This window comes from Schistocerca americana, chromosome 5 (assembly GCF_021461395.2).
Source record: "Schistocerca americana isolate TAMUIC-IGC-003095 chromosome 5, iqSchAmer2.1, whole genome shotgun sequence".
In the NCBI taxonomy this organism is placed as follows: Eukaryota; Metazoa; Arthropoda; class Insecta; order Orthoptera; family Acrididae; genus Schistocerca; species Schistocerca americana.
In genome coordinates, this window is record NC_060123.1 from 428,628,251 (window position 1) to 428,766,153 (window position 137,903).

The window sequence follows — 137,903 nt, forward strand, 5'->3', positions numbered from 1 at the left end:
TGTCAGTGTAGTATGTGAAAATCCATTTTTCCATCATTGCACAACTAAAAATGTTAAGTTTTTCATTGTTTTACACCCTTTCAGTGTTATGAATAACTTCTTCCCTGCGTTGACCTTGTTGGCTCACAACTGTTATTTTAGGGATCACATAAAAAAAGACTCTGGACTTGGCAGCCAGAGACACAGTGGTCATGTGTGTGTGTGTGTGTGTGTGTGTGTGTGTGTGTGTGTGTGTGTGTGTGTGTGAGCTGCATTTGCATGAATGTGTGTGTATGTTGTCTATTTTAGAAGAAGGGATTCTGGCCGAAAGCTTAGGTGTTCAGTAGTCTTTTTATTGTGCCTGTCTGCGAGTCAACGTCTCCACTGTATGGTGAGTAGCAATCTGTCCTTTTCTAATATTGTCATTATTCCGTCCTGGATTTTCCATTGTTTGAAAAAAGACTGTTCATATGACTACAGAACTAAATGTTATAGCGCAAGGACGAGTAACTGTTTTATGAATTTTGATTGTGTCTTAACACTATTATGAGTTTAGGAAAAGGGAAAGTAGGAAACATAGTAGGTGAATATGGATTGGGGAAAAGAAATGAAAGAGGAAGCCGTCTGGTAGAATTTTGCACAGAGCATAACTTAATCATAGCTAACACTTGGTTCAAGAATCATAAAAGAAGGTTGTACACATGGAAGAATCCTGGAAATACTAGAAGGTGTCAGATAGATTATATAATGGTAAGACAGAGATTTAGGAACCAGGTATTAAATTGTAAGACATTTCCAGGGGCAGATGTGGACTCTGACCACAATCTATTGGTTATGAACTGTAGATTTAAACTGAAGAAACTGCAGAAAGGTGGGAATTTAAGGAGATGGGACCTGGACAAACTGATTAAACCAGAGGTTGTACAGAGTTTCAGGGAGAGCATAAGGGAACAATTGACAGGAATGGGGGAAAGAAATACAGTAGAAAAAGAATGGATAGCTTTGAGGGATGAAATAGTGAAGGCAGCAGAGGACCAAATAGGTAAAAAGACAAGGGCTAGTAGAAACCCTTGGGTAACAGAAGAAATATTGAAATTAATTGATGAAAGGAGAAAATATAAAAATACAGTAAATGAAGCAGGCAAAAAGGAATACAAAAGTCTCAAAAATGAGATCGACAGGAAGAGCAAAATGGCTAAGCAGGGATGGCTAGAGGACGAATGTAAGGATGTAGAGGCTTATCTCACTAGGGGTAAGATAGATACTGCCTACAGGAAAATTAAAGAGACCTTTGGAGAAAAGAGAACCACTTGTATGAATATCAAGAGCTCAGATGGAAATCCAGTTCTAAGCAAAGGAGGGAAAGCAGAAAGGTGGAAGGAGTATATAGAGGGTCTATACACGGGCGATGTTCTTGAGGGTCCATATTATGGAAATGGAAGAGGCTGTAGATGAAGATGAAGTGGGAGATATGATGCTGCGTGAAGAGTTTGACAGAGCATTGAAAAACATAAGTCGAAACAAGGCCCCGGGAGTAGACAATATTCCATTAGAACTACTGACGGCCTTGGGAGAGCCAGTCCTGACAAAACTCTACCATCTGGTGAGCAAGATGTATGAGACAGGCGAAATACCCTCAGACTTCAAGAAGAATATAATAATTCCAATCCCAAAGAAAGCAGGTGTCGACAGATGTGAAAACTACCGAACAATCAGTTTAATAAGCCACAGCTGCAAAATACTAATGCGAATTCTTTACAGACGAATGGAAAAACTAGTAGAAGCCAACCTTGGGGAAGATCGGTTTGGATTCCGTAGAAATATTGGAACACGTGAGGCAATACTGACCTTACGACTTATCTTAGAAGAAAGATTAAGGAAAGGCAAACCTACATTTCTAGCATTTGTAGACTTAGAGAAAGCTTTTGACAATGTTGACTGGAATACTCTCTTTCAAAGTCTGAAGGTGGCAGGGGTAAAATACAGGGAGCGAAAGGCTATTTACAATTTGTACAGAAACCATATGGCAGTTATGAGAGTCGAGGGACATGAAAGGGAAGCAGTGGTTGGGAAGGGAGTGAGACAGGGTTGTAGCCTATCCCCGATGTTATTCAATCTGTATATTGAGCAAGCAGTAAAGGAAACAAAAGAAAAATTCGGAGTTGGTATTAAAATCCATGGAGAAGAAATAAAAACTTTGAGGTTCGCCGATGACACTGTAATTCTGTCAGAGACAGCAAAGGACTTGGAAGAGCAGTTGAACGGAATGGACAGTGTCTTGAAAGGACGATATAAGATGAACATCAACAAAAGCAAAACGAGGATAATGGAATGTAGTCGAATTAAGTCGGGTGATGCTGAGGGAATTAGATTAGGAAATCAGACACTTAAAGTAGTAAAGGAGTTTTGCTATTTGGGGAGCAAAATAACTGATGATGGTCAAAGTAGAGAGGATATAAAATGCAGACTGGCAATGGCAAAGGAAAGCATTTCTGAAGAAGAGAAATTTGTTAACATTGAGTATAGATTTAAGTGTCAGGAAGTTGTTTCTGAAAGTGTTTGTATGGAGTGTAGCCTTGTATGGAAGTGAAACATGGACGATAAATAGTTTGGACAAAAAGAGAATAGAAGCTTTTGAAATGTGGTGCTACAGAAGAATGCTGAAGATTAGATGGGTAGATCGCATAACTAATGAGGAGGTATTGAATAGAATTGGGGAGAAGAGGAGTTTGTGGCACAACTTGACTAGAAGAAGGGATCGGTTGGTAGGACATGTTCTGAGGCATCAAGGGATCACAAATTTAGCATTGGAGGGCAGCGTGGAGGGTAAAAATCATAGAGGGAGACCAAGAGATGAATACACTAAGCAGATTCAGAAGGATGTATGTTGCAGTTAGTACTGGGAGCTGAAGAAGCTTACACAGGATAGAGTAGCATGGAGAGCTGCATCAAACCAGTCTCAGGACTGAAGACCACAACAACAACCTAGGTTTAGCTGGCTACTTCAATTAACTCATGCTGCCGCCTGTGTATTACTCTGGTAACCATCTGTCTTTTTCGTATTCTTGACTCATGTAACAAAACCATGTCATTTGATGGTAGCACTGTTGCTGAAAATTTAAAAGTTATCATGTGAGTTCATGTAACTTTTACCATTCTGATGAAGATAGTCTTGGAGCTATCAAAACCTGGTTAATGTGTTTTTTAAAAAAAAGTTGCGTGCACCCAGTTGGCTGACTTTTACATTTTACATATTTCAAAGGCTTATATTCACTTCTTGTCTGGACTGTGTGTTGCCCGTGATTCACTTCCATTCAAGGCTACACTCAAGACAAGTACTTTCAGAAAAGACTTCCTAACACTTAAATCTATATTTGACATTAACAAATTTATCTTTTTCAGACATGCTTTTCTTGTCATTGTCATTCTCCATTTTATATCCTTTCTACTTCAGCCATCATCAGCTATTTTACTACCCAAATAGCAGAACTCATCTACTAGTGTTAGTGTCTCACTTCTTAATCTAATTCCCTCAGCATCACCAGATTTAATTCGACAACTCTTGTTCTGATTTTGTTAATGTTCATCTTACATCCTCTTTTCAGGAGATTGTCCATTTGATACAACAGCTCTTCCAAGTCCTTTGCTGTCTCTGACAGAATTACAATGTCATCAACATATTTCAAAGTTTTTATCTCTTCTTGCTGGACGTTAATTCCTCTTCCAGGTTTTTCTTTGGTTTCCATTACAGCTTGCTCATTGTACAGATTGAATAACATTGGGGATACACTAAAACCCTGTCTCACTCCCTTTGCAGTCACTGCTTCCCTTTCATGCCCATTGACTATTATAACTGCCATATGAAGTCTTCACGAATTGTCAGCCGAGTAGCGCCATTGTCTCATAGCAATGTTTCGGTGGAATGTGTCTCCATCATCTTCAAGTGAAGTGTCAGAATATCGTTGGTCGTGGGCTGATATCTCTGCTGGACCGCCCTCCTCCTCCCGCGTCTGAGTAATCACCCTATGCACCTGGAGCGGCCGGTGGTGGGGAGCATGCATGTGCGGGGTTCGTGTCCCATCATCCGTCTCTGTCTGCTCCGTCCGTTCTTCTCTGATTTTCCTGATTGCAGGCTCCCAGGCTGTGCTGAGATCGTAGCCACTGTCGCAGTTGTTCAGGATGTCGTGTAACTGTATTTCTATGTACTCTTTGATTACTGAGTCCCAAAATCCATTTGTACTGCATTTTCTTTGTGTCCTCGAAATCGAAGGTGTGCTTCTCATCAGTACTATGTTCTGCCAGAGCAGATTTGTTGGTCTGACCCAATCGTACATGCCTGATGTGTTCATTGTGGCGCTGTGAGATGCAACACTGTGTCTGTCCTATATATTGCATCCCACATTCACATGCGATCTTGTACACACCAGGTGCCATCAGACCTAGTGGATCCTTGGTTGAACTGAGAAAGTCTTTGATTTTTACCACTGCGCAGAAAATGGAAAATATTTAGTATATGTTTTATATCATCAGGCATATAGCTTGTACCTTTCTGATACAAACTTGTACTGGCTGGAAGTAAGCATAAGTTACCTTTTAATCTAGTGTTTTAATTACGTAAGTCACAGTTATGAAACATTCTGTTATCATTTCAAATTACACATGTTTACAAGAGTAAACATGTGGTAGCACTTTCAGTGCTACGTATATTTTTGAAATTTAAAACTTTTTTATTTTATATGTCTAGTTCCATAGGATCAAATTGAGGGGCAAATCTCCAAGGTTATGGAATGTGTCAGTATATGAAATTACAACATAAAAGTAATAACAGATGAAATAAAATGTTTATGAACTCAAAAAAAGACAAGCCGTAAGTTTACATAAATGCAATCAGCAATATAACAAAGGAATAAGCTTAATTTTTCAAGGAACTCTCAACAAAGCACATGAATTACTGCTAAGATTTTTGAATTCTTGTGGTAGCATATTGAGAACGGATGCAGCAGTATACAGCACACCTTTCTGCACAAGAGTCAAGGAAATGCGATCCAAATGCAGACTGGATTTCTGCCTAGTATTAAATGAGTGAAAGCTGCTAATTCTTCGGAATTGTTAACAATAAATGACAGTAAAGGATATATATATATATATATATATATATATATATATATATATATATATATATATATACACTCCTGGAAATGGAAAAAAGAACACATTGACACCGGTGTGTCAGACCCACCATACTTGCTCCGGACACTGCGAGAGGGCAATGATCACACGCACGGCACAGCGGACACACCAGGAACCGCGGTGTTGGCCGTCGAATGGCGCTAGCTGCGCAGCATTTGTGCACCGCCGCCGTCAGTGTCAGCCAGTTTGCCGTGGCATACGGAGCTCCATCGCAGTCTTTAACACTGGTAGCATGCCGCGACAGCGTGGACGTGAACTGTATGTGCAGTTGACGGACTTTGAGCGAGGGCGTATAGTGGGCATGCGGGAGGCCGGGTGGACGTACCGCCGAATTGCTCAACACGTGGGGCGTGAGGTCTCCACAGTACATCGATGTTGTCGCCAGTGGTCGGCGGAAGGTGCACGTGCCCGTCGACCTGGGACCGGACCGCAGCGACGCATGGATGCACGCCAAGACCGCAGGATCCTACGCAGTGCCGTAGGGGACCGCACCGCCACTTCCCAGCAAATTAGGGACACTGTTGGTCCTGGGGTATCGGCGAGGACCATTCACAACCGTCTCCATGAAGCTGGGCTACGGTCCCGCACACCGTTAGGCCGTCTTCCGCTCACGCCCCAACATCGTGCAGCCCGCCTCCAGTGGTGTCGCGACAGGCGTGAATGGAGGGACGAATGGAGACGTGTCGTCTTCAGCTATGAGAGTCGCTTCTGCCTTGGTGCCAATGATGGTCGTATGCGTGTTTGGCGCCGTGCAGGTGAGCGCCACAATCAGGACTGCATACGACCGAGGCACGCAGGGCCAACACCCGGCATCATGGTGTGGGGAGCGATCTCCTACACTGGCCGTACACCACTGGTGATCGTTGAGGGGACACTGAATAGTGCACGGTACATCCAAACCGTCATCGAACCCATCGTTCTACCATTCCTAGACCGGCAAGGGAACTTGCTGTTCCAACAGGACAAAGCACGTCCGCATGTATCCCGTGCCACCCAACATGCTCTAGAAGGTGTAAGTCAACTACCCTGGCCAGCAAGATCTCCGGATCTGTCCCCCATTGAGCATGTTTGGGACTGGATGAAGCGTCGTCTCACGCGGTCTGCACGTCCAGCATGAACGCTGGTCCAACTGAGGCGCCAGGTGGAAATGGCATGGCAAGCCGTTCCACAGGACTACATCCAGCATCTCTACGATCGTCTCCAATAAAGTTTCCCCTTCCTGGGACAATGAATTCACGGTGTTCTTATTTCTATTTCCAGGATATATATATATATATATATACTGAGACGCCAAAATCAGAATACCCAGACTAATGAACAGAGGTCGACAAGAGATTCATGAACTTACACCACTAATTGTCCGAACCACCCATTTCTGAGCCAAAAATATCCTTTGAGAATGGGAAGACTTACCCCAAAATATAATACCATACATCATAAGCGAATGACAATAAGCAAAGTAGACTACTTTTCATGTCAAACTATTACTTACTTCAGATACCATTCGAATAGTAAGAATGGCAGCATTAAGTCTTTGAACAAGATCCTGAACATAGGCTTTCCCACAACAGTTTACTATCTATCTGATACCTAGAAATATGAACTGTTGAGTTTCACCAATCATATGCCCTTTCTGTCAAATTAAAACGTCAGCTTTTGTTGAATTGTGCCTTAGAAACTGTAAAAACTGAGTCTTACTGTGATTTAGTGTTACTTTATATTCTACAGGCCATGAACTGCACAATTTGAAACTGTGCCACCATTACATACAACATCATTTACCACCAAGCTAGTGTCATCAGCAAACAGAAGTATTTTAGAATCATCGGTAATATTAGAGGGCGTATCATTTGTATAAATAAGGAACAGGAGTGGCCCCAGCACTGATCACTGGGGCACCCCCCATTTGACCATGCCCCACTCAGACCCCAGAACATAGCCATTCCGAATGCTGTGGATAATGACATTTTGCTGTTTGTTGTTAAAGTAAGAGCTGAACCAATTGTGTGCTACTCCCTATATTCCATAATGGTCCAACTTCTGGAGCAATATTTTGTGATCAACACAATAAGATGCCTTTGTTAAATCAAGAAAGATGCCTAGCATTCGAAACCTTTTGTTTAATCCATCTAGTACCACACAGAGAAAAGAGAATATAGCATTTTCAGTTGGTAAACCAGTTCTAAAATCAAATTGTTCATTTGATAGCAAATTAAGTGAAATAAAATGATGAATTATCCTTACATACACAGCCTTTTCAATAACTTTAGCAAACATTGATGGCATAGAAATAGGTTTAAAATTATCTACATTATCTCTTACTCCCTTTTTATAAAGCGGTTTTACTACTGAGTACTTTAATCATTCAGGAAACTGACCATTCTTAAAGTAAAAATTACAAGTATGACCAAGTACAGGGCAAACATGTGCAGTATTTTACATTAATATTCTGCCTGGCACTCCGTCAGATCCACGAGAGTCCTTAGTCTTCAGTGATTTAATTACTGACTCAATCTCCCCCTTGTCAGTATCACAGAGGAGTATTTCAGACATCAATCTCGGATAGTTACTTTCCAAGAGATACTAAGTTTCTATTTAATTCACCAGCAATGCTCAGAAAGTGATTGTTAAATACTGTACATATATCTGACTTATCAGTGACAGAAATATTTTTATTATGAACTGATTTTATATCGTCGACCTTGTGTTGCTTACCAGATACTTCCTTCATGACTGACTATATGATTTTAATTTTATCCTGTGAATTAGCTATTCTGTTTGTGTACCACATACTATTTGCCTTCATAATAACATTTTAAGCACCTTATAATACTGTTTGTAATGGGCCACTGTAGCCCGATTGTGACTACTTCTAACATTTTGATATAATTCCCACTTCGTTCTACATGATATCCTTATCTCACTAGTAAGCCACCCAGGCTGCCTTTTACTGCTAGTATCCTGTTTAGAATGTTCCAATGGAAAGCAACTTTCTAAGAGGATGACAGATGCGTTAAGAAAAGCTTTATAATTGTTTTCTATGTTATCTGCACTATAAACATCTTGCCGCTCTTGTTCCTTAAAGGGGGTGAGAAAGCTCTCTTTTGCTATTAGATTAGCATTTCCACATAGTTTGTAATTATATGTGACATTTGTTTGAGTACAACAACTTTTTAGTGTTAAAATTTGTGCATCAAAACTAACAGAATGTCAACCTAATAATAAAGAATGAATAAAAATATTGTCTATGGCTGTGCTACTGTTCCTGTGCATGCTGGTTGGAAAAAACAAAGTTTGCTTCAGCTCACATGAATTTAGGAGATTTTCTGACGTCCTTTTCCTTACACAATCACATACAAAATTAATATTGATATATAACTAATTTGTTGATACTTCCTATAAAGTGAACCAAGGACACTCTCTAGCTTGAGCAGAAATGCTCTGAAGTCAGACTTAGGAGACCTATAAACAACAACAATTAGAAGTTTAGTTTCACTAAATTCCACTGCCTATGTGCAATGCCATGATACATCTAGGGACTCAAACGGAATACTGCTTTTTACATACATGGCCAGTCTCCCACTCCACAAAGAAATCCTTGAAAAACAGTCAGCTAATCTGTATCCTGATAAAGGAAGCCTCCGATTGTCAAATTGTTTAAGTGGTGCTGTGACATACCAATAACATCACAGTCAACATCTATAAGCAGTTCACTAACTTTATATCTAATACCTCTTATATTTTGATGAAATATGCTAATTCCTTCACTACTTGGATATCTGACCTCCTCTGAAGTTGATTCCCTTGTTAGAGGGACTTCCTTTAAGCACGGATACCTATCAGCTGACTTCAGTCTAAAAAAGGTGCAGCTCGAATACAAACAACTACAGGAGTTTTCCTATGAGTGACCGCACCACCCACTACACTGTCACCTATGAGCTTTGCCAGCCTTCCCTTCCCATACCTATTGAGGTACGGGCCACCCCTAGTGAAATTTGATCTATTGATAGACTCAACATGCACCACTAAAATGCGAGCCATGCCCTCCACCAACAAAGTGCTCATTAGTGCCACCAGTTTCAGTACCTATCTTTACCAGGTCACCACCTACATCATACTCACCATTCCTATCAAGACTATTCCCAACTACACCCACCATCACTACCTGATTCTCTTTTGTAAAATTCCTACATAACTCCCCTATGTTAACAGTAACCGGAGCCAAACCTGCACTTGGCTTCACAGTACTGGTGACCTGGTACTCACTCCCCAGCACTTCCTGCAACTGCTGGCCTACACCTCTGTTAAGTGAACTACCTAGCAGCAGAACCCTCTTCTTTCTGTTAGAATTTGCAACTGACTTAGGGTTCCTAACTGCTGAGGACTTCTGCATATTTCCTACACCTACAGCTACAATAGGCTCCTCTCCACTAAACTCCGACAGTTGGTCAAATCTATTGGTTATACACGAAGTACAACTGTCTGAATATCTCCTCCTTCTAGCTGCCTTCTTACCAACTGTCAGTTCCCATTCCCCAGCACCCTTCACTGACCTCAACCTATCTAGTTCCTCCTTTGCATTTTGTAATTGCACCTGAAGATATTACTATGCTCCTGCTCTTCTATCAACTTACTTCTGCTACAAATTCTGTATTTGCAGGAGAGCATCTCGCTAAAATGACTACTGAACTACAACTAACACCAATACCACAAAAACTTCACACAATTTCTTATCTAAAACCAAAAATTCAAGCAATTGTAGGGACATTCAACGAAAATAATACAGTTTTACTGAAATATTTCACTACAAACAATAAGAAACATCAGCTGAAGACTACCGTACTAAATGTAATAAATGACTTCAATAACTCTATAGAACACAGTGGGTGAAAGTTTCCAAAAGTGTATTAAACCATCATTTTGCCAGAAACATCATGAGACACCATTGAAAACTACTTAATTTGGTTCACATGACTGTCTAGCTCTGCTTCCTGTAATAATCCTAATGGCTCTCTTTTTTGGTTTGGAGGTCCCAAGAGCTGCTGGTGAATTTCTCCAGAATATGAGTCCACATTCTAAATGTGCATTAAAGTGTGCGTAATAGACAGACATTTAGTGCCTGTGCATTTATGCATACTTTTGGAGACCTTAAAAAATAGTTGTCTATACTCAGCTTTGTACTTTTGTGTTCAACATGTTTGTCCTAGTTTAGGTCATTTTCAGTTTGAATGTCAAGAAATTTGGCTATCTCTTTGTTCATAATGGGTTGTTCATTGATGGTGACAGCTGAATTATGTAACAAAATGTTTTGACAGTTATAGAAAGTTAGCTTCTGTTTTCCTATTGGTTACTATAACCTGATTCATTGCTGACCATTTATATAGTTGATTTATGATGGAGTTGGATATCTTCATTTTTTGCTGTCTTTACTAACATTGTTGTATCATTAACAAACACAATTATTTTGTGTGATTCAATATGCACATCCAAATCATTGATATGTATCAGAAAAAGGAGTGGACACATCGTTGATCCATGAGGTACCCTACAGGTGAGTGGGCAGTTTTGACAGGTATTGTGACAGTATTTGTGATTTTTCATCTAAATGTCTAATGCACTCATTTTGCTTATGGATAATGAGAAATGAATGAATCCATTCATTCATGAATCCCCTAATTTTAGTGTAACCATGCTTGTTTAGAAGGGCTGTTGATGTACCATTTCAAAAGTTTAGTTAAGTCTAAAAATGTATCTGTTGTTTGCTGTTTTTCATAAATGGATTCTAAAACAGTGGTTATGTGTTCATAGATTGCCATCTCAGTTGATTTCTTACTTTGGGGACCATATTTAGAGGCTAATACCCCATTTCGTTGATAAACTGCATTTACTTACTATACATTATTTTTTCAAGACTTTTGAAAAACAGGATGTTATTGTAATGGGGAGGTAGTTTACCATTCTATGACCAGCTTTGAATATAGGAATAACTGTGGATGTTTTTAGCTGATCAGGAAAAATGCCTGTCTCTAATGAGCAGTTACATATATGAGTGAGGGTTCCATTATATTTTGGAGGGATGGCTGTAAGATTCTCCTGGGTATACCATCAGTTCTTGCAGTTTTTTTGATCTGTAACTGCCTTTTCCATAGGCTGCTGATTTCCCACAAAATTAGTTTTTATTAAATTTTCAGCTATTCATTTTCAGCCATTCCACTGAAATACCTGTTGAACAAATTTGCTGTATCACTTGGCTGCTGTGTGGTTTCATTTGCCTGAGCCTGCAGTCATGTACGCGAGTTGCATTTGCGTGAGTGTGTGTGTGTGTGTGTGTGTGTGTGTGTGTAATGTTGACGAAGGCCTTAACGGGCATTAACGGCCAAAAGCTATAATCTTTTTGTTGTGCCTATCTGTGACTCAACATCTCTGCTATATGGTGAGTAGCAGCTTTCCTTCTCTAATATTGTTACATTCCATCCTTTTTCTAATATTTAGTTGATTATACTGGTATTTAAAAAAGTTTATTTTATGATAAATTCATATCACTATTTGAAAGTAGCTGTCCACATAAGCTAATTAGAAAGGATATTAAACAGCCATGTAAAAAACAATAGATCACTAGAGTGATAAAAGTATCTTGTGAAAGGAAAAGGGAAATGTATATGTTGGCAAGACAACTACAGATCGTGCAGTAGATGCAGGTTACAAATCTACTCAAAATTACTAAGAAAAGTTATTAAAAATCAAGGAACATGCACATTATGTCATAAATCAGTAGTTCTGACAACAGACTTAAGACTGCATGGAGTGTATTGAAATGAGAGACAGGACACCCAGCCACAGAGCAAGGTAACATCGCTGCTGTACTGAATGGAAGGGTTATAAATAATTAATCATAAGTAGCAAATATATTTAATAATCATTTCTTAATTACAGTACAAAATATAGGGACAAACAGATCAAGAGAAAAATCAAAGCAATATGTTGAAAAACCTCATAAATTCAGTCATATGACTGTAGTACCTACTCCTCCTTCTGAAGTAAAAAAATTATGTATTCTCTCAAGAATAAAAGCTCATCTGGATTTGACGTTATTTCTAATAGAGTACTAAAGTTTTGCTCCCATATAATAAGCTATATCTTATCTCAAATATGTAATGCATCACTAACTCTATGCATTTTTCGAGACAGGCTGAAGTATGCCATTGTTAAATAGCTCTTTAGGAAAGGTGATAGGAGAGATTTGAATAACTACTGGCCCATTTCACTGTGGACATCATTTTCCAAAATGTTTGAGAAGGTGATATATTCTAGAACAGTATCTCACCTGAGCAACTATAATATCCTCACCAAATCACAGCTTGGATTTAAAAGGAGTTGCTCTACTGGGAATGTCATTTACATGTACACTCACCAATTTTTATAAGCATTAAATAACAAAATACCACCAGTTAGTATTTTCTGCAGCCTGTGTAAGGCATTTGACTGTATGAATCACAATGTTCTCCTTGAGAAACTGAAGTTATAAAGGACTGATGGATAATGTCACATATGACCAAAAGAATTCAGAAAGGTGTACATAGTAATTCAACCATTGTAGCCTGGGAACATTATTCTGACTGGGGAGAAATCACATATAAGGTTCCCCAAGGCTCAGTCTTATGTCCACTATTGCCCCTCATACCTGTAATTGATTTTCTGTCTAATATACAACAATCACAATCAGTTATTTTTTCAGGTAACACCAGTATTGTAATAAATCCGAGCATACATACAGCTATGGAAGTAATGGTAAACAGGGTTCTTCAAAGTACCATTGACTGGTTTTCTGTGATTTGCCTCACTCTTAGTTTCAGAAAGACACGATATATTTAGTTCTGCACATCTAGGGGTACTATATCAGTGGTAAGTGTAACCCTTGATGAGCAAATAATAAATAGGGTGGAAACTTCAAAATTCTTAGGTGTCCGTATTGATGAGAATTTAAAGTGGGAAAAGGACATTTTGGAATTTCTAAAACAATGAGAATCATTGCAAATCTCAGAGAGAAACATATTAGTACCATATCAGTAAGGTGACATATTTTGCATATTTATATTCAATAATGTTGCATGAAAAGGTGTTCTGGGGTAAGTCATCCTTAAGAAAGCAAGTCTTCATTGCTTAAAAACATGTTCTAAGAATCATATGTGATACTTATCCATGATCATCTTGTAGACATCTGTCTGAGGATTAAGACATTCTGACTATTGCTTCACAGTATATTTATTCTCTCATGAAGTTTGTTGTTCATAATCCACTGTAATCCAAAAGGAACAATCAGGTACATAATTACAATACCAGAAGAAAAAATTAAATTCATTACTCCACATTAAGATTGTTTTTAGCACAAAAAGGAGTACACAGTGCAACCATCAAAGATCTTTATCACTTACTCAGTGATATAAAATGTCTAGCAAACAGTGAAGTTAAATCTGAAAAAAACTGGAAAAGTTTCTCAATGACAAATCCTTCTATTCAGTAGATGGAATTCTGTTATTGTAATGTGTAAAAGGAGGTGGGTAGTTATTACTAACTCATATCTGCATATTTAATAATAATAAAATAAAAACTTCTAAATGTTCATCACGTAACCACAAATTACAAATTAATTTGTGATGTGAATGCAAATGACTCATTCCACATCTTTACAATTTATCAGGCAAATGATCCATGGAAATTGAAACTAACTGGTTAACTAACTTTAAATACACTATGTGATCAAAAGTATCCAGACACCCCCACAAACATACGTTTTTCATATTAGGTGCATTGTGCTGCCACTTACTGCCAGGTACTCCATATCAGTGACCTCAGTAGTCATTAGACGTGGTGAGAGAGCAGAATGGGGCACTCTGTGGAACTCACGAACTTTGAACGCTGTCACTTGTGTCATACATCTGTGTGCGAGATTTCCACACTCCTAAACATCCCTAGGTCCACTGTTTGCAATGTGATAGTGAAGTGGAAATGTGAAGGGACACATACACCACAAAAGTATACAGGCCAACCTCGTCTGTTGACTGACAGACCGCCAATAGTTGAAGAGGGTCATAATGTGTACTAGGCAGACATTTATCCAGACCATAACACAGGAATTCCAAACTGCATCAGGATCCACTGCAAGTGCTATGACAGTTTGGTGGGAGGTGAGAAAACTTGGATTTCATGGTCGATCAGTTGCTCATAAGCCACAACATCATGCCGGTAAATGCCAAACGACCTCTCGCTTAGTGTAAGGAGTGTAAACATTGGATGATTGAACAGTGGAAACATGTTGTGTGGAGTGATGAATCACGGTACTCAATGTGGCGATCTGATGGCAAGGTGTGGGTATGGCGACTGCACGGTGAACATCATGTGCCAGCGTGTGTAGTGCCAACAGTAAAATTCATAGGCGGTGGTGTTACAGTGTGGTTGTGATTTGCATGGCAATATCATAGCACAGGCCTGCATTGATGGTGTAAGCCTCTTGCTTCCCACTGTTGAAGAGCAATTCTGGGATGGTGATTACATCTTTCAACATGCCAGGCCTCACCGACCGACATCAATACCTCTCCTCAGTACAGCACTCTGTGAAGAATGGCTGCCATTCTCCAAGAAACCTTCCAGCACCCGATTGAACGTATGCCTGTGAGAGTGGAAGCTGTCATAAAGGCTAAGGGTGGGCCAACACCATACTGAATTCCAGCAGTGCTGATGGAAGATGCTACAAACTTATGTCATTTTCAGCCAGGTGTCTGGACACTTTTGATCACATAGTGTACTTTGTTGTGTTTACAGAACATTACTACTTGTCATGCAGCTTTACAACAAATCCTGATGCTTGTCATTAACCTACAGAACTTTTCAATTCTTGAGTCCGGATATTCAAATAATTTGTAGGTAGAGCGGTTCATGTACTGTTTTCTTAATTTTATTTTGAACTGGTTGGAATTCCCCATTTCTTACTGTATTTTGATTGAAAGCATCTTGAATACCTTTGCATCAGAGTACATAACTCCACTGCAAACCATAGACATGGAGGTAAAGTCTACATGCAGATAATTTTTGTGTCTTGTATTGTAATTACGCAAATAACAGTTAAGATGAAACAAAAATCATTAAGGAATGAATGTATTGGCAAGTGCAAGTAAGAATTATATCATCCTTAAAAAGACTTCTGCAATGTGTATTGTCACCTACATTACACAATACTGTTTGCTTCTGCTGAACAAAATTTTTATTTAATTTAGTTGCAATATTTGTAATACTACATGTATGTATTTTGTGTGTGTGTGTGTGTGTGTGTGTGTGTGTGTGTGTGTGTGTGTGTGTGTGTGTGGGTGGAATGTCATGTAATGTTTGTGTTGTGTTATGATTATGATGATGATGAAAAGGGAGAGGATGAAATCCAGTGCTGGCGCACAGACTACCCCTTGCAAATAGCACCAAGGGAGCTGCCAAGCTTAATGTCTCCATCCAACAGACAGATCACCATTAACAGTGTCACAATCTCTCACTTCATAAGATGCTATGGAGAGATTTGGTATTTAAACCGGTGCATTGGTGCAAAGTCTGGTGATCAGGAACATTACATCACTGCTTCCATTTCCACTGGCAGCCAAATACTGGCAGTGAAAATCTTTTCTATCACTAGAATTCGAACCGTTTTACCCCCCAGATCAAGCACCACCTCACAAGCATGCATTAACGACTTCAGCCATAGAGGTGGGTCATTACTTTGGGTTATGGCCCATAAGATAATTCCATAAGACTAGTGAAAATAAGTATCTACTCTTGTCATTAGTTCAGTACAGTGAGAGATGCTTCTAAGGGTAAAACATTATGGACTGAATTTCATATTGATTCGTCTATATGCTGACTCCAGTTTCACTTGTAATCTAGCTAGACCCCCAAGGAATTTTACACATGATTTTTAGTTTTGCTAGTAACAAGTTATTTTTTATTGCTCAAAATCACATAATGTGTCTTTTTGAGATAGGGAACTCTTAGTTGTGAACCACTTGTAGCCCTGTTGAGATAGTATTTGAACTGTGTATGCTAAGTTACACTTGTGTCATCACCAAACACTATAGTTTTTGAGACATCATTTAAAGTCACTGGAAGATAATTTATGTAGATTAAGAACAAGAATTATCATTGTAGAACCCCACGTTGAGTTTCATTGTTCCAAGGTTAGTTTCAAGCCTTTGATGTATTCTGTGAATGATGGCCATTGGTTTTCTGTTATGAAGCTAAGACACCATCCATGCAAGAGAGTTACATTTATGGCATAACAGAGACTTTTGTGACCAACACACCCAAAGATTTTCACAAAGTGCCAAAATATACTGACAGGGTAATTCTTCTTGTTTACCTCTGCTAGGACTTTATTTGTGACATCTTGTATTGTTTTCTCTGTGGAGAGCTCTTTATGAAACCCAATCAGAGAGCCAGTTAACAAACTCCTCTCAGTTACATGAGTCAATATTCTGTCCTGGGGCACTTGCTCAGACCCTTCTGAAAAGACTTGAAGGAATCAAATAGGTCTGTAATTAAAGATAGTTTATTTATCTTCAGTTTGATAAATGGCTGTTATTATAACATTTTACATCTCTGAGGAAATATATCCTGAGGTCAACAACTCAGGATATATTTCCTGAGAGACATAAAATGTTGTAATAACAGCCATTTATCAAACTGAAGATAAATAAACTATCTTTAATTATGTCTCTCAGGAAATATATCCTGAGTTGTTGACCTCAGGATATATTTCCTGAGAGATGTAAAATGTTGTAATAACAGCCATTTATCAAACTGAAGATAAATAAACTATCTTTAATTACAGACCTATTTGATTACAAAGATAGTTTACTTTAATTTGATTTCTAATGATTCCAGAAATCCTGTTGTGCATTGTTATTGATTGAAGAGACAAGTCACAGTTACTGTTTGCACATTGAAGCACCAAAGAAAATGGTATAGGCATGCATATTCTGTTCCGGGATGAAGTCAAGCGCTGGCATGACGGGCAAGAATGTTAGAGCAGAGAGGGCAGTGAGACGATGTCAGCCAGTAGTGTGCTGACTGACACCTCTCTAAGACAATGAGACAGTAGTGCCATCTACACAAAGAGGACATAGCAATGCGCTGCGCTGCCTGGCTGGGGCCCAGTTGAATACGAGCCATTCTATGAATGCTACAGCAGCGACTTAGGAATTATTTTGTTTCACTTGTATTACAAATTGTATATACTGAAGAGACTGCTTTTTTGTCTGTCACCCATTGCTTGTGGCTCTTCTGTACTTCACAAAAGTCTAGTATTGTCAATTAACTTACTGTAAAAAAAAAATTCATTATACAGTTTGCTTGAATTGTTGTCTAGCAGTCCGAGGAAACATGTGTACACCCTGTATTAGACGAGTGGGCAGGACACAATATATTCAAATACAGAGATATGTAAACAGGAGAACACAGCACTGTCGTTGGCAACACCTACATAAGACAACAAGTGTCTTGTGCAGTTGTTTGATTGGTTACTGTTGCTACAATGATAGATGATCAAGATTTAAGTGAATTTGAACATAGTGTTATAGTTTCCAAGGTAGCAATGAAGTGGAGATTTTCCCACACAAGCATTTCATGAGTGTACCATGAATATCAGTAATCTGGTAAAACATCAACTCTCCGATATTGGTGTGGCTGGAAAAAGATAATGCAAGAACAGGACCAACAGGACTGAAGACAATTGTTCATCGTGACAGAAGTGCACCCCTTTCGCAAATAGTTGCAGATTTCAATGCAGGGCCATCAAAAACTGTCAGTGTATAAACCATACAACAAAACATCATTAATATGGGCTTTCGGAGCCAAAGGCCCGCTTGTGTACCCTTGATGATTGTACGATACAAAACCTAACGCTGCCCCTGGGCCTGTCAACACTGCGCTGTTGATGGCTGGAAACATTTTGCCTGGTAGGATGAGTCTCATTTCAATTTGTTTCGAGCGGATGGATGTGTATGGGTATGGAGTCAGCCTCATGAATCCATGGACCCTGCATGTCAGCAGGGGCTGTTCAAACTGGTGGAGGCTCTGTAATGGTGTGGGGTGTGTGCAGTTGGAGTGATATGGGACCCCTGACACATCTACATATGACTTTGATAGGTGACACATACGTAAGCATTCCGTATGATTACCTGCACCCATTCATGTACATTGTGCATTCTGACAACTTGGGCAATTCCAGCAGGACAATGCGACAGCCCATATGTCCAGAATTGCTACAGAGTGGCTCCAGAAACACTCTTCTGAGTGTTGGCTGGCCACCAAACTCCCAGACATGAACATTATTGATCGTGTCTTGGATGCCTTGCAACATGCTGTTGAGGAGAGATCTCCACCCCCTCGTACTCTTATGGATATATGTGCAGCCCTGCAGTAGTTGTGGTGTCAATTCCCTCCAGCACTACTTCAAACATTGGCCAAGTACATGCCATGTCATGCTGGTGGGTGTATGAATTTCTTTGGCGCTTCAGTGAATAATTAACTAATAATAAGAAGAGATTATGGATTCAGGACAAGTCACAATTAAAACTGCATTATATTACACTCATAACAAGGAAAAACAACAGTGACATGTGTCGAATGGAACAAATCAGCTAAAAACTAATGGTATTTAAGAAAACATTTAACTTGAGTATTTTAGACTTGTAATAAGAAGAATAACAGTAAGACCTGTAGAATGAACTAATTGGCTATAAATTTGTGGTATGTAAGAAAATAGTCTAATGGGTTATTTTAGACGGGCATACATTAATTCTTCTTGTGCACAGATGCAGTTCTGAAGTAATGTTTTTACTTTTTCTCCTTCTTTATTTGACTTAATACTTTTGAGTAGCTTGCTGTGTAGACCTCCCATGTGCCTTACACAGCTGTGTTATTTACGAAGCCATTGAGTAATTAATGATACATCATTCGGATGACAGGTCTGATGAGCGTGAGTGTCATTATTTTTTTAAAAGTGTGTAAATTTTCTTGAATAAAGTACTGCTTCGTGAATATAAATACAAGACACTGGCAGGATACTGAGCTCCAGAAATAGATGTTTAGTAGTAGAAGAGAGAGAGTTTCATTACATTAGTGGTAGGTATTCTCATGTGCATAAGAAAATCTCTGTGTGAGATGCCCAAAATGTAATGCAACATGTGGGTATTGAGTGTACAAGTGTAAAGTATACACGTTCAGTGTTTTGGTGTCACAGACTTTACTCAGGACATTAAATGGATAGCACAAACTGATAAGTGTATTTAATAACTATTTTTGTATAGTGTTCCACTGCAGAGACTCATCTATTCACAATCTGAGGAATTTAATGGTTACCTCTTAGTTTGTTGATACGTATTCAAATCTGAAATCATCTATCCTTGATGAAACAAAATGTGAAAGGTAAAAATTTATATACAGTGTTGGTCTTACTCAGTTACAGTTTGTTTGTGTTTAATCAATTAACCACCTTAGAACTTGTATCAGAAATCATATTATGGAGTTCATTAGTACAGTGACTTGAATACAGTATGTTGGTGTCATTGTAGACATTATTGGTAGATCTTTTTGAATGTTTTGGGACAAATTATTGACAATTATAATAAACAGAAGTGGTCCAAGTGAGGAACTTTGAAAAATGTCTTGTCTTATGACTTGCTCCTTTGACCGTATACTTCCAACATTTTCTGAGGTGATTACAGCTCCTTGTCTCCTGAGACATATGATATAAGCCAATCAATGAATTTTCCTCTCATTCCATATTTTAGCAGTTCGTCCATCAGTAATTCATGGTTGACAAGATCTTAAGGCCTTTTTGAGAACAAGGAATACTCCTATTGTTTGCTTTCTGTCATTGAAAGCGCTATAAACTTCATTTAGAAATGAATATAGGTCATCATTTACTGATCTCTGTGTTTGAAAGCCAAGCTGATGAAGGTTCAAGAAACACTTGCTTTCTAGGAAAGTAATAATATAGTCATGTAGCCTAATGATTTCCCAAAAACCTTGGATGTGCTTGACAGGATCGAGATAGGTCTTTAGTAATTAACATCACTTCTTCTGCCTATTTGAAAGAGGAACCACTTTCACTGCCTCGAAACTTTTAGGGAACTGCCCCAATAGCAAGGAGCAGTTTATTGCAAGGTGTAAGACAATATGATGGCAAAAACACATGAAAGTGTTTTCAGTTTCATAATACTCCAGATTTCAATTGTTTGGCTGGTTCAAAAACATTTTTTGGGAGAATAATTCTAGATCTGGACAGGAATCACCAATTTGAGAAGAAAATTTGTTGCCAGTGTTTATGAATTTGTTACTGAATACTTCACATATTTCTTTAGGTTCGGAGATAATACTATCATCATTCTTAATTTATGTTACTGAATGACACTTACTTTTCCTCCCATTTCTTCTTTGATAACTTGCCATATGGCTTTAGATTTATTTCTTGAGTTGACTATAAACAGTCAGTTGTACTGTTTCTCGACTTATGAATATCCTTGTTGAGAATGTATTTCATAGTATTGTTACATTCCATCCTGGATTTTCCATTGTTTTCTTGTTGAGAAATTTTCTATACAGTCTGAAACATTCATGAAATAATGTTGTTGTTGTTGTGTTGTGGTCTTCAGTCCTGAGACTGGTTTGATGCAGCTCTCCATGCTACTCTATCCTGTGCAAGCTTTTTCATCTCCCAGTACCTACTGCAACCTACATCCTTCTGAATCTGCTTAGTGTATTCATCTCTTGGTCTCCCTCTATGAGTTTTACCCTCCACGCTGCCCTCCAATACTAAATTGGTGATCCCTTGATGCCTCAGAACATGTCCTACCAACCGATCCCTTCTTCTGGTCAAGTTGTGCCACAAACTTCTCTTCTCCCCAATCCTATTCAATACTTCCTCATTAGTTATGTGATCTACCCATCTAATCTTCAGCATTCTTCTGTAGCACCACATTTCGAAAGCTTCTATTCTCTTCTTGTCCAAACTATTTATCGTCCATGTTTCACTTCCATACATGGCTACACTCCATACAAATACTTTCAGAAATGACTTCCTGACACTTAAATCAATACTGGATGTTAACAAATTTCTCTTCTTCAGAAACGCTTTCCTTGCCATTGCCAGCCTACATTTTATATCCTCTCTACTTCGACCATCATCAGTTATTTTGCTCCCCAAATAGCAAAACTCCTTTACTACTTTAAGTGCCTCATTTCCTAATCTAATTCCCTCAGCATCACCCGACTTAATTAGACTACATTCCATTATCCTTGTTTTGCTTTTGTTGATGTTCATCTTATACCCTCCTTTCAAGACACTGTCCATTCCATTCAACTGCTCTTCCAAGTCCTTTGCTGTCTCTGACAGAATTACAATGTCATCGGCGAACCTCAAAGTTTTTATTTCTTCTCCATGAATTTTAATACCTACCCCGAATTTTTCTTTTGTTTCCTTTACTGCTTGCTCAATATACAGATTGAACAACATCGGGGAGAGGCTACAACCCTGTCTTACTCCCTTCCCAACCACTGCTTCCCTTTCATGTCCCTCGACTTTTATAACTGCCATCTGGTTTCTGTACAAATTGTAAATAGCCTTTCGCTCCCTGTATTTTACCCCTGCCACCTTCAGAATTTGAAAGAGAGTATTCCAGTCAACATTGTCAAAAGCTTTCTCTAAGTCTACAAATGCTGGAAACGTAGGTTTGCCTTTCCTTAATCTTTCTTCTAAGGTAAGTCGTAAGGTCAGTATTGCCTCATGTGTTCCAGTGTTTCTACAGAATCCAAACTGATCTTCCCCGAGGTTGGCTTCTACTAGTTTTTCCATTCGTCTGTAAAGAATTCGTGTTAGTATTTTGCAGCTGTGACTTATTAAACTGATAGTTCGGTAATTTTCACATCTGTCGACACCTGCTTTCTTTGGGATTGGAATTATTATATTCTTCTTGAAGTCTGAGGGTATTTCGCCTGTTTCATACATCTTGCTCACCAGATGGTAGAGTTTTGTCAGGACTGGCTCTCCCACGGCCGTCAGTAGTTCCAATGGAATATTGTCTACTCCGGGGGCCTTGTTTCGACTCAGGTCTTTCAGTGCTCTGTCAAACTCTTCACGCAGTATCGTATCTCCCATTTCATCTTCATCTACATCCTCTTCCATTTCCATAATATTGTCCTCAAGTACATCGCCCTTGTATAGACCCTCTATATACTCCTTCCACCTTTCTGCTTTCCCTTCTTTGCTTAGAACTGGGTTTCCATCTGAGCTCTTGATATTCATACAAGTCGTTCTCTTATCTCCAAAGGTCTCTTTAATTTTCCTGTAGGCGGTATCTATCTTACCCCTAGTGAGATAGGCCTCTACATCCTTACATTTGTCCTCTAGCCATCCCTGCTTAGCCATTTTGCACTTCCTGTCGATCTCATTTTTGAGACATTTGTATTCCTTTTTGCCTATTTCACTTACTGCATTTTTATATTTTCTCCTTTCATCAATTAAATTCAGTATTTCTTCTGTTACCCAAGGATTTCTACTAGCCCTCGTCTTTTTACCTACTTGATCCTCTGCTGCCTTCACTACTTCATCCCTCAAAGCTACCCATTCTTCTTCTACTGTATTTATTTCCCCCATTCCTGTCAATTGCTCCCTTATGCTCTCCCTGAATCACTGTACAACCTCTGGTTCTTTTAGTTTAGCCAGGTCCCATCTCCTTAAATTCCCACCTTTTTGCAGTTTCTTCAGTTTTAATCTACAGGTCATAACCAATAGATTGTGGTCAGAGTGCACATCTGCCCCTGGAAATGTCTTACAATTTAAAACCTGGTTCCTAAATCTCTGTCTTACCATTATATAATCTATCTGATACCTTTTAGTATCTCCAGGATTCTTCCATGTATACAACCTTCTTTCATGATTCTTAAACCAAGTGTTAGTTGTGATTATGTTGTGCTGTGTGCAAAATTCTACCAGGCGGCTTCCTCTTTCATTTCTGTCGCCCAATCGATATTCACCTACTATGTTTCCTTCTCTCCCTTTTCCTACACTCGAATTCCAGTCACCCATGACTATTTAATTTTCGTCTCCCTTCACAATCTGAATAATTTCTTTTATTTCATCATACATTTCTTCAATTTCTTCGTCATCTGCAGAGCTAGTTGGCATATAAACTTGTACTACTGTAGTAGGTGTGGGCTTCGTATCTATCTTGGCCACAATAATGCGTTCACTATGCTGTTTGTAGTAGCTTACCCGCATTCCTATTTTCCTATTCATTATTAAACCTACTCCTGCATTACCCCTATTTGATTTTGTGTTTATAACCCTGTAGTCACCTGACCAAAAGTCTTGTTCCTCCTGCCACCGAACTTCACTAATTCCCACTATATCTAACTTCAACCTATCCATTTCCCTTTTTAAATTTTCTAACCTACCTGCCCGATTAAGGGATCTGACATTCCACGCTCCGATCTGTAGTACGCCAGTTTTCTTTCTCCTGATAACGACATCCTCTTGAGTAGTCCCCGCCCGGAGATCCGAATGGGGGACTATTTTACCTCTGGAATATTTTACCCAAGAGGACGCCATCATCATGTAATCATACAGTAAAGCTGCATGCCCTGACTGTCCATAATTCTGACGCATAAAAGCAGTTGTTTTCATTTTTCCAAGATATTTGTATTCCTAAAGTTAACCATTTGTAACTAGATTTTTTTGCATTTTTGCTGTGTAGATGTATACCATTGGAAATACTGCATCACAACAGTACTGCATAATCATCATTTCATAACAGATAATCCTGTCATGTTTATACATGATTTTAATATCCTGCTAGAAACAGCATTGTAACGAACAGATATAGTGCTTTGTAATGACTTAAAGAATTTTGTAATCTTCTTATGCTTTTTACTTGTGAAACGACTGTCTGTTGGTGGTACATGACATATTTGCACAAGTGAATAAAATGCATTGTATTTGGTTGCATTGTATTTGGTTGATTATTAGCTGGTGCAACATTTCCGTCAGAGTGAGAAAGTAAACATTAAATTTTGTGGCCAGTGATTTGAAAAGTGCCATCATTTCTGCCAGAGGTATTTTCTATGGGATAAATTTAGTTAGAGGTGCTATACTTCTTTGCTGTTTCTTGTTTCATAATGTTCCACATTTTTATTATATTCATGGCCCCATTTTTTTAGTATAGTGCATGCATTTCACTCTTTTAAAAGAAAGAGATAGTAAAAAGGCAGCAGTAATAAAGTCAAACAAAAACAAGGATTTGTGAGGAAAACAAGACCCAAGTGCTGTAAGAATTAGTTAAAGGATGAGTTAAATTTATGCTGTTTGATTTGTAAATTTCCTACAATTCTTCACCTAATCTCTCTCTAAGCACTGGGATTGACTCACTGTTTAGTCATTGTTTGTGATTCTATGATGCAATACTTTCCTCTATAATATGTACCAAAATGGTCCGTGAACCTTATTGTGAACATCTGATCATCATGGTCAGATAAACCATTGACTACTGATTTTTCAGGTAAATTATTCTCCAGCTAAGTCTGCATAACCTTATTAATGCTCATTCTAACTATTTTAAGAAGCTAAATATGCTTCCTTGTGTGGGCTGTAAACCATCAGCGCTACTAGTTTGCGTGTTTCCTGATCCATGTCTGTGACACATCATTCAAAGAGTTACTCGACACAATATTTATTAATCTGAAGCGCCTGGGAATTAACTCTAGTTTTTGCTTATGTCATCATTCCTCCTTTCTTCTTACTGTTTTTACAATAGCACAGTAATAGATAGTATTCATCAAGATTAATCTGTTCAGCTTTGGCAACTTACTTTAAATGCTCAGTATACTTCAAAAATGAAAATCTACAATATATCATTGAATCACAATTGGAATTGATCAATTTATACAAATACCTGATCACAAAAAATTGTGGAGATATGAAACGTAATGATCACATAGGTTCAATTGTAGGTTAAAACAGATTTTATTGGTTTATTGGTATGGTGCTGAAAAATACAGCCAGTGTTCAAAGGAGATTAGTTACAAAACATTCCTATGACCCATCCTAGAGTATTGCTCACATGTGTGGGACCCATACTACACAAGGTGTATCCAAAGATAAGGTCAGTCCTTGCGGAGATTATAGACAACTTCATTCGCAAGATAAAATGTGAATACCATCTTTCTTTATTTGTCTCTGTAGTCCAACAAGAGGGGTGTTTGCACACCATACTTGTATTGAATGTCACATGTTGCCAGCCATTGTGTGATTTTCATTAGCTGCCATTTGTGTATGATTCTGTAGCTAAGTACAATATTCAGTGTTACTGGTATTGTGTTTCTTTTGTTTAGCCTTGTGGGCCCCAGGACATGATGGCTGAAGCGATCAGTTGCCAAGGTGATACATGTGTATGAACATCCCAATGTTTACTAATGAGGAATACTGGGCCAACTATCAATGCAAGACATCTCGGGTAACGTGTTGGACTCCCTCACTCACTTGTTTGGTGAGTATTTTATTCACAAGGTCTTCATCTGTACTGTCTGAACTCAGTACAAGAATTGAAACTACAAGACCATTGACATTGTCCCACATACGACCAGTGGTGGTTACAGATGATTAATGAGCAACCAGATTTTGTGAACCACAGCTGATGGACTAATGAGTCAGGGTTCACAAGAGATGGTGTTATGAACAGACACAACTTACAGAGCCATGCTGACAAGATTGGGTTGGGTTGTTTGGGGGAATAGACCAAACGGCGAGGTCATTGTTCTCATCGGATTAGGGAAGGAAGTCGGCCGTGCCCTTTCAAAACAACCATCCTAGCATTTGCCTTGAGCGATTTAGGGAAATCACAGAAAACCTAAATCAGGATGGCCGGATGCGGGATTGAATCATCATCCTCCTGAATGCGAGTCCAGTGTGCTAACCACTGCATGCTGACAAGAATCCCCGTGTAACTCATTCCATATGAGATTCAGAGTTAACATACTGGCAGGTATCTTTGGCAGTAGACTGGTCAGCTCATTCATGCAGGAGGACAGAATGGGCAGGAGGAGGGGGCAGGGTTCTGATTACCTGTGTTTCTTAGAAGGTGTGCTTATAACAATGCTGGATGATATGTCCTTCAGACAAGCAACACATTTCTGACTATGTGTACAATAATTGTTGGATGATCATTTTCCAGGTACATGCATTGAAAGGGTCCTTGCTATCCTTGCTAGAATGATCCCCCGATCTGATACCATTGGACTTCTTTCTCCGGGATTTCCTCAAAGAAGAGCTCATTACAAATTCACATGGCATAAATGGTGATGCATGAGCGGGGATATGGTAACTTGCAGTGAGAGATGAGATACTGTGCTGAAGCTTGTAGTCATGCATTTTGAGTATCTTCTCAAGTTGGACTAAGACAAACCAAGGACAATGATATGTATTAATGCAATTATTAAAGGGACGAGATGAATAAAATAAAAAATTTGTTAACTGAGATTGGTATTCATGGGAAAGAGAAACTCCCCATTTTGGAGTTACATATGTAACTCTAAAATAATGAGGAATATATAAAAATTGTATAAATGTTTCTTGTTGCAAATAAGACCCTCTGACATCTCACCAAGTATTGACCTTACCTTCTGATACACCGTGTATATCACTGACAGGGGATACTGAATGTATAGAAAGAAGGACAACATGAATTGTCACATGTTTGTTCAATTGACAAGGCAGTCTCACAGGAATGGTGAAACATCTAAACTAGTGGATGCTTGAAGATAGACATCAACTAACTGTGAAAGCCTACTTACAAAATTTCAAGAACCAGCGTTAAGTGAGGAATGTAGGAAGATGCTAAGAATGTCACTTCTGTAGAGAGTGCAAAGACAAAATTAGGGTAATTACAGAATGAACATAAGCATTTAAGCTTCCTGTTCTCCATATATGAATGGAATGGAAAGAAATCCTAATACAGGTACAACAGGAAGTACCTTCTGCCATGCACTACTCATTGGTTTTGTGGCATTTATGACTGAGGGAAAGATCACATTGTGACTGAGGTACCCAGGTAGCAAAGAAAAATTATGTGTTTATTAAGTCTAAGGAACAGAAAACACTAACACAGTTTCCTTGGGACATCAGTCTACATTGCTTGGTTTGCACTGAAAGTCAATCACTTACATTACACTGGAATGTTCTTGCACAAACGAATCTGTTATGCCGCAGTTGGTGAAAAGTGGTAGGCTGGTTGAGGATGGATCGAAAATGAGCCCAATGAGGCGGTGAGCTTGAGGATGGTGAAGATGAGTTCCAGCAAGACAGTAGCTCCAGGACAGTTGAGATCCTAGTGTGCTGTGGTGAAGTACTTGTTGGCTCAGCAATGTGAACTCTGACTGATGAGCTGCCAGTTACAACCAGAATAAGTCTAGAGTGTTAACTGGTTGCATAGTGGTTGGCTGAAAGAATACTGGTTTAGTGATCCAGGTGCATGACTCACGGGAGCAATGTACTGCCACAATGACTGTGCTGTTTGCAATGACACTTATGCCTCTGGCAGCAAGCTTGACACTACATGGTACTATGGCAGTTGCCAGAGGTTTGGTTGGAAACAACGTGGTGTGATTGTGTTGAAGTTGGATTGTTTTTTTCGATCTCTGGAGGTAGTGTCATTAGTGAGCCAGAGATTTTGCAACTGTGGTACATGTCTGTATGGTTGGTGACTGTGTCATAGACATTAGCCTGGGATACAGCACTCCTCACCTTCTAAGGGAGAGATGGTAGAGACATCTCAGAAATGACATTGCAGCCGATGGGGAAAGGTGTTCCAGGATGAGTAGAAAGGCCACTGGCATGGGTGCTCACAAGAAAGGATTTCTGGAACCAGGTAGTGTTGGTTGAGGGCAAGTGGCTCAGATGTGAGTGATACCAATGGGTCTGGCTTGACAAAATTTTGTAATACCAGGCCTCAAGAAGGGGTTGTACAGTGTCTGGGAACTGAAGCTGGTCACTGAAGGTGGTGATGGAGGCATTACCTGGTGTGGCCAGGATTTGTTTCAAAATTCCAGAAGTGCATAGCCAGAAGCTGGGGGCAGTCCGGCTAGTGACCTGAGGAATGTGTGTATACAAGGAACAGCTGAGGCCCTGCGCGATGCAAAATGACTCCACAGCTACATGTGGCACCATGGGTTTTACAGAGTCTTTGAGAGGCGACCAAGTGGAGGTGGCACAGGGCACTGGAAGTTGTGTTGCATCCTGTGATGTTGTCTGTTGGAAAGTATTAAGAGAGCATGAGACGAGTGGCCTTTCTGGGAGGAAGGACAGCAGAATGATAGTAGGATGGAGAAGCTGAGGAAACTGGCAGAGATGAGGAGGCTGGTGGAGCTGAGGAGCTGGTGCTGGTGGCTGTCGTGCTGGTGGTGCCAGTGCCAGCGGTGCTGGTGCCATTTACTGGTGCCAGTGGCAAATGTGCAGGTGTTGAAATGCTGTTGGTGGATGTGCCAATGGCAGATGTGCTGCTGGTGGGTGTGCCAGTGGTGGATGTGCCAATGGCACACATGTGCAGTGAGAAATCAGCAACAATCTGAAGTACAGGAATGGAAGGCTACACTAAGCGAGCATGAAAACATGGATGCTGGTCGCTATTGTGACATATTCTGTAAGCCAATTATCCACTTTGACATTGTAGTGTTTGTGACCGAGGAATTTCTTCTGAAAATCAATCATTTATGTTGCACTAGTATGATCTTACACAAATTAAATCCATTAGGTCGTGGTTGGTGGACAATGGTAGAATCCTTGAGTACAGACTGAAGCAAGGCTGTGAAATTTAGTATGGTGAAGATGAGGTCCAGCAAGGCAGTGGCTCTTAGCTCAAGGAGAGTTGAGATGAGGTTCAACAGGATGGTAGCTTAGTTAGTTAGTTAGTTATGTGTTCCATTGATCAATCTCACGATAACCATTATGATGTGGAATGTATTTGGTGATAATGCGTAATAATGAGAGTGAATTTAGTATGATCTGTTAATTTCACAATCATAAAAATAGAATTTAACAAAGATTCCAGATAGACTATGGGTCATTGTCTATGTTTCAGAATGGAATTTTATGTTCATATGCAAAAGTTGCAGGGTTCTGACAGACTGCAATTAGGAAATTGGAAATCCCTGTATAGTGAAAAACAAAGTAAAAGAGCATACGACTGGCATTCACACATGAATGAAGTTGTATTTTATTTGTTTTAAAAAGCTTAAATTTCTACCTACCCCATTCCCTTAAATGGCACAAAATGCATATATTAAACCTATAGATATATTTATCCCTATTCAAGAATTTGTCTGTGGTATAGAATGAGTTGCCAAGGAGATATGATTTCAATTTGTTTTTAAAACTGTTACTGCTGTCTGTCAGACATTTTATTTCATCTGGTAACTCACTGAAAAGTTTTACAGCAGCATATTTTACCCCTTTCTGTGCCAAAGATAGATTAAGTCGAGGATAGTGTAAGTCTTTCTTTCTTCTGATATTATAACCATGAATGTCACTGTTTTTTTATACTGTTCCATGTTGTTGAGAACAAATTTCATTACCGAGTAAATGTACTGTGAAGCTGTTATAAGAATTCCTAATTTTTTAAAGAGATGCCTACGAGATGTGCGACTATGAGCCCCACACATTATTCTAACCATTTCCTTTTGAGCAGTGAATACTTTTTGCCTAAGCTTGAGCAAGGTTGACACGATGTCCATCAAAGCAGTAACTTGAGGATGATTGGAGTCCATTTATGCTGCAGTGAGATACTCCTCATTGGCTCGGCATTGTAAACTCCATTTGATGCATTACTAAACACAGCTGGTGCTACCCTGGAGTGTTAATTGCCTGCAGAGTGGTCAGGTGGCAACCTAACTACCCTTCTGGTGGAAGAGCCCTAGCTTGGCACTCAAGGGTATGTGATTTCCAGAAGTGAGTTACTGTCATGATGGAAGTACTGTTTGCAGTAATCCTTATGCATCTGGTGGTGAGGCTGGTGCCACATGGTACTCATGGTGCTGCAGTGCCTGCTGGAGGCTCAACAGAAAATGACCTAGCATGTTTGTATTGATATTGGATTGTTTTTGTTCAGTTTCTGGAGGAATATCGATAATGGACCAGAGCTTCAGCAACTGGTGGTGTACAGCTGTGTGGTTGGTCACTATTTCACAGTTGGTACCCTAAGGATACAACATGTTTGATTCATATGGATGTAGACATAGATATCTCAGTTCTGCCTGCTGCTCTCTAATTGTGTTTACTTCCAGGCAGTCCTGCTAATATAGCTTGCATATTTTTATCTATTAATGCACCGTGGCCTAGTCCTCTGTTTCAGTGCAGCTTATGCCAAAATTTATTCTACAGAACTATGTAGTGAAAAATATTATGCACAGGTCATAACTGAACTTCTAGCAAAAACCTATTTTGGAAATATGGGATTCTTATGGTTATGAGCCAACAAATTTATTCGCTAATGGCATTTGTTGGTAATAATGAGAGTGAATTTAGGATGGTCTGTTAATTTCACAATCACAAAAATAGAATTTAACAAAAATTCCAGATAGACTACGTGTCATTGTCTATGTTTCAGAATGGAATTTTATGTTCATATGCAAAAGTTGCAGGGTACTGACAGACTGCAATTAGGAAATTGGAAATCCCTGTATAGTTAAAAACAAAGTAAAAGCGACTCCTTCTCTAATTTATCAAAGTATTGTACTCAAGGATGTAAACTTCTGTTAACACTAACATTCATAATAAATATGTGTTTAGCTTTCAGTATATAAGCAGTGAATAGTGCTATATGAAAGCAGATAAGTCACCAAATCCTTAGTATGAAGTAACAGATGAAAACAGCAACTCATTAGTGTATAGTAACAGTAGTCTATAAGTAATTTTGCTTGTTATCTGTATGAATAGACTAGCATTAGTCGCCATTTGTAGGTAATATACTATACTGAAGTCACTGTGGTCTGCCTGTTGCTGTAGACTTGCCTCCTTCTGTATCCCTGAGGGCTCTCCTTCATGGTGGGATTTATGGAAGCTGAGGTATGAAAGAGTGAATAAATGAATGATGCAGACAACAGTCTGGACCCAGACCTAAACTATTCAGGTAAGAATAACATCAACAACAGCACACAGACATAGTTGTGAATGCTCATCATATTAGTGTGAATGTAGGATCACTCTTTAAATGGTATAGTGAGCCTTGGGTGAAGCATTCCATAGAATGTGCTAATGCAGAGCTAGTAGACTTGCTCAAGAGAGACAGAAGTTCATAACGTGGGTATGATTGATCCACTGCTCCTCACTTGGTGTTATTACTTATTGTGATTATATTCATATTAACATTACACATTGCTTTATGAGTAGCAGAGACATAACAAGTAGGTGAACAGGAATTGTACACAGATGGGAAAATATGGATAAAAAGAGAAATTTAAAATTTTAAAAATGAACACAAGCATATCATAAACACAAGGTACTGTTTCCAAGCCAATGACTGGTGACAAAGATGAACAGAAAGTGTACAAGCAAGGTAAAATAAGGATAAAAATAAAAACTTAAAATTAAAAAAAAAAAAGAATGCAAATATGCTACAAATATAGGTTAAAGTTTTCCAGTCAATCCAGGCATAAGATTGTGGTTTCTTGTGGCAAACCTTCAAACTGAGTACTTGGACATTCAGTGGTTATATGGAAGATTATTTGTTCTTTATTACAATTTTCAACACTACCATCAGCTGTAAATTCCTTATCAATTTATTGGCAACCATTTTGATGATACACTTCATCACCATCAGTGTATCATTGAAACTGATTGCCAATAAAATGATAATGAAATTCCAGCTAAGAGTAGTGTTAAAAATTGTAGTATTTCTATTGGTTGTGGTCGTCTCCTCCTACATGACGAGGATGGATATGCTGAAATTATTTGTTCTTTGCTTTCACACTTTCCATATGAAGGATTTTTGGCCATTCTCCATTGAAACAGTAATTTACTGTATATTCTCCATCCATTGCAGATTCTGTTGAGGTTGCACCATACCCTTCTACTCTGGTCAAAACGAGTGACTTTGATTCTCAGGTCTTTTAATTAATTCTCCATCCATTGCAGATTCTGTTGAGGTTGCACCATATCCTTCTACTCTGGTAAAACCAGTGACTTTGATTGTCAGATCTTTTATGGGGTTACGGTTTCTTACCTCTTTCCTCCACTGTAATCCCCACCTACAGTAAATGTAGTATTCTGTTTTTTAGTGATGCACACACTGTGATAATGATGACTGGAAAATACAGCCTACTTGAGCTCTTCCCGCTGTTAAAAAGTGCATTCCCATCAAAAAGGATGACTTCATGCCAGGGAGAAGTTGCTGTGACCAAGTACTATGTCTGGCAGCTAACATCAAAAGTGACTCCTAGAAAAGCTCAAGATGGTGGCTGCATTCACAGATCTAACCTGTATGTATGACACAGGTAAAGATCTGTTGGTAAAACCCTACAACTTGACTCCCTGCAGAAGTTTTTCCAGTTTATGACTGAAAAACTCTGTAACAGAACCTTTCAAGTATTGTTAAACATAAGGAAAAGCAAGTTCTGATGCCTGCAGAACAGTCTTCCTCAGGGCTCCATTCTGGTCGCACTTCCTTCAACATCTACACATTGGATCTCCCAGCCACAACATCTTGAAAGTTCATGTATGTAGTTGATGTAGCTATAGCCACACAAAGTGCAAACAGGCCACATTCACTCAAGATGTCCAAATAATGAATGAATATTTTAGAAAATGGGGATTTAAGCCAAATACGAATAAAACAGAAGTTTCTGACATCCACCTGAATAACAGACAGACCCATATTCAACAGAGAAGATACTCTGAAGGAACCAAATTAAGACACAATCACGCCCTAAATATCTAAAAGTGATGCTGAATTGAATTTTGTCCTACAAACAACATCTGGAAAATGTCTCAGCTAAAGTAAAAAACAGAACAAACATAATCCAAAAATTAATGGAAAATCTCATATAAGATGTGAAACAAATACTAACAAAGAGATAGAGGGGCTGGCCAGTACTTACCTCAGCTCAGTACAGCCGATAGATACACATAAAACAGAACTGAAAATTTACATTCCTAGCTTTCGGAACTTTGTTCCTTCATCAGGGAGGAGAGAGGGGAAAAAAGGGAAGAAGGGAAAGTGGATTCAGTTACTCACAACCCAGGTTATGAAGCAAGAGGGAAAGGTAAACAGGGAGGGTAGCTAGGATGGAGGCTACCCTCCCTGTTTACCTTTCCCTGTTGCTTCATAACCTGGGTTGTGAGTAACTGAATCCACTTTCCCTTCTTCCCTTTTTTCCCCTCTCTCCTCCCTGATGAAGGAACAAAGTTCCGAAAGCTAGGAATGTAAATTTTCAGTTCTGTTTTATGTGTATCTATCGGCTGTACTGAGCTGAGGTAAGTACTGGCCAGCCCCTCTATCTCTTTGTTAGTATTTGTTTCATAATCCAAAAATTAGCATATGTGTCTTGGAGAGCTGATGCCAGCAGCTTGAGAACCAGCAGCACATCTCTGGTTTATTCTACTTGAGTATTTTTTCCATATTTGTGCCGGCCACTGTGGCCGAGCTGTTCTAGGCACTTCAGTCTGGAACTGCGCTGCTGCTACGGTCGCAGGTTCGAATCCTGCCTCGGGCATGGATGTGTGTGATGTCCTTAGGTTAGTTCAGTTTAAGTAGTTCAAAGTCTAGGGGACTGATGACCTTAAATGTTAAGTCCCGTAGTGCTTAGAACCATTTGAACCCCTATTTGTCCCAATAGTCAACACACGAATCTTGTTGACATGCATCTCAGCCAAGGAGTGAGATTAGGTATGGTAATGATCAGAACAACTCTCACTCAGAGGCTACACTTTCTGAGACACATAGCACCACCTCAGACTAGACATCTTGATCTCAGCTTCAGAAATGTTCTAAAGAGCCAACATTGCATATTGATGCTGATTCTGTCCAACTTAATGTGGAATTAAGACACCTAATAGAAATGAAGAACACTTTATTCATGGCACAAGTACACAATAAGGTTTAGTTCTAACAACAACAGAAAGATCATTCATGATCACTTGAAAATAATGAGCAAGTAGAATAGGAGCAATTGTGACATGTTTACCAGTACAACTCTTGGAACTCATTCAAATGAAACAGACACATACAAATCTCAGCTACAGTACTTTTTTACTGTAGGATCTATACTGGAACCTTGATTACTTTCACATCACTTAACATTTTCATCACAATAGGATCTACAGACCTTGATGAGTGCAGAAATAAATTCTAGTGACTATACAGGAGCGTCATCTTCATTACACTGGAAAATATTCCATAAAACGCTAGGTCTTGAGCATAAGTTAGCCTTTTTCACAGAACTTTATGTCTCTGAAACAGCCACAAGAAATTTTCAAACAAATCTCAGGTAAATATTGTATATGCAAAAACAGGCATTTATTTTGCTTTTCATGCCATTTTGATCATACTCACATGTGAATTCAGCTTTATATATTGTCCAGTTGTAATTACTTTAATCCCAGTAATGGAGGAGATAGTTTGTTTTTACATTTACATTTACATCCATACTCCGCAAGCCACATACTGTGTGGCGGAGAGTACCCTGAGTACCTCTATCGGTTCTCCCTTCTATTCCAGTTTCATATTGTATGTGGAAAGAAGGATTGTCGGCATGCTTCTGTGTGGGCTCTAATCTCTCTGATTTTATCCTCATGGTCTCTTCGCGAGATATATGTAGGAGGGAGCAATATACTGCTTGACTCTTCGGTGAAGGTGTGTTCTCGAAACTTTAACAAAAGCCCGTACCGAGCTACTGAGCATATCTCCTGCAGAGTCTTCCACTGGAGTTTATCTATCATCTCCTTAATGCTTTTGCGATTACTAAATGATCCTGTAACGAAGCGCGCTGCTCTCCGTTGGATCTTCTCTATCTCTTCTATCAACCCTATCTGGTACGGATCCCACACTGCTGAGCAGTATTCAAGCAGTGGGCGAACAAGCGTACTGTAACCTACTTCCTTTGTTTTTGGATTGCATTTCCTTAGGATTCTTCCAATGAATCTCAGTCTGGCATCTGCTTTACAAACGATCAACTTTATATGATCATTCCATTTTAGATCACTCCTAATGCGTACTCCCAGATAATTTATGGAATTAACTGCTTCCAGTTGCTGACCTGCTATTTTGTAGCTAAATGATAAGGGATCTATCTTTCTATGTATTCGCAGCACATTACACTTGTCTACATTGAGATTCAGTTGCCATTCCCTGCACCATGCGTCAATTCGCTGCAGATCCTCCTGCATTTCAGTACAATTGTCCATTGTTACAACCTCTCGATACACCACAGCATCATCTGCAAAAAGCCTCAGTGAACTTCCGATGTCATCCACCAGGTCGTTTATGTATATTGTGAATAGCAACGGTCCTATGACACTCCCCTGTGGCACACCTGAAATCACTCTTACTTCGGAAGACTTCTCTCCATTGAGAATGACGTGCTGCTTTCTGTTATCTAGGAACTCCTCAATCCAATCACACAATTGGTCTGATAGTCCATATGCTCTTACTTTGTTCATTAAACAACTGTGGGAAACTGTATCGAATGCCTTGCGGAAGTCAAGAAACACGGCATCTACCTGTGAACCCGTGTCTATGGCCCACTGAGTCTCGTGGACGAATAGCACGAGTTGGGTTTCACAAGAATGTCTTTTTCGAAACTCATGCTGATTCCTACAGAGTAGATTTCTAGTCTACAGAAAAGTCATTATACTCGAACATAATACGTGTCCCAAAATTCTACAACTGATCTATGTTAGAGATATAGGTCTATAGTTCTGCACATCTGTTCGGCGTCCCTTCTTGAAAACGGGGATGACCTGTGCCCTTTTCCAATCCTTTGGAACGCTACGCTATTCTAGAGACCTACGGTACACCGCTGCAAGAAGGGGGGCAAGTTCCTTCGCATATTCTGAGTAAAATCGAACTAGTATCCCATCAGGTCCAGCGGCCTTTCCTCTTTTGAGCGATTTTAATTGTTTCTCTATCCCTCTGTCATCTATTTCGATATCTACCATTTTGTCATCTGTGTGACAATCTATAGAAGGAACTACAGTGCAGTCTTCCTCTGTGAAACAGTTTTGGAAAAAGACATTTAGTATTTCGGCCTTTAGTCTGTCATCCTCTGTTTCAGTACCATTTTGGTCACAGAATGTCTGGACATTTTGTTTTGATCCACCTACCGCTTTGACATAAGACCAAAATTTCTTAGGATTTTCTGCCAAGTCAGTACATAGAACTTTACTTTCGAATTCATTGAACGCCTCTCGCATAGCCCTCCTCACACTACATTTTGCTTCGCATAATTTTTGTTTGTCTGCAAGGCTTTGGCTATGTTTATGTTTGCTGTGAAGTTCCCTTTGCTTCCGCAGCAGTTTTCTAACTCAGTTGTTGTACCACGGTGGCTCTTTTCCATCTCTTACGATCTTGCTTGGCACATACTCATCTAACGCATATTGTACGATGGTTTTGAACTTTGTCCACTGATCCTCAACACTATCTGTGCTTGAGAAAAAACTTTTGTGTTGAGCCATCAGGTACTCTGTAATCTGCTTTTTATCACTTTTGCTAAACAGAAAAATCTTCCTACCTTTTTTAATATTTCTATTTACGGCTGAAATCATCGATGCCGTAACCGCTTTATGATTGCTGATTCCCTGTTCTGCGTTAACTGTTTCAAATAGTTCGGGTCTGTTTGTTACCAGAAGGTCTAATATGTTATCGCCACGAGTTGGTTCTCTGTTTAACTGCTCAAGGTAGTTTTCATATAAAGCACTTAAAAAAATTTCACTGGATTCTTTGTCCCTGCCACCCGTTATGAACATTTGAGTCTCCCAGTCTATATCCGGCAAATTAAAATCTCCACCCAGAACTATAACATGGTGGGGAAATCTACTCGAAATATTTTCCAAATTATCCTTCAGGTGCTCAGCCACAACAGCTGCTGAGCAAGGGGGCCTATAGAGACATCCAATTACCATGTCTGAGCCTGCTTTAACCGTGACCTTCACCCAAATCATTTCACATTTCGGATCTCCGTCAGTTTCCTTCGATACTATTGCACTTCTTATCGCTATAAACACGCCTCCCCCTTCACTGTCCAGCATGTCTCTGCGGTATACATTCCAATCTGAGTTTAGGATTTCATTACTGTTTACGTCTGGTTTTAGCCAATTTTCTGTCCCTAGTACTATATGGGCGTTGTGACCGTTTATTAATGAGAGCAGTTCTGGGACCTTTCTATAGACGCTTCTGCAGTTTACTATCCGCCTTCACCAATTCCACCAACCGCCTGTACGAACTGACGATGACCTCTGAACCCAGACGGCAGGAGTCATTTGTGCCGACGTGAGCAACAATTTGCAGTCGGGTGCACCCAGTGCTCTCTATCGCCGCCGGTAGGGCCTCCTCCACATCTCGGATGAGACCCCCTGGCAAGCAGACAGAGTGAACACTGGCCTTCTTCCCCAACCTTTCCACTATTTCCCTAAGGGGCTCCATCACCCGCCTAACGTTGGAGCTCCCAATAACTAATAAACCCCTCCCCCCGTGTGCCTGCTCGGACCTTGCTGAAGGAGCAGCCACATGTCCACTCACAGGCAGAGCGGGCGATGCCACACGGCCAGCCTCCACATTTACCCTCTGCCTCATGTGCCGCGAACGCCGCTGAACCCGCCACTCCCCTTGGAGAGAGGGTGGCCCAACCGTGCCCGGTACCCACGAAGATGTCTCGACAGCAGGGACAGTGGGTGAAGCATGTAACACCTGGGGTGTACCTTGCGACGCACCAGACACCCCCCCCCACCCCCCCCCCCCCACTGCCGCTACACTCCGAGGCAGCAGCCTGAAGATGGCTGACCGCGGCCATCAACACGTTCAGCTGTTCACGAACAGTGGCCAGCTCCTCCTGCGTCCGTACATAGCAGTCACACATCCTATCCATCCTAAAGAATCAATTTACTGAAGAGAGTTAATCAACTTTTAACTAGACTGCTAATTCACTAAAGGCGGCTGATTATTGACTAAACTGCGATTGCTAGCCACTTCTTGTAGAAAACAATGAAAATAGCACTACCTGTCTCTGGACTGTATTGAAAACAAACACTAGCACTACTGGCACTATGGTTGACTAAGGGGACTCTCTCTGACTGTATTCAAAACAAACACGAAATCTATGGAACACTATTAATAGCGCTTGACAATTAAAGCTTCTTAAAAGCAAAAACACATGGAAGAAGAAGTGACAAGTAAGAAAAATACAGTTAATACTTAAATTAAGGTAGCTCGCTGCACAGCAGACGTGAAGCAGACGGCGGTTAGGACGATACTGACACTACTGGCACTATGGCTGACTAAAGGGACTCTCTCTGACTGTATTCAAAACAAACACGAAATCTATGGAACACTATTGTTCATCACAGAATATTCTTTCTTCAAGAAGGAAAAAAGGTTGTTTAGAAAAAAAGACAGTCTCAGTTTCAAAGTTAATTTCACTACAAATAATGTGTTTCACCCAGTTAAGATTTCCTCAGATTTTTCTAAAAGAATACAAAAAGCAAGGTTGTAATTATACAAAATTACAAATTAAGGAGTATGGTTCTAAGCTGCACTAAATTTTGAAAAATATTTTTAAAAATTCTATAAAATAAATTAACATTCAAAAGACTATCAAAGCAATGCACATCACAGGCTGGTAGATGGGTTTGTAAGAATGAGGATAACAAGAATCTTAAGGAAGAACTGTGAATCAACATACATGGTAATAAAACCAAGAGTTGTTGTTGTTGTGGTGGTTTTCAGTCTAGAGACTGGTTTGATGCAGCTCTCCATTCTACTCTATTCCTGTGTAAGCTTCTTCATCTCCAAGTGCTTACTGCAACTTACATCCTTCTGAATCTGCTTAGTGTATTCATCTCTTGGTCTCCCTCTACAATTTTTACCCTCCACACTGCCTCCAATACTAAATCGGTGATCCCTTGATGCCTCAGAACATGTCCTACCAACCGATCCCCTCTTCTAGTCAAGTTGTGCCACAAATTCATCTTCTCTGCAATTCTGTTCAGTACCTCCTCATTAGTCATGTGATCTACCCACCTAATCTTCAGCATTCCTCTGTAGCACCACATTTTGAAAGCTTCTATTCTCTTCTTGTCTAAACTATTTATTAACCATATTTCACTTCCATACATGGCTGCACTCCATACAAGTACTTTCACAAAAGACTTCTTGACATTTAAATCTATACTCGGTTTTAACAAATTTCTCTTCTTCAGAAATGGTTTCCTTGCCATTGCCAGTCTACATTTTATATTCTCTCTACTTTGACCATCATCAGTTATTTTGCTCCCCAAATAGCAAAACTCCTTTACTACTTTAAGTGTCTAACCTAATTCCCTCAGCATCACCTGATTTAATTCGACTACATTCCATTATCCTCATATTGTTTTTATTGATGTTCATCTTATATCTTCCTTTCGAGACTCTATCCATTCTGTTCAGCTGCTTTTCCAGGTCCTTTGCTGTCTCTGACAGAATTACAATGTTGTCGGCAAATCTCAGAGTTTTTATTTCTTCTCCATGGATTTTAATTCCTACTCCAAATTTTTCTTTTGTTTCCTTCACTGCTTGCTCAGTATATGGATTGAATAACATCGGGGATAGGCTACAATCCTGTTTCACTCCCTTCCCAATCACTGCTTATCTTTCACGCCCCTAGACTCTACATCTACATCTACATCCATACTCTGCAAGCCACTTGATGGTGTGTGGCGGAGGGTACCTTGAGTATCCCTATTGGTTCTCCCTTCTATTCCAGTCTCGTATTGTTCGTGGAAAGAAGGATTGTCGGTATGCCTCTGTGTGGGCTCTAATCTCTCTGATTTTATCCTCATGGTCTCTGCGCGAGATATACATAGGAGGGAGCAATATACTGCTTGACTCCTCGGTGAAGGTATGTTCTCAAAGCTTCAACAAAAGCCCATAGCGAGCTACTGAGCGTCTCTCCTGCAGAGTCTTCCACTGGAGTTTATCTGTCATCTCCGTAATGCATTCGCGATTACTAAATGATCCTGTAATGAAGTGCGCTGCTCTCCATTGGATCTTCTGTATCTCTTCTACCAACCCTATCTGCTGAGCAGTATTCAAGCAGTGGGCGAACAAGCATAATGTAACCTAATTCCTTTGTTTTCGGATTGCATTTCCTTAGGATTCTTCCAATGAATCTCAGTCTGGCATCTGCTTTACTCTTCTAACTGTGGTCTGGTTTTTGTACAAATTGTAAATAGCCTTTGGCTCCCTGTATTTGACCCATGCCATCTTCAAAATTTGAAAGTGAGTATTTCAGTCAACATTGTCAAAAGCTTTCGCTAAGTCTACAAATGATAGAAATATAGGTTTGCCTTTCCTTAATCTATCTTCTAAGATAAGTCGTAGGGTCAGTATTGCCTCAATTGTTCCAACAGTTCTATAGAATCTTTCCCGAGGTTGGCTTCTACCAGTTTTTCCATTCATTTGTAAAGAATTTGTGTTAGTATTTTGCAGCCATGACTTATTAAATTGATAGTTCAGTAATTTTGACACCTTTCAACATCTGCTTTCTTTGGGAAGTCTGAGGTTATTTGACTTGTCTCACACATCTTGCTCACAACATGGTAGAGTTTTGTCATGGCTGGCTCTCCCAAGGCTATCAGTAGTTCTAATGGAATGTTGTCTACTCCCAGGGCCTTGTTTCAACTTAGGTCTTTCAGTGCTCTGTCAAACTCTTATTGCAGTATCATATCTCCCATTTCATCTTCATCTATGTCTTCTGTCATCTCCATAATATTGCCCTCAATTACATCGCCCTTGTATAGACCCTCTGTATATTCCTTCCACCTTTCTGCCATCCCTTCTTTGCTTAGAACTGGTTTTCCACCTGAGCTCTTGATATTCATACAAGCAGTTCTCTTTTCTGTGAATGTCTCTTTAATTTTCCTGTAGGCAGTATCTATCTCACCCCTAGTGATATATGCTGCTACATCCTTACATTTGTCCTCTAGACATCACTGTTTAGCCATTTTTGCACTTCCCGTCGATCTTATTTTTGAGACATTTGTATTCCTTTTTTGCCTGCTTCCTTTAGTGAATTTTTATATTTTCTCCTTTCATCAATTAAATTCAATACCTCCTCTGTTACCCAAGGATTTCTACTACCCCTCGTCTTTTTACCTACTTGATGCTCTGCTGCCTTCACTGTTTCATCTCTCAAAGCTACCCATTCTTCTTCCTTGCCAATCATTCCCTAATGCTCTTGCTGAAACTGTCTAGAACCTCTGGTTCTTTCAGTTTATCCAGGTCCCATCTCCTTAAATTCCCAACTTTTTGCAGTTTCTTCAGTTTTAACCTACAGTTCATAATCAATACATTGTGGTCAGTGTCTATATCTGCTCCTGAAAATGTCTTACAATTTAAAACTTGGTTCCTAAATCTCTGGCTTACCATTATATAAACTATCTGAAACCTTCCAGTGTCTCCAGGCCTCTTCCACATAAACAACCATCTGTCATGATTCTTAAACCAAGTGTTAATTATGATTAAGTTATGCCCCATGCAAAATTCTACCAGGAGGCTTCCTCTTTCATTCCTTAACCCCATTCCATATTCACCTACTACTTTTCCTTCTCTTCCTTTTCCTACAGTCAAATTCCTATCTCCCATTACTATTAAATTTTCATCTCCTTTCTCTATCTGAATAATTCCTTTTATCTCATGATACATTTCTTCAATCTCTTCGTAATCTGCAGAGCTAGTCGGCATATAAACTTGTACTGCTGTGGTAGGTGTGGGCTTCGTGTCTATTTTGGCTACTTTAATGCATTCACTGTGCTGTTCGTAGTAGCTTATCCGCGCTCCTGTTTTTTTATTCATTATTAAACCTACTCCTCCATTACCCCTATTTGATTTTGTATTCATAACCCTGTGTTCACCTGACCAGAAATCTTGTTCCTCCTGCCACCAAACTTCACTAATTTCCAGTATATCTAACATTAATCTATCCATTTCCCTTTTTAAATTTTCAAACCTACCTGCCCGATTAAGGGATCTGACCTTTCACGCTCCGATCTGCCAAGAGTATAAACTTAAAAATATAATAACTGGGGAAAATTTATGAATGCAAAAAGAAAGGGGGAGGGGGCACAGACAAATAAAGTAATGGCAATTACCTTGAAATAGTCACAGCCATCAGGTGAAGCACAGTGTGGAGTCACACTTATGTTGACGGAACCTGGAGAGCTGGTGAGTAAATGATCTAATAGATGGCCAGATTGAAACTAGAGTGCAGAGGAAAACCATGTTTCCCGTGCTAGTAGTGCAGTATGTCAACAGAAGGTGCTAGTGTTGATAAAAGTTAACTAATATAGATAGAAGATTACAAAAAGTAGCTACAGGGAATAAGTAACAGTGATTAGGCAGCACCTTAACTGACAATGTCATTGTGGTTGTGGTCGTCAGTCTAAAGACTGGTTTGATTTTGATGCAGCTCTCCATGCTACCCTATCCTGTGTCCTATCAATTCATCCTCTTTCGGTCAAGTTGTGCAACAAATTTCTTGTCTCTCCAGTTCTGTTCATGAACCTCCTCATTACTTACATGATCGACCTATCTGATCTTGCCATTGCCAGTCTACATTTTATATCCTCTCTACTTCGGCCATCATCATTTACTTTGCTGCACAAAGAGCAAAACTCATTACTATTTAATTGTCTCATCCTTATATATAAAATTCTCGTATCTTAGAGTTAGTTGCCATACTCCTCTGAAACGGCTTGATTGATTCTGATGAAATTTTGCATTATGTTTGGTAGGTCTGAGAATCAGTCATAATCTATTTTCCATACCCCTAAGTGATAAGGGTGGTCCGCCCCAAAAACTTTTTTCTTATTTTGTGGACAGAACTTTTTATTTTCATTTTATTTATGATGTGGCAATAAAAATACACACAACACTAAATTTTCACCCTTCTACCACCAACCCCTATTTTTTAATAGCGCTTTTAGTGATTTAATAATTTTCAAGCCCGGTCAATAACTAATCAATTATCACTTCATCAGTTATCCCCGCCAGGTGTCTACCGGCGACAGTCTTTCACTATTCGATAGATAGGTAATTGAAGAAAACATACCAAAAGCAATGACTTGAATATCCCTCTTTGTATCAACTTAACTAGACTGAGAAGTTTAACTAGGTAGCATGCGTCATTAGCCAAACTGACCTTTAGGCCTAGTGCACACGCATCGATTTTTAGCATATGGAAATATATTGTACGATCAAATTCTATGCTCTCCTTTGTTCCTCTAAAAGAATTAATACTACAATATTCTTACATACGATAAAAATCGATGTGTGTGTGCTTGGCCTTATTCATAATGCTGGCGAACACGTTTCGACACGAAATTGCCGCTATGTTTGTATGCTCATGGACGAGCCGTGTATCGGCTGCAATTGTTAAATCTGCACCGTCTACCGTAGAAATGCTAGAACTAATAGTGGCTGATACTGCCGGACTTCTCCCTAAACCTTTTCTCACTCCGTATATGATTTTTCTAACTTCGCGAGGCAGGAGCGTGTTTATATCGGATTTCATCAATTCTGCCATATTTGGATACCGGTACCCCACTTATAACTTTTCTTCTATTTAGGAAGTGTCGGATATGGTTGATGTGCCTGTGTGCAATTCCGATAGTGGACGTTGAATACGGTTCCTGCAAGCAACAGTTGATCATTTTCGTTACAGACTGCGCAATGTTCTCCCAATGCGGGTATCGCCGTAGTAAATTTATCAGCTTTTCATTTCCCTACAGAAAACGCTAGTTAAAATCATATTTCACTAAAGGCGATACCGGTACGTTTGGGAGTAAATGGATCGTCGAATATTTTTACGATTTTGTTGTAAATGGTCAATACAAATTTACAACAACATTGCCATTAAAATACTTCACTCAGTTTCGTAGTCAGGTTGTCAGTTATAGAACCTTGCTCACAATTTTTAGTGATTGTATTTTTTAGTTGGTGAATATATGCTCGCAAACTTATTTGCTGAAATTGATAAATGAATTTGTTTCTTTTTATTGCCAGTGTTCGAATATTAAATTATATTCTCGAATGTGTATGCGGATCGATCTCTTTTTTCTTAGTGAAATCGATCTATCGATATGTAGTGGACGACGCTATCCTTACAGGTGCTGCACCCTTTAGGCCGAAAGAGAGAATTATTACTGGCACTCGTCATACCACGTTGACATAGGCGGCACCTGCTCGAACTAATGAGTACTAGATGTGCTTGCAGGGCACCACGTTTGACGCACTTGGGGTTCGATGTCGGTGGAACGTAAGACAAGGAATTGTTCGTGAATGAAGTAATAGCTTATCAACAAGCCAACAGCAAGACTATACTCAGTTACTGTTAAGCTGTTTACTGCCATCTGCCTGTGTCGTGCCGTATAGATCTGCGCGGCATATTAAATAAGCAAGCAATGTTTGTACGTTGAAATGTTGGCTACCATGTAGAAGTTCCTGTATATAACCACCTGTTCAAAGCAAACGCGCTCATAAAATTTTCGAAATGAAGTCCTTCGTACCGTACCCAGAAGACAGCGATTTTCCTATCGAAAATCTCCCATATGGCGTGTTCTCCACCAAGAAAGATGTAAGTAGATGATACATTTCTATGTTTTGCATTCGAGGAATGTTATGTAAAGCGACCTTTGAGCCTGTATACACAAGCTTATTCCCTTACGGATTAAACGCGTACTTCGAGACTGCCTTCAGGCTGTGTGAGCGAAGTTTTAGTGCTGCTCAATTTTATTCAAGGAAAAATCCCAATTTCTTGATGATATATGCATTTTCCTTCTTAGAAGAACCTTAAATACTACGGACCGCGTAGTTTGAGGTGCAATGTCACGGACTGCGCGGCCCCTCCCGCCGTAGGTTCGAATTCTCCCTCGGGCAAGGGTGGGTGTGTTGTTCTTGGCAGAAGTTAGTTAAGTAGTGTGTAAGTCTAAGGACCGATGACCTCAGCAGTTTGGCCCCCAGGAATTCACACACATTTTTAAATACTATGGGAGACCGTTTGTGCAACGTAGAATAGTCTTCATCTCTACTTAGAGCTGAGCAACGGGCTGTATCCATCAGAATTTTTTTAGTGTAATTTGTAAATGGTATAGCCTTCGTGCTTTAATAATTGCCTGTACACTATACCAAATGAATAGTTAAATAGCGACCTGCTATATTTTGTTGGCGTAACTAAAATAATAAAATATTACATCCCGAGGATGGAGAATCGATATGTGATGAAAGTCCGGTGAAATTTCTACAATGTTGGCTCATGTTTCATACATCAAAGACGGTATCATTGTCTCAGTTTTATGGACGACTGGCCATAATGAGAAAACGGCGTTCTGGTCATCTGCATCCACCGCATCCTTAAAAAATACAGCTTAATATGCCACCAAACTTTTATTTGATATTCACATTCGTTGGCTTCGCCAATTCACAACCAAATCACCACATTTCAGGCTAGGCTAGCCCTCGGGCTACGCTACTGATCTCACTGTCGCCACTACGAAAGCGACTGATTTGAGCCAGACGCAAGTTGTATGTCCTCACTTCAGCGACTCACGTTTTATGCTCACTAAAAATGTGGTTTTGGGCGTATTTTTGTACATTTATTGCTGTAAGATATTTGCTAAACGAAAGAAGAGTAGTCTGAAAAGGGGTTTTCGGATGAGATGTGTCGTACAATGGATTATTCCATCGAAAATTTGAATGTCAAAATTAAATATGGTAATTTCTGACTAGCGTACTGATTTCTGAGGTTAGGGTTTTCGTTTGCTGTTTTCGTAATAAATGCCAATTTTGTAGCAAAGGCTATCTACAGTCTCTGCGGGAACCATGGGCGTCCGCAGAAATTTATCAAGGGTGAGAGGGAAATGGGGGTAAGGCTCTATGTTTTATGTGAGTGAGTTAATCAGTTTCAAGACGTGTCATGCCACAGATAACGCAAACTCACTATATCCAAGAGAATGGATGATTGATTATCCGTGATGTGTGAGAATGAATTTTGTACACCAGATACCAGAGAGGGATGGGGGTGGGCAGCCCCCCCCCCCTCCCTTCCTCCGACGACCACCACCACCACCACCACCACCACTTTCCTCCTCGCGGACGCCTGTGGATGGAACGCTTACATTTTATAGCAATAAAGAATCTTTGTACTTAAAGGACAACCGTTGTTCGTTGCGTGGCGCGTAATTTAAATATAAAATGACTCCTCTCCAAGTTAAGGAGGAAACGTTTTTCACTACTTTAAGATGTAAATCTCACAAAATTTTTCTGCTGTCAGTTGAATATAGGAACAGCATGTTATGAAACAGAGTGATGTGCCGCACTTGTTTAGTGGCCTCGCATTTACGGCGACGACGCTTTTGATCCCCGCAGGTCTTGCTATTTAGTTTCTTCACGATTTATCAAATTCGCTTGTCAGTTTGGTTAAGGTACCTTACACCTGTGCGTCTTGCGCCTGTGCTTGCCCCATATGCAAGTAGAGGCACGCGTGTAGTCGCATGCCTCTGTGTCAACACGTGCGCACGAGTGATCCCATTCGCTTTGGGTGCCGGCCCGAGACGTGCGCGGCTGCTTGAGGGCGGAGAACATTGCTTTTCCGATTTTCTCACTACAAAAACACTTGAATGTATACAAGACTATGCCAGATCGTTTTTTGAAATTATTTTTTCATCAAAAGCTTTACTTTCCTTGTGAGAAAAGAAAGCGGCTGCTTTTTTATTTTATTATTTTCTTTTTCTTTTTTTTTTTTTTTTGTTGCGCAATGTTTCTCAATCAGTTTTTGAAGAAAATAACTTATTTAAAAGTATGACTTTTTCGCATGTGGTAGTGTGGGATCTTATTAAGATAATTCCATTTTCTCATTGGTTCTGCTTCCATTGACAAGGAACTCTTGGAATTAAAACATCGTTTAAGAAACCGAGGCTAAGTGGAACTGCATCATGAAGGACTTTTCCTTGGATCACCAAATCTGACTCTGCCAACTTTTTAAAAAATTCATCTGTGTGACTTTCTCTGAGATGTTTTCTTTTCGATTTCACCGTTTTAACTGAGATGATAATTGAAGGAGGTGAGAAGACGTGGCTTTTTAACTCCCTATTGCTACAAAACTATAAAAATGCTGAAACTAAGAAATGCCTATTTTGTAAACATATCTGAGAATAAAACTTTGCTTGTATCACTACAGCCCTTACAATTTTTTCCCCATCGATTGTGAAATTTGAAGGAACTTCTTTCTCTAACGAAAAATAACTTGTGCAGTAACGCTTGATAAAAACAGGCGGAAGACGTCTCATACGTTTAACGGAGTAAGTGAAGCATGGCTCAACCGGATCGCGCAGGAAGTGTTAATATTCTGAATGTCGCCAGCGGGCCACGACCGATGAGAACGCGTCTGAGGACCATCAGGGCCGTTTCTACCACTTAAGGTGGAAAAATTAATTTCAAATGAAAGGGGGAAAAAAATTGAGCAAATGAGAAATTAAAACACCGAATTGTTGCCAAAAGCATACAGAACAGTTACTTATACGATATTGCAGTGCGTGCGTTACTCTGACGACGATGCACTGCGGCGACCACAACCGTTACGAAACACATCAGATGAATTCGCAGTTGCGAATAGTGGCTACCATCAGCTGTAGAATGGAATGGCGACAATGAAAATTATGGTTGACGACGTATGGAAGTTTGGGTCTGGCCGTGAGTCGTGCACTGATAGCCAAATGGTAAGGCGACCACTCGAGCTAAGAGGGAAATTCGTGTCCCGGTCCGGCACAAATTTTGATTGTTGTCATTCCATTATACAGCTGATGGTAGTCATTATTCGCAATTGCGAATTTATCTAATGAGTTACTTAATAAGCCTTTATTTAATTTGACGAAAGTAAATAGAATGCATCTACCCACCTCAAAACTACAGCAGTCGCTACTGACGACGAACGGAAACAAGAGAAAGATCTACTGCCTTTAGACAACCACAAAACCCATCCCTCAGAGGTATCTGAACCTGGACCCATCTCGGACGAATGTTCACAAGCCAGTCGCTTAGACTACAGCAGCTAATAAAAGTTGTAGGACTCTCAATAGAAAATGCAATAGTGTTTTGAAGTGTCTCTCTTGGTTACAAGTCTAGCAATACGTTATTGGCTTTGAGAGAAGTCTCCTACTTCGTAAGGGGTGTGTTACAGCGACAAAAGATTCACTGCTACAAAGTGTGGCCACTAGGCTTATAAAACCACATTACGGGATTTGTCCGTCAGCCTCAGACCCATACCATGTTGGATTAATATATGTGGGATGTGCTTATCGCACACTCTATCTTAAACGTGTGGCCCCTAAACAAATTACACAGCAAAGTGCTATAAGAGGAAAACATCAAATGCAGGGATTACAGGCATTTCCCAAATGATTTGTCACATTTACTATCTTAGAAAAGAACGATAAAAAGATTTAATTATATCCTGTCTACAGCCTTCTCGTATGTCAGAAGCGACAGACCCTGAACTTGGCCGACCCACAGATCGGTGATTCCGCCCCATTTGTTAGTTTGCTTTGAATGACTTTCCCGCGGCTTCTTGGAGCCAGCGAGATGTCTCTTCCTTTGGGACTAGCGGGAGGGTGATGGACGTTGCTGTCAGCTTTTATTCCAGATCTGGCTTCCGCAAGAGTCACAGCCCGTGGTCCTGTGATGGTAGAAGCGACTGAGACGCACAGTATCTCTCCAAAAATATGGCGATGATTGTGCAGTTATTAGGTACGTGTATCCTTTTTCCCCAACAGTCATTGTTCCTGTGTTGTTCGCAATTTGAATCACGCTGGTGGTAGGTTAATTGATCTTTGGAGAATAAGCTTATTGACAGACGGTGTTCTCAGAATGAGATTTTCACTCTGCAGCGGAGTGTGCGCTGATATGAGACTTCCTGACAAATTAAAACTGTGTGCCAGACCAAGACTCGAACTCGGGACCTTTGCCTTTCGTGGGCAAGTGCTCTACCAACTGAGCTACCCAAGCACGACTCATGCCCCGTCCTCACAGCTTTAATTCCGCCAGTACCTCGTCTCCTACCCTCCAAACTTCGCAGCAGCTCTCCTGCATACCTTACTGAACTAGCACTCCTGCAAGAAAGGATATTGCGGAGACATGCATGCAAGGTATGCAGGAGAGCTTCTGCGAGGTTTGGAAGGTAGGAGACGAGGTACTGGCGGAATTAAAGCTGTGAGCACGGGGCGTGAGTCGTGCTTGGGTTGCTCAGTTGATTACGGACGATACACGCCATTAAACTGGATACAGACGTCCGATCCACATGGTACATCACAGTCAACGGTAAACAGATCACCCGATCACGCCTTCACAAGATAAATTTGGCGGAATCGCCTCTGTGTAGATTGTGGAATGCCAGACACGTATAAACACCGTCTCACATGTGGCGCGTCAGAAGACGTATGGCGCTTGGCGCGACAGATTTTGTCGTATTTTCTACGAGTGACTCCGCAACACATTACACCTCGGTTCTACTATTTCCAGATCAACAGTAATTCCCGCGCACCAAAACCAACGCAGTGACTTGGTCCGTGGGCATGCGGTACACTACTTATTTCACGATGGACCTAAAGATGTGTTCGACTTTTGGAACTACCTACAAGAACGTAATTGCAAGATCGTACGGAACCCAAAATACGGACAGTATTTCTCTAATTACTTAGGAAGCGACCTACGCGACCCTCCACGCAGCTAGATCATCAACAGGTACGAGAAGACACCCATTGACTGAGCTGACAAGACTACGTCCGATTCTGGGTGGAATATACGACATATGTGAAAACCTACCTGGATGATGAAGCGTAAGGAGAGTAGCGACACACCCTTTTGCATCATGTAGGCAAAACTTTTTTTTCGTTTTCCCCATATATGTTACCTCGGTGTAGGAACGTGCCGATATATTGTTTTGTTTACGCAGAGCACCATGTGGTGCTACGTACATTTATTTTTGTTGTGGTATAAAGTAAATCCAAATTACGAATATATTAAAATCAGTAAATAAAAATATATAAATAAATAAAAACAAATTCCCACAAAAGATTTCACCTTACCATCCCTGATACCTTGACGGGCGACGGGGACACTGTGGCCAGGCCTCGGGTTACGATCCCTGATCAATCTGCCCTCCCCGCCCTCCTTTAAAAAAAAAAAAAAAAAAAAACAAAAAAAAAAAAAAAAAAAACGCATTGGTAGAGCACTTGCCCGCGAAAGGCAAAGGTCCCGAGTTCGAGTCTCTGTCCGGTATACAGTTTTAATCTGTCAGGAAGTTTCAGACGGTGTTCTATTGGTAAGGTCGCATTTTTTATTGTATAGCATAGCGGGACAGGTATCGCGACCTCAGTGAGTCTGTGACTTTGTGTGTGGGATGAGTGTACTTTTGCTGTATTGTGGTCTTCGCTCAGTCTCGTTTGTGTGTGGCGCGGACGTATATACTTCGGCCTATTTCAGCATCTATTTACGCGTCGTGTAGTGACATCACACAGTACGATTGCCTGAGTTACATGCCTTTATATTCTGTCTGTGAACTCGGGCAGATCTAGCCTATTGTTGACGTGATTCCAGGATAGTATTTTGTCGCTAGATTTTCCCCGATATAACGCGTATGGTTCACGTGTAGTGGAGGGGGGGCGGGGGAGGTGTTAGTTACATCATCCCTGCTTATTAATGCACAGATACATTTTTGTAGGGGTAATTTTCTAAATACTGCAGTGTGCTGGCTGTGCAGCGTGCGCCCTTGGAATTTTGTGGACCAGTCGAAATCACGTTAACAGCAATGACTATACTCGGATTTTTCTGTGGTTAATATACGAAACAGCAATGTCGCATGTACCAATAATATTGCAGGGTTTATTTTGTTTCTACATCGTAATTACGCATCTTTATCCAACCTGGGAGTGCTACCTAGCTGAAAATGGAGTCACTCACGCAGGTTTTAAAATGATGGTGGTTGGGGAGGGATAAGAGTGAGCTTGTTTGTGATTGGTGTAGAGAGAAAGGTGGAGGGGAGGTGAGTGCCTGGTGCTAAGACTGTTTGCAACGTTTATCTGCAAAGGCGTCGCCGGCCGAGGTGACCGAGCTGTTCTAGGCGCTAGTGTGGAACCGCGCGACCGCTACGGTCGCAGGTTCGAATTGTGCCTCGGGCATGGATGTGTGTGATGTCCTTAGGTTGGTTAGGTTTAACTAGTTCTAAGTCCTAGGGGACTGATGACCTCAGAAGTTAAGTCCCATAGTGCTCAGAGCCATTTGAACCATTTTGTAATAACAAAACAGTCGTACTTCGAAAGTTGCATTTATCACTTGTAGTTTGAAAACAGTCGTATTAGGTAAAATTCATTTATTGCAGCAAGGACGTGCAGCATATCACTTTGTTTCACAACACATTTTTGTTTTTCCAAAAGCATCTCAGAGTCTGACATTTTTGCCGGAATTTGGATTTGAAGAATCCCTGGCCGCTTCCCATCGACTGAGATGTCGCAACTGTCCTCAGGGCAACAGTTTTCTCTGCTGGAACTTCCTCCTCTGAGATTATTCTTAGAGGGCGAGGACTGAACTGGGACCTGAAACAAAATGTTGTAGTTGTAACTGCAGTGGCCTATCGTATGAGATCAACTTGACATCTGAAATTTATCTCCTTGAACAGCATTTGCTTCACTACTATTCCTTTTTTCTTTTGCCGGCCGTGGTGGCCGAGCGGTTCTAGGCGCTACAATTAGAACCACGCGACAGCTATGGTTGCAGGTTCGAATCCTGCCTCGGGCATGTATGTGTGTGTCGTTCTTAGGTTAGTTAGGTTTAAGTAGTTCTAAGTTCTAGGGGACTGATGACCTGAGAAGTTAAGTCCAATAGTGCTCAGAGCCATTTGAGCCTTTTTGCTTTTGTAAACAAGGCTCACACAAACTAAGATAAATTTGGACATCTCTGTATGTTATATTGCAGAAGTTTGACTTAAAGCATTTCATCATTCGGTCGCGTCCACCGTGGCCAGTCATTACGTGAGCATCATGCAGAATATCATACAATTCTTCATCATAAACATACTATTTAATCTTACCTGTTTCAGTTACAGGTTGTATTAATTTCGTTGCTCCATTCACTTCCAGCACTTCACATCTCTTCAAAAACTTGTAGTCGTTGCCGTCCCTCTTTCGTCGAAATTTTAGTGATTTAGCTTTGCTGATAAGTGATTCGTATCTCCCTCTGTCCATGAAGACAGAATTATAACTGAGATTTCCCCGTTCCACTTTGATGTTCGTAAAACTTCACTGATTCAACCATAACTGCACTATTGTGAACCGTAACTGCATTACTGTCAACCATAACTGCACTGCTGTATAACGTAACAATAAAGAGCTGACGACAATTAGAATCATGCTGATGCGTGGTAGCATTGTTGGTTGCACCGTTAATAACCTGGGAGCAGCGATGGTACACCTTCACCAGCGTATAATATGCTACTGTACACTTTCCTTAGCCGAATACAGTGATGGTTCACCTTCACTAGTGGATATGTTGTTTTCAGTTTCTGGTACGCTATCCCTGATCGTTTTAGTAATGATGTACATCCGCTAGGGAAGGTTTACATTCCCCAATCTTCCACTTCCACTGTACATATAGGCCCTACACCCACCTGTCGGAGTCAGAGGGGTGGCCTATACTGCAGGCGACATGCTTTTCGCTGAGGTGGTTGTAGATACTGCCCACCTCTCTAGAGGTGTATTTTGTAGTACTGTACAACACATACCATAAGTATCTTTCATCGGAGGCAGCAGAATTTTACTATAATATCACACAATCTAGTAATGTAACGGTGGATTGGTAGGGGTTTATCCGTCGTGGTGTGGTATTTCTTATGCATACAATATCTTTGGTTAGAAATCGGTAGTGTTCATAGAATTTGCTATGACGACGTAATTTCTACCAATGCGTTCGTTTTTAACACTGTGACATCACTCACGCTAGTAATGGAATGACAGCTTCGGAACTCTACAAAAATGGGGATCACGCTGCTTTGCATTTGGTTGAGAGTATCACGATGTCGATACCAGGTGACGTTGCGAAACGACGTCTCGATGCGATTTTGACGTTGATACACAACTCACGTAACTGGGTAAAATTGTGGAATATATGAAAAAATGAGATTAATCATATATCTGTCTGGATGTGGTGTATGCTGACGCCTCTAATGACCAAATTTTAATTTGTTATAAAAAATAGAGCTCAAGTGATGTAATTTGGTACTAGCAAATAGACTAAGCCTACAACCCATCCCTATGGTGTACACTCAGTTATAAAAGATGAAGTTGGGAAGATGTGCTTCATAACAGTGCCTTATTTGGGAAAGTACTGTATTGTAATTGTCTCCGAGCATCATGATGTCGGGGGGGGGGGGGGGGGTGAATCTTGTCTAATTGATTGATTGGGGAAAATGAGTAAAATTGTGGGATAAGAAAATGGGTCAAAATACATAAAATTGGGAAAAATACGAAAAATATGCAAAAATATAAAAATGAGAATACTTACATGTCTGCCTGGGCATGGTCTCTGCTGGTACCTCGATGATTTGATATTAAGTTGATATTAACATATCGAACTCTAGTGATGTGACTTAACGTAATTTGTCATTAACAAATAGACACAGCCTGATTCTCTGCCTATGCTGCTTAGCTGCAGAAAAAATCCCTCCCACTCAAGTATCCCAGTTATAAAAGATGGTGTGGAGGGGGTGCTTCATCCTCATTGGCCCTGAGGGGACTGGAGGGTAAGGGGGTTATCGCCATTTTTATTTCACATGACACAATTGCATGGGTGATTTCCCTGGGTGACCTAGATCAGCTCCCGGCGGTTCCATATGGGAGAGGGAGTGCGGACACCAAAGAGCCCAAGTGGGTAATCTGGCACCGATGAGTAATATGTCACCAGATGTGATAAGATTGTAATCGAACAATACTTCGTCCTTCCATCTTTTTATGCGCAGTACATTACATTAGTTTGCCTTTGATCCTCAACCGTTACTCCCTGCGCCAAGCTTCCATCCTGTACAGGTCTTTCTGAATTTTCCTACAATTTTCCGGTCTTGTGATTTTCCTATTTAAAACAGCAACTTTCCCGAGCAACCTCACGGAGCTGTCTATGTTATCTAGTACATCATTAATACAGATCACTAACAGTTGTTCCATTTTCTTCTTTTAGCGATTACCTTCAAAGTTTGGACACAAATGTGTCTTAAAAGACAATAGAATGTTAGTTTTAAGACCAGCGTGTATGTGATACAGTAGTTTTTGATGCGATCAGTAGAAGAAGAACGTACCTTTTGCTGTGCTGCGCACCATGATTTGCAGGTACTGATGCAAATGTAGGTACGAATGTAAACATGTGATAAGCGGGCCGGTGATGCAAGCGAAGGTCAAACGAGTCCCCGCACTCCTGTTTACAGTCTCCTCAGAAGTTGTGACGCGGGTTGGAAGGGCTGTCTCTTACCTCTTGCAGGAAAGGTCTGGCGGGTGATATTGTTGTATAAGACAGAACGCTAGTTTACGAGACTTGGAGGTGAGCCAGACTGCGAGTAAATCTCCACCCCATCCAGCCTGAGAGTGAATTTGTTGCGATTTCTCTCACTCCCTTCTTGTCAAACACTGAGTTGCTTCTTCATCTACATCCTACAAACACGAGACACAAAATATTTACTTGGAATCAATCTTTCACTCTTCCACTCCAGGTAGCGTGCGATGTTATGAAAGTACGTGGCAGACGGTGTTGGCTCGAGATTCGAACTCGGAATCCTGCCTTTCGCGGGCGATGCTCTTACCGACTACCAGTACTTCTTTCCTACCTTCCAAACTTCCTACAAGTTCTACTGTAAATATTGCGAGACTAGCACTCCTGAAGGAAAGGATACTGCAGAGAAATGGCGTAACCACAACCTAGGGGGCTGTTTCCAGAATACACCTTTGCACAAAGTGAAACATTTAAAGCGTCAAAACACGCAGGACAAAATTTTCACGATCCGCAGTTAGGTGCCGTACCATTGATCTTCTTCCCCCGACGACGGTCAAACTTGCTTGTTAAATTCTCTGCTTCCTATCCACAGGGTCTGTCAAGCAAACACACAGACGTCGCAACAAAGTTCGTAAAATTTAATCTCACTTTTGAAGCACCTGATACTCGTTGAAATGCCTACCAAAGCAGGCAAAGAATTTCTTACATTGACTTTAGCACGGTGTAAAAAAGAAGAATAAGAAGAAGGAGGAAGAGGAGGAGGAGGACACTGGTTCAAAGAAAGGCTGAAACTGAGAGCTAAATAAACCCATGAAAATCTTTCGGAGGAAATAAATATTACACTCAGAACCTGGTTACTACGAGTACATCATCCTTCTCTGAATGGACAGCCTAACAATTAATAACTTGTTAGACTTACTTCACACGTTGAAAAAGAAGATATAGTTATGCGAAAATCTATTTTCTTCTACGTGGTCCTCTGATGAAAGTTCATTAAAACACCACAAAGTACTAAGATATACATCGTCTGTGTAAGAACTGGAGAGTTTCGATTCTTTTATTTTATTGTTTTCCCGCTTGTATGTTATGCGAACAACACTAATTTTTCTTCTTAATCTCCTCCTGCTTAAAATACGTCTGGGAAAGACTTAACACCTCTATCATTTTATTTATGGCCACTGCGCTTTTGTTTTTATCCTTGTTCGTAGTTTCTACAATTGTGAAAACTCACGATACAGCAAAGTAAATCATAATAAAAACTGTATCTCGCTAAACATCCCTGGTTTGTCAAATCGGCCGTCAGTGAAAATTTCTCTTAAACACGTCAGATAGTCTCTTTATGATAAACACGTCAAACAAAGCCTCACTCTGCAGATAATTGACGTATTAGTGAAGGCTGACAAATTATTTGAGCGTTAACAGCGGGTTCTACGTGGCTTTCTCACAGGGCGTGAGCCACTAGTGTGAAGGGTGAAGGGTGCTTTCGTGGAACACGACCCATGTGAACGAAGTCCCTGGGGTTGCCCTCACGTTACAGACAAACGCCGACTTTCGATTGGCCGGCCGGTATGACTGAGCGGTTCTAGACGCTTCAGTCTGGAACCGCGCGAACGCTACGGTCGCGGGTTCGAATCCTGCCTCGGGCATGGATGTGTGTGATGTCCTTGGGTTAGTTAGGTTTAAGTAGTTCTAAGTTCTAGGGGACTGATGACTTGAGATGTTAAGTCCCATAGTGCTCAGAGCCATTTGATTTTTGACTTTCGATTCACCTGTGACTAAATACACTCCTGGAAATTGAAATAAGAACACCGTGAATTCATTGTCCCAGGAAGGGGAAACTTTATTCACACATTCCTGGGGTCAGATACATCACATGATCACACTGACAGAACCACAGGCACATAGACACAGGCAACGGAGCATGCACAATGTCGGCACTAGTACAGTGTATATCCACCTTTCGCAGCAATGCAGGCTGCTATTCTCCCATGGAGACGATCGTAGAGATGCTGGATGTAGTCCTGTCGAACGGCTTGCCATGCCATTTCCACCTGGCGCCTCAGTTGGACCAGCGTTCGTGCTGGACGTGCAGACCGCGTGAGACGACGCTTCATCCAGTCCCAAACATGCTCAATGGGGGACAGATCCGGAGATCTTGCTGGCCAGGGTAGTTGACTTACACCTTCTAGAGCACGTTGGGTGGCACGGGATACATGCGGACGTGCATTGCCCTGTTGGAACAGCAAGTTCCCTTGCCGGTCTAGGAATGGTAGAACGATGGGTTCGATGACGGTTTGGATGTACCGTGCACTATTCAGTGTCCCCTCGACGATCACCAGTGGTGTACGGCCAGTGTAGGAGATCGCTCCCCACACCATGATGCCGGGTGTTGGCCCTGTGTGCCTCAGTCGTATGCAGTCCTGATTGTGGCGCTCACCTGCACGGCGCCAAACACGCATACGACCATCATTGGCACCAAGGCAGAAGCGAATCCCATCGCTGAAGACGACACGTCTCCATTCGTCCCTCCATTCACGCCTGTCGCGACACCACTGGAGGCGGGCTGCACGATGTTGGGGCGTGAGCGGAAGACGGCCTAACGGTGTGCGGGACCGTAGCCCAGCTTCATGGAGACGGTTGCGAATGGTCCTCGCCGATACCCCAGGAGCAACAGTGTCCCTAATTTGCTGGGAAGTGGCGGTGCGGTCCCCTACGGCACTGCGTAGGATCCTACGGTCTTGGCGTGCATCCGTGCGTCGCTGCGGTCCGGTCCCAGGTCGACGGGCACGTGCACCTTCCGCCGACCACTGGCGACAACATCGATGTACTGTGGAGACCTCACGCCCCACGTGTTGAGCAATTCGGCGGTACGTCCACCCGGCCTCCCGCATGCCCACTATACGCCCTCGCTCAAAGTCCGTCAACTGCACATACGGTTCACGTCCACGCTGTCGCGGCATGCTACCAGTGTTAAAGACAGCGATGGAGCTCCGTATGCCACGGCAAACTGGCTGACACTGACGGCGGCGGTGCACAAATGCTGCGCAGCTAGCGCCATTCGACGGCCAACACAGCGGTTCCTGGTGTGTCCGCTGTGCCGTGCGTGTGATCATTGCTTGTACAGCCCTCTCGCAGTGTCCGGAGCAAGTATGGTGGGTCTGACACACCGGTGTCAATGTGTTCTTTTTTCCATTTCCAGGAGTGTAACTTAAAGCCACTAGCAGTTTTGTTTTTTGTATTTTATTGCTTACCTCATACTCGTATCTGACTTTGAAATCGATGTAAAAAACGTTCTTTCCGACACTCCGAATGTTGTTGTTTTTGTTGTTGTTGTGGTCTCCAGTCCGAATGCTGCTTTGCTGAAGCTCCCTACGCTAGTCCGTCTTGTGCTAGCCTCATTATCTCTGTGTAACTACATCCGTTGTAACGAGCCTACTGTAGTCAGACCTTGATTTCCCCCTGCAATTTTTATCCCTCATGTTCCCCTCCATTGCCAAATTGGCAATTCGTTGATAGCACAGAACAGCTCCTATCAACCAAGCCCTTCTTTTAGTCAAGTTCTTTCCTACTTTATCCAGTCTCTCTTCTTTAGTTATCCGATCTATCCATCTAATCTGTAGCGTTCTCCTGTAGAACCACATTTCAAAAGCTTCTTTTCTTTATCTGTCTGAACTGTATATCACTTCTGAACAACGCTGCAATCCAGACAAATACTTTCAGAAAAATAGTTCCAAAAACTTAAATACACTGACGGAAAAAAATCGCAACACCAATAAGTAATAAAGAAATTTCGGGAATACATTTGTCTAGGTAACATATTTGAGTGGTTAACGTTGCAAGTTCACAGGTTAATGTAAGCACAATATAAGCCTTTGTAAGTGTGCAACGCAGGTATATTATTAATCAGTGTAACCACCAGAATGTTGATTTCAAGTACGCAAATGTGCACGCATTGTGTTGTACAGGTGCCGGATGTCAGTTTGTGTATGAAGTCCTATGCATGTTGCACTTGGCCGGTCACTACAGGGGCTGTCTGGAGTTGTCGTCCGGTGATGTCCAATATGCGCTCAATTGAAGACAGATCTCGTGATCGAGCAGGGCAAGGCAACACGTGGACGCTCTCTAGAGCATGTTGAGTAACAACAGCGGTAAGTGGGCGAGTGTTGTCCTGTTGGAAACACCCCCTGAACTGATGCTCATTAATGGTAGCACTGCCGCGATGGCCGTGCGGTTCTAGGCGCTTAAGTCCGGAACCCCGCGACTGCTACGGTCGCAGGTTCGAATCTTGCCTCGGGCATGGATGTGTGTGATGTCCTTAGGTTAGTTTGGTTTAAGTAGTTCTTAGTTCTAGGGGACTGATGACCTCAGAAGTTACGTCCCATAGTGCTCACAGCCATTTGAACCATTTGAGAAACTACTTGATTGAGAAGTAGCGGCTACGGTCTCAAATGGTTCAAACGGCTCTGAGCACTATGGGACTTAACTTCTTTGTTCATCAGTCTCCTCGAACTTAGAACTGCTTAAACCTAACTAACCTAAGGACATCACACACATCCATGCCCGAGGCAGGATTCGAACCTGCGACCGTAGCGGTCACGGGGTTCCAGACTGAAGCGCCTAGAACCGCACGGCCACACCGGCCGGCCCCGAGGCAGGATTTGAACCTGCGACCGTAGCAGTAGCGCGGTTCCGGGCTGAAGCGCCTGGAACCGCACGGTCACAACGGCCGGCGGCTACGGTCTCGTAAACTGAGATACGGCCGGTAGAACGGTGTGTTGACCACGTGCTCCTCCATATCCGCATCCAGTGACGCCTGTAGGCTCAGGATGACACAGCAGCCGGTCGGTAGCGTTGGGCCTACCGAGGCCTGCTCGGACGGAGTTTAGTTTTATGTAGGGAAATCACGGAAAACCTAAATCATTATGGCCGGATGCGGGTTTGAACCGTCATCCCCCGGATGCGAGTCCAGTGTGCTAGCCACTGCGCCACCTCGCTTGGTTTTAGCTTATTTCCTAACCAATTCTGATTTCATCCGATTCCATTACCTTATTTTGTCTGGATTAATCTTTTAACCTCTTCTCGGAACAAAATACACTCCGTTCAGCGGACCTTCCACGTCATTTGCCGCCTATGACAGCACTGCAATGTATCGGCTAACCTCAAAGTTGTTATTTTTTTACCAGGAACTTTAATTCATTTTCATAATTTCTTCTTGATTTTCTTTTATGCTTGCTCAGCACACAGACAGAATAACATCGGTGATGTCGCCCTCTCTTTTCAACTACTTCTTTCCTTTAGTGTCCTGCGGCACTTGCAACTAGAGCTAGTTATACGTGGTACAAGCTGCAGATTGCCTTTCGTTCCCCGTATTGTATCCCTGATAAGTTCCCATGTAAGAGTGGACTCTACAAAGCAAGTTACACGTGTCGTCGCAAGCTAAGACTGCTGAGCACCGAGAGTGTCGCATTGTCAGAAGAGAGTACATATTCTGGTTTTCCTGCGGAGTCAGTACTGCTGCGGCGCGGGTAACATTTGTACTGCAGTGTGGGAGTGAAACGGTGCGGCAACTGAAGTATGCTCGAAAGCTGAAGTACGCGGGACAGTATGGATACTTGTGGACAGTATGGATTCTTGTGGACAAAACCTCTAAACTGGATGCGTATTCACCGTAAAATTCTGGCGGTATGTGGACCAAACGCACTGTCACATCTAGTCGTAGTGAAATGGTGCCATCACTTTGACCAAAGCAGCACCGACATGGGTGATGCTAATGAGGAAGGAAGGCTGTCGACATCGGTCACAGACGACAATGTCCAGGCAATTGAGCAGTTATACACAGCAGTCGCAGGTTTCCCAGCGACGAGGACATACACACAGCAGTCCTTAAATGAGCCGGCAGGAGTGACCGAGCGGTTCTAGGCGCTACAATCTGGAACCGCGCGACTGCTACGGTCGCAGGTTCGAATCCTGCCTCGGGCATGGGTGTGTGTGATGTCCTTAGGTTAGTTAGGTTTAAGTCGTTCTAAGTTCTAGGGGACTGATGACCTCAGAAGTTAAGTCCCATAGTGCTCAGAGCCATTTGAATCATTTAGTTCTCAAATGACACTGCGACCAAGGGGAGGATACTTATCGCCTGGTAGGAGAATCCGTCGGTTGTTCACAGAGACTTGGTGCTATGTTGAAAAATAATGTCATGTATCTGTGTCTCTCTAAAGTGTAGTGTAGCATTCAGTAATAGTTACTTGACCTGTGATAATACTGTGTAACCCTCGAAAATGTACTTACAAGAAGAAATAAAATGTAGGCTCTCTATCATCGTTCGTCCTTATACAGTAGCGACAGGAGAATTCTTTTGAACAAAGGATTAGAAAAGGGCACAGGTCATCCCCGTTTTCAGAAGGGACGTCGAACAATTGTGCAGAAATGGTTCAAATGGCTCTGAGCACTATGGGACTTAACATCTGAGGTCATCAGTCCCCTAGAACTTAGAACTACTTAAACCTAACTAACCTAAGGTCATCACACACATCCATGCCCGAGGCAGGATTCGAACCTGCGACCGTAGCGGTCGCGCGGTTCCAGATTGAAGCGCCTAGAACCGCTCGGTCACACCGGCTGGCCATATGTGCAGAACTATAGACCTATATTTCTAACGTCGATCAGTTGTAGAATTTTGGAACACGTATTATGTTCGAGTATAATGACTTTTCTGGAGACTAGAAATCTACTCTGTAGGAATCAGCATGGGTTTCGAAAAAGACGATCGTGTGAAACCCAGCTTGCGCCATTCGTCCACGAGACTCAGGGGGCCATAGGCACGGATTCCCAGGTAGATGCCGTGTTTCTTGACTTTTGCAAGGCGTTCGATACAGTTCCCCACAGTCGTTTAATGAACAAAGTAAGAGCACGTGGACTATCAGACCAATTGTGTGATTGGATTGAAGAGTTCCTAGATAACAGAACGCAGCATGTCATTCTCAATGGAGAGAAGTCTTCCGAAGTAAGAGTGATTTCAGGTGTGCCGCAGGGGAGTGTCGTAGGACCGTTGCTATTCACAATATACATAAATGACATTGTGGATAACATCGGAAGTTCACTGAGGCTTTTTGCGGGTGATGCTGTAGTATATCGAGAGGTTGTAACAATGGAAAATTGTACTGGAATGCACGAGGATCTGCAACGAATTGACGCATGGTGCAGGGAATTGCAATTGAATCTCAATGTAGACAAGTGTAATGTGCTGCGAATACATAGAAAGAAAGATCCTTTATAATGTAGCTACAATATAGCTGATCAGTAACTGGAAGCAGTTAATTCCATAAATTATCTGGGAGTAGCCATTATGAGTGATCTAAAAGGGAATGATCATATAAAGTTGATCGTCGGTAAAGCAGATGCCAGAGTAAGATTCATTGGAAGAATCAGATAGTTCAGATGGCTCTGAGCACTATGGGACTTAACATCGGAGGTCATCAGTCCCCTAGAACTAAGAACTACTTAAACCTAGCTAACCTAAGGACATCACACACATCCATGCCCGAGGCTGGATTCGAACCTGTGATCGTAGCGGTCGCGCGGTTCCAGACTGTAGCGCCTAGAACCGCTCAGCCACTCCGGCCGGCATTGGAAGAATCCTAAGGAAATGCAATACGAAAACGAAGGAAGTAGGTTACAGTACACTTGTTCGCCCACTGCTTGAATATTGCTCACCACTGTGGGATCCGTACCAGATAGGGTTGATTGAAGAGATAGAGAAGATCCAACGGAGAGCAGCGCGCTTCGTTATAGGATCATTTAGTAATCGCGAAAGCGTTACGGAGATGATAGACAAACTCCAGTGGAAGACTCTGTAGGAGAGTCGCTCAGTAGCTCGGTAAGGGCTTTTGTTGAAGTTTCGAGAACATACCTTCACCGAGGAGTCAAGCAGTAAATTGCTCCCTCCTACGTATATCTCGCGAAGAGACCATGAGGATAAAATCAGAGAGATTAGAGCCCACACAGAGGCGTACCGACAATCTTTCTTTCCACGAACAATGCGAGACTGGAAGAGAAGGAAGAACCGATAGAGGTACTCGAAGTAACCTCCGCCACACACCGTCAGGTGGCTTGCGGAGTATGGATGTAGATGTAGAAACGGCGGCCCTGCAGCTCTGCTAACAGAGACACAAGAGAGCTTGTGAGCTCTCGGAGGTCCGATAGGGCGCTGGGCGCTCGTCCAGAGCTGGGCCAGTCCGCAAGGACGACCGGTGCCGCGCCGGCCGGCAAGTTGTAAACAAGTCTCTTGGGAGCTGTTGGCTGTTGCTACGTAGGGGCCGGCCTCCTGTCCTGTCGTCGTCGCAGACTCTTCAAATATGTTTGCACCAAACTCTCTCTGCCGGTGACAGTGATGGTGCAGGCAACAAATAATGTACTTGCGATAACTATGGCTAGTTTACAAAACACATCTGCAGACTGGACCAGAACTCCACCGACGAACTTTATCCGGTAAACACGGCCTCTGAAATGCTAACCTTAAGGGCTATAGCCTAAAGGTCTCAATGTATGCATTTTAATCCATCGTACATTATCTCGAAATATGGAAAGCAAAGAGCTTGCAGTGAAAGAGATGTTTCACAGTATCGAAGATTAACAAGTTCTCATAGCTCTACATCTGCATATACTAATCTGCAGTTCACACTTAAGTGCCTGGCAGAGGGTTCATAGGACATTCGGACTATTTATCGATCGTCCCACTGTCTAACAGCACGCAGAAAAAGTCAACACACAAATCTTTTCGTGCGAGCACTGGTTGATTAAGATTAACCCCTATGTAGGTGGGCGACAACAAAATATTTTCGCATTCGGCGGAGAAAGTAGGTAATTGAAATTTCGTGAGAAGATATAGCCGCAACGAGAAACACCTTTGATTTAGTGACTGATACCCCAACTCACATATTATGATAATGACATTCTCTCCCCTATTTCGCGATAATTCAAAACGAGCTGCCCTGCTTCGAACTTTTTCGATGTCGTCAGTCAATTCTATCTGGTTCAGATCCCATATCGCGCAGCAGTACTCCAGAAGAGGATGGACAAGCTTAGTATAGGCGGTCTCTTTAGTAGGCCTGTTGCATCTTCTAGGTGTTCTATCAATAAAACGTAGTCCTTGGCTAGGTTATCCCACAACGTTATCTATGTCATCGTTCCAGTTTAAGTTGTTCGTAATTGTAATCTCCAATTATTTAGTTAATTTGGCAGCTTTTAGATTTGTGTGATTTGTTTTCTTTATTTAGAGTCAACTGCCACATTTAGCACCATAAACATATTTTGAGTAAATCTTTTGCAATTGTAACTCTTCAGGCTTTCCCGGCGATCTAATGACATCTTGGGTTGTCGGGTGTTCTGCCGGATATCAGCTGATATCCGGCAGAACACCCGACAACCCAAGATGTCATTTTGCAATTGCTTGATCTTCTGATGACTTAACTAGACGGTAAATAACAGAATGATCTTCAAACAATCTTAGAGGGCTGCTCAGATTGTCTCCTAAATTGTCAATATACTGTAGATTAGGAACAGCGGAGGGCGTGTAACACTTCCTGGGGGACGCCAGATATCACGATATCACTTCTGTTTTACTCGATGACTTTCCTTTAATTACTACGCACTGTGACCTTTATGACAGGAAATCACGTATCCAGTCGCACAACTGAAACGATAACTCCTTAGGGTCCCGGCACGCAGTTGTATTAGAAGTAGCTAGCGAGGAACGGTGTCAAAAGCCTCCTAGAAATTTAGAAATATGGAATGAATTTGAGATACCTTGTCGATGGCACTCATAACTTCTAGTAAATAAAGACATACCTGCGTTTCTCAAGACTGCTGCTTTCTGAATCCATGTTGACTGTCAATAGTTTTCCTCTATGTAAGGTATGCGTTAAAGATCCTATGTTTACTAGAATTTTTTTTCTTGTTTTGATCCGTACTACCACCAATGAAAGCAGTTTGACGGTGGAGTTCGGTTCGCCATGTATCTACACTTATACTCCACAAGCCACGTTCAGATGCGATTACACCTATTCACCTCGCGCCTAGTCGCCAAGCGGCTGTATTTGCTTCACATCGCCGTGCGGCTGTATTTTCTTCATACGCAGGGAAATGTACTCATGTAAGTGCACGCCTCTTTCTCGATATGTGGGGATGCGTGATTCCACAAGCTCCTAGACTAAAGCACGCATGCTGTTCCAGTATTCGAGATGCCTGCTTTACTAGCACGAACTGTCGCTGCAGGCGGAATATTTTGAGATAAAGCCGAAATCGTAGAAAGAAGGCCAAGTACTGGGTTAATTAATACTTTTTGCGTAATGCAAGTATGAGCGGGGTGGAAGAGACTAGATGGCAATAACTGCACTCGTTAATTTTGAGTAATAATTCGTTCTGTTGGGACACTGATACCGACGAAAAATGCGAAATACAGAGATGCTATAAAGTAGTTAAAATGTTAGTTCTGGCATCACGGAAGTTTGCAGGCTCTGCTGAAATTTTTGGAAAACTACAATAAGCTAGATTGATGACCACTTAATGTCTCTTTCTCTGGAAAATGAAACGCTTAGCCCGCATCTCGTGGTCGTGCGGTAGCGTTCTCGCTTCCCACGCCCGGGTTCCCGGGTTCGATTCCCGGCGGGGTCAGGGATTTTCTCTGCCTCGTGATGGCTGGGTGTTGTGTGATGTCCTTAGGTTAGTTAGGTTTAAGTAGTTCTAAGTTTTAGGGGACTGATGACCATAGATGTTAAGTCCCATAGTGCTCAGAGCCATTTTTGAAACGCTTATTTCATTCTTAACGTCTACAGTAAACAGTCCAACAACATGTGAAAACGTGTTTTATTTCTGAACGTGCAACAATGTAGCAGTGTATGGAAAGGAAGCACATATCCGTGTATATACACGTCAGTCAAATATCATCGGCGTTAACAGTGGGAGCAGCTATTTCAGTTGTAATCACAATTCCATTCTTTAATTTGCTCTCGTCGACACAAATGTGTGCGAATCAAAGCGGCTCGTAAAGCAACCAGGACGGCTTCGAAACATCAGGGGCCCCAGAATACCCTTCTTCTTCAACGTGCATTTATCGGAAGCACGAAGAACGCTTATTATAAGGGGCAATCAAGAAGTTACAGTTTAAGGGCATTACTGCAGCGTATGTGCAACATAGCGCGACTCCGATGCGAATATATAAGCACCGACATGTGGACGAGGGATTGATGTTGCATTCGTGTCTTTCCGAAGTTGCGTGCGGTAAATGTGTAAACATGAACTATGGCGACTTTCACAGAATGAGATTTTCACTCTGCAGCGAAGTGTGCGCTGATATGAAACTTCCTGGCAGATTAAAACTGTGTGCCGGACCGAGACTCGAACTCGGGACCCTTGCCTTTCGCGGGCCTACCAACTGAGCTACCCAAGTACGACTCACGCCCCGTCCTCACAGCTTCACTTCTGCCAGTACCTCGTCTCCTACCTTCCAAGCTTTACAGAAGCTCTCCTGCGAACCTTGCAGAACTAGCACTCCTGAAAGGAAGGATATTGCGGACACATGGCTTAGGCTGGTATTACACTATCAAATTTCTTTGTCCAATATCTTTGTCCAATATCTTTGTCAAAGATATTTGATAGTGTAATAGGGACTTTGTCAAATGTCGTCCAATATTTGATCAAATCTAGGGCCTCGCTGTATATTTGATCAAAGAAACCGCTTGTCTTCTGTTCACTGCAATGTGACGTGTTACCACATGGAGCGCTAGCATCGCTGCAGCGTTCTGTCGTCTGTAGTGTTTTTATAACCATTGCCAGTAAATACAATTGGTGTGTGCCGACAACTACAAAATTAATAGATATGTCTGAAGCTGATGAGGCGCTTTACAACGTGACGCACCCTGAATACAAAAATAGATTAAGAAGATTGTAGACCTAACCTGACCTAACCTAACCTAACCTAACATAACCCTCTCCTGTAGCAAGGAATCGGAGTGTTATAGTGAGCCTGTCTTCTGAAGATGTAGCAGTTCTTAAGTGAATATTGTGCTTTATGATATGAGGATACACTTCATTGAGCACATACAGAAATGTATGCTTATCCATTCTTAAGTAATTGATGTACGACTTGACGTCTTCCACTGTAAGCTCACGTAACAAGTTTTGTTGAATGCTTTTATCGTGTCGTCGTAAAACCCACGGCTTCACCCAGATTAGATTAGTTTTTCGTTCCATAGATTCGTGCTGAGGAGATCCTCGTGGATGTGGAACATGTCGATTTTTTTTTAAGCTGAAATAACAATACTAATAGTATGAATAAATACAATACATCATTTGTTTCTATTAAAAATTTCGCCAATGGAGTAGAAGGAGTTGGCCAGTAGTAAGTCTTTCAGGCTCCTTTTAAACTGATCTTTATTTCTAACTAAATTTTTTATGTTTCCTGGCAAATTATTGAAGATGAGTGTTCCTGAGTAGTGGACCCCTTTTTGAACTACTCGTAAAGTAAGTGCTTTTAAGTCCTTGTGCAGATCCTTTTTGTTCCTGGTATTGTATATATGAACTGTTTGCTGGAAAAAGAGATATATTATTTGGGACAAATTTCATTAAGGAGTAAATATACTGAGAGGCAGTAGTTAGTATACCACTCTTTGAAGAGGTTTCTGCAGGACGTCCGTGAATTTACTCCACAAATAATACGTATTACACGCTTTTGGACTCTGAAAACTTTTGTTTGACTTCAAGACTTACCCCAAAATATTTATCCCATATGACATTATGGAATTAAAGTAGGCAAAGTATGCAAGCTTTTTCATTTTATTTTATGTTGCCTGTCTGCTAACACTCGAATTGCAAATACAGATTTGTTAAGGCGTTTCTGCAGTTCTGTGGTGTACTCCTCCCAACTGAATTTATTATCAGGTTGTAATCCCAGGAATTTAAGACTGTCAACCTCGTATGTATGGTTCCTTTTTTCCCCCACTTCTTTTCCGCATGTGCACCCAATGCTATTGCGGTACGTGCAACTGCTGCGGTTAATAAGTTGTTGTCAGCCATCTTGTACTTTGACGAAAAATTTGATGACAGTGTAATACCCCTTCTAGCGCTACGGCAAAGATCTTTGTGAAATATATTTGACGGAATATTTGATCACATCTTTGATCAAATCTTTGACAAAGAAATTTGATAGTGTAATACCGGCCTTAGCCATAGCCTGGGGGATGTTTCCAGAATGAGATTTTCAGAAGAGCTTCTGTAAAGTTTGGAAGGTAGGAGACGAGGTACTGGCAGAAGTGAAGCTGTGAGGACGGGGCGTGAGTCGTGCTTGGGTAGCTCAGTTGGTAGAGCACTTGCCCGCGAAAGGCAAAGGTCCCGAGTTCGAGTCTCGGTCCGGCACACAGTTTTAATCTGCCAGGATGTTTCTTATGGCGACTTTATTATCAAATTCTGTTCTTGGTTGCCGCAGGAACTGCACTAATAGACATCCATCGGAGATAGTGTACGGTGCGGCATGTCCGTCGAGAACCACCGATGTGGAATCATGTGACAAGGAGTGCTGCCGCTTCATGATAACTCTCGTCCCCAGATAGCAAATGTCGTAACACAGACCACGATTTTTACAAACATGGGTGGCGCATACTAAATGCATAAATCGTGTATCTGTTTTGTCTACAATGTGTGTAACATTTCATATTGGATAGTTGTCCGCCCCCGGTAGCTGAATGGGCCGGCACGGTAGCTCAGCGTGTTCGGTCAGAGGGTTAGCTGCCCTCTGTAATAAAAAAAAAAAAAACTGAGTTAATCGATCAACAACGAACTTCAACGGATGTCTTACGACGTCCGCCCCGAGCAGATACAACGAACGAAAGCGAACAAAATGAGATAAAAAAAGAAAAAAAATGGTCAGCGTGACGGATTGTCAAGCCCCTGGACCCGGGTTCGATTCCCGGCTGGGTGGGGGAATTTTCTCCGCCCAGGGACTGGGTGTTGTGCTGTTCTCATCAGCATCCTATCATCCTCATCGACTGCAGGTCGCCGAAGTGGCGTCAAATTGAAAGAGCGGCACCCGGCGAACGGTCTGCCCGACGGGGGCCCTAGCCATACCAATAAATAAATAAAATATTGGATAGTTAATTTATTCCTTCCATCTCACCACTTAAGTACATACCCAGAAGCGCCAAAGAAACTGGTATAAGCATGCGTATTCAAATATAGAGATATATAAACAGGCAGAATACGGCGCTGCGGTCGGCAACGCCTATATAAGACAAGTGCCTGGCGCAGTTGTTAGATCGGTTACTGCTGCTACGATTTTAGGTTTTAGAGATTTAAGTGAGCTTGAACGTGGCGTTATAGTCGGTGCGTGAACGATGGGACACGGCATCTCTGAGGTAGTGATGAAGTGGGGATTTTCCCGTACAACCTTTTCACGAGTTTACCGTGTATATCAGGAATCCGATAAAACATCAAATCTCCGACATCGTTTCAGCCGGAAAAAGATCCTGCAAGAATGGGACGAACGACGACTGAAGAGAATCGTTCAACGTGACAGAAGTGCACTCCTTCCGCAAATTGCTGCAGATTTCAATGCTGGGCCATCAACAAGTTTCAGCGTGCGAACCATTCAACGAAACATCATCCCCTGATAACTGCCGAACACAAAACCTTGTGCCCCACCTGAGCACGTCAGCACTGTCACTGGACTGTTGATGACTGGAAACATGTTGCCTGGCCGGACGAGTGTCATTTCACATTATACTGAGTGGATGGACGTGTACGGGTATGGAGACAACCTCAAGAATCCATAGACCATTCATGTCAGCAGGGGACTGTTAAAGCTGGTGGAATATCTGTAATGATGTGGGTCGTATTGAAGTTGGAGTGATATGGGACCATGATACATCTATATACGGCTCTGACAGGTGACACATATACGTAAGCATCCTGTCTGATCACCTGCACCCAACCATGTCCATTTTGCATTTCGATGGACTTGGACAATTCCAGCATGACAATGCGACATCCCACACATCCAGAATTGCTACAGAGTGGCTCCCGGAACACTCTTCTGAGTTTAAACACTTCCGCTGGCCACCAAATTCCCCAGAAATCCCCTCAGGGGCTCACCACTCTTTGGCGGGTTCGTGCTTGGCTACAATGGGGGCCCAGCCTTTGCAGCATTTTTTCCCTTCCGTGCTGCATGTCTATCCTCTTGCTATTCTTCTTCCCCTCCCGTGGAGAACAAGTCTGGGGTGCTACTAGGAATGTTCTGCATTATCTGTCGCTGACGTAAGAACAGTCTCACCATTGTTTTTTGCTCCCTTTTCCTTTCTTTGTTTCCCTTTTTCTTTCTTTCTGTACGCTCCTGAAGGCTGGTCCATGCGTCTGATGGGTACTGGGTGACTGGGTAACGCGTAATTCCCATCCCCAGGTCGACAGGTAGGGTTCGCACGTACCCCCAGGTACAGGCCAGGCCTAGGGAGGGGTGATTGCCTGAGCTGCAGTCTTCCCAAATTGCCGATTGGTCCCTCTGTCATGTGTTCGGGAGGTGTGACCTGAGGTGTGAACAATCACCTAAGATGGGTTTGCCCCCTTGTGAAGGGGGGCCCCCCAGCTGGAAGCAGCGCACAATTGGAGACGCTAGCAATCATGGGGGATTTTGTCGCAATGATACAATCATCTTCACAATCAGCGTATTCGAACGTAAGCATAAATACGCTAATGATTAAAAGACCCTTCCTGCTGGACCATGGTTCCTTGTGGTCTCTCAAACTGAAGACGGTCAGTCCTTCGCCACGGTAAATCCTTTTGTTAATCAGAAAGGCATTGATGCGATTGCCGGTCCTGTGAAATCCTGCTCTCGTTTACGGAAAGGCACTTTGCTTTTGGAGACTACTTCTGATTCTGAAGCAAAACTACTGCTTGCCACCTCACTTCTCCATAGCTACCCTGTTTGTGTCGTGGCCCATAGAATTTTGAATTCCTTCCATAGTGTAATTTCCACTAGGTTGCTCGACGGTCTGACTGAGGCTGAAATCCGATCTTACCTCTCTGATCAGGGTGTTATTGCCATCCATGTAACGAAAAAGGTAGATTCCTCCTTAGTGCCCACACGCACTCTTTTTTCTCACCTTTGATAGAGAGATGCTTCCGTCCAAAACAGGCTATGAAATTATCACCATCTGGCTGTACATTGCACTGCTACCGTTGTCATCGTTTCAACCTCACTAGAACATCTTGTTGACACCCAGCCAAATGTGTAACCTGTGGCAGGGATGTGCACGAGGGCGATTGTCCACCTCCTACTCCCGGGCTGTCCAAGAGATATGGGTAAAGGAAAAAGTGCCTTATCCAGTCGCTCACAAGTTATTGGCTAGTCACAGACCCTGCGTTCTCCCATCTGGCACCTATAGTTCTGTTCTTGTTACCTCCTCGCTCCATGAAGGACATGGCCGCGACCTCCAATTCAGCTCTGGGGTTGTGAAATCGCCCATCGTCAAGGTAGCATCGCCATCCCCCCGTCAAGTTATGCAACAAGCCATCAAATTCTCGCTTCAAGGGGTGAAGCCACCATCTACCGGTAGGCTGCTAACCAATACCCGAGTCTGCCTCTAACTGGAAAGGTTTGAAGAAGTCCACCCAAGGCAAACGGTCTTCTCCTTTGCTGACTCGAAGGTCCTCTTCGATGATGTCGCCATGTAATACCTTAGCCCGGCCGGCCTCTGTGTCGCTGGTGCGCACTACCAACCGTTTTTCAGCGCTGGACTCCACAGACCAACCGCACAAGCAAGCCGATGCTTCTGTGGATGCCATGGAGCAGGATCCTCCTGCTTCTGTGCCCTGTGGTAGCGACTCTTCACAGGCTGTAGCTCGGCAGCCGCCGAGGTGACACCCCTTCATCTCTTCCTGATCATGACTCTCCTCCAATCGAACGTTCGCGGTCTTAGGTCCCACAAAGAGGATTTATGGCTACTTTTAGCATCGCAGTGTCCCCTTGTACTCTGCCTTCAGGAATCGTAATTGCGCCCTCACAACCACTTTGAGCTTTTGCGTTTCTTCCCGGTTCGTTTTGAACTTCCTTTTGAGGTCGGAATCCCATCTCATGGGGGCGTCATGCTGCTCATACGGGATGACATTCATAGTCAACCCATCTCGCTGACTACCCATCTTCAAGCTGTTGCATTTCGACTTTTCCTTCCCCACCTGACTTTTTCCCTCTGTATCATTTATGTCCCACCATCATTCGATGTCACTAGGGCAGAATTCCTTCAGCTTACTGGGCAGCTACCTCCCCCATTTTTGCTGCTAGTTGACTTTAATGCGCATTACTCCCTCTGGGGTTCTTTCAGGACCTGTCAGAGAGGTGACCTCTTTTCTGACCTTCTTACCCAACTTAACCTCTTCTGCCTTAACACTAGAGCACCCACTCTCCTTTCCGACTCCTCTAGTACCTATTCCCACTTGGACCTATCCTTCTGCACTGCCCAGCTTGCCCATCACCTTGAGCAGTCCCTTCTTTCTGTCACCTACTCGAGCGACAATGTGCTATCAGTTTGCTCACTCCTACCTCATCTGCATGCACACCCAAATGGCAGCTTACTAAGGCTGACTGGCAGCTTTACTGCTTCCTGGCGACCTTCGAAGAACAAGATTTCCCCAGTTGTGATGACCAGATGAAACATCTCACAAACGTTATCCTTACTGCTGCAAAACGTTCCATTCCTGGCAGTTCGTCTTTACCACACCGTGTCCCAGTCCCTTGGTGGACTGAGGCATGCAGCGACGCAATTCATGCACAGAGACATGCCCTCCATGTTTTTAAGTGTCACCTTACAATGGAAAACTGCACTCATTATAAACAGATGCTTGCAAAGTGTCGTCGCGTTCTTCGGGATAGCAAAAGAGCTAGTTGGATTTCAGTCAGTAGTTCTTTTAACAGTTCCACCACTTCCTGTGTCGTGTGGGCCAACCTCCGACGTCTCGCTGGGACCAAGATCCATTCCCCCATTTCTGGCCTGACAGTAGCAGATGATGTCATCGTGGACCCCATTGCTATCTCCAACACCTTGGGCCGCCATTTTGCAGACATTTCGAGCTCTTCCCACTATCACCCTGCCTTCCTCCATCGGAAACGAGCGGAGGACGCTCGGGCCATGCCCTTCTCTTCTCCGAATTGTGAGTGCTACAATGCCGCCTTTACTGTGAGAGAGGTAGATCATGCTCTCAGTTCGTCCCGATCCTCCGCCACAGGCCATACGCCGTCCACATTCAGATGTTGCAGCACCTTTCTCTTGCGGGCAAGCACTTTCTGCTTAACACTTACAATCGCATCTGGGCGGAGGGCACATTTTCTGGACGTTGGTGTAAATCCACCGTCATAGCCACACCTAAGCCCAACAATGACAAAAATCTTCCTTCTAGCTACATGGTGGCTCGAGTCTCGCAATTTGCTGACGAATACACAGCGTGAATTTCGAGTGCGGCATTCTGCAATTTCTTTTTTTTTTTTTTATACTTTGTCCATCCACTTCATGAATGGTTTTCTGCGGAAATCCCAGACTGTGGCCGTGTTTTCCGATTTGGAGAAAGCCTACCTGCTGGAGAACTGGTATCCTCTTTACTATTTACATGTGACGCTTCCATGGCCGCCTGCTCTGTTTCCTTCAGAAATTTGGTGCGTGTGGGTTCTGCCTTGTCGGACACCTTTATTCAGGAAAATGGTGTGCCTCAGGGTTCTGTCCTGAGCGTTGTCCTCTTTGCTACCGCCATTAACCCTATAATGGCCTGTCTCCCGCCGGGCATCTCCGGCTCCCTTTTTGTTGACGATTTTGCCATTTATTGCAGTTCTGCACGGACCTGTCTCACTGTGCGGCGTCTTCAGCGATGTCTTGATCGTCTTTATTCCTGGAGCATCGACAGTGGCTTTCGCTTTTCCACTGACAAAACCGTCTGTACGAATTTCTAGCGATGCAATTGGTTTCTCCCACCATCTTTACATATTGGGGCTGTTACTCTTCCGTTCATTGAAACTACGAAATTCCTGGGGGTTCATGCTCAATAGGAAACACTCTCGGTCCTCCCATATGTCTTCCTTGGCAGCCTGCTGTACACGGATCCTCAATGTCGTATGTGTCCTTCCTGGGGTGCCGAACGAACCACCTTCCTCCGTTTGTACCGGTCCCTTGTCCATTCGAAACTCGACTATGGGTGCTTTGTTTATGTGTCTGCACGTCCATCCCTCTTCCGCCATCCCAACACTATCCACCATTGTGGCATCCGTTTGGCCACTGCTGCCTTTAATACTAGCTCGGTTGAGAGTCTGTATGCTGAAGTTGCTGAACTACCACTGCCCTATCGCTGTGACTTTCTCCTCAGCACGTATGCATGCCCTTTGTCTGCCATGTGTGGCCACCAATTCTATGCCTCCTTCTTCAATGATTCCTTTGATCGCCAGTATGGGGCATGTCCCTTTTCTCTGTTACCTCCTGAAGTCCACTTTCGGCACATGCTACAGCGGCCTAACTTCACACTACCTGCAACTTTCCCAGTGAGTGTGAACCCTTCACCACCTTGGCTTCGTGAAGTGCCCCTTATTAGCCTTGGCCTGCATTCACTTCCTAAAGACACTACTCCAGCATTACTCTATCACCTTCAGTTTCACGACCTTCGCATGGAACTTCGTGATAGTACCTTTGTATACATTGATGTCTCTCAAACTGACTGTGGGGTTGGGTGTGCCTTCTACATTGGCACTCTTGTCTTTCGATATCGGCTTCCAGCACACTGCTCAGTTTTTACAGCTGAGCTCTTCGCCCTGTGTCAGGCCACAGAGCACATCCGGTAGTATGTGGCTGCTGACGCTGCTGCCAAGGCTGCAGTCCTCGTACCTCAGCCCGCTAGTTCCTATATTCTTCTGATGATCTCTGTGTTGCTGTCTGTCAGGAGGTGGCGTCACTTTGGCATCGCCAGTGGTCCTCCCTTCAAGGGAACAAGCTCCAGCTTTTTAACCCTCTTCTAGTGGCTTAGCTGACCAAGTCTCAGCACTCCCACCGGGAGGAGGTCATTTTAACTAGGCTGCATAGTGGGCACTGCCTTTTTAGCCATCGTAATTTGATAAGTGGCGCTACTTCACCACTTTGCACACATTGTGCCCAAGCTTTAACTGTCCACCACTTCCTGACAGAATGCCATTTATTAACCTTTTACGTTCCCATTTGGGTTCGCCGTCTGAGTTATCGGCCGCTTTAGCAAATGATGCGTGGGCTGTTGACGCGTTTTACTTCTATCCGCCAAAGCGATGTGGCGAAGGCCATTTAATTTTTAGTTTTGGACTTCCGTTTCTGTATGGTTTCATTTTTTAGCCATTTCTCCGTGTGCCTGTTTTTAGCAGTCTTCTCTTATGTCAGTTGGGACTGACATATAGTCGTTTTTTAACTCCTCTCTGTCTTTGTGTTCTATAGTTTTGACTTGGGCGCATATGAACCCAGTTGTTTTTTGCGCCCTAAAGCAAAACATAACCAAACCAAACTTAACATACCAACTAATACAGTATCCAAAAAAATCAGTGAATGGTTCAAAGCAAATGGATTATTATTGAATTTTGACAAAACTCAGTAGACACAGTTCAGTATGAGTACTTCTCATAGAACTCCAGAAGCTTTGAAAACAATGTTCCCAAAGAATGAAATACAAGAAATGTAGAAAGTGTTAAATTTTTGCGACTCCAGATACAGTACAACATTAACTGGAAGCCCTGGTGCCTAGAAGTAATGAAACACCTTAGCTCAACTATGTTTGCACTATAATGTAACTGGATAGATGAAAAAATGTCTACTGACCAAGCAACAGCAGGAGAACACACAGATAAAATTTATGTTATACTTATGCAAGCTTTCAGAGCCAGTGGTTCTTCCTCCCGGCAGAAGGGCTGAAGGGGAAGGAAGAGGGGCGAAGGAAAAGGACTGGAGAATTTTAGGAAAAGGGGTAGATTTCATAAAAGTCACACAGAATCACAGGTCAGGTGAGACTTACTAGATGGTATGAGAAGGAAAGACCTTCTTTCCCTTTCATCCTGTCCAGTAAGTCACCCCTGACCCATGGTTTTAGGTAACTTGTCCAAAATTTATCTCTTTTCCTAAACCTCTCCAGTCATTTTCCTTCACAACTCTTCCTTCTCCTTCCGCCCTTCTACCGGAAAAAGGAGCCACTGGCTCAAAAAGCTTGCATAAGTATAAACGTCTCTTTTTTTAAGTGTGTTCTCCTGGCACTGCTTGGTGAGTAGACAGTTTTTTTATATATCCAGTTAAATTATATTGTAAAAAATTGATTATTTTCGTTTTTATATGTTTGCACTATGCATGATTACTGCTGTAGGTTATGTAAAAAATGAAGAAACTAGTTTATTTTGCATATTTCCATTTAATTCATTAATGGACTGTAGAATCACTTTGTGGGGAAACCATCTTGCAGATACTGTATTTTCACACAACAGAAATATGTTATTAAAATTATATTTTATGTTAATGCTACAACATCCTGCTAAGTTCATAACATTAGTACCAAAAATAATCTCTACAAAAAATTCACAGGGTTAACATTGATACAGAAATGAGTCGGATACATGGGTACACATGTATTCAGTGACCTGTCAGATCTCAGAGCATAGTAAATGTCATGTAGGTAATGTGGTGGAGCTACAAACTGAAGTAAATAACTTTCTATTAAGCAGTTTCTTCTATTACATTGAATAATACCTTCACATAAAATCTTAAACATAATGTTTTAGGTTATTTCATAAATATCACTGTAATACAAATACAATACATACTAAATATAAACCAGTTTTAATCACTTAATAAAATGTAACAAGGTGAACTTGCCATGAATGACACATCTGACTACGTTCTGTCGTTTCAGCCAAGTCATCGCATTGGAGTGGCTATTGGAGATCAGATACTGGATCTCAAGGCCATACGCCATCTCTTCGCAGGACCTCATCTGAAGGACAAGCAACATGTCTTTGAGGAGGTATGACTATTATAAGTTTATCAAACAATCCATTGTTTCTTACTGAAGCTAGTTTTCCTGTGTATAAATATACAGTTCTTAATACATCAATTTTAAGGTGTTCATTACATAAAAGCTTGTAAGCTTCTGATGATGTGAATGTAATGGAACATTGTGAATGATTCCAGGAAAAATGAACCCCCCCCCCTCTTCAAACTCCTCTCCCCCAACCCTCCCCCCCCCCAAAAAAAAAAAGAAAAGAAAGACACCCACAAAGTATGTGCCAAGACTACAATCAGCAGCTGTGCTCTTGCTGATAACGGGAATATTTTCCACAACTCCAAGAAAAAACTTTCACCAGCTACCCAAGCACTGTAACATTGTTAAGTTACTTATTACATCTAACAATATCCATAATACTACAGTATCACTTGTTGGAGGATGCCAGGTTTAGCCACTATTTAAGAAACAGGATGTGTTCAGCTTGCTGTTAAAGAAACAGCGTGCAATTACATCAGACTGTTCAAGTAATTTTTCACGGGATGCAACATTATTTACATGGGGAGGAACTGCAATAGGCATTTTGCAGGGTTTGATCATCAATCCATTAGCTTTTCATGTTCTTTTCTAATTTCATCTGACCCAAGACCCAGAGTTAGTTCTCTTTGCTGATTGTTGTCGAACCAAATGAGGCATTTTCACTCTGCACTCTGGATAGCTCAGTGGACAGAGTACTTGCGAACAAGAGGTAAAGGTCCCAGGTTTGTAGTGCAGCTCAGCACAGAGTTTTAATCTGCCAGGAAGTTTCATATCTGCATACACTCTCCTGCAGAGTGAAAATTCATTCTGGAAACAAGCTCACAGGCTGTGGCTATGCCATTTCTCCACAATTTCCTTTTTTACAAGAATTTTAGTCCTGCAAGTTATGTAGGAGAACTACTCTGAAGTTTTGGAAGGTAGGAGTACAGATAAGAGGGTGGGTCATGAGTTGTGCTTGGATAGTGCCTGTTAAAGACAAACGTTCCAGGTGTGAGTCTTGGTCCACCACATAGTTTTAATCTGCCAGGAAGTTGCATTGATTATGAACTATCATTTACCAGTTGTCAACTGCACTTGCTTACACAGTCTAAATTTGAAATTCACTGCATCTACAACAGTAAAATATTAGCTTTTATTCATTTACATGTAGTGGTTTCATTCCAATGATTTTCATCTGATGTTCAAATGAATGTAACATATTTGTTGATGTCCTGCTTGTCTTTTTGTATTCCTACATTGATATGAGGAAAATTTCATTAATTTGCTCAAATACATTGATAGAGAAAAAAATTGCAACACCAAAAAATGATAACATAAGAGTATGAAATTTTGAGAATTCGTTTGTCTAGGTAACATATTTAAGTGGTTAACATTGCAAGATCACAGGCTAAGTGTTAGATAAGCCATTGCAAATGTGAAATGCTGGTACAATAACAACTGATGTAACTGCCGGAGTGTTGAATGCAAGCATACAAACATATATGCATTATGTTGTACATATGCCATATGTGTTTGTGGGATGGAGTTCCATGCCTCTTGCACTTGGTCAGTCAGTGCAGGGATGGCTAATGCTGGATGTGGATGATGCTGGAGTTATTACCCAATGATTTCCCATATGTGCTCAATTGGAGACAGATCTGGTGATCAAGGAGGCCAAGGCAACATTTTGATGCTATGTGGAGGACTTTGGGTTGCAGCAGCAGTATCTGGGCAACTGTTATCCTGTTGGAAAACATCCCCTGTAACTATGTTCATGAATGGCAGCACAACAGGTCGAATCACCAGACTGACATACAAATTTGCAGTCAGGGTGCATGGGGTAACCACGATAGTGCTTCTGCTGTCATATGAAATTGAATCTTAGACCATAACTCCAGGTGTGGTTCCAGTGTGTGTTGCATGCAGACAGGTAGGTTGCAGGGCCTCAACTGGCCTCCTCCTAACAAACACAAGGCCATCACTGGCACCAAGGCAGAGCCAGCTTTCATCAGAAAACACAACTGACCTCCACCCTGCCCTCCAATGAACCCTCACTTGACATGACTGAAGAAAGAGATGATGGTGGTTTAGGGGTCAGTGGAACACACTCTACTGTGTGTCTGACTCAGAGCAGTCTGTGAAGTAACTATTTTGTAACAGTTCCTTGTGTCACTGTGGTGCCAACTGCTGCTCAAATTGTGATGCAGTACGATGTGCTAGATCTATACACTGAACATGATGGTCTTCCCTCTCGGGAGTGCCATGTGGCCATTTGGAGCCTAGTCTTCTTGCAACCGTACATTCTCATGACCACCACTGCCAGCAGTCATGTACAGTGGCTACATTCCTGCCAAGTCTTTCTGCAGTATCGCAGAAGGAACATAAAGACTCTCATAGCCCTATTACATGACCTCATTCAGACTCAGTGAGGTGTCGATAAGTGTCTTTGTAACCTTAAAGGCATTCTTGACTAACAGCAACTCAGCATGTCCAATTTCAAAGGTAACTCATGACCATTATAGCTTGTATTTAAAGCAAACCTGATTTGCATCCTCATATGGCATTATTAGCTTCAATTCACCTGGCATCAAATTTTGAGACATCATCTTTCAGCTATAGAAACTTGCCTACCAACTTTTGTTTATGTCACTGAACTCGTTCTTGGTGTTGTGATTTTTTTTCTGAGAGTGTATGTGTCTCTATGTATACAAACTGAAGTGGTGAGAGAAAAATTTGTACCAAGGCTGGGATCGAATGGGTCTCCTGTCTACCAGGCAGGTGCATTAGCTACTAAGCCACCTTGGCACAGTAGTTTGCACAACTGCACACATTACCCTGGCATGCCTCCATCGTCAATCCAAATTCTTACTGCTGCTTCAGTCTACTTACAGTATATTCTATGAAACTAACTAAATTTGCAAATTCAGATTCCAGCTGATGGAGAAGTGGCTCCATTAACTAAAAAAAAAATGAATTGATGAATTCAGCTACTCATAATAATGTGATCTGTTTGCCACTTGAGGAAGAAATATTAATTCCTCTGAGAATTTGATTAAATGTAGCAACTGTAGATTTAATCATATTAAATATTTCCATATTTGGGTAACTAATTAAATTTTTTTGTTTCAGCCTGTTCTCAACAGCTTTATGGGACTGTCACCAGCAGCATGGAAAGAAGCACGTGAGACAATACAAACACTTTTATCCTCTGAAAATAGAGTTCTACAAGATGATGCTGAATTGAGGAATAGGTAACTAGCTGGTTTTAATGTACTTCATGCCTTCTTGTGTTCATAACTAAATTTCAATAACTTTTATTTCTTACATATAAAATCATTTTTTGCATATTTCCCATGATTGGAGATTCATTTCATACATAACATCTTTTTACCTATGCAAGATCTGAAGAGGTTGGTTTCCAATCCAGTTTGTCTTCTTGACAGCTTCTTGTGGTTCTTTCCCAGACACTGGTTACTGATTACTTGGTTACATTTTCTACTGAAAAGAGAGAGAGAGAGAGAGAGAGAGAGAGAGAGAGAGAGAGAGAGAGAGAGAGAGAGAGAGAGAGAGAGACCACAATCTCACAGACAACTAAATGTCCACACTCATGGTAGCAGCAAGATATCCTCCTGATAGCAAACCCACCACATCTTTTCTAATCCTCCTAGCCAACTGCAACCTGACCCACAGTTATTTCACTTTCAAAGCCCAAATCTATAAACAAATCCATGTTACTGCCATGAGTATTTGTGTGGCACCTTCCTGTGTCATCTTATTTGTGGGCCATTTGGGGGAATCCTTCCTTTCCAGTAAACACCTAAAACCCCTTGTCTGGTTCAGATTTATTGATCACATTTTCAGGATCTGGACTGATGCTCCTTCGTCCATAACCTTAACACCAATTCCTAAATACGCTTCACCTGGTCCTACTAAACTCGATGAGTCACCTTTTTAGACGTTCATCTCCCCTCTCAAATGGCTCCATAAATACATCCATTCATATGAAGTGTAGTAACCACCAACAGTAGCTCCACTTTGACAGCTGTCACCCGTTCCGTGTCAAAAAGTCTCTTTCATGCAGCCTTGCAACCTGAAGACACCACATTTCCAGTGGAAGGCAGGAATTGTGGAAATATTCCGATAAACTTACCGAGCCTTTATCATTCATAAACAGATCTTCTGTGCCATCTCCTCCAACACCAGTAACTCTCTTAAACAGGCACTGATCAGCACTCCTCTAATCACTCATTATCACCATGACTTTGAAAAGCTCAACCAAATTCTTCACCAAGGCTTTTGGCTACCTACCCTGGGATGAGGGATATCCTACCCAAAATCCAACACACATCACTGAATGTAGTCACCCACCTAACCTACAGAATATTCTTGTCCATTCCTACTCCTATCCTTTCCCAGTTCTGCTCCCCATGGGTCATCTCCTTGTGGCTGACCCAGGTGCAAGACCTGTCCCATACACCCACCCACCACATCATATTGCAATCCAGTCACAGGCATCTCCTACCCAGTAAAAGACAGGGTCATGTGTGAAAGCAGCTGTGTTATATAGTTGCTACACTGCATTTAGTATACAGCATTCTATGTGGGCATGACAAGTAACCAACTGTCCACTTGCACGTACAGCAACTGCCAAAATGTGGCAAACTTGACCACCCAGTTACCGTACATGATGCATGCCACAACACTAATGTCTTCAACTGCAGCTTCACCACAGAGGCTAGTTCCAGCAGAGGGTAATTGTGTACCCGGCATATTCAGTGCTCTTACAATCCCCCTGTCCTAAGCCTCTGCTAACTCGTTTCCCACTGCCTCACATTATCTTTTCCATTCTCTCTTCTGTCCACATCACTCCTCCCCAGCCAGATCATCTACTGCCTTGTTCCACCCCTCTTCCCCCTTCCCCGCCCCCCACCCCAATGTGCCCCCCCCCCCTCTCTCTCTCTCTCTCTCTCTCTCTCTCTCTCTCTCTCTCTCTCTCTCTCTCTCTCTCTCTCTTCCCCCCCCCCCCCTTTTTCCCACCCCTCTCCCTCACTTTCTCCCCTACCTGTCTCCCTCTTCACCATCACTGTCCTGTCCATTCCTCCTCCACCTTTCCCTCTCTCCATACCTTATTACTCTATCGTCTGAACTCCTTCCCTCTTGTTCAACTGCTGAACCATCTGGCAAAAGATATGCCTTGCATTACCCTGCTACCCCATCCTTGCCTCATGCATGCGCATGTGCTCTTGGGTGAGGGCATGTGTACTTCTACTAGAAAAAAAGCAAGAGCATGAAAACTAGTGTTAACTATTTCCTATTATTTGTGATTCTATGTGCCACACACCAATCCCCTACAGGTAAGTGGCTGCAGTCCCCTTATTTTATGTATTTTACTTTCTAGGAATTTCCATTATTGTTATAGATTATAAATAAAACTATTTTTAATAGCTTTCATCGTTCAGTAAAGAAAGATCTAACTTAAAGAATGGAAATTCCAGGTCAGGGATATCAACAATGTAGGAAAAGAGAGATTGTTATTTACCGTAAGGAAGACATGTTAAGTTGCAGAGAGGCACAATGTAAGTGTGTTTTAATTGTGCCTATCTGAAACTTAATGTGTCTTCTTTATGGCAAGTAGCAGTCTGTCTTTTTCTACAAAGGTCTAACTCACCCATTTTTCACATCATAATGTTCATCTTCAAAGTGATCTATGGAAGAAGTGACTAACAAATGAATTAAATGAAGCAGAACCTGAGGACCAGTCAGTAATATGCCTAGATTAATGTACTCACAGCTCTGGCGTCTCCAGGGAATTTTTTTTTAACTCACTGAAATGAATCACCAACGGAAATTTAAAATATTACACATGTATTAAATTGCAATATAAATATAATTTGCTGCTGCACCGTCACCAATGAATTTGATAATGGGTGACATAGGTGTTCGTAAGAGGGGGGTGAGGGTGGGGGGTGGGGGGGGGGGCAAGAGGATGGACAACCAAACAATCCTTTAGTACTCTATGTACAGTAAAACTGTTGCTTTGTTCTACAAAGAGTGAAAACAGGTTAAGTGAGTTGTGCATGACAAGTGTTCACAGAAAGAAGTGTGTGTCAAATATGAGTTTACTAACTTTACCCAATGACAAATTTTCGCAATAGCCTCACCTTCAAACAGGATCAGCTGGAATATTAAATTTTATGTAGTTTCATATTGCAAGTGGTTCTTCACGGTTACTCTTTCCCTTATCAGCTTTCATTAGGAAAACTGTTGTTGTTGTTGTTGTTGTTGTTGTTATTGTTGTGGTCTTCAGTCGTGAGACTGGTTTGATGCAGCTCTCCATGCTACTCTATCCTGTGCAAGCTTCTTCATCTCCCAGTACCTACTGCAGCCTACATCCTTCTGAATCTGCTTAGTGTCTTCATCTCTTGGTCTCCCTCTACAATTTTTACCCTCCATGCTGCCCTCCAATACTAAATTGGTGATCCCTCGATGTCTCAGAACATGTCCTACCAACCGATCCCTTCTTCTAGTCAAGTTGTGCCACAAGCTCCTCTTCTCCCCAGTTCTATTCAATACCTCCTCATTAGTTATGTGATCTACCCATCTAATCTTCAGCATTCTTCTGTAGCACCACATTTCGAAAGCTTCTATTCTCTTCTTGTCCAAACTATTTATCGTCCATGTTTCACTTCCATACATGGCTACACTCCATACAAATACTTTCAGAAATGACTTCCTGACTTTAAATCTATACTTGATGTTAACAAATTTTTCTTCTTCATAAACGCTTTCTGTGCCATTGCCAGTCTACATTTTATATCCTCTCTACTTCGACCATCATCCGTTATTTTGCTCCCCAATTAGCAAAACTGCTTTACTACTTTAAGTCTCTCATTTCCTAATTTAATTCCCTCAGCATCATCCGAGGAAAACAATTAATAATGTTATTATTTTGAGCTGTAACTTCACGGGCTTAGCTTGCCTTAGACGGGCCTAGTATCAAAATTTGTTGTGGGGCCCTTTCACCCGAATGTGGCGAAGATCAATTGGAGGGTAAAGATTTTTCTCAAAAGAAACAAAAACTGTCATTTGGAATGAGATAAAAATTTATTGGTTTTAAGTGTATGTTACATAGATAAGTAATTATTTACAATTAGTGCTCCTAGGAGCCTAGTTAGCCAAACAATTCAGATATATACTTTTCTCGCCATTTTTCAGCAAACTTACTTATTAGAACATTCATAGCTGAAGATGATTTTAGTTTTTCCAGATGTTCTGCCAGTATAGATGCCACTGACAAGTCTGAAAGCCATTCTTGGCTCATAGAAGTCCTAAGATAGTTTTAATTTCGAAAAACTTCTTTCAGTTGTTGCAGTTGTTACAGGATGGGTCAAAAATAGGAAACATGCTGTTATTACCTCCAGAAAACTGGATGTAAGGCTATTGAATTTAATCAATAATAAATCTATGAGTTTATTAATGGAATGGACTGTCTGAATTTCAGTTTTTAAGCACATTTTCAAAGAAATTAATTGTTCATATACATCAAAAGACATGTCTTTACTGTATTTAGCAGTCAGTTTCCCTGCTCTCGTTTTTGTTACTTCATTTGGAAATGATAATGGTTGTAGCACTTAGCTCACATAGGTGTTGAAATCTTTGTTTAGTTTGAGAAATTAATATATATAAGCAGCAATAGTACACAATGACTTTCAAGTATGATTCCAGGTCTGAAATTCTCTCATCTTCTGATAACTCATCAAAATATCACTTTGTCATCTTCTGTCTTTTATTTTTGAAAACAGTTGTTACCCCCTACTCTTTTGCTAGGTCTCTGGACTCATTTTGCAAACCATGGAATGAATTTTTATTTCTTGTTTCACTCAGTCTATTCAAAACATTACTTAGTAAAATACTAGCTTTCTTTAAATCGTTATTTTCATGCTGTAGAGCCTTATAAACTGGATTAAGGATTTCAAATAATGAATTGAAAAAGGCGACAAGCACTATAAAATTGTAGTTATCTAAAATGTTAATTATACTTTTACATTCATCACACTTGTCTGTGTTACTGGAAATTAAATTTATGTGGTAAAAAGTTTTCATTATTAATGAGTGTAATGATACAATGTTACCCAGCATAGAACGCTACGTAACATGACCTAAATTATAAACAAGAAGTATATTTTCCCGTGGAGATACTGAAGATTTTACTACTCACCATTGCAAAGTAAATCACTCACGGAATCTGACTGCTGAAAAAAATGAGGAAATTTTGGGCAGTTTCCTTAGAACTCCCTCCATCTTCCATTTATTTCTTCTTTTCATAGCTCCACTGTGGTAATCTCTCTTTCACTTATTTCTTTTACAGTTAAACTTATTAATGAACAAATAACCACTAGATTTACAACATTTGAATGTCATGAACCTCGTGCACAGATTGATGTAAATGTATATAGATTGTTCTCAATCAATTGAAAAGGAGAAATACCATAATCATTGTTGTCTGCTGACGAGCGCTGTGGCAAATCTGAGATGTCCATTGTCGCCAACATTTGGGCACCCTGTTCATTAAGTGTTTAGGGTATGGCTAAAGACTTAAGCATTCATCTTGAGTGAGAGTGTGGTAAACATTTTATGAATTTTTGCCGATACATGTCAGGAGCCCCATATCATTGATGCGGTGGTAGCTACACCCCTGCGTAACTTTTAAACTTTCATTTGGTGTGACTAAAACTGCATTTTTCTTGAAAATGAAGAGATGTATTTTTTGTTATATACAACAGTGTATAAGCATTTTTAAAATTTGTTCTTTTGATTTTGACTTTCGAAGAAGAATAATCAAAGGCTCTTTATGACTAGTTATGTTTGTATGTAACCAACAGTATTCTCATTTCTGATTTTTTCCTCCTCAAGAAATTTCATATTCAATATCAGTTTATCATTACTGGTTTATGAATAAAAATATCTTTTTTAAATATTTTACTGCTTTACTTCCTATCTTATTGATCATCTTGCTGGATGTAATATGTCACATTTCATCATAAAAAGATATGATTTTATATTGTAAACTTAAAAAAGTGTCACATCCATAATCATTTTAATAATACAAAAAGGTTTATTTTGAAGGTAATCATGAAATCATGGTTGCTCTTGAAATATCAAGATTATCTACCTACAACAAATATTGAGTGGATAATCATAAGTTCTCTGGAATATAATTGTAGAGGCAATTTTAAAGTCACAACCCCCCTCCCCCCATCCCACCCCCTGGAAAAATATCTGTGTATGGCCAATGTGATGTGATGGGCAGGGTTTGAGAGAGAGAGAGAGAGAGAGAGAGAGAGAGAGAGAGAGAGAGAGAGAGAGAGAGAGAGAGAAACTAGGAGGATGGGTTGTATGGTTGAAGAGTTGCGCTTTCAAGTAATGGTTTCATAATCATGTTCAACCTATATAATTTATTTAACATGTGAGTAGGATGAACTTTTGGACCCAAAGTGCTTTCGACTTTGTTTTAAAGAACTATGTCAGTCATTTCAAAAAATAAACTTCATTATTTACACGCATAGCACATTTACAATGACTTTATGTAAGTATTTAGATTTAGAATCAACAAAAGACCAGTAATGAGTATTTATTGTGTGTAGTTTTATATGGTATCTTTTTTCCTTTTTGCTTCACAAAAATAGGCCATACTTCTAAGTATTTTTATTTAAAGTTATTTTACATATTCACTGCTATGGTTTTTTCATTATATAAAATAACACTAAATTCCTTTGCTGTCATACCACTGGTAGCTGGAGCAAAATTTTAACTATGTTTTACGAAGTGTTGGTCAATAGCCTTTCAACTTGCAAATGTAGTAATTGTAACTAAATTGAATATATTAATTTTACATAAAAAATTGAACTGTTTTACTATATTTGAATTTTATAATTAATTGTTTAACTTGTGAGGAATAAAATAAAATTGAAAAAAAATGGCAGCAGTGAGATTTTAACCTGAGTTGACAAACTGGCAGCCAATGTATATAACCAATGGGTTATTGTGTTATGTGATCTGCTACCAAAAAATCCCTCTTACTCTCTTTTTAAATCTTTAGGGAGCATTATATCTTTTGCTACGGCTCACTCAGGCGTAATATTCCAGGTACTTGAAAGGGGTATCAAGCTGCTCCCACTCACATAGTTCTAGTTTGTCAATAGCTTCTGTCGGCAGAATCAATGGCCTTTCGGAAATCAACAAACATCTTTTGAATTCAGTAATCTGTGTCAAATGATTGACTCAAAATTAAATATTTATCCAGAACATCATCTGCGCTTCCTAAAACCACTTTGATATTCACCTGAATTACTCTCCGGCATAGTATAATTTTGGAAAATATGTTGTATGCAATGGTTGCAAAGAATTTCCTCTGTAGTTGTTAACATCTTGTTTATTGCCTTTCTTTGGCATGATATCCCCCAGGAGGACATCCAACTACTGTATCGATGCCAAGCTGAATAACTGCTTGCATAAAGGCCAGAGGTGGACCAACATATTATTGATTTGTGCAGTTTGTAAAGCAGTTTCTTTTGAATAATCATCTATTTTTTTCTGATATGGTAATAATTTGTTTGTCTGTACGTGTACATTACATCTACCAATTTCTGTCCCATTCAAATTATTTCTTTGTGGTGTGTTTCCTTTTATCTTTGACTGTATTTTTAGAACTTCAAACAATATTTAAAATGAAATAAAAATTTAAAGTCTCTTGACTGTTTTTATTAAAATCTAGAACTAAAAAATTTTGGAAATACACACATAAAAAAAATTGCATCACCCCGGTTCCCAGAACTCCTGAAGATAGACGTTGACTGTGGATGTTGTATCACAGACACAGTCCCTTTGACTGTTCAGAGATGTCACTAAACCCGCCCAAAGATGTAAACAACCATGCATGAGCAGTGCCTATTTGACGGAGGGGGTCCGCTAGCCAATCGGTTCCAATCATTTCACCAGGAAGGAGGTACACGGCTCGTGTTATCTGTAGTTCAACCATGCCTAGATGGTCATTACCGTGGTTCAATCATGCCTGCATTGTTACTTTGTGCCAGGGAGGACTCTCAACAATGGAAGTGTCCAGGCATCTCGGAGTGAACCAAAACGATGTTGTTCGGACGTGGAGGAGATACAGAGAGACAGGAAATTTCGATGACATGCCTCACTCAGGATGCTCAAGGGCTACTACTGCAGTTTATGGCTGCTACCTATGGATTTTGGCTCGGAGGAACCCTGACAGCAATGCCACCATGTTGAGTAATGCTTTTCGTGCAGCCACACGACATCATGTTCAGGCTCAAACTGTACGCAATAGGCTGTGTGATGTGCATCTTCACTTCCGACGTCCATGGCGAGTTCCATCTTTGCAACCACAACACCATGCAGCGTGGTATAGATGGGCCCAACAACATGCCAAATGGGCCGCTCAGGATTGGCATCAAGTTCTCTTCACCAATGAGTGTCGCAAATGCCTTCAACCAGACAATCGTCAGAGATGTGTTTGGAGGCAACCCGGTCAAGCTGAACGCCTTGGAGACACTGTCCAGTGAGTGCAGCAAGGAGGAGGTTCCCTGCTGTTTTGGGGTGGCATTATGTGGGGCCGACATATGCTGCTGGTGGTTGTGGAAGGTGCCGTAACAGCTGTACGGTATATAAATGCCATCCTCTGACCGATAGTGCAACCAAATCAGCGCCTGATCGGCAAGGCATTCGTCTTCATGGACAACAATTCGTGATACCATCGTGCACGTCTTGTGAATGACTTTCTCCAGAGTCGACTAGAGTCGACTAGAGTGGCCAGCATGTTCTCCAGACATGAAACCTATTGAACATGCCTGGGATAGATTTAAAAGTGCTGTTTATGGATGATATGACCCACCAACCACTCTGAGGGACCTACACCAAATTGCCGTTGAGGAGTGCGACAATCTGGACCAACAGTACCTTGATGATTGTGGATAGTATGCTGCAATGAATACAGGCTTACATCAATGCAAGAGAACATGCTACTCGGTATTAGAGGTACCCGTGTGTACAGCAATCTGGACCACCAACTCTGAAGGTCTCACTGTGTGGCGGTACAACATACAAAGTGTGGTTTTCATGAGCAATAAAAAGGGCAGAAATGATGTTATGTTGATCTCTATTCCAATTTTCTGTACAGGTTCTGGAACTCTCTGAACTGAGGTGATGCATAACTTTTTTTGATGTATGTATTAAAAATTGCACATGAAATATAGATTGTTCCATAATTTTCTTTAACAGAAATGCTCAAAAATAATGTGAAAACATTTTAAAAATTAAAAGAATATCCTGTATTTGGAAGGCAATTAAATTTTATTTTGCTCTTAGATTCCTATTACATAGCTGTATAAAAAACATGAAAGCTAAAACTTTCTTGAACAGTATGACATATTCAATTTTATGAAAATAGGATCACACATCTTGTCATTATTTCAAGAGAACACCGAGAATGATTGGACCATTGTTTTTAATATGTGTTTCAATCCACAATTTAAAAAGACACAAGCATGATCTTATTCTTTGAATACTTACTGAAGGCGTGGCCTGCATTGAAATTTTCATATTTGGCTCCTCGGACTATTGTCCTTTTGATATGCAGTATGTTACGTGTTCATTTATAGGGAATATATGTTAAAAATTAGTGACTGTCTGCTAAGTATGGCATTTTGAATTTCCTTCCAGCTATAATAAACAATCTGCATTTTTGTGAGCTGCAGTATAGTTAAGCTCACTACAACCAATGCCAGGCATTTCTGATTGGAGAAATTAAGAGACAGTGTGGTATGAGAAATCTCTCTAACACAGCACAAGAAAAGACCTTCTGTTATAAATGAAAATAAAATGTACATTGCTGTTGCAAAAGAGCCACCAAAAGGAACATGTTATTTGTTTGTATTTCCCAGGTTTACTGTCGAATGAAGGTTCTAAAAAAGTCTCATATACACATACATAATATATTTAAAATTACATGCAGTTTACAATCTACTTTCTTTTTTTTAATTCGAATTTTTTTTTCTTCAAAAAGTATAAGTAGATCTAACCTGATAATTAACAATTGTTCTGTCAGAGTTACTCTATGGATCTAATTGCTCCTGACCATATTGTTCTGACTTATGGGAGTACAGATACCCATAAACTGCAGCTTGTGCCGATGCGTTTTCCACTGGAACACTTGCTCTTGCCTTTCTGATTCTACATCAGATTCGATGGAAATTTGAACTACGCCTTTCATTCCACTCACCCACCCATCCATCCATCATGTTCTGTACCTCATATTAGAAGACACGGTACAATAACAGAAAAACTTAAAGAATTATCTTCAGGAACCTAGGGATTCTTATGAATTGAGTGTTCCAGCTTCTTGGGATAACATATTAACAACAATCTGAACTGGTCAGTTCAGATCGTAGACCTGTGTACAAGACTGAATTTGGCAGCATTTCCTATTCATTTAATAGCATCTGTTTTTGATTTGGAGACAATCAAATAGGCATACTTAGACTTTTTTCATTCATGACATATGGCACAATATTCTGGTGAAAACAGTCACAAGCAAATAAAGGCTTTATTTCACAGAAGATGGTTATCAGTAGAGTTCCCCCTAAATGCCTTTATAGAATTTTATTCAAACAGCTGGGGGTCCTCACCGTGCCGTACTGATACATTGCTTCACTTATGTGCTTTGTCAACAAGAATCATGCAATTTACAAAATAAGCAAGGCATATCATAATCCTGGTATGAGAAGTAAAGATGATCTTCACAAAGATATAAAAAAAATCAGCATGTAGAGAAAGGAATACATTACTCAAGCATAAAAGTATACAATAAACTTCCAGTTAAAGTCTAATTAGTCATTGGGCATATGACAAAATTTAGAAAGAACAGCTAAATTTTATCTTTTGGGTAGCTCTTTATGCAATACTTTGTGAACTGTATTTTATTTTAAGCGTTACTGAGTATATAGTGGGTCTATACAGGGGTGATGTTCTTGAGGACAATATTATGGAAATGGAAGAGGATGTAGATGAAGATGAAATGGGAGATATGATACTGCATCAAGAGTTTGACAGAGCACTGAAAGACCTAAGTCGAAATAAGGCCCCGGGAGTAGACAATATTCCATTTGAACTACTGACAGCCTAGGGAGAGCCGGTCCTGACAAAACTCTACCATCTGATGAGCAAAATGTATAAGGCAGGCGAAATTCCTTCAGACTTCAAGAAGAATATAATAATTTCAATCCCAAAGAAAGCAGGTGTTGACAGATGTGAAAATTACCGAACTATCAGTTTAATAAGTCACAGCTGCAAAATAATAATGCGAATTCTTTACAGACGAATGGAAAAACTGGTAGAAGCCGACCTCGGGAAGATCAGTTTGGATTCCATAGAAATGTTGGAACACATGAAGCAATACTGACCCGACGACTTATCTTAGAAGAAAGATTAAGGAATGTTGACTGGAATACTCTCTTTCAAATTCTGAAGGTGGCAGGGGTAAAATACATGGAGCGAAAGGCTATTTACAATTTGTACAGAAAGCAGATGGCAGTTATAAGAGTCGAGGGACATGAAAGGTCCTCTCCCCGATGCTATTCAATCTGTGTATTGAGAAAGCAGTAAAGGAAACAAAAGAAAAGTTCAGAGTAGGTATTGAAATCCGTGGAGAAGAAATAAAAACTTTGAGGCTCGCCAATGACATTGTTATTCTGTCAGAGACAGCAAAGGACTTGGAAGAGCAGTTGAACGGAATGGACAGTGTCTTGAAAGGAAGGTATAAGATGAACGTCAGCAAAAACAAAATGAGGATAATGGAATGTAGTCGAATTAAGTCAAGTGATGCTGAGGGAATTAGATTAGGAAATGAGACACTTAAAGTAGTAGGGGAGTTTTGCTATTTGGGGAGCAAAATAACTGATGATGGTCAAAGTAGAGACTGGCAATGGCAAGGAAAGCGTTTCTGAAGAAGAGAAATTTGTTAACATCGAGTATTGATTTAAGTGTCAGGAAGTCGTTTCTGAAAATATTTGTATGGAGTGTAGCCATGTATGGAAGTGAAACATGGACGATAAATAGTTTAGACAAGAAGAGAATAGCAGCTTTCAAAATGTGGTGCTACAGAAGAATGTTGAAGATTAGATGGGTAGGTCACATAACTAATGAGGAGGTATTGAATAGAATTGGGGAAGAGTTTGTGGCACAACTTGACTAGAAGAAGGGACTGGTTGGTAGGACATATTCTGTGGCATCAAGGGATCACCAATTTAGTATTGGAGGTAAAAATCGTAGAGGGAGACCAAGAGATGAATGCACTAAGCAGATTCAGAAGGATGTAGGCTGCTGTAGGTACTGGGAGACGAAGAAGCTTGCACAGGATAGAGTAGCATGGAGAGCTGCATCAAACCAGTCTCAGGACTGAAGACCACAACAACAACATGTGCAGTTACTATCTAGCAATTTGTATCACTAATTGACAGAAAGCATTTTATGTGAATTTGCATGCAATCCTTAAAATTAGTTTATGTGATGATTATTACTGCTATTATCCGGTTTATTGTCTGAAAACTTGGACCTTGTTTATCATGTATGTGTTTACATATGATCTAGATTGTAAGCCTCATGACAATTTACATATGGTTATTACTGTAATAGTCAGAGACATTCTACATCCTAGCACTACACTTGCATCAAGGGTTCATGGAACTAAAAAATGAATAAACGGTAGATAAATAATAAACCTTACATGCCAATACATTTACTCTGTAGTGGTATTTGTGGTTGAAAACGGAAGAAAATTTAGGGTAAACACAGCAGTTCAGATTTACTGTACTAGAAGTAGAAATAATATCGATATAGACTATGTGTTCCTGTCTCGTGTTTGGAATGGTGTTCATGATCTAATGAAAGTGTCTATAACAGTTTACCATTAAATATCACGCAGGAACTTGAAGATCCCAAACACTTAAAAATAAAGCAAAAGAGCAGGCCTACATCATTAACCATTCATTCTACAATTTATCAGAATAACTCAATCAAGAATGTAAATTCTGTGTAACACTAATATTTGTATTAGATAGATCCTGACTTTGGCAACGTAGAGACAACTGATAATAGTCTGCGTAAAACTACAAAAATACCTTTGTTTGAAATATCAGATAAAAACAGTAGCTGAGGTGTAGTGGCTTTTTTCAAAATAGTTGTTTTTGTTCTAACATACACAGGCAAAGTGATCTAGAAGTAATTTCCAGTACTATCAGTTTCAGTAGATTAGCACTAGTGATAATTGTATGCTAGTATACTTTTCAGAAGTGAACAGCAGTCATTGCTTCTGCCTGTTAATGTATAACTTGACTCATTCAACACTCTGCTCTATGATGAAATTTGCAGAACATTCTGTGAATGAATGAGTGAATCAGTCAGTAAAGATATACATAAACAAAACAGAAGCAATTGCTATAAGCCTGCATTAACAATAAACTATTACTACAGTGAGATTACATAACCAAAATTTTAACAAAAAGAATTACCAGGTTAGCTGGTGGTACTTCGGATGGTTGAGGGGGGGGGGGGGGGGGAGAGAGAGAGAGAGAGAGAGAGAGAGAGAGAGAGAGAGAGAGAGAGAGAGAGTTATTTACCTTCTATTGCTGGCACACTATTTAAGTACCCACACTGATATTTATCAAAAAGTAATAGTTACCTATACATGTAACAATAGAGATTGGTTTGCAAATAATATAATGATCATATGATCAAATGGATTTATGAATATCTCAGATTTTTACATATGCACATGTTTGCATGCAAAAATTCACACCAATTCCAAAAAAAGTCCCTCAGCATTGATTAATGTATGTGCTTTAATAACATATTTATTTACTCTTAACAAACTGTTAAATCTTTTCACAGAGCATTGGTGCCACAGTCAGATGGTGAAATGCATCTTCCAGCAATTATCGGAGATTATACTGATTTTTATTCATCGATAAATCATGCCACAAATGTGGGCATAATGTTCCGTGGGCGAGAGAATGCATTATTACCAAACTGGTGAGAATAAACACTTTTTTTCTGCTTTAGACATTCATGACTGTACCCACATATGGAATTTCATTACATTTGTGAACTTTTGCAGGGTTATGAACCTGAGAGAATCTACGAAGTGTACAATTACAGTTTATTTGATATGGATGTACTATTTGTTGATAACAAAACACAGTGAAACATTTTGTTCAAATGGTGGGATGCTTAGAAGCCTAAATATTTTTAGTGATGCTATACCATGGTTACTGATACTGTGATTTGTATCATCATCATAATTTGAGTTGGAACTGCTTGGAACACCAGCCTCTCCATTTTTTGTTGTCCTCCAAACACGTTCCCCCCCTCCATTCTTCCCTAGCCTTCTCCTCTTGTCATTACACATTCCATCACTCCAACAGTCTATTTGTCTCTTGTACTTTCTCTAGGTCTCTTACCTCCTACTGTAATTTCATGAACCTGTTGGGGTACACTGCAAACAGCCATTCTCTTACATGTCCATACCATGTTTCGTCTCTTGTATGGGCTTCTCTTTCACTATTCTTCTCAATCTCTCATTCCTTACTGTGTCCATATTATTTAGTACTATCCTGCTCCTTTGGAACTTCATATTGAAACCCTGTATACTGCTCACCTGACTTTTCTTCATTACCAGTGCCCCTAATGTGTATATGAGTAGTGGATTATACTCTAATCTAATTAAAGGGTTATTATAAATTATTGTCAAATGTTCACCAATTGTGTGAGAAATAAAAAAAATGCATTCTTCCTTCAGTTTCTTCTTGTTAGGTTCTGTAGCCGTTATGAATTTTACAGAGAATAAGGCCAGGTACTCAACTTCAGTCTTTGCTCTTGAAATAAACTATTGCTTTATTTTTCACAACTTGCTAGTTTCAGCCATATGGTCATTATCTGGTTGAACATGTATTTTAGTATGCGTTATCTGTGTATTAAAACCAGGTGATCTTATCCAGATGTGTGAGTAATTTACAAACAAATATGAGTGCCACCATAAATATGGAGGAGCAAAGCATCTCTCATCATTTGTACCTGATGTACACACAATCTGTAGCAGTGTGTATTGACATAATATTATGAATATTTTCAATCAGACAGAGAAAATCAAAAAGCTTTGGTACAAGTGCTCAGGGTGTCCCTCCTTTCTGATTCTTCAGATATTGAATCTGCAGTCCTACCTTGATGTAACATGTTCAGAGGTATTAGCAAAGCAGTTCATCTAAACCTGATTCTTACAGAGGTCATTAGAGTTACTGTTAACGTACAGATTCAAAGCTTTTCTACTATGAACTATTGGAGTCCCTCATTACACATGGCTTGATCTTCTGGCAAAATACTTATGAGCCCCACAACATTTTCATTACATAAATTAGAACTGAGGATAATGTTATCTAAGAGAAAAGATGAACACTGTAAACTCAATGCCATTGCCATTGTATTGAGGTAATACATGTAACATATTTTACACTACAACACTTTGAATCTATAAACAAAAAAAGAGATTTCGACCCCCATGACATTAAAAACAAAATGCAATTACAAATTATAAAACACAACACAAAACTGCACACAAGTGGTATTAAATGTGTAGGAATAAAAACACTTTTAGGAGAAATGTTGATATTGCTGATAGATATGGAAGGTAAGCACTGACCAGAAATTGTGTCACAATTATATGGTTTTCTTGGGCAATTTTCATTTTGATAGCAATAAAAACATACAATCATGGCCCCACAGACATCAAATCAGCTAAATGTCCACTCAAAATAAGGTACAAAATGAAACAAATTTTTCTCTTGTGTTACTGAATTTCTGGAAAGAAACCTGTAATTTTCCAAAAATTGAGATTTTTTTCCTATATGTTTTGTTTTGTTAAGTTCTGTTCCTAATCATATAACTGTGATCTTGGTGTATGGTAGGCTTTCTTGGTAAAGCTGACATTGTTTAAGTAATATTTTCTTGTCTAGTTTCACAATCACAGCAGTCAGAAATACTGTTTGTTACATATGTTGTATTTTACTTACATGACTTGTGTGTGTTGCGGTAGTTTATTCAATATCAATTATACAGCATTTATTGATGTGTACTTTAGAAGTCTGTATACCTTCTACTATGAGGCCGCATAGTACACAATACTTCAATTGAAATGGACAAATCCTGCAAAGGATACAATTCCCCATACCTTAGATTTGCCTGTTCACTCTCACATTGACAAAACATGTTGCTACATCATTAAAATTCCTTCGTCACTGTTGATGTTGTTGTTGTCATGGTCTTCAGTCGATAGAATGGTTTGATGCAGCTCTCCATGGTACTGTATCCTATGCAAACCTCTTAATCTCCAAATAACTACTGCAACCTACACCCTTCTGAACCTGTTTTCTGTATTCATCTCTTGGTCTCCGAAGATTTTTATCCCTCACACTTCCCTCCGATACTAAATAGATGATCCCATGATGTCTCAGAATGTGTCCTATCAACTAATCCCTTCTTTTGGAGAAGTTGTGGTGCAAATTTTTTTGTCTCCCCAATTTTATTCAGTACCTTCTCATTAGTTACGTTATCTACTCATTTAATCTTCACATGGTATCTAATCTTCAACATTCTTCTGTAGCACCACAGTTTGAAACCTGCTATTATCTCTTTGTCTATATTGTTTATTGTCCATGTTTCACTTCCATACATGGCTGCACTCCAGACAAATACATTTAGAAAAGACTTCCTAACACTTAAATCTATATTCTGTTTTAACAAATTTCTCTTCTTCAGAAATGCTTTTATTGCTATTGCCAGCCTAAGTGTTGTATCCTCTCTGCTTCAGCCACAACCAGTTATTTTGCTACCCAAAGAGCAAAATTCTTCTACTACTTTAATGTCTTATTTCCTAATCTAATTCTCTAAGAATCACGTGATATAATTTGGCTACATTCTATTATTCTTGTTTTGTGTTTGTTGATGTTTATCTGAAATCCTCCTTTCAAGACACTGTCCAACTGCTCTTCCAAGTCCTTTGCTGTCTTTTACAGAATTACAAAGTCATCTACAAACACCAAAGTGTTTATTCCTTCTCCATAATGTACTTGTTCAATGTACAGATTGAATAACATCAGGGATCAGCTACACCACTTTTTCACTCCTTTCTTAACCACTGCTTCTCTTTCATGTTCCTTGACTCTTATAACTGCCACCTGGTTTCTGTGCAGGTTGTAAATAGCCATTCACTCCATGTATTTTACCCCTGCTACCATCAAAATTTCAAATAGAGTATTCCAGCCAACATTGTCAAAAACTTTCTCTAAGTCTACAAAAGCTATAAGCGTGGGTTTGCATTTCCTTATCCTATCTTCTAAGATAAGTCACAGCGTCAGTATTGACTTGCATGTTCCTACATTTCTCTTGAGTCTAAACTGATTGGCTTCTCCCATTTTTTCCATTCTTCTGAAAAGAGCTCATGTTGGTACTTTGCAACCATGACTTATTAAACTGACAATTCAATAATTTTCACACCAGTCAGCAACTATTTTCTTCAGAATTGGGATTATTACATTCTTCTTGAATTCTGAGGGTATTTTGCCTGACTCCTACATCTTTTACACCAGATGGAAGAGTTTTGTTGTGGCTGGCTCTCCCAAGGTTATCAGTATTACTGACGGAATATCGTCTACTCCTGGGGCCTTGTTTCAACTTATATCTTTCAGAGCTCTGTCAGATTCTTGTCACAATATCGTATTTCCCAAGTCGTCTTCATCTACATCCAGTTCCCTTTCTATAATATTGCCTTCAGTTTCATCTTCCTTGTATAGACCCTCTATATACTTCTTCCACCTTTCAGCTTTCCCTTGTTTGCTTAGGACTTGTTTTCCATCTGAGCTCTTGATATTCATACAGCTGCTTCTCTGTTACCCAAAGTCCTCTTTAATTTTGCTGTTGGTGATATCTACCTTTCCCCTAGTGCAGTGGTTTCCAACCTGAGTGTAATTACCCCCAGAGGAGTAAAAACAACAAAAGGACTCCATTCTTTTTGGGTCACTAAACTAAATTATTTTTGTGAGATTATCGCTGTTGTCATTTTTTTTGTAAGATTAATTACATAAGTTACCAATAATTACAGTTTTTCTGGTACCAACATTAATGTGCAACATAATGTGGTGAGTGGTACTGTTTGTGAAAGTGATGTATGAACGTCTTCTCCCCTGCATAGTCCATCCACTACAAACATACTCTGTACCAGACGTCTATTACAGTAAAGTTGAGGCATATATATATTACATATACTTAAATATGTCACCAAAATACCTTCTCCAGGATGTATGTAGTTCCCACAATGGATCAGAAATCACTTCATTATTCACTTTGCAACAGATAAACGAACTGTTTTGCAGCACAACACATCAGTAACTATGTAATGGCTACTACACTGCTGTGGGATCTACACTATATTATTATTATTGTTATTATTGTTATTATTATTATTATTATTATTATTATTATAGCAATCCAGCAATCAACTGATCTATGAGCAGTAAATACAGTGTACACATTTTAACTTGGTGGATTTTAAATGAGGCTGCAAAGTGTGGGTGGTGCAGAGAAAGCATGCTTTGTAACAAACATCTGCCCTCAGTGTGGATAGTTAGCTTTCTTTTCTGAGAAAGAGTTGTATGTGGCACTTGTGATGCATTTAGAATTTCTTCATTGTTCCATAAAAAAGGTTATTAGAAATAAGTAGTACCAGTTATCTCACTGACCATTAGTTCATTGTCTAACAAAACATATACAAAAATTAATATTATTTATCTTTTGTCATTTTAAAAATAATTCTTAGAAGAAAATTCTTTTTCATATAAAATTTAGTTAGGTGGAGGAGAGGCGGGAGGGGGAGACTAGGAAATACCTGATTGCACATAGGGGTTATTGTTTCCAAAAGCTTGGGAACCACTGCCCTTGTGAAATCTGCTGTTGCATTTGTGTAATTTCTGTAATGTGTAGGTACACTAGAGCCATTTGTTGGTTTCTGTGTACTGTGTAGAAAGTTATATTTGTTATACTATTTCTCTGGTCACTGTCAGAAACCTATTAAGTTTCTCTTACAGAAGCATCCTGTAATTGTGAATTACGCATTTAGTCACCATATGACATTGGAACTTGTGGGTGAAACGCCATTCTGAAAAGTCATTTGACTGTTGTACCTGCCTCCATAGCTGAGGTCACTAATGAATGTCTGTGTGGGTGATGCTTGTCTTGGAGACAGCTGGTTTGGATACTGTCTGTGTAAGAAGTTTGGACCACCAGTATCAGGCCAACAAGAGAAGATGAAGTGGTGGCATAAATTTCAAGAAGTAAGGACAAATGATACTGTTGATGGTGATTTTTGTAGTCTCAATAAAGATCACAAAACCATTTAATAAAACTTTATTGAATAAACTGAAATGCAGAACAAATTGTGCAAGTGTAACTGATCCTGTGCATTTTCCAGGACTATAAATTGAAACTACACAGCTTAATTTATAGTAGTGTGAACAACTTATAGATGAGGCTGAAATCAGTCATTTGGCCCAAAAGGTATTACAGTTCACCACAGTAGGATTTATCAGTGGTAATCGGATGTCACTTTACTGTGGTGGCAAGTGGTCCTGTTAGCCATGAACAAATAAACAATCGTTCCAAAGAAAATCCAAATATAACCAATGTTGTGCAGAGTCATCATCAATACTTCCATCCACCATGAAGCTCTAATTAACATAAGGAGTGTTCGCAGATATCTTTTATCAGTGGCAAGACAAATCATGACATCCCTAATTAAATTTTTTGTATATGATAAGCCCCAAATGCACACAAATTTACACTTTCTTCTCAATCCTTGGATATCTGTGTTCCAACAAGCATTGCTTTCTGAGTCTGATGTATGGTGTTGCAAAAATTTAATCGGGCCACAGCCATATGCGTTTTTGTAGAAAAATGTTGTGTCAATAAAGCATAAGTGACCAAAAGAGGTGATACTGAGTGTCCTGACAGTGGGGTCAATTTCTGCACAATGTAATATGTGTAATTGGTGGGTGGTAGATACCAAAAGCATCCAAACAAATATCTCTCCTCTTGTGCACTGTTAAATGGCTGGAAAGCCAGAATGGCTGGCAGGGATTTCCGCTGCTGCTTGAGCCGAGCTGGTTGAATGTTTCACCAACTCCTGATATTGATTGAACTGGTGTAGTCACAAGTCAGAAAAATTTGCTATCATGGTAGCTATGTTATGTAACTGAACTGGAACCCGTTTCATTGCTAGTTTGCAGTTCCCAGTTTAGATGACAAAAGTAATTTACTAATATACTTTATTGAATACATTGAAACACAAACTAAATGATTCAAGGTTCATAAAAGTTACAGATCTTGTGAATTTTCCAGGGCTACAAATGAAAACAACTGTAATTAACACAGCTTTAATTATTGTTGTGGGAACCACTCATAGTTATGGCTAAAATAAATCACCTGGCCAACACAGTATCACAATTCACCAAAGTAGAAGTTAATAGTGGTAGGCTGACATCACTGTATGCAGATCCCAAGCAAGCCCAATTGTAATGAACAAATAACATGATCAATCCAAAGGATATCCACAGAGTTATAGTCAGCAGTTCAGTCAGCTGAGGACAGAACCACATTAGGTATCACAGAAGCCAGAATGGACCTGCAGCCAATTGGCCTTAAATTGGCAAGTTGACAGTTTCAAGTGGCCTGTCAGTCAGAAATACTATGCTGCTCACTGCTTGCAGTGAACCCGCCTTATTTAGGTATAATGTGGTGTATCAATAGTGTGTCTAATCGATCTATACATACCACTGATCCACTGGCAGCATGGGGATGTCAAGCCTGGCAGTCCCCTGGTGCTATTTGAGAGCCGTATGCTGTATTCTAATACTGGTTTTACGCTTTCCCCCCTCTCATCATCATTTTACACAAACCTGACAAAACATTATATTTACACATCTATTACATCCACCTACACTCAACAGATACACTTAAGACACAACTCTCGTAGACTGTACTGGAAAGGGCCATTGTGTGTTAAGGAAAAAACCGTATCCACTTGAGGCTGATGACCCCTCAGTGTCTCCAGCTTACAACCAAATATGAATCTGTCTTTAAAAACTTATTGATATGAATAAAATTTAGTGGGCAAGAGTCTAAACATGATTTACATCAGTACAAGGAGTGACCTATGCTCTTAAGATAACTTGTGACAAGTGCTCCTAGACAGAAAAGCAAGAAGAGAATACGAAGTGATGTGCCAATAGTTTATGTAAAACTTCAAAACCTTTTAAACTATGGAAACTATATGTACTGAGCACAATGAATATGTCAAACTTCATGTGGGAAGTGGAAATGCAATAACTTTCTGTAGGGGAATCAGTGCCTGTTAGCAGAAGCTGTTAAGAAGTTAAAAGTGCTTCATTGTGTACTCATTTTTACAGGATGATGGGGTACAGGCTCATGGTAGTATGAATGTAAGAGTGCTATTCAGAAAGTAAGGTTCAGTCAGCTGCAAAATGGAAACCACAGAGAAAATAAAAAAAAAAACATTTTATTTGCAACAGTTAGCTACATCATCCAGCTATGTTTCTACATAGTTGCTGCTCTGGCTGAGACATTTCTCATAGCATTGTACAAATTTCCAGTACCCTTGTCATAGAAGTTAGTTGCCTGTGCTTTCTGCCAATTTTGTACACTGATCTTTGTCTGTACCAGGATGTTGTCTTCATAGCCAGTGGTTCACGTGCGGAGAGATGAAAATCGGAGGGAGCCAAGTCTGGACTGTATGGTGGGTGACCTAACATTTCCTATTGAAAATGCTGCAGGAGCATCGTCATTGCGCTTGGCAGTATGCGGCCAAGAATTGTCATGAGAAAGGAAATGCGTGACAGTTATGTTATGTGAGCTGTATGAAAATAGGTAAAATTTCTCACAGGCACTCATATTTGGTGGGAGACACTATTTTATAGGCATCGTGATGTGCTCACTGTGCACTTAGAACTGAAATGTGTGACGTGACACAATCAATGAGCATACTAAAGACACTGTCCCATGCATCTGTGCAAGTATTCATTGGATTTTCACTGTGTTTTCCATTTCATAATCAATTGGACCTTACTTCCCGAATATCCCTTGTAATGACAATCTTGTATACAGATTTGTGAGATATATGTGGTGTTTTATTCATGATAGTGATTACTCTTTTTGATCAAAAATAAAGACAATGGGTCTTTCAAAAAAACAAGACATTAAATAATAATGATAATAAAAATGAAGCTTGTTCTATTTATGCGTGTTTTGTTGTAGGAAACATTTGCCAGTTGGCTATCATGGACGTGCCTCCTCAATTGTAGTATCAGGGACACCAATTCGTCGCCCAAATGGACAAACATGTCCTGTTGAAGGAGCAGCTCCAGTGTTTGGGCCCTGCCGGCTCATGGATTTCGAGCTAGAGATGGCTTTCTTTGTAGGAGGGCCTCCCACCAAACTTGGGGAGCCAATTCCAGTTAATGAAGCACAGGATCACATCTTCGGAATGGTACTCATGAATGATTGGAGTGGTATGTTGAACAGTTGTTCATTGTGTGAATTCATAATCTGCACAATATTTGAAAATCATGTTATGCAGTGGACATTGAAACTTTCCATAATCTTATGATTTTTCTTACATATTGACAGCTCGAGACATTCAGAAGTGGGAATATCAGCCCCTTGGGCCATTCCTAGCAAAGAATTTAGGAACAACTATCAGTCCATGGGTTGTAACTCTACTGGCACTGGAGCCGTTTAAAGTTGATAATTTACCACAGGATCCCAAACCTTTCCCATATCTTCAGCACAATGATAAGTTTAATTTTGATATTAAACTGGAAATATTCATTACTCGTAAGTTATACATTTTACTTGATTAATGTATATTGCAGTCTTATTATTAGGTTTACATCTGAAGTAACGCAAAATCTTTTTGCTTCAGCTGAAGGTGGTACTCCTCACAAAATAAGTCAGACAAACTACAAGGAAATGTACTGGACTGCAAAACAACAACTGGCACATCACACAATTACTGGCTGTAATGTTAACCCAGGCGATCTTATGGCATCTGGCACAATTAGTGGGACAGTAAGAATCTAGAATCTCAATAGTAAAATCTACTCCAAAAATGGAATATACATTATGTGTGTGAATTTTATTTTGTTTTTCCCTTCTTTTTCAGTATTTTCTTTCTTATTAATTTATCAAATTACTTAACCAGTCTCTCTCTCTCTCTCTCTCTCTCTCTCTCTCTCTTTTTCTTTTAAGAGTTATTTATGTTATTTCTGTTGTTTTCATATAAAATAGCAGTCCATGAATGTTTTTTTTTCTTTTTGTGTAGTTAAATCATAGCTATATATATATATATATATAAAAAAACAAAGATGAGGTGACTTACTGAATGAAGAAACAGGAAAGACTTCCTTTTATAATGAAGGGTGTTGGTCTTTATGAAATTGTAGTATTACTGTATTGCTATTATTATTATTATCTTTATCATCATCATCATCATCATTATTATTAATCATTTATGTGTGTGTGTGTGTGTGTGTGTGTGTGTGTGTGTGTGTGTGTGTGTGTGTGTGTGTGAGGGGGGGGGGGCAACAAGGATGATTAAAAATATTACTACTACTACTACTACTACTACTACTAATAATAATAATAATACTAATAATAATAATAATAATAACAATAATAATACAGTAATACTAAAATTTCCAACAGCCTTCATCATAAAAGGAATTGTTTCCTGTTCTACTGCACTACTGTTATTCCTAATGCAAGGTCTCCTCCAGTCCTTATTTTCCTTACTGTTCTCTGTGGGTTGTTTTTGTCTCCAGTGCATGGAAAGTGGGCTTTGTGAATGAGAGAACCAGCCATCCATAAATGGACTTTGCCTTGTCATGGTTGTATTCAGTGCAACTTATTTCAAAGTTGTAAGTTCTTCACATTGTTTTTATACACAGCACCAGTCCATGTATAAGAGAGGTTTAACAGTTCCTAAAATGGGAGAGTGAAGTAGTGGACACACACACACACACACACACACACACACACACACACACACACACACACACACACACACAAGGTATGATCAAAAAGTAATGGGAATCTTTTAATTTTGTGGGCTGTGTATATCTGATTTTCAATTTTTTTATCTTTGTGGAACACACATTCCTGACGTAGGTTTGCATTTTCAGCTGTTTTCAATATTTAGTTTGCTGTTGAAGGTTGGAAGAATTATACCTGTTTTCAAGTACTTGGCAAATTTTCTACTTTTGAAAAATATGGATCAAAGAATTTGCATTAAATTTTGGCTGGAAAAATGGAATAAAGTGCAGAAACCCACTTGAAATGTTAACTGTGGCTTTTGGCAAATTTATTATGAGTAAGGCAAGAGTTTACTTGTGGTTTAACCATTTCAAATAGGATCAAGAGGATGTTGAAGATGACAACCGCCCTGGACATCAATTACTGATGAGAGTGTGGAAGAAGTAAAGAAAATGGTTCTGGAAAATCAGTGAATCACCATCAGAGAGGTTGCTGATGATGTCGGCATATCCTTTGGTTCATGTCAAGCAATGTTTTTTTATGTTTTAGGCATTAAATGTGTAGCAGCAAAGTTTTCTGAAATTGCTGAATTTTGATCAGAAATGACTTTGAGTAGATATCATTCAGGAATTGCTGAATGAAATTTAGAGCGATCCAGATCTTGTAAAAAAGGTTATAACAGATGACAGAGTATAGATATACAGCCATGACATTGAAACTGAGGCCCAGTCATCCCAATGAAAACTGCCTGAAGCACCAAGGCCCAAAAACATGAGAAGCTCTATCAAAAGTGAAGGTTGTTCTTACTGTTTTCTTCAATTACAATGAGAGAGTGCATCATGACCTCCTGATTTATGATTGTACAGTCATAAGGAATACTACCTGGAAGTTATTTGCTGTTTGTATGAAGCAGTCAAAAGACAATGACCAGAACTGTGACAGAACCACCCACACTAATGCTCCCATTCACACCTCAATGCTTGTTCATGATTTTTTGGTAAAAAAACAAAACTGTTATGTTGCTTCAAAATAAGCATGACATGGCCCCGTGTGACTTCTTTCTATTCCCAAGGCTGAAGAGAACCACGAAAGGACATTGTTTTGCCACCACTGATGAGATAAAAACAGAATTGCTCAAGAAGCAGAACACCATAACAAAAAGTGATTTCCAGAAGTGCTTCCAAGATTGGAAAAAGTGCTAGCACAAGTGTGTTATATCTGAGGGGGATTACTTCAAAGGGGACATAGTTGAAGTTGATGAATAAATAGAGATCCTTAAAGAAAAAAAAAGTTCCCTCTGCTTTTTGATAACACCTTGTATATAAAAAATCAGCCTATATTAAAAGACAGTCTGAAGTTAGATCACTATGACATCATGCTATTCAAAATATGTAAAATATGTCATTGTTATGAATGAACAATCACTATTTCTTGGCGTGGAAGGCAGGACACCAAAGCCTTCATCTGTGAGGGTTTAGAGAACAGCTCACATGGCATGTTTTGCAGCTGGACCTCAAGGAATATTGATGGTCATATAGCATGCAGCTATATTGACAGCTCCGATATTTACATAACGGAGAGTGACACAGATGTTCATGTCACTTGTTCTGAAGCCATAGTTAATATCACATTACAAATTATGTAACTCATTTCTGAGTTTTCCTTGTTCAGTTTCTCATTAGTCACATTTACTGCTACTCAAACTTCACATTCATGTTATTTGCGATTCCATGTGTCTTTTAGTTGGTGCATTTAACTTGGTTTGCACATCAACCACAGCTGACCCCTCATAGCACAGTTGTCTTTGACACTGTTTTTATTTAAAGAGTGGAATCAGATTGTAACTTCACTGATGCCAATAACTTAAGTGAAATAGCATATCACATTATGTTTAACTATAGTCCTCCTGTGCACTGTTCGCAAGTGTAACAGGAAAGAGTGGAAATGCTAGTGGTACCAGAGCTACACTCCACTACACACCACAAGGTTGTTTTCAAAGTGTGTCTCTTGTGATTGCCTGCTTTTAACCCCTTTCTTATTTTGTTATATTGTTTTAAGAGCAAAGAAAAGCAATTGGAGCATCTTTTGAATAAAATAATGTTGGGTATTAGGCTGTATCATTACAAAGTGCTAAAGCAACTAATAGTTGAGATTTTGACTGACTTTGCAGTGGTTCTCTTCGGGCAGTAAACTGTTGGATGCTGGTGAAAGTCATCCCTTATATACTGTTTATTTTGGTTATGAGATGGCTACCAAAGTCATGTGTCTGGGATGTATTGGACAATTTGAAGAGAGGCTGCTACGGAGGTGGTTGGCTGTATGGTAGACTATTGCATGCTAATCACTTACTAGAGTAGCCTTCCAATCACCTTCCAAAGTGGCACAGGAAATAGTCTAACATACAGCCATCTGCTTCCATACAGACACTCTTCAAATAGTCCAGTTACATCCCAGATATGTGATGTCGGTAGCCACGGGATAATCGAAATAGAAGTATATAGGGGAAGACATTCACCAGTATCCACCTCTTAACCACACTGAGTAGGACCACTGCAAAGTCAGTAGAAACATTGGCAATTAGTTGATTTAGTATTTTATAATGGCATGGCCTAATATTCAAAAATTGTTTTATTCAGAATGATACTGACTGTGGAAGCCTATAAACTTATATAATGGGAACGCAGTTTTTATGCCTTCTCAGATGCATTGCTTCAGGCCCTTATCTTCCCTTACACTACCTTCAGTGTTAAGATTGCCAATGCATTTCTTTTGTTTCATTCCCCTTAGATAGGAAGCAGCTGCAGAAACAGTATTTGGTAAGCCAATAGGACAATTAAGATTATGACTTACCCACATTAAATACTTATCAAAAATGCATTATGGAGTGGGCATTAAATTTTATATTGCAAACAAGTAATGTCTCTCTTCATTCACAGCTCTTTTCTTTTCCCTTTCTCTTTATGAAAAGTTTCTGCCTCAAGTGTCCTCTTATTTATTTTGGCAGTGCTGTGAATTATAGAAAGACCTACACAAAAACATGTATTGGTGATAGTGTAAGTGTTCCTATTGTTTTATTAATAGAATAAATTTGTTCTCAGGTTGCCAATTCTTATGGATCATTGCTTGAACTTGGTTGGAAGGGTACCAATCCTGTGGAGTTGCCTGGTGGAACCTATCGAAAGTTTCTGGTGGACGGGGATGAAGTTACATTGAAAGGTAACTTTCACGAGTTTCCACCAGGTTTCCTTATTGATTTTATACTGTTTTGCGATGTGCCATATCCATTACACTTGTGTTTCCATGACTTAAAGCATTTCTTACATATAAAAACTAAGATTTTCTTTTGATTTTTTGCCCCTTGCTCTGTGTTTTGCAGGACACTGTGAAGGTAAAGGATACAGAGTTGGATTTGGCTCGTGCACTGGAAAGCTCCTGCCAGCCTTGGATTTACAATAACTAAGATGTACAAAAACCTTTATAACTGAAGCTGTAAATACAGTTTTTTTTAAAAAACTTTTGATAAGATCCAGTTTCTTTTCATCTTGCACTTTATCTTTTCAAATACCTATCATGTCTAATGATCCTGCTCTTGTTATTGTCAGTTACTGAATTTATACAGAATTTATGTGTATTTTACAGTTTACTCCACAATAAGATTTGTTGCAATGTATTTAAAATTGTTCAAGAGCTGAAAAAAAAACAACATACTTTATACTTACCTTTCGGATTGATGCTCTTGATGATTGTTGAGTGTCCTTCACTTGCTTAGATTTTTATTACATTGGGTGCAAGATGTAATGCTGGTGATTTTTGAACAAATTTCAACAGCCAAATTCCTCAATTTATTCAGATTTTCTTGTTCACACAACACTATAAATACACCTTTCAACTCTGTTTGCTCAGCCAAAAATTCATGCATTGCTAGCCACATGAAAATTGTACTCACTGCCTCTCATCACACAACTGGATTCAGCAATATCTTACACCAAAACCTTCAATATAAAGAAAGTCAAAGTCACATTCTTACATATATAGAAAATGAAATACAGAGATTTATTTGAGCTACTGTAATATAGGGTGATTTTTTTCCCACTTTGTATAAACTCTAGGGATTGATTGATGAGAGGATACAGAACAAAAAAGGTCTAATGAACCTATGTCCACAAATGCATGGTTTCCGTGCTAGAGACCATTTATTCAATCATGCATTGTCACAGAGACTGCAGTATAATACGCTCTGTACTGTGCAGCCACAGTTACAGTATGTGTTGAAAATGGTTTCCATGAGCCATAATGCATGCATGTGTGCACCATAGTATGTTCTGTCTCACACGTTCACATTGGCCAGGCTGCATCCAAACAGTGTCAAAGGTAGCATGAATATGCTGCTCCAGTGTCTCCACATTTGGAATGGGCTCTGCATACACAATACTTTTGAGATGGCTTCATAACTAGAAATTGCATGGGTTGAAATCCGGTGAATGAGCAGGCCATGCAACTGGACCCCCTTGTCTGATCCATTGATAAGGGAAGACATGATCGAGAAGTGTGTGGACATTTATGGCAAAGTGGGCTGGAGCTCCATCATGTAGCAGCCACATAACCCTTTGAATCATCAATGGCCGCTCGTTGCCATTTGCTACCCCAGCAAGAGAGGCAAAGTCACCTGCAAGAAACACTGATTGTTTCGGCCTGTTAGGTGATGTGCAAGGAAGACTGGTCCCAAAATATAGTCACAAATTATGCTGGGCTGCGCATTCTGGCTGCACCGATGCTGATGATTTGCTGTCACCATATCGTGGGTGTTCTGCATGCTATCCCCTAAATGATTGTTATGAAAGTTGAAGATACCACTCCACATAAAGATGACCTCGTCTGTGAATAGGATTGATGGCACCAGTGACAAAACTACTCCTGATGTGGAGAATGTTCCACATTTTCTCCAAGTCTGATGTCCGAACATTTCGGGTAAATCATTCACGATTTCCTGCTTCCTGAAATGATCTTGTCTCAGACAAGTGGCAAAACACTGTTGCAAACATTGAATGCTGTGGTTGTTGTCGGCAGGGAAAGTCCTCCTGATACAACCTTCCAGCCTGCCACCCATTGCCATTTGCCTTTCCATAAGTAAACATCATGTTGGCAAGCTCTCGATTCGAATACAGAATTGTTGTGTACAATGCTGTATCACATCCACTACAAGGAGACTTGGCAAGAGAAATGAAACAGATACAACATTACCATTTACTATGGCAGGAGAGGGTGCTAGGATTTCACATATAAGGAATAGTACCATTCTCTCGGAGGAAACCATGCATACTGTATCTGTGGCTGCATGTTGCAGTTTGTATTACACTGCAGTCTCCGTGCCAAAGTATGATTGAGTAAATGGTATCTAGCATGGAAACCATGCATTTCCAGACATAAGTTCATTAGACCTGTTTTGTTCTGTATCCTCTCATTGATCAATTTGTAGAGTTAGTACATGGTGGGAAAAAATCACCTCGTATAATACTCTATACAACATAAGAATGAGATAGATAAAATAACTTAACATATTAACAACTCAGGGGGAATGAATGAAAGTGTGGCAGCATGTTGTCAGAGGTTTCCAGATGTGCACAGAAAGCTGGATGTCACATGGTGTGTGGCCAACATGAGTATAGTGCCAAATTGAGCTGGCCCTGCAACCTGAGGCCGTTGAAGGAATGAGAAAAGATAGTGTGTGTCAATAGTGATATGTTACGGTGCACTGTGGTGCTGTTCTTCATACCTGTTATGGAGACATCATATGGATGACTTCACATGGGGAAGAATAATCAGGAAATTGGAAGGAGGATGAAGTGTGACAAGTGTAGTCCAGGAGTTTCTTACTGCACTCAGCATTGTTTCACATGTTTCCCCTCAATGTTACTGTGACAATGTAACACCTTGCCCATGTGCATCTTTTCATGGGTGCATTCAGCCCTGACTTAATTTTTGTGGATGGCAGTTCATGGTCACCCTGAACAGCACAGCTGGAGGAGTCTTTCGAATTTACCCAGCTTAATGCCCATCAAGCATGTGTAACATGCATTGGGGAGATGTATTGTAGCATTCCCACATGCACCAATGTCCTTCCAGCAGTTGTCAACCACACTGCAAGCCATACCTCAAGAACTTCTTACCATCTTGTAGGAGCATGGGACCACACTGCAGAGCATGCATTACTGTTTGTGGCCAGTCTGTACATCTGTTAAGAACCATGTCTCACCTTTTGTAATGGTCAACAGACCACAATAAATTGAGGTGACATCAATGTAATTATTATCTTTGACTAACAATGTCATTTCTGTTCATCTCATTGTGTATTCCTTTCAGTCGCCTTCTGTACTAAAGTGCAGCAATTTTCTTCTATATATGGTTACTTGGCAGTGACACATCATACGAAAGTTACTTTCATCCTTGGGTTTTGTACATCACTGTAACTTTTGTTTTTAAAGTTTTCATACATATTTCTTACAATAATTTGAAATTATAAAAATTGATTTTCTGGAATGAAATTAACTCTTCTGAAATGTTTTTATTCTATACTCTAATTAGAAAAGGTAAAAAAAAATCACTAAAGCTGGTTTTTGGATGTGACAGGATCTCACACATAATCATTATACATATTATCCAAAAATAAATCTCTAATGATTTGTCTTAATTTTCAGTGTGAGAATGTTAAATTTAACTTGTTCGTACTGCACCATGACATAAAATGAAGAGACTGAACCTCCACACCTTAAACATATTACAATACAGCTCCAGAATTCCACACATAACGTGTTGTGGGTGAGATTCTTCCACCATCTAGATACTGAACAAACTCGGCTAACAATTTTTCATAAATATAAAACAATAACTTTTCTTGTTGTATGATAATGTTTTACATATTGAAATGCTACAAGTTTCTTGGTTTTAATGTTCGGGAATCCATGTTCATCTAAAACATCATCACTTCATAATTTACATTCTTTCTTCCGTTCATATGTTTTGTACATTCCTGGAATAATATAGTTTTGTATCAACATCTGCGCTGCAAGATAGTGTGTTAAAAAATCATTTTCCTTAATTACAGAGGTGACTGACAAAATACAATTGTTGTAGCGTAACAGGGCATTTGATCAAGTACCCTGATACACAATGAATATTTGTACCATCTAAAGATGATTGTGATAGTGGATATTTGCTAAGTAGTGTATAAAAAAGGAGCAGTTACTATGCGGGTTCGGATGGTGTGTGCACCATAACAAGGGCAATGGCAAGCAGGTTTGTGATGCACAGCTTTCATTTGCTGCACAAGGCTATTTGTATGCTTTGGCGCTCAGAATTGGTGGTGTCATGGATGGCTTGGAGGAAGAGGGCCACCGACAATATCAATGGGGACCCCATACAAGTGAATCATTTTTATGTTAGAAAAAAAGACTCTAGAAATGGTACGTAAACACAGAATTAAATGTCTTATCAAAAACATGCTTTACAAGAATGCTAATTAACAAAACTGGACACATTACACAGAAATTCTGTGAAAATAAAAGTTTTCCACATTGCTCCAGTGGTACTGACCCATCAATCCCTTTACTTAATTTCCCATTACAGTTAACTTATTAGTCTGGCAGCACCTGTTTCTACATTACTTTCAGATAGTAATCAATATAGAAAGCAACAACATTTCTTCATTAATTATTCATTTAATTAATCATCATTAATTTATAGCTGCATACACTTGCAATTATTATTAAATTAGCAGTCTAAAGCATGTATTACAAATGTTTCTCATTCATGAAACCAACAAATCTACATGCATCAAAAAGTTTTGCATCACCTCAGTTCCAAGAGTTCCGGAACTTGTACAGAAAATTGGAATAGAGATCAACATAAATATCATCTCTGGATTTTTTTATTGCTCGTGAAAACCACACATTGGATGTTATACATGTTCTACCACAATACAGCGATACCTTCAGAGTTGGTGGTCCAGATTGCTGTACACATCGGTATCTCTAATATCCAGTAACACGTCCTCTTGCATTGATGCATGGCTGTATTCATCGTGGCATATAATCCACAAGTTCATCAATGCACTGTTGGTCCATATTGTCCCACTCCTCAATGGTGATTTGACGTAGATCCCTCAGATGGTTGGTGGGTCACGTCATCCATAAACAGCCCTTTTCAATCTATCCCAGGCATGTTCGACAGGGAACATGTCTGGAGAACATGTTGGCCATTCTAGTTGACCGATGTCATTAACCTGACGAAAGTCATTCATGAGATGTGCACGATGGGGTTGCGAATTTTTGTCCATGAAGACAAATGTCTCGCCAATATGCTGATGGTATGGTTGCACTATTGGTCGGAGGATGGCATTCACGTGTCATACAGCCGTTACGGCACCTTCCATGACCACCAGCAACATACGGCAGCCCCACATAATGCCACCTCAAAACAGCAGGGAACCTCCACTTTGCTGCACTTGCAGGACAGGGTGTCTAAGGCATTCAGCCCATCCAGGTTGCCTCCAAACACATCTCTGACGATTGTCTGGTTGAAGGCATATGCAACACTCATTGGTGAAGAGAACATGATGCCAGTCCTGAGCGGTCCATTCGGCATGTTGTTGGGCCCATTTGTACCATGCTGCATGGTGTTGTGGTTGCAAAGATGGACCTTGCCATGGACGTCGGGAGTGTAGTTGTGCATCATGCAGCCTGTTGCGCACAGTTTGAGTTGTAACACAAAGTCCTGTGGCTGCAGGAAAAGCATTATTCAACTTGGTGGTATTGCTGTCAGGGCTCCTCTGAGCTATAATTCATAGGTAGCAGTCATCAACTGCAGTAGTAACCCTTGGGTGGCGTGAGTGAGGCATGTCATCGACAGTTCCTGTCTCTCTATCTCTCCTTGATGTCTGAACAACATCGCTTTTGTTCACTCTGAGATGCCTTGACAGTTCCATTGTTGAGAGCCCTTCCTGGCACAAAGTAACAATGCAGACATGATTGAACTGTTATATTGACTGTCTATGCATGGTTGAACTACAGACAACACGAGCCGTGTACCTCCTTCCTGCATGGAATGACTGGAACTGATCGGCTGTCAGATCCCCTCCGTCTGATAGGAGCTGCTCATGCATGGCTGTTTACATCTTTGAGCAGGTTTAGTGATATCTCTGAACAGTCAGAGGGACTGTGTCTGTGATACAACATCCACAGTCAATGTCTATCTTCAGGAGTTCTGGGAACCAGGGTGCTGCAAAACTTTTTTTGAGTGTGTAGACATGCCACATCATATTTCATGTTGCCAGTGACCAAACTTGCAGTCATTTTTGTAAGTTACTTGTACTTCTCTGTAATTACTTTTCACATGACTCAATGAGTATCATTGTCATGGCTGGTAACGCTTCTACATCATATTCTCACAATACTGCAATACTTGTCATACTAGTCATACTAATTCTCAGTCTGCCTCAATACACCATCACAGTCATCAATATAGTCATCATAATACATGAAGAACCCTAACACATCACAAAAATCCGCAAAGAATTCTGTCATTTCACAATAAACTTTGTGTTTATCTCAATTGTAACGTCTCAACATGAATCATCAGTTCGATTTGCTGACTAGTAACTGGAGAAGGCGTACATGTGAAATCAATTCACAATCAACTTATATGATTAAATAATTCATTCCTTGCACAAATAATGTGAATTTCTTTTCCTACTTGCAGGAGAGATTTGTGTCCTGTAATTATTTTGATAATGACAATATTTTGCAAGGTGTAAGGCAACTCCTTCCTGCCATCATTACTGAGTGCAATAATCTGATAAATGTCATTAAAAACAAGTACCAGAAATTTATTACAAAGTTCAGCAATGAGTACATAGTTGTACTACCAGAACCATCTACAGTATTGTTACATTTTCCGTGTGTAACAGGTGGTCCGATCTCACATGAAAGAATACTTTATAGACTCACCTTTCAAATTTCCACTTGGTCAGGCCTCCACCACCTGGCTCCAGTGACAACATGAGTGAGGGTGAGCTGAAAGAATTGCCTGCAACTCTTCCCTTGTCTAAGCCAATGGTGAGGATCTCTACAGTTGGCAAAACATGGCTGAGTATGTAGTTACAACTCCTACATTAGGACATGAACCTAGAAGCTGCTTGCAACAGACTGACTGTACACATGAGGGCTGCAGTTGCAGGTGTACATCATCAGGTACACCTAGCAATTATTCTGTTCTCACCTGGCACCTTCCAAAGATGAAAGATATTAATGTCCTCTTCAATGCAGAAGATAGAACCCTGCCACTGATTCTTTATAATGTGGTGCTGCTACGTTAAGGCTGATGGAGAATGAGGAGCTACTTTACAATAAAGAGAACTTCAACGTTATTCAAGGGCTGCCTTTTTAAAATCATGAGCTTTAAGCCTTGCCAAAGCACTGTTTCCACACAAAATGATTACAGTGATTGTACGTTGTTGCCATACAGATGCAATGATGCTTCAGAATACTTGTAATAATTTACTGTATTTTAATATGACTGAACTTGACTTAATAATATAACATTTCTTAACAATTGTGTACAATCATCTCGTACATGACTTTTCACTTTGGCTGTTGCCACTCAACTTCAATAATGCTCCCTCATGATTCAATTAACACTCTGAATGAAATAATTAACACCTTGAGCAAATTTTCTACAATGACCTTAGAATCATGACACATACTGTGGCTGCCACCAATTGACTCTCCCCAGCAATGACACAGGGGTTTCTGCCTCAAAATTTTGACTGTTCGGGCCAGGTAATACGGTGCTACCAAATAAGTGCCTGGTCTTTTCGGTCAATAGGAAGTGACTATGCTGTCTCTTGGCACATTTTGACTCATTAACTTACTACTACTATACTTCCACCTCACAAAAGGTTCCCCCAACAATAAGGCTTGCTACCTATTGTATAAAATTACATTTGGATTGATACTGATTTGCTGTAAATGTTACACAATGCTGAGGTAGCAGAGGTACATTGTGTTCATTGCCCTTAACGTCAGGGTGTCAGTACTGTAGAGAATTCTCCCAACCAACAGTCAACATTGGCAAGATACCTCCTTACTCAAATAAATATGCTATCAATGTTGCAGTACATTTAACAATAGTAGCAATGGAGGAGAGTTTACTGGGATGACTTGCTGCTCTGACAATATTTAGTTAGCCAATTAATTTTGATATTTAATCAATACATTTTCAAAGGGAGGATGGCAGCTGCTCTTTCACATCAATTTTAGAGATCATAAGGCCACCCAAATTTCCAGAGCCATGGGAGTGCTAGTATGATTCTGATCCGTTAAATGTGAGTATGCATCATCAGTTACTCACCCCTCCTTTTTTTATTGAATGATGCTGCTGCCATTTGACTGTAACAACATTTATTCCATTGTTACACAATCCAGATGTTGGTCTTAGGCCATTTTCAAGTACAAAACTTATTTATACGTCAAAAGACACCAGACTGGTATGAAAAACTAGTCATTGTCAGAAAATTGTATCTGATCACATAGGCCAGGTTTCTCATTGGTAAACTTGATAAATCATAAAAACGCCTAAATATGTTGCAGCATTTCATTTATGGGTCCTATAGCACAGTTGTTACGTGAAAATGCTAACCAATAAACACTATTGTTGTAGACACAATAGTGTGAGTTTCATATAATAGCTGTGTTAGAGGGTCCAGAAACGAAAGTCTGCAATGTATTTAAGCATTTCAGACATTTCTCACATTAATGACAGATCTGGCCTATATAACCAGATATGTTTTCTGACAATGACTTGTATTTCCTACCAGTCTGATGTCTTTTGACATATAAGCAAGTTTTGTACCTGAAAATGGCCCAAGGCCCACATCTGGATTGTGTATTGGTGGAATAAAAATTGTTACAATCAAATGGTGGCAGCATTATTCAAAAAATTTACCATGACTGTGACTCCATCCAAAGTAAAAATTATCAATTAATCACCTACAGGTGAAAAGGTACTGTTTATTTTCGTATGTGTAATACTTATTTAATGTTAGACCCCGAGTTTCTCCTGCAGTATTCAATGTTCAAATAACTTATGGGAATGCAGCCGTGTGATGTCGTTGACAACTGCCGATATTTCAATGGGAGCACACCTTGCTATTTTAGGGCATAACTGCAGCAAGGAAATTTAAAAGCTCAGTTTTCAGAGAAACTCCAGAAAGATACCACACAATTTGTTAATTCTAGAGCCATCACAAACCAAAGATGACTAATTTAATGTTATTGAATAAACATGACAGCTACGTGTACTGAGTAAGGCATTTTTAAAACTGCTCCTGTGTTAATATATGAAACATCTTTCCACAAGGATTAGGTCAGACTGGACCAGAAAGCCATGGAGTTGCAGGGAAGTACTGTCAGTATAATCAAACAGTTGTTGCTTGGAGGGTAACTCTGAGAGGTGAAAAGCTACGCAGTTCACGTGAGAAGTGGACATGTCCAGCAGCTGAGCACAGTCCGAATGTGGCAGGGTGTAGAAATGACTGACTGAGCCTCATGAACCTTTGGAGCAGAGACAAGAAGAAGCGCACATTCAGATAAGTGGCTGTTTGTGGAAATTTCGTCATTGCCGATGGTATGGCAGCCCCAAATATGGCTGAAAATTCTGAACACTAAAGATTATAAAATACCAGTTGTATTGAGTCACTGTAAGTTGATCCTTGACAGTTGCAGTGGGCGGAGCATGGCAGCTTCGCAGACCAACCTCAACCAATAATGTAAGGTGATTTTGTAAACATCTTTATGGCAATGGTTCAGTGTTGTCACACAATCATTGCCGCGCAGTTGAATGCACCAGTGCTGTGAGCTGCCAGAGATCTTCTTATGCCACCTCAACTAATAAAAAAAATAAAAATTTTAGAGTATTTGTGTCTGGACCGTCAGAACAACACTCAATATAGCTGCAGTGTAGTGTCACCATTGTTTAGTGCATTATCTGCAAAAAGTCTGAGGTTACTTTTAATATTACCTGCCTTGTCACTTTACATAGACTCCACTGAGTCTAACCTAAATTATACAAGTGACAGTAGTCAATAAGTATTCAATGATGCCTGACTGTGGCACTGCCCACTGTGTTCAATTAAAGACTTGTGTAGGACAGTTTTACAAAAGTCTTTTACATGATAACTACAACTTTGAACAGTAATGTTTCTGGAACTATGAAATTTTGAAAGATGATGAAATGTTCTTCACACAGTAGAAAACAAAGCTTTCACGAGATGTATGTCAATTTTAAAACAAACGCTTATTACTATCATCAGATTTTCTAAGTGTTTCTACATAATATTAGCTTGGAGAAAAAACAAGATCCTGGAAAATCTGGGATGAAATAACATTTTGAATATTAGGATAGATTGCTACTCACCACATCCCTTATATGGTGAAGAGCAGATAGGCATATTTAATAGCAAATTGTTAAATTTTAGCTATTGGACAAAGTCTTTCATCTGACACACATTCATACATCCATAATGCACACACACAAGCCCACTGTTGTCTTCAAGTGCTGTGACTTTACTAAAGCCTGTAACTTACAAATTCCCAGTATAAACTCCAACTTGAATGGCGTTACAGTACTAACTGTTGTTTCAATTCTAGGTTGGTGTATGATATTTGTGTCTCGTCGTCTGTAAAAATGTGGAAAAAGAAACCTCTTGTCTATAGCGCTACAAAAACCATTGTGCACTGTGCATTTTTTCCTTTTTGTGCTGATCAGTGAGCATTTTTTGAACCCACCTCGCACACAGTTTGTGATGCCCAAGCTTTTCAGTGACAATCTCGTAAATTGAGGTTCGAGCAACAGCTTGGAATTCATTAGCAAGACCACTAATAGTCAATCGCCAATCACTTAAAAGTTTTTGGTTCACTTGATCAACGATGTCGTCGGTCCGAATACTGGTCCTGCTTCTTCGCTGTCCATCATGAACATTTGTGCGCTCGTTCTGACATTCTCAACACCATTTTCAAACTTATTTTAATTATTTCAGGTCCACACATTAGGCATAACTTACGATGGGTTTCAGCACCTGAATATCTTTTTGCCATCAAAAATCTAATCACACTCCGCGCTTCACAACTAGCGGGATCTACGACTGTCTTGGTCATTGCGACCTGCTCTCGACGACTATCAAACGACTACTGAATCAAACCAACAATCCAGTAGTTTCTTAAAGAGTCGGTAGACAGCACTGGATATATGAAACTTCATTCATACCTAACATCAGTTAAACATTAATCACTGGACCTTAGGTTTGCGATACACCGCGTATTTTAGGTGCTCGTTACAGTGAAGTAGTCTGTCATCAAAATGGACATGGAGTCGTCTATTCACCGCTCTCTGCAAGCTGTCTGTGTCTTGGTTTCAGTCTCCATTTCCAGAGTGTGTCAAATTACCGCCAGATCAGCTATTTAGATGGCTTCCGTTTCTTCAAAATTTCGTTGTCCCAATGGCAGCACCCACTGACAGGCTTATCCAAACTTACGAGATGTATACCGGAGATGTGCAGATTAAACAGCAGTGAGGCAAGGACAGGTCCCTGAAGCAGTCCATCGTTAAGCATTGTTGCCCAGTATGACCAGAACTGGCCTGCCGGCATGCATGCTATTAATAAGATGGTCCGAGTTTCTGTATGTGATTACTTGTATGAGTTTGTAGAGAAGGCCGTGCCTCCAGATTGTGTCGTAGTGTGCTGAGAGATTTATGAATTCAATTGGTGTTCTTAAATTCTTCTGAAGCCTGTTTTCAGGTAGGTTTGTAATGACATTATCTGGTCTTTACAGCTTCTTTCTGGACGAAAACGACTTGTTCAGTCGGAATTTTCTCAAGAGTTATAGCCGAGATTCTTTTGTAGATCAGTCTTTCAAGAAGTTTACATATTGAGCTAAGAAGGGCTATTGACGATAGCTTTTTGGCTCGTTGCTTGATTTTTCTGGTTTAAGTGTAGCGATGACGTTGGACTTTTTAATTCCTTTTGGTATTCTTCCTCTCATCATGATATCGGTAAAGAGTTCCGCTAGCCATGTTTTGGAATATTTACGACTGTTCAGGAGGAATTCGAGATGAATTCCATTAGGTCCCGGTCTCTTTCCCATTTTAACATCTTCGAGTGCCATTGTTCTTTCCTTTCCACTAACTGGGCGGGTAAATACGGTCTGATCGGGGCTAGATGTCTTCAAAGCCGTGAGTTCATGTATGATATATGTTGTTCTGCTTTTCCACGTGGGGTTCTTGAAGTAGCCAAAATGATTTGTAATCCTGCAGGTTGCAGGGCCACTTTATCTCTCGCGTCCTTAGGTCTTTCACCTAGTTTCTTTAAAAATAACCAGGTTTCCCAGCTAGATCTTCTGAAGTCCAGGTTCGCGACTGTTTCCGTTAATTTCTCCCTTCGAGCCATGTCCAGGGTGCGTGGCAGATGGTCAGGTATATCTCTGTTTCTCCCTTGGAGCAACTGCTGTATACTTCTTCAAACTAAACTCTCTATCTTGGTACGTACTCCTTGTGTGTGGAATCCTCTGGGGATAGTCTTCGTTGTTGCTTCAGTCATTGCATTTGTAGTGTTTTGCAGCTTTCGATAGTAGGTGAAGTCCAGCCTAGACATTTGTCAATGTGGTTGGAGAATTTTTTTCAGTCTACTTTATTAAAATTCCACCTTGGTCATGGGTAGGACCTGTCCAAGGGAAGCTTACCCTATTTCAATTAGAGCTGGGCCACTGTCGGCTGTGTGGATCTCTTGCAACGGTATTTTCACGCTGTCTTTGGTTACGGAGCTCGAATCAGGTTCGTATCCTTGGTTCCAAGCAGCTGATTTAAAAGATCCCATTTCTTTTGCATAAAATAGGAAGTAGATTTTTATCATCGGCGCAGTTCGTTAGTGTTTCGCCATCGCGATAGTTAGTCCTACCTTTCCCCTTCATGTAATGACTGTTAGAGTCCCCCACAAAGACTGCTCGGTGGAGCAATAGAGACAGGGTGGTGTGGGTTTATATATATTACTGACACTTACTTCTCCCAATCTGACGACGACTTCGTGAGTGTTGTTGGTGATGGGTGTCTTAAAGATGTGGTTACATTTCACAGAGGAGTGAACGTATGTAGTGACTCCATATGTATGGTCATATGTGGCTTCTAACAAGTCGTATCCTGATATGTTCCCTCATTTGGTTAACTGTCGGTATAAGTTTCCTGAATGGCCAAAAAGTCAATATCATTATCTAGCAGAATTTTATGTAGGACCTAGCATTTGTCCCACGTTATCCCTTTTAAGCTAAGTTGGCAAAACATGATACATCGTCCAAGATTTCTTCTCAAGAGGTCCTGAGAAGGGCCAGTTAAATTCGCTGTATCATGTGCTTTCACGTGCTTTAGCCAGGAAATTCGGAGATTGTCTGACAGCCAGTGTCGTCAGGTCTTTAGCATTACCAAGGATGCACCAAGTGGAAGCAAACTGACATTGCATCCCACCAGATCGTGTAAATTTGTAGACTTACAAATGGTAGATGAAAGATGTCCAGTCCTTTAAAGTCATTTCCACAGATATTTTCTCTCCTGTGTTATTAAATTCTACAGTGGTCATTCTACTGGTCATGTGATATTTAGGACTCTTCATTTACACATTGCCTCAAAGGCCTGTAGCCTAGTCAGTTCCGGCTCCTGTGAAGTCCAAATATCTGAACCTCAAAGGCCAACAAAAAGAATAACTAAATGAAAAAGTGATTCTAAGATACCAATGTTTAAAATAATATTGTGCCATGTTAACGGTGGGGTCCTGCCCATTCTTTGCGTATAGGGTGCCTAAGGGATGCTACGTTATCGGAATGCTATACAATTGAAGAAAATAACATGAATAGTTTTTAATACCAATAAGATTGACAATACTTAACTTGCACTGTACAATGGTGTCGCAAGTGATGGGCGACATGCAACATAAATGCGAGTCCTTTGCTATATACACTACTGGCCATTAAAATTGCTACACCAAGAAGAAATGCAGATGATAAACGGGTATTCATTGGACAAATATATTATACAAGAACTGACATGTGATTACATTTTCATGCAATTTGGGTGCATAGATCCTGAGAAATCAGTACCCAGAACAACCACCTCTGGCCGTAATAACGGCCTTGATACGCCTGGGCATTGAGTCAAACAGAGGTTGGATGGAGTGTAAGGTACAGCTAACCCATGCAGCTTCAACACGGTACCACAGTTCATCAAGAGTAGTGACTGGCGTATTGTGACGAACCAGTTGCTCGGCCGCCATTGACCAGACGTTTTCAATTGGTGATAGATCTGGAGAATGTGCTGGCCAGGGCAGCAGTCGAACATTTTCTGTATCCAGAAAGGCCCGTACAGGACCTGCAACATGCGGTCGTGCATTATCCTGCTGAAATGTAGGGTTTCGCAGGGATCGAATGAAGGGTAGAGTCACGGGTCGTAACACATCTGAAATGTAACGTCCACTGTTCAAAGTGCCGTCAATGCGAACAAGAGGTGACCGAGACGTGTAACCAATGGCACCCCATACCATCACGCCGGGTGATACGACAGTACGGCGATAACGAATACACACTTCCATTGTGCGTTCGCCGCGATGTCGCCAAACACGGATGCGACCATCACGATGCTGTAAACAGAACCTTGATTCATCCGAAAAAATGACGTTTTGCCATTCGTGCACCCAGGTTCGTTGTTGAGTACACCATTGCAGGCGCTCCTATCTGTGATGCAGCGTCAAGGGTAACCGCAGCCATGGTCTCCGAGCTGATAGTCCATGCTGCTGCAAGCGTCGTCGAACTGTTCGTGCAGATCGTTGTTGTCTTGCAAACGTCCCCATTTGTTGACTCAGGGATCGAGACGTGGCTGCACGATCCGTTACAGCTATGCGGATAAGATGCCTGTCATCTCGACTGCTAGTGATACTAGGCCGTTGGGATCCAGCACGGCGATCCATATTACCCTCCTGAACCCACCGATTCCATATTCTGCTCACAGTCATTGGATCTCGACCAACGTGAGCAGCAATGTCGCGATACGATAAACCGCAATCGCGATAGGCTACAATCCTACCTTTATCAAAGTCGGAAACGTGATGGTATGCATTTCTCCTCCTTACATGAGGCATCACAACAACGTTTCACCAAGCAACGCCGGTCAACTGCTGTTTGTGTACGAGAAATCGGTTGGAAACTTTCCTCATGTCAGCACGTTGTAGGTGTTGCCACCGGCGCCAACCTTGTGTGAATTCTCTGAAAAGCTAATCATTTGCATATCACAGCATCTTCTTCCTGTCGGTTAAATGTCGCGTCTGTAGCATGTCATTTTAATGGTGTAGCAATTTTAATGGCCTGTTGTGTACAATATTCATGCAAGTTTGACATACAGTTTGTGGATCACTAATAACTGTTCTGCGAGGGCCGGTCTACAACTGAGCAAATACTGTCCTCAAATGTCCGGCCGATACTGGCAGGAGCGACGCTTATATTCTCTTCTTGCAGAGGGCGCTCCTTCTCTTCTCTTGCGTTCGTCATCTTCATTCCACCGCTTGTGGTTACGCCAGAACATTAACAGTCTGTTCTTATTATCGAATGTCGTTTTGTCGTATGCAACTGTGCACTTAATCACCCGGCAGAATCTCCAATTCTCAGCTATTTCTTTATTTGTCGTACAGTAAAATAAGATCTGAAAGTTTCACCTTAAAAATTTTACGAAAGGGAAAAAAATATGTAACAAATTGTACAAAGAAAAATTATAAATTAAGAAAAGAAACACAAATCCCATGAAGAAATAGCTTGGGTATAGTATTCCACATTCACATATCTGTATCAATATCTGATATCCGCTGTACCGTTTCTTCTTCATCTTCCAGCACATCACTCCATTTCCCACAGTATCTTCTCTTGGAGTACTGTTACACAATGTGCTCCACTACTGCTCTGCTGCTCCGACGTCACATTCAGGGCTACCTGTGTAGTGTAGCACGAGTGCCGGTGTGACGTGTTGGATCCTGGGCTTACAAAACTTCTTGGGTGGTTATAACAATGACGTTGTTATAATGTGTGTCTTTGTGATCATTAGAGTGGACACCTTAGACTTCCACCACTCTTCCCACGCTTCCTCCAGTACAAAACCTCAGTGGTGAGTTATATTGCTGTATTTGTATAATCGAGAACTCGTCAAACAACATGGCTGCGTTTGGAAAAGAAGAAAACCAGCAATGATGATTGACTACAACATGTATAAAATAATTATCAGACTCGTTCTGCATGTACAGGATAGTTTGCAACGTGACGTTAAGATATCCGTGGACATAAGCACTGAAGAAGTAAAAAAAAGAAGATCTTGATGTAAGCAAGTCATTTTCAAAGCTTACTTCTTAACATGTAAGAGTGTACTGACGTCTTCGTTTCGTCTCTTCTAGCTGTTCTCAACTTACTTTTCTGTATTGGATGCCAAGCAACCCTCAATTTTTGAATGATTTTTGCATTGAAAGTCTATGCCCCAATGTCGTGAGTTAAAACGGGTAGGATAAACATTTTCACTTTCCTCCCACAAACATGGGTAGCATAGTTTGGAAACCTCTGTTTGCATTGACATCATCTTCCCAAACATCGTCTCCATTACAGATAATACCAGCATCTAACGTAAGAAGCTTCCGCCGTTTTCGTGGCAAATATGATTAACGTTTCTCGCCCAGAACAGTTTGCTGCCCGTACAAAGCCCCAAAACATTTGCTAGCGTTTGAAACATATATCTAAACGGTCGCAATCTTCTGCTATTTGTGGGGTATGTACGGCGTTTTCATGTAAAGATAAAAACAGCTTTGGAAGACGACAGACTGAGACTATATTCCTGAGTTCTTTCACACTATACATCAGCTGCATTAGTCATCCTTAAACGGTTCAGTTTTAAATTGGCGAATGTAGGCATCATATACGTATTGGGGTATTTGAATTGCGACACCATATGTACCATCAAGATCTTCTACGAATAAAATACATAAGAATGATGATAACCGCAACCTGAGATCTTACTCACTGCTCTGAGAATGATCTATGCACAGACTTATCTTGTTGTCAGGTATAAATGGTTCTACAATATAAATGTTTATGCAGAAGATGGCGAAAAAAATGTGGCACACTGACGTGGTTTTACTTTTGCAGAAGTAAGGAATCATCGACAGAGACATGTGATCTCGTTAATCCAAGAATATTATCTATCCGCTAGATAAGATTTGACAGCGAAGATTGTTCACGATATCTATCATCAGAAATAGTTAATGTCGTTCTCAACTTTCTGAGTAATACTACGCTAACGGAAAAAACACGGCACCAAAAAATAATTAACGTAGAGTAATTTTTTGTCTAGGTAACATATTTAAGTGATTAACATTCCAGGATCAGAGCGCAAGCGGGTGTTAAACCATTGCAAATGTGAGAAGCCGGTACACCAGTAACTGGTGTAACCGCCAGAATGTTGAATGCAAGCGTGCAAAAGTGCGAGCATTGTGTCGTACGTATGTCAGAAGTCCGTTTGTGGGCTGGAATTCCATGTCTGTTGCACTTGGTCGGTGAATACAGAGACGGTTAATGCTGTTTGTGGATGACACTGGAGTTGTCCGATGATGCCCATATGTGCTCGATAGGAGACAGATCTGGTGATCGGGCAGGCCAAGGTAACATGTCGACACCCTTGAGTATACTGGGTTACAACAGCGGCATGTGGGAGAGCATTATCCTGCTTGACAACATCCCCTGGAGTGCTGTTCGTGATGGCAGCACAACCGGTCGAATCACCAGATTGACGTATAAATTTGCAGTCAGGGTGCGTCGGATAACCATGAGACTGCTCCTGCTGTCATATGAAATCGCATCCCAGCTCATAACTCCAGGTGTAGGTCCAGTGTGTCTAGCACACATACAGGTTGTTTGTATGCGTTTACCTGGCCTCCTCCTAACCAAGACACGGCCATCGCTGGCACCGAGGCAGAAACAACCTTTCATCAGAAGAGACGACAGACATCCACCCTTCTCAATATTGAACTCTCACTTGACGACACTAGCACCACTCTTATGCGACTGCCTCAGAATATGAACAGACGTCATCTTTCAGATGTAGAAACACGCCTACCAACTTTCGTTTATGTCGCACAACTCCTCCTTGGTATTGCGATTTTTTTCCGTCGGTATATTTTGTAATGTTCCAACCAGTTCTCTAAACGTAACTTGAGAAGGTGTGCAAATGTATTCAACGCACGATGAGACACTGTGCTTCGACAGTAACTGCTGACGAAAAGGTTTTTACCGGGCTTAAATACAACGTCGATAATATGTGGGGTTAGTTATATTGCTATATTTGTATAATCGAGAACTCATTAAACAACATGGCTGCGTTTCAAAAACAAGAAAACCAGCAATGATGATTGTACTACAACATGTTGTTGTTGTTGTGGTCTTCAGTCCTGAGACTGGTTTGATGCAGCTCTCCAAGCTACTCTATCCTGTGCAAGCTTCTTCATCTCCCAGTACCTACAGCAGCCTACATCCTTCTGAATCTGCTTAGTGCATTCATCTCTTGGTCTCCCTCTACGATTTTTACCCTCCACGCTGCCCTCCAATACTAAACTGGTGATCCCTTGATGCCTCAGAACATGTCCTACCAACCGATTACTTCTTCTACTCAAGTTGTGCCACGAACTTCTCTTCTCCCCAATTGTATTCAATACTTCCTCATTAGTTATGTGATCTACCCATCTAATCTTCAGCATTCTTCTGTAGCACCACATTTCGAAAGCTTCTATTCTCTTCTTGTCCAAAATATTTATCGTCCATGTTTCACTTCCATACATGGCTACACTCCATACAAATACTTTCAGAAACGACTTCCAGACACTTAAATCTATACTCGATGTTAACAAATTTCTCTTCTTCAGAAACGCTTTCCTTGCCATTGCCAGTCTACATTTTATATCCTCTCTACTTCGACCATCATCAGTTATTTTGCTCCCCAAATAGCCAAACTCCCCTACTACTTTAAGTGTCTCATTTCCTAATCTAATTCCCTCAGCATCACCCGACTTAATTCGACTACATTCCATTATCCTCGTTTTGCTTTTGTTGATATTCATCTTACATCCTCCTTTCAAGACACTGTCCATTCCGTTCAACTGCTCTTCCAAGTCCTTTGCTGTCTCTGACAGAATTACAATGTCATCGGCGAACCTTAAACTTTTTATTTCTTCTCCATGGATTTTAATACCTACTCCGAATTTTTCTTTTGATTCCTTCACTGCTTACTCAATATACAGATTGAATAACATCGGGGAGAGGCTACAACCCTGTCTCACTCCCTTTCCAACCACTGCTTCCCTTTCATGTCCTTCGACTCTTATAACTGCCATCTGGTTTCTGTACAAATTGTAAATACCTTTTCGCTCCGTGTATTTTACCCCTGCCTCCTTCAGAATTTGAAAGAGAGTATTCCAATCAACATTGTCAAAAGCTTTCTCTAAGTCTACAAATGCTAGAAACGTAGGTTTGCCTTTCCTTAATCTAGCTTCTAAGATAAGTCGTAGGGTCAGTATTGCCTCACGTGTTCCCATATTTCTATGGAATCGAAACTGATCTTCCCCGAAGTCGGCTTCTACTAGTTTTTCCATTCGTCTATAAAGAATTCGCATTAGTATTTTGCAGCTATGACTTATTAAACTGATAGTTCGGTAATTTTCACATCTGTCAACTCCTGCTTTCTTTGGGATTGGAATTATTATATTCTTCTTGAAGTCTGAGGGTATTTCGCCTGTCTCATACAACTTGCTCACCAGATGGTAGAGTTTTGTCGGGACTGGCTCTCCCATGCGTAACATGTGCAACATGTGATAACATAATTATCAGACTGGTTCTCAATATACAGGATAATTTGTGACATGATGTAAGACACCCGTGGATATAAGGGCTGAAGAAAGAAAAAAAAAAAGAACATCTTGATGTAAGTCATTTTCAAAGCTTACTTCTTAACATTTACGAGCGTACTGACGTCTTCGTTTCATCTCTTCAAGCTGTTCTCAACTTACATATCTGTATTGGTTGCCAAGCAACCCTCAATTTTTGAATGATTTTTGCATTAATATTCTATGCCGCATTGGCATGAGTTAAAACGGGTAGGATAAACATTTGAACTTTCCTCCCACAAACCTGGGTAGCTTAGTTTGGAAACCTCTGTTTACACTGTTAAATATTAAAACTCCAACACGAGGAGGAATACCTCTGGCAGCAACAAAGGCTCTGATTCGGCTGGCCATCAAAACGTGAGCTTGGATGACAGATTTGTGCATGTCACTCCCTACTCCTTCAAATGAATTACTATAGCGAATTTTTTACCAGTGTTGGAATATGATCCATGTACAAATCGAACTACAGTCGAGACGGCGTAAGAAGTTCCCTGACAGTGGCGCCGTTGCCAGTTTTCAGCTGCAAAGCGCCAATGGTTGCAGGGGAGACAACGACCTTCTACCGAATTGCCATGCAGTCGTTTACAGAATCGGCTTTCGTGATTTGTAGGGTTAGGTGTGCGGAGATACACCCAGCCAGCTACAGCTGCTAGGGATCTTTTTATACCGCCTAAACTTAATAAAGTTTCTGACGACAGCTAATGGTGTAGTGACATAAATATCTGTTTCAAGAACATGACCAGATATTTTCAGTGAGTGAGAGATGTGGAGAACGTGCTGACTAGGGCAACAGTGAAATATCCTTTGTGTAGAGATACGTCTCAGGACAGTAACATGCAGCGCGTGGTCTTACGTTACCTTATTGCAAAATAACACGTACAGCTCGTACGTATGGAACAGCCACTGGCCTTGACTCTAGACATAATAACGCATTTTCTATAACTCGCATTTCCAAGGTGGGGGGAAGGGGATATTTTATGTCCACCATATAAAAAATAAAAATAACGAAATTCATTAGTTGTTGTTGACTTATAGAAGAAAGGTGCCTAATATGAAACGCAATTTTGCAAATCCATATTACAGACCTGAAAGTAAATGCAGTTACATTTTTTTATCATGGTAATAATATCTTGTATTATTTAATTTTACCGTACATTGTTAATATTACAGAATCGGCTTTCGTGATTTGTAGGGTTAGGTGTGCGGAGATACACCCAGCCAGCTACAGCTGCTAGGGATCTTTTTATACCGCCTAAACTTAATAAAGTTTCTGACGACAGCTAATGGTGTAGCGACATAAATATCTGTTTCAAGAACATGACCAGATATTTTCAGTGAGTGAGAGATGTGGAGAACGTGCTGACTAGGGCAACAGTGAAATATCCTTTGTGTAGAGATACGTCAGGACAGTAACATGCAACGCGTGGTCTTGCGTTACCTTATTGCAAAATAACACGTAAAGCTCGTACGTATGGAACAGCCACTGGCCTTGACTCTAGGCATAATAACGCATTTTCTATAACTCGCATTTCCAAGGTGGGGGGAAGGGGATATTTTATGTCCACCCTATAAAAAATAAAAATAACGAAATTCGTTAGTTGTTGATGACTTATAGAAGAAAGGTGCCTAATATGAAACGCAATTTTGCAAATCCATATTACAGACCTAAAAGTAAATGCAGTTACATTTTTTATCATGGTAATAATATCTTCTATTATTTAATTTTACCGTACATTGTTCATATTTGCAATATAGCCCCTGGAAGCCATTAGATACGCAACCTGCAGCTGGGAGCTTGAATCATGAATCGCGTTAGGCGTATAGTAATATAGATCATGTCTGTTGGTCAATACTGAACTGCCTTCACCACTAGCCGCCTGTCTAATAAAAGTGTGATACGAAAAAGCGTTCTCTACTACGTATGGTAGAAGATGCGCTTATCCAGCCAAAGTCATTCTCGGACATAATCTGAAAGTCGCAACAGGTCACGAGAGTGCCGCACGGCAGCTGACAACAAACAGTGCAACTGCAGCTTCAGCGGGAAAATGCCGACAGGTGCATGAAATCTCGTATATATTGTCCTACAGCACTCCCATGGAGAGTACCCTCCATTAAGGATGATGTAAGCAGAGGTTTGTTTGTTAGGAAATCTTCAGTTGATATTGCTTCATATTCGTATTTTGTTCATTAGGCGACAGCGCCCAAAAATGAGTATCAATTTGAATGCCTTCCCAAACTCGAGGGACACAGCATCAATCTGTGCGCCACTATCTGGTACTTTCTGGGTCTCGTAGATGTACAGAACAAGCTGAGCTTCACCTGGTTGATGTTTGAGGAATCCATGTTAATTCTTACAGAGCAGATTTTCGGTGCGCAGAATGGTCGTGATACGCTAGCTTAAAAAGTGTTATAAAATTGTGCAACAGACTAAAGTCAACGATGTAGGTCTGTATTTGTTGGCGTCTGTTCGACGAACCTCTTCGAAAAAAGTAGTGACCTGCACATTTTTCCAATCGTAAGGTAGGCTGCTGATAGAAGAGGAGCAAGGTCATTCACATAGTGACCTCCGCAGTCGTGCCTTGAGCGACCTACCGTAGGCTGTTACTGGAAGAGGAGCAAGTTCATATGCATAGAATCGTATACACTGATCAGCCAGTATATTACGACCACCTACCCAATAGCCGATCTGTCCATCGTTGGCACGGAAAACAGCGGCGTCCTGTCCTGGAATGGAAGCAACGAGGCCTTAGTAGGCCGCTGGAGGGAATTCGCGTCTCAACTGGAGACACAAGTCACGTTATTCCCCGGGGAGGGGGCGATGAGGTCTGACGCCACGTTCAATCACATCCCAGATGTGTTCGGTCTGGTCCAGGTCTAGTGAGTTGGGGGGCCAGCATATCAAGTGGAACTGGCACTGTGTTCCTCGAACCACTCCATCACACTCCTGGCCTTGTGACATGGTGTATTACCCTCTTGAAAATTGCCATTGCTCCAGGAAACGTGACTGTCATGAAGGAGTGTACGTGGTCTGCAACCAGTGTAAGATACTTCCTGGCCGTCATGGTGCCTTGCACGAACTTCACAGGACCCTTGCATGCCCACGTCAATGTTCCTCAAAGCATAATGGAGCCACCACCCACTTGTCTCCGTCCCGCAATTCTGATGTCAAGAAGCTGTTCCCCCGGAAGACGACGGATTCGCAACCTGCCATCGACATGATCAAGGATGTATCCTGGTTCATCAAACCATGCACCGCTTTGTCACTGCGCCAAGGTCCAGTGCCGATGGTCACGTACCAACTTCAGTAGCAGTAAAGCTTACCCTTTTAATGAAAAGAATGACAGTGCTGATAAAACTTCTACGTTACTTGATTTTCAAACTCCAGAGTGAAACTGAACGTATTGAGATTGTTTTCTCTCTACTTATTCTGATAATTTCTAAACTGACACACAATATTTTAGCGCAACGCAGTCTGACTTTTAATAACCTCTACAAAAGAATAGCCCTGACTAAAAACAACCTATACCCTTCAGGAATCACTTACCTCACAAAAATCTTCGTTACTCGAACTACTGTAATACAACGAGTGCCAGTACTGCCAGCTAAATAAAAGATTCTAACTACTGAAGCCACTAACTACTGATAGGCATGTTGTTGTTGTTGTGGTCTTCAGTCCTGAGACTGGTTTGATGCAGCTCTCCATGCTACTCTATCCTGTGCAAGCTTCTTCATCTCCCAGTACCTACTGCAACCTACATCCTTCTGAATCTGCTTAGTGTATTGATTTCTTGGTCTCCCTCTACGATTTTTACCCTCCACGCTGCCCTCCAATACTAAACTGGTGATCCCTTGATGCCTCAGAACATGTCCTACCAACCGATCCCTTCTTCTAGTCAAGTTGTGCCACAAACTTCTCTTCTCCCCAATCCTATTCAATACTCCCTCATTAGTTATGTGATCTACCCATCTAATCTTCAGCATTCTTCTATAGCACCACATTTCAAAAGATTCTATTCTCTTCTTGTTCAAACTATTTATCGTCCATGTTTCACTTCCATACATGGCTACACTCCATACAAATACTTACAGAAACGACTTCCTGACACTTAAACCTATACTCGATGTTAACAAATTTCTCTTCTTCAGAAATTCTTTCCTTGCCATTGCCAGTCTACATTTTATATCCTCTCTACTTCGACCATCATCAGTTATTTTGCTCCCCAAATAGCAGAACTCCTTTACTACTTTAAGCGTCTCATTTCCTTATCTAATTCCCTCAGCATCACTCGACTTAATTCGACTACATTCCATTATCCCTGTTTTGCTTTTGTTGATATTCATCTTACAGCCTCCTTTCAAGACACTGTCCATTCCGTTCAACTGCGCTTCCAAGTCCTTTGCTGTCTCTGACAGGATTACAATGTCAACGGCGAACCTTAAAGTTTTTATTTCTTCTCCATGGATTTTAATACCTACTCCGAATATTCCTTTTGTTTCCTTTACTGCTTGCTTAATATACAGATTGAATAACATCGGGGAGAGGCTACAACCCTGTGTCACTCCATTCCCAACCACTGCCTCCCTTTCGTGCCTCTCAACTCTTATAACTGCCATCTGGTTTCTGTACAAATTGTAAATACCTTTTCGCTCCCTGTATTTTACCCCTGCCACCTTCAAAATTTGAAAGAGGGTATTCCAATCAACATTGTCAAAAGCTTTCTCTAAGTCTACAAATGCTAGGAACGTAGGTTAGCCTTTCCTTAATCTAGTTTCTAAGATAAGTCGTAGGGTCAGTATTGCCTCACGTGTTCCAACATTTCTACGGAATCCAAACTGATCTTTCCCGAGGTCGGCTTCTACCAGTTTTTCCATGCGTCTATAAAGAATTCGCGTTAGTATTTTGCAGCTGTGACTTATTAAACTGATAGTTCGGTAATTTTCACATCTGTCAACACCTGCTTTCTTTGGGATTGGAATTATTATATTCTTCTTGAAGTCTGAGGGTATTTCGCCTGTCTCATACATCTTGCTCACCAGATGGTAGAGTTTTGTCAGGACTGGCTCTCCCAAGGCTGTCAGTAGTTCTAATGGAATGTTGTCTACTCCCGGAGCTTTGTTGCGACTCAGGTCTTTCAGTGCTCTGTCAAACTCTTCACGCAGTATCATATCTCTCATTTCATCTTCATCTACATCCTCTTCCATTTCCATAATATTGTCCTCAAGAACATCGCCCTTGTATAGACCCTCTATATACTCCTTCCACCTTTCTGCTTTCCCTTCTTTGCTTAGAACTGGGTTTCCATCTGAGCTCTTGATATTCATACAAGTGGCTCTCTTTTCTCCAAAGGTCTCTTTAATTTTCCTGTAGGCAGTATCTATCTTACCCCTAGTGAGATAAGCCTCTACATCCTTACATTTGTCCTCTAGCCATCCCCGCTTAGCCATTTTGCACTTCTTGTCGATCTCTTTTTTGAGACATTTGTATTCCTTTTTGCCTGCTTCATTTACTGCATTTTTATATTTTCTCCTTTCATCGATTAATTTCAATATTTCTTCTGTTACCCAAGGATTTCTACTAGCCCTCGTCTTTTTACCTACTTGATCCTCTGCTACCTTCACCACTTCATCCCTCAAAGCTACCCATTATTCTTCTACTGTATATCTTTCCCCCATTCTTGTCAATTGTTCCCTTATGCTCTCCCTGAAATTCTGTACAACCTCTGGTTTAGTCAGTTTATCCAGGTCCCATCTCCTTAAATTCCCACCTTTTTGCAGTTTCTTCAGTTTTAATCTACAGTTCATAACCAATAGATTGTGGTCAGAGTCCACATCTGCCCCTGGAAATGTCTTACAATTTAAAACCAGGTTCCTAAATCTCTGTATTACCATTATATAAACTCTCTGAAACCTGTCAGTATCGCCAGGCTTCTTCCATGTATACTATCTTCTTTTATGATTCTTGAACCAAGTGTTAGCTATGATTAGGTTGTGCTCTGTGCAAAATTCTACCAGGCGGCTTCTTCTTTCGTTTCTTACCCCCAATCCATATTCACCTACTACGTTTCCTTCTCTCCCATTTCCTACTGACGAATTCCAGTCACCCATGACTATTAAATTTTCATCTCCCTTCACTATCTGAATAATTTATTTTATTTCATCATACATTTCTTCAATTTCATCGTCATCTGCAGAGCTAGTTGGCATATCAACTTGTACTACTGTGGTAGGCGTGGGCTTCGTATCTATCTTGGCCACAATAATGCGTTCACTATACTGTTTGTAGTAGCTTACCCGCATTCCTATTCATTATTAAACCTACTCCTGCATTATCCCTATTTGATTTTGTGTTTATAACCCTGTAGTCACCTGACCAGAAGTCTTGTTCCTACTGCCACCGAACTTCACTAATTCCCACTATATCTAACTTTAACCTATCCATTTCCCTTTTCAAATTTTCTAACCTACCTGCCCGATTAAGGGATCTGACATTCCACGCTCCGATCCGTAGAACGCCAGTTTTCTTTCTCCTGATAACGACATCCTCTCGAGTAGTCCCCGCCCGGAGATCCGAATGGGGGACTATTTTACCTCCGGAATGTTTTACCCAAGAGGACGCCATCATCATTTAACCATACAGTAAAGCTGCATGCCCTCGGGAAAAATTACGGCCGTAGTTTCCCCTTGCTTTAAGCCGTTCGCAGTACCAGCACAGCAAGGCCGTTTTGGTTAATGTTACAAGGCCAGATCAGTCAATCATCCAGACTGTTGCCACTACAACTACTGAAAAGGCTGCTGCCCCTCTTCAGGAACCACACGATTGTCTGGCCTCTCAACAGGTACCCCTCCGTTGTGGTTGCACCTACGGTACGGCTATCTGTATCGCTGAGGCACGCAAGCCTCCCCACCAACGGCAAGGTCCATGCTTCATGGGGGTAGGACTGATAGGCATATAGTTAGCAAATGAAAGATTTTGGTAGATAACAAACAATGTATTTACCTTAATAATGTTCAAAGGTCATATATAATATCCAGTTTATCAAATTTCATCTTAACATCTCAGAACTCTGGCATCTCTCTCAGCAGATCCACCACTGCTGGCGGCTCACCTCCAACTGCCCAACGCTACGGGCTGTTCACATCCTACTGTCAACACTACACTGGCGAATAAACTTCCAACGAGTCCAACCAGGCAGAGAGTGCACACAGCGCAGTCAGCGATTTTAACAGAGAGCGCTACGTGGCGTTACCAACATAAAAACCTAAACAGCCTACTTACAGTAGTTGCCGATCTAGTGGTGTTAACATTGGCACACGCATGGGTCGTCGGCTGCGGAGGCCCATGATTAGGAGTGTTCGGTGCACCGTGTGTTCAAAGACACTTGCACTCTGCCCAGCATTAAAGTCTGATATTAGTTCCGTTACTGTTCACCGCCCGTCCAGTTTTACATTTGCCCTTACTACGACGTCCGACATTCGTAATGGGGGGTGACCGCCAAACCCCACGACGTCAGGACGTGGTTTCACCTTGATTTTGCCAAGTGTTGAAGACACTCACCACAGCACTCCTCGAGCACCCGACAAGTCGTGGAGTTTCCGAAATGCTCCTGCCGAGCCTCCTGGCCGTCACGATCTGCCTTCGTTCAAACTCAGGTAGATAGCGCGCCTTCCCCACTCTACGCACGGACAGTACGCTCACTGATACTACACGCACCGTGCGTGTGTCTACCAGTCGTTCGTCGCCAGGTGATGCTACAATCGCCTGACGTGTTTATATCGATAGTAGGTCTGTGGTCATAATATTCTGGCTGATCAGTGTAGATATCCCATCAGGGCCAGTTGCTTTTCCGATGTTCAGCGATGTTAGCTGAGTTTCTATCCCACGGTTACTTATTTTGATAATTGTTATTTTGACGTTCACTATACAATTGAAAGGGGAACCGCATTTCGATTTTCCTCAATAAACGACATTTATAAAAATGAATTTACTATTCTTGTGTTCTTTCTGTTATCCTCTGTTTGGATGTCATTAATGTCACAGAGTGTATAGACAAATGGCTTTCATCTGTTTACTATTTAACATGAGATGGGTTTTCTGTCAGATCGTTAGATAAAATTTTACTGTCGAATTTGCTGAAAGCTTCACGCAAGGCTCTTCATACACTAATTTTGGCTTCGTTCAGGTTTTGTGCAATTCAAGAATCTGGCTACGTGCAAAACTGCAGTGAAGCTTTCTATGCTTTCGGGACAACTTTCTAACACGACTGTCAAATCACAGTGATTCCTTCTCATCTGTCGTACCTTTGCACGGCACATACGTTTCAAAGGCGCAGTGTACAACACCCTTGAACTTTGTCGATTTACACTGCACGCTTATAACACAGAAGAATGTTTGATGTTGAGTGCTCAGGTATTCTGAGATATGTTGCTTGTCAGGCTTATTAGGCAGAAACATCTTACATTTCTCTATGTTCTCTATAAATTCAATGATGATATAGTGGCCTCTTTCCCTGTTATAACATGAGCCGAAAAGTTCGGGCCTGGTGGTGATCAGGAGATCTAATATGTTATTTTCAGGAGTCGGTTCTCTGATTAACAGCTCTAGGTAATTTTCTTAGGCTTTTAGAACAATATCATACGATTCCCTGTCCCAGATATTCGCCTTAATTGCCTGTCTGCCAGTCTGTAACTCGAAAGTCAAAATCTCCCACTAATCTTTAATGCGCGGAAGCGCTATAACAAATATGCATGAAAAGGCCGCATCGCGGTTTGGAGGGGTCTTGTTGCTCGGTTCCTATTTGAGCCAGGAACATGGAGTAAAAAACTTTTAGTTCAGTCCGGACCAGCGGCCATCTGTACACCCATTCGAAATCTGTCTTACTGGAGCTATATTTCAGTATATTAAGCAAGGTTTGAACGACAAACCGGAGTCGGCGCCCAGAAAATTGTGCGAATCGATTAATTACTTTGGCGAAAGATTTTAATTGGGTTGAAATTAATGATCAGCTAATGTCACCATTTGTATGTGCGCAGTTCGGATTTTATGTGTAAAAACAATCACTCTCGTTCGGATTTTAGGTGCAAAAATAGCCACCCTTAATAACTCGGAGCTGGAGCGAAACTGATTCGATCTACCGTTTGAAAAATGTTTCTTCGTTTGGATTTGACGTGCAAAAAACACGTTTCTCTGGGAGGTTTTAAAGCGTACCATTTCCATACCTCAAACTTGTACGAGTCGATAATACTTGCCCGAAGTCAGATAAATGGATAAAGTAAAAACGAACTTTTTTATCCAATAATCTTTATCTGTTGTCGAGATACGATTGTTTAAAAGTCAAGCTAGTTGTAGCACGTGAAGTTCGTTCTTTAGTGAATTGAATGCGCGGTAACGGTTAAAGGTGAATCAAATAAAAAAAATATGCACTCTTACGATATAATTGAAAAATCACTGTCAATAATTTAGCTTGATTTCGATTTTACTTCCAGAAAACACGTTCTTTGTGATTTTTCAATTTTTTTTTTTACGCTCACCACTTCTATATTTCAATGTTTCAAATTTGTGCGAGCCGGTTCAAAGTTTGTAAGAAGTTAGACAAATACATGTAGTTAATGGCCGTCCTGTTGTTTTGTTAAAGCTTTATCCGTTGCCACGATATAAGCAACGTAGTTCGGAAAAAAAACCTGTACGGGATCAATCGTCGCCTGAGTCAACAAAAGTCTATATTGTTGCCAAGTTATGACAGTCTATTGGCAAAATTATGGTAGAGTAAAAGTTGAGAACAAGAATGAAAATGCTTCTATCAAAGCATAAAAAGCGGGAATATGTTCTAGGCAGAGTAAACTGTGTGAAAGAAGGGAACTAGCTTTTAGACTTATCTGGAAGCATCAAAGATATTTAAATTAAAATACCTTGACGTATTCGCCCGTTTTTACGAGTTAACCCCACTTCCCCAGTGCAGTGAGCTCTCTTAGCTGCAATATGTTGGCACAACTGCATCTTGCAATTTATAATCGGAAGTCCCTAATCCCCTGCTCGAAATCCAGAAGATTCGCCCGCCATAGTAACAATCTGTACTCTCATATCAAACTTGAATGATACGTTGTGTCACGTTGCACGACATGACAAATGCCATGTTTGATGACTTGATGGCAAGTGTCATGTTATACGACATGACAACGTGTATCATGTTACTTTACTTGGAAAATTGGAAATTTGTGGTAAGGTCTTATGAGACCAAACTGCTGAGGTCATAGGTCCCTAAGCCTACACACTACTTACTCTAACACTACTTACGGTATGGACAACACACACATCCATGCCCGAGGGAGGACTCGAACCTCGAATGGGGGAAGCCTCACGGACCGAGCGGCTACCCCGCGCGGCAGGTTACGTTACTTGACGCGAAGCTTTATATCACGAAACAAGGGTATTAATACCAGTAAGTAAAAGAGCGCGAATATGTCCAGATGTTTAGACATAAAGGTTCTTGATGCTTCCAGATAAATGGAAAAGCAGGTTCCCTTTTTTCACATCCGTAACTCTGCCCAGGACATATTAACCTTCTTTTGTGCTGTAA

At 40.7% G+C, this 137,903-nt stretch overlaps 1 protein-coding gene across 1 annotated transcript; it reads left to right on the forward strand.

Annotated features, from left to right (window-relative positions):
- The first annotated feature begins 44,913 nt into the window (after nucleotides 1-44,913).
- LOC124616021 (fumarylacetoacetase) lies at nucleotides 44,914-107,804 on the forward strand. Its single transcript, XM_047144239.1, has 9 exons — nucleotides 44,914-45,069; nucleotides 76,944-77,054; nucleotides 80,181-80,302; nucleotides 94,020-94,160; nucleotides 102,504-102,757; nucleotides 102,876-103,082; nucleotides 103,171-103,316; nucleotides 107,378-107,495; nucleotides 107,656-107,804. Exons 1-9 carry the CDS (start codon nucleotides 44,986-44,988, stop codon nucleotides 107,733-107,735), a joined length of 1,263 nt encoding a protein of 420 aa, XP_047000195.1. The 5' UTR covers nucleotides 44,914-44,985; the 3' UTR covers nucleotides 107,736-107,804.
- The last annotated feature ends 30,099 nt before the right edge of the window (nucleotides 107,805-137,903 follow it).

Bases quoted from the DNA above. Each gene is read 5' to 3' on its own strand.
- LOC124616021 (XM_047144239.1), top strand. From the start codon at position 44,986: ATGAAGTCCTTCGTACCGTACCCAGAAGACAGCGATTTTCCTATCGAA. The intron at 80,303-94,019 runs GTAACTAGCTGG...ATCTTTTCACAG, and splicing joins GATGCTGAATTGAGGAATAG to AGCATTGGTGCCACAGTCAG. The intron at 102,758-102,875 runs GTATGTTGAACA...ACATATTGACAG, and splicing joins ACTCATGAATGATTGGAGTG to CTCGAGACATTCAGAAGTGG.